We start from the raw sequence: 144179 nt of genomic DNA on the forward strand, positions 1-144179 counted from the left end.
CCTTACAGAATCCGACGTATACCACATGATAATTGCGTTGAGGTTGAAACTCTGCGTACTAGGAAGAGTTAAGGTTTACACCACATTTCATATGTAAAACCGTTTATTGAAAGATAATCTGCTTTTTAACTTTGTCTTTGCCCTAAAACGTTTCACTTCACGTTACTAGTACGCTTTAGAAACTGTTACCATGCAACAATGTTTGAAGTTAAATATCCAGTCAAGAACCAAGAGAACTTATTTAAACAGAAATTACGAATGCATTGTTATTGCGAACAGACGACACAGTGTTATTGTGTGTGTACATTCTTGCTTGTTAGTTGCACGATTACGTAATGACTATAAGGCTCACATACTTAGAACATATACTGGTACTGCTAATGAGATTCTAATGCAACATTTTGGTTTACTTGAAAATACATTCTGGATGTAAGGTACTTTCTGTGAGATACCAGATGAGACAGTGGTTAGTTTATGTGACAGCTACACGATTTTATCACGACGCTACTAATGAGTGACAATTTACAATGTTGTTTTTGCGGTGCTTCTGTTTCATATCTGCACAGTTTTTCTGTATTATTCTGGAAAGTAAAACATGTTTTAGTAGTAACTTTTGTGGTATAGCAACAATGAGACAGCCTTTTTCATGGCACAACAATACGTTACTGTACAGTACTTTCTCCATCACGCCAATAAGCATAATAACTAAGATATCTATACGCAAAGCATTTCACTTTTGTTTATCATGAGGTAAGTACATTGACATCTGCAGAACTTAGCTTTCGGGGGACAACAAGACGCACAGTTTAGCGCTACAGTACATGTATTTGAGTGATTAATTTTGTAGTTAAAACATTTATTTCTAAAAATATTTGAAGTACAATGATACAAAGTTTTTCCGTGATACATTTCATTCCATTGCAATAATCTGTAATACCTGGGGGTATAATTACATTAATCCTCAGGGGGGTACATGCTTACTTTGTGTACCATGTGTCTGGCAAGCACAAGGAGCCCTAGCTAATATGGTATTTGCTTATACAACTTTACACATCGGTACCATATTTCTCTAACACATAAATTACACAGCTATCTGATCATTTAACTGGGAGAGACAAACATTTATTTTATTACATCAGTGACAGATGTTTACGTAATTACACAGTTGGATAACTTCACACTTATGAAACTGTATTTTGTCTGTACTTTGTGAACTGTTCATATTTTTTTGGAACCATTATGATACTATGAGAGCTTTGAATGATGTATTTGGAATGTGATCATGATTTTTAAAGTACGTTTGAGGCAGATGACACTTTTGACATGAGCAGAGAATTTTTTTAGGTTTTGAAATTATTGGAGGAAGCTACGACGATTTTGAGAGTTGACTGAGGTGTTATGATGTTATTTTTACGACAAAGATGTGTATTATGCTGCTGAGGTATGTTTATGATATATAAGCTGATGCTGTATGAGGAATTTGATTATGCTACATATTTCTTAAGATGAAATATTGAAGAAGTGTCGACGAATATGTATTTGTATAATGAGGTAAGGAATACTGAGTTGTGGTTAGAGACTCTGATTTGTGGAAAAGGACGTCGGAAACCAAGAATCGTACTTTAGAATTATGAAATGTGAGTAAATGCGTGAATGTATCACAATGCAGGCGAAAATTTTTTGCACACTGTTATATTCATAGGATTTTGTTTCTACACATTTGTAACGTAAATTTTCGACCTGTGAAATTTTCATATGAGACTGTCACTGTAGCGGAAACTGGTGTCGTAAATATTTCGGTAATAAAGTTAAGTGACCACCTGCACGTAATGAGTCTTGGGCACCCAGCTGGGTGACAGTCGCCTGAAAAAAAAGTCATTAGCGTGTGCCCCTTTCAGAGGCACAGGTGGAGAAAAAAAAGGGAGGTCATTATCCTCGCTATTGAGGTTCCTTTGTAGAAAGCATCGCAAAAACGACATGGTCAAACTTGAAAACATATGATTACACAGTGGAGCTCTTAATTTATGATATTTACTAAAATGCCTAATGAAATGATGAGAAACATTTTACATCTATTGTCTTTCTAGTTGAGAGAATTTTTTGCCTTTGGAGACGCCATTTGCCAAGTGAATGACGTTTCATATGTTGCTTTATATGTATATAATTGCTCATTTTGTTTAACATCTAGTTTCTAGCTGCACTGCTGCATTGGTTAAAAGAAAATTTTATAGATGTACTGATATAGATATTTTATGCCTACAGATCCAGTAAAAAAATAACTTTATGATTGATGTACTCCAAAAAAATGAGGGAGCACAAAAAGACATTTCCACTTCACAGGAATTGCATACATAATTTTTGTCAGTGACTTGGTAACTTGTCTGCTAGAGCAAGTTACAGTGATGCATCACTATAGTGTTAAGACGCGACATAGGTATTAGCCATGGCCATTTTTAGTGTAATATTTTTTCTGCTTGAGCTTTGTCATGTTTAGGTATAAGTTATTTCATTTTCTGCTGCTGGTTGCCAGGCATAGTGCTACTGAATTTTAATTTGTGTTACTCTGCTAAGCCAGATTTATTTTTCTTGTTTGCTGTGCATTGCCTCATATTAGTTGTAATGTTGAATTGCTTGGTAATTTAGATTTACTGTAGCTTGCTTTGCAAATTTCCATCCTTTTTGTCATTGCTGTTTGTGTTAATTGTTTTGTGCTGCTGCATTGCCTCGTCCCTTAGTTTAGCATCTGAGCTCAGTAGATTTAAGTTAGCTTAAGAGGGGGTAGACTATATAAGAGAATGAGTTGCAATGAATTGGAAGAAATGCATTGAGAAGTCATATGAAAAAAGTACAGAAACCAGGTATAGATAGGAGTTTTTGGAAATAATGAGGAACGAAGGGAGATCTCCGAGAAGCAAAGAAAGTTTTGTTTGCAAAATACTGCAGTAAAAGAAACCCTGTCCTTTCCTTGTGTTATCCCACTATGTGTTTGTGTACTCTTGTATATTTGTGTTTTTCCAGTCTTTATGTGTTTAGCTAATAAGATTTATGTTGTAGAATTTCTCTAATACTCAGCTACATTCACTCTGATGAGGAATACTGTTATCCTCAAACATAAATTGCATTTATAATATGTTATTTTCTTTGTAAAGATGTTTAGACATTATTAATTCTGTTCTGTTTCAATGCTCAAGTGTGAAATTAATGTTTCGAAAACTATTCTCATTATTTAATATATTTACTTATGTCATAATTCCTATAACACTGATGTACCTATTTGTTTCCATTCTTTTGTAAAGTCTGTACTACAAATGTTATCTGTATTGTTATGTTCTTTAATGATGTATTTTGTATCTTTGTTATTGTATTCTCATGTTATAAAATTGTAATTGACACCAGTTCATCAAATTAAGCAACTTGAAAGTTACATTTCACTGCGCATGTTTCTGTTGGTCATAGTATATGGACAATATGTGAGAAGTAGGGACTGTTAGTGTTTGCACGTGTGTTAATAATTCAGCAAGGGACTGGATAACAGCATTGCTGGTTCTAAGGACATTCCAAAAAGTTTTGTGAGTACACAAGTGGTGGTTTATGGACTTGCTGTATTGTCTGCAAGACTCTTCGATGGTGATTGTGCACCCGCACAGTCGCAACAGATGGTTGCTGGACGTCTCTACATGGACTATAGTGGGACTGCAACTTTGATGGCCCACCAATACCATTATTTCTACAAGGACTGCAGTGGGTCTGCACCTCTGGTGGCCCATCAATACCGTAATCTCTACCAGGACTACAGTGGGTCTACTCTGTGATGACCTACCTACCAATATTCTTCAAAACTTCGACTGACTCTGCTGTGGGTTTGCTCTGTTGTGGCCCATTACCTGTCTGCATGTCAAGAGTCAGCACTGTCTTTCCGTTGGAAGGACAACACTACTTCTTCAAGACTGCATGGAAATCCACTACTTCCTTGTGCATTTTCTTTTGCTGCTCAGACTTTGAGAAAAACACTGCTATTTTAGTGTGATGAATAATCAGGACTGTGAAAAAATTTTAGCTTTTGACCAACATTGTATCAATAAGTGTGTGCATTTGATATCTTTGTTATTGTAATTATGAAAAATTTTATCAAATCATTATTGGCCACTGCCCAAAACAATTTCTAAAATTTTTTGTGGGGAGCATGGGGGCTATGTAAGTAGGCTGTTTAGGTATTTTTATTGGTAATGCCACCTCTGTATGAAAATCACTGGCTGCGTTGTGTGCAGTCAGTGGCTGCTTTGCATTGTTGTAATACTCGCCATTGTAGTGTTGGGCAGCTGGCTGTGAACAGCGTGTAGCGTTGCGCAGTTGGAGGTGAGCCGCCAGCAGTGGTGGATGTGGGGAGAGAGATGGCGGAGTTTTGTAATTTGTCATGAACTGCTATATATATTATGACTATTAAGGTAAATACATTGTTTGTTCTCTATTAAAATCTTTCATTTGCTAACTATGCTATCAGTAGTTAGTTCCTTCAGTAGTTTGAATCTTTTATTTAGCTGGCAGTAGTGGCGCTTGCTTTATTGCAGTAGCTCGAGTAACCAAGATTTTTGTGAGGTAAGTGATTTGTGAAACGTATAGGTTAATGTTAGTCAGGGCCATTCTTTTGTATGGATTTTTGAAAGTCAGATTGCGTTGCGCTAAAAATATTGTGTCACGATAAGCACAGTCTCGTATATAATTCTTGAAAAGGGGACGTTTCAACCGCTTCAACAGTAGAAGTCAAGGGCGCGTATAAGATATTTTCTTGGGGCAGCCGACAGGTAGCTGTCCATAAAAAGTTCCAGTTCCGACCCTGTTAAAAAACTTGAAATGTCGACTTTTAAATTATTTTATTGAAAGAAAAACACTTGGGTACATTACATTTATTCTTTCCCAGAGATCTAGAGCGGGAAGCACCACAACCTCCCTCCCCTTGCTCCCAACTGTGGGGACCTTCGACCCTTTGTTAGAAATGGGAGCAAGTTTCGTATTCACTGTTTAAAATCTTATAATTTTTCAGCACAGTGAAACATCTCACAGCTTCATCTTCATCATCGTCACAAACGAAAGAATTTCTAGGCGTATCGCATCAAGAAAAAAGAAACTCCTTGTTACCTTCCCTATGAGTAACACAAGAAAACATGATGCACAAACAACATTCATAAATAATGTCATTCACATACATACAAATTAGTAAGTATTGTATTCGAGCTTGTGTAACAGGAGGAAAACTCTCACTCGCGTCCAGTCATGCACAATAACAACAGAATGACAACACTAGCTTCGGGTTAAGACATATTATACTGCCCGTTTAAGGCCAGATAATAACACGGACACTGACTCCGACTGCACCATTCCAGACATGTAGACAATAAAACAAAATAACTGTTCCCTTTGCACGCTATTGTAGGAGTAAAATGCACCCATGCAACGGGGACAGGCCCAGTTCATACATAAACTCTCCAGTAGCCCACTCGGTCCCAGAACTTTCAGGACTGAACGACGAAAAAGAAAAAAATATTTTTACAGCTCGTGCCCCAGAAAGCAGCAACTTTTGCCGCCCCCATGGAGCTGGTATTTGGTGGCGACCGCATCTTCAGCAGCGCCGATCTCCTCCCCACCTCCTCTTGCTAAAGAACTGCAAACGGGGAGGAATTCTTTGGAGGTACTACTGAAGTTCCGACCGTGTACGTTACTTTTGTGCCGTCTCCTCGACCACTGAAACATCAAAATCGCTTTCCAATCAACGTGCACTACAATCAAGTATCTACAATTATGTGTTTAAAGCAAGCTAGAGTGCACTCTCTAATTATAGCAACTATTTCAAGTAAATACTGATCGTCCATTCAGAGAATAATTTGCACGATTCTACTTGCACCGCTTATCATTCATTGTGTTTCTTATGATATAGCACGAATCAGTGATTCCGTTGAACTACTGTCGTAGCACTGTTAGTATCTAAGCAATCAAAATGTCAGTATTATAGTTTTCCTCCCAAATATAGGTGTACTAATCCTTGACCATGTTCAAGTTTGTGTCAGTCCAATTAGTGGTTCAGGATGTCCAATGTTTCTACTGAGATTTCCACATCGTCATATGTTAGGAGTCAAGTGGTGAAGTTCTATTCTTATGAACTGCTCAATTTTAAGAACCTATGTAGTAACTTACAAATGAAGGATTCCTACTCACCGCTGTAATGACGAGTACGGCGTAGAATAGTCTCCACCCATGTAAGAAAGTCAAAGTTTTCGATTTTAGTAATATTTTCGTGATTGAAAAAGTTACAGCGATAGAACTAGGTGCTTACATGACTCGGTAACGCTTGTAATAATCTTATATGAAAAACTTTCTCATATTAAATTTACAAATCCTAATTCTATACTGTTATCTAGCTCATACACTGATGATTTATATAAACACACTCAAACCGTGAATCACCAACTCTCTGCGCTAGTAATATTTGATTCTAAACTACGAATTTTTAATTTTTAACCATTTCTGATTGCTATTATGCCTTTCGTATGACACGCCCGATACTATGTTATCTGGATGGTTGTAGCAGAGTAACATAAGGGAACGTAACGTAAACAGTGAATTAAAGAAAAAATATTTTTGGCAACTTCTTTATTGAAACTATTGGTAAAATTCACATAAAAGTAAGTAAAATGAGCTCTTTCACACAAATTGTCAATAATAAACTAGAAAGTGACTTGTACAACAATGTGACCATCAATACACGCAAGCAAAATAGGAAGTGGGGATGTGTTCGTACCAATGTCCTCAACTTTTTGTCTCATATTTTAACTCTCGTAGTTGGAGCACCGAAATCTAAAGGTGAAAAGTTCTTTTGGATTTCGTGATTATCTGTCTCGTATGGATATGGTGTGTAAGTCTTCATGGTAAATCAGTAGTAGTATACTAATCGTAGGTCAATGATCCACACTCATACACAATGCCTATATCAATAAAACTAGAATTTTCCGTTTATCAGCAATAAAACAAATTGAAAAACAATATCTTCTTTACCTTTTGACTTTTTCTTACATTAGACATCAACATGTAGCAAAATTAGCAAGAAACTATTTGGAACCCTTCTGAGATCAATACAACCATTTCAAAAGGTTAATTGTTGTGAACAAGAGATGAAAACCATAAAACATGAAACAAGACTTACTGATATCTGGATAAATGTAAATCATCTTAATATTCTTGTTTATCCACAATACCTATGTCATCTAAGAAATCATCATTTTCGAACAGGAACACGTCGAACGAGATAAAATAGTTACCCTTTTTAAATACTTAGAAACTTAAGACACAGATTTTATTCCAATAGTTAAGATCACATCCACCAGAAAATTTAGAAAACAGTTCGGAAAAATACCTCCTTTAACAAGGATACGACATATGAACTGGTTTGAAAGCATTATCGAAAATCTTTTCTGTATTTGTAATTCTGCATCTGGGACGGGATCACTTACATCCGCTCCGTATGGAAGCTGTAACAAGAGAACTGTGGTTTCCAAGTATTATCGTGCTACAATTATACAAACGTATATACAATAAAGCTCTACGTCTCGGTCCTCAGTTTCGCACAATTCAAACTTCTTGTATGTAGCCATGGATGGCACTTTTCATCCACACCGTAACGTAAGAACTTAGAAGCTACTCTATAGTTTATTTGTTGATAGCCGTTTCAAAGAAACAGTCTCTATACACACGGTTCATTTCTTTGTTCAATATTACTGAGATCACCCAAAGCAAACTATAAACATCATGTGTTTTACAGCTCCTTCTATTCACTGATGTGATGACTTTAGTAGGTAAATTTTTTGCTGGCAAGGTGTTTGTAACGTGAAGTTGGTATTACGTGTACTGTGGACCGTGTAATAAGACAGAAATGAAGTTCGAAAACCAGTTTTTCAAAATAACACAAAAAATTGCTGGGACATTAATATTCAGAAAGCAGTCTCATGAAGTGATGCTCAGTGAAAAGAAAAATAGAATAAACGGTCGAAGCACCAAATGAAGAAGAAACAGCACAATCTAAGAAAAACATTTTATGGAGTACTTCCATTGTCAGGTAGATCGGTCTTCTATGGACTGTCATAAGACATTGTAATCGGACACCCTCCTCTAACCACGCTTTTTTTTTATAGAAATAACTGATACCATGTATAATATCGACTCTTGTATAAGTGAACATTATATCAGCTGTTTAACTAAATGAACTTCATATGATTTTGTATACGATGTATTGTATTTCAGACTAAAATGTATAAAAAGAAATTAATTTGTTCCACACTCTATGTACAGTTAAAATTATTCTCCTTTTGGAAATATTTGAAATTACGAAATATCTCGCGTACTTAAGATTCATATTATTAATTGCACAGTCTAACGCTAATTATTAAATTTATTTCTGGATTCATTTATAAAACAATGTTTCGTCTTGGAGATGATTCTTCTTTTGTCAAGAAAGTTTGTAAGCTCTTTTGCTTAGTTAGCTCTTTGGAATATTGTGAGTACCGCAGAATGTAAAGGAGTAGTGGGCATGCCTCTGACGTAAACGCACGTGTTTTTTTAATTTTGTCTACAACAATGTAATTGATGGTTGTATGAAAATGAAGATTGTTAAGTCAGTGTGATATATAATAATGGGAGAAAACAAAAGAAAATCATAGAAACAGATAGTACTTCATCAGTTATTTAGTCATCTGGAACCCAGTAAGTCAAAATTTCAGCCGAAGAACGTGTCCCTAAACGCAAGACTTGTAGCCAACAACAACAAGTGAAAGCTTTCAAAACTTGTGCAGAGACAGAGAAATTTAATGTCGATGTGTGGGAGGGTAAAATCTGTGAATGGTCACAGGATCATAATCTGTAGGGATCACCAAGGCAGGTACATATAATAGAGATTATTGATCAAGTTCTCTGAAGCAGACATGCAAGGAAACAGTAAAACTGGTATCTCAGAAATCTCAATAAAATATCTGAAAACCAAGTTAACTTCATGTAAATCAAGTTTCTTTCCAGTTTCCATTTGAGATAATTTACGAAAGGTAGTCCAACGAAAACTTGCAACCTTAAGCTCATTATCCACTCTTCCTTTCAGCATTTTTCAGTTCACAAGAACAGTAAAATGTCACAGTTCCTCGAAGATTCCATTTTTCGAAGATTGTAAATACCATCATAATGAACGCATCCCAAGAGTTGTTCACAAGAAAGCAGGAATATTCAAAGCTGTCCGTTACCTATGTCAGTCTCATTGTGATCATATATATACGGCTGTCTGAAGATGTGACGGGATCAACTCATCCTGGTGGAGTACAGAACAACTCAGTAAGCACAGGTAGAAAACATAGGGGATTTATTCTTCCTCAAAGAAAACCATTCACAGAGATACATCTGGCAAAAATAGTGTAGCTGTTGCTTGTCTGTCGTGGTATCTAGTAAGCACGCATTGAAATTACCGTTCCCGTGTTGTCAGAGCATTCCTCAAGAAATAGGATCCAGCTCATGAAGAGAGGTAGATGACTGAAAGACGGAGAAGAACGTTTGTGCGCGTACATTAGGTGTTACACCTTTCGGACATACAAAGAATGGCGGTGAATACTTTTGCCGTGCTTAGTACCACAGGCAAAAGAAATTAGGAAGAATATTTAAGGTAGAAAGGTAGAACTAGTAAAATGAGTAAAGGAAGCAGAACATAACCATGATACCGTCGTGTCCAAAACTGTGCGAATACGGTTTGGATATCGGCAAGTTCTGCTTGATGTTGCGAAGGCAGTCTTAAGGGGCGATACAGCAGGCTTTGTCTGAGGCAGCTTCACCATTAGTCCACCTGTCTTTGTTCTGATGATCCGGTCTCAGCAAGAACTCAGATCACTGTCAAGAAATGGTCGCGGATGTGAAGAAACTTTTCATGTTGCGTAAAAAGTATTTCTTTACTTTATCTACAAGAACTACGCGATGTTTATCAATTTTATTACTACACTATTTCCTGTCGTTATTATTCGTTAACGTTCCGCGGGCACATGCTTCTATAGTATAAGCTACTACCCGCATCGGTACTTAGATATTTCGTCCGGATGTGAATGAAGTCATCTATTTGTAGTGCCCTTCAGTTTCAAACTCGGGGTCCATTCACAAACCTTACCAAAACCAGGTAATCTGTATCTAGTTCATCTTATAAAATCATCCTGTGGCTAGCCACTTTTCTGAAGTGTTCTCATAAACAGCTATCTATGCAGTTTCTTAACTATCCTGTCACAGCATGAAATCAGTCTGTTCTACTCTATAAGAGAATATAGTTCATGATACTTACATGGGCAGAAATTATATTACGATTCAGCAGTAGCATCCACATTAAGAACATTTAGAAAATCATGTTTAGTACCAAAATAATCGTTTTATGAGGTTGGATATAGAATGGTGTGAATGGATTACTCATATCGCTCTATTATCGAATTACTGAAAGACAAGCGGATTTGTTGGGGATTATGATATTAAAGGACAGTTATATACAACCTTATGAAAGCATAGGTGCACGAAGTTACTCCATACGTGACCTACTATAAGCCATAAGCTTTACATAAAGTAGAGAAAGCTCGTACAAAAATTACAGCATACAAAAGTATACTTTGTCACTACCGACCATCACAGTCTCATTTTCACAGCAGTGTTGGGGTTCATATTTCGTTGACAACAATGTACTTTTCAATATTTCCGCAGGTGGGTATTACTGTTCTGTATGCGCTAAACACAGTACATAGCAATTAAATTTTTGGAAGGAAAGTTTTCATTGGCTTCATGACATAATTTTGGAATATTTCTGTTTTGTGCTCTGTTTTAGAACAGTTCGAGTAAATGAAAATCTCTGGGTCATTTTCTGTTTAAGCATGAGGAAAATCAGCCAGATATGTACAAGAAAGCCAAATGGAAGTGGTAACAACAAAAAGTTCGTGGCAAAGAATTGTTGATCAACTCCAGTAACCAGAAAGAAGCTGAAAAAGAATGGGGACAAACACACATTACTGCCAACGTTATTTTAGGCCTTCGCTTCCAAATAACATAAAATATGCCCTGAAACTTTGGGTGTAGGTACATCCAATAAATATAAGGACTGAAAATCAATTACAGTCTACCAAACTTAAAACTTTGTTTATTTTTATGGGGCTAGAAAAGCATGAAGTAAATGGGAGATAAATATATATCAGGAAATAGAACACCATATTAATTATAAGAAGACATAAATGGATTATGAAATACTACACCTTTTTACAGAAACTGAATATAAGGATTGAGCAATCCCAAACAATTTGTCGACATGTGCTTATAACATGAAATTTCGAATATGGAATATATGCTACCAGTCATCATCAGTACAAAGTAAATTTTCACACGTATTTTTTAATTATAGATTACTATTCTAACATGAATCCCTAATAGGTGAGTAAAAGACATGATAATGTGTAATAGCACGTTATGTAATTCTGTGTGGCATTAATGAAGATTACTGAGTCACAGTTTCTGTGAAATAAGTGCTATACATGAAAATGTAAGAAAATCATTTACTTGGTTTAGGTGGTGGGTCGCCATAGGAAGAACTGGACTAATAAACAAATATCTGTATTGACTCAACGTGGTGGATCTTGTACCACCATGAATATGGTGGTACAATAGGGCTAGACTCTTAACATTATAGTTGTAGATAAATAAAGACGAGATGGATATCATTCTTTTGTATGAGTTATGAGATTTGAGGAAACGAAAATTAGTTCCATAACGTGTTGATATTTATCCTATTGCATCAATCTAAAAATGACAGCGTCTTACACAGCACAGATTTAATGACTGGTACTCTCTTGAATCGTTGATTTCAGAGATTTTTTTGTCTTTGGATCTATATGTTGATCACTTAACATAATTGGAGCAGTTCTCAATCACACATATGGACCATACAAATTATTTTTAGTTCTTTGTATGTCTTCCTATTCACATCAGTACTTTAGATCACTGAAGGAGCTACCTCATGCAATTAAATACATCCGTCTACTAGAAGCTTCTTAAAATATGTTGTGATATCAAACAGCGATAAAGTGCACACTAGATGAAACTTCTGAAGCTATGGGAGCAGTTTCATCTGAAATAAACTCTCTATTTAGTTATTAAAGGGACTGGTTATGATGTGCGTTTGGTAAAACCACAGAAAGAAACCAATATCCACTGAAAAAAGTAGTAGCAGAGATTAGCACAAGCGCCTGTAAAGCAGAACTGGACTCGAATGAGTTAAGGGACTGTGCCATATAGCGAGAATTTGCAGAAAGAGTGAAGCACGGTAGACTGACAGGAACAGAGTATTGTCGATGAAACAATTTAAAATTGCTGCAGTTACATATTAACTTGGAGCTGAGGAACAGATATCTAATTCATTCCGCTATAAGTACATCCTCGTTTGATAGAGTGGTGATCAGTAGAAAACCCACAGAACAAGAATCTGGAACGTGGTGAAACAAACGGATGAGTGCAGTTAGCAACACTAGAACACTGTTAAATGAAGAGGAACCAGACAGAAACCATGGAGGCAGACTTTTCTACCAAAATCTTCACCAGCATACTGCATTTTCTAAAGCATATTCGTTATTATCGAAGACTTTGGGAGTGCCAGTATGACAGAGTTCGAAACATGAATCACAATGGTTCTCATTTCACCAAATCTGTTTCCTATGGTACTGCGTTGGATTAATATTTATAATCAGTTACATAGTGAATGTGGAAATATGTAAACATATTTTCAGAGATGTCATAGTACTGAATGACAAGTGGTGGATACCACTCTTATTGAAATTTACATACGTCAAAGACTGACAAGAATTCTGCTAAGATTCTAACAGTGTTCATAGAGAAGAAATAATGCAGTGTTCAAAGAGCTCTATACTGAACACCTAAAGATACGTCGAGGTGTGCTGGATAATAGAGGAGTCACTCCAACATGCTACTGTAAAGCGTAGAAGAACGCGAATTTGTTTGATTCGATCTGCCATTTTGATGCAAATGAAAACAAACGTACTAAAACTGTAGGAAGACGTAAGACAAAATGGGCAAAGAATTTCTCAAGATGAAACTGCCTTTACGCAAAATCTATGAATGGTATAACAATGGAAAGCATCACAGTTTCGTGTAATCTGTTTTCATGGGCTCTGGTTAGTAAAATATATAACCGTTGAACACCTACCTAAAATGTCTAAGAGATGCATACACAGCATTTTGACATAAACCTTTATTATTTATATCCCATCACTAATCTCTGCAGTTTTCCTCCTCAGTAGAAAATATTCTGTTAAAACAAACTGGATGTGGTGAAGTGGCAATTTCGCATAGGATTAAATTCACTTTGAGGCTCTTGCTAACTGGTGACAAAAAGTGTAGACATATTTAAACAAGATACATGTCTTATTTTAAATTTATTTGCTTGAGTTTTCAGGGCACATTAGCTGATGAAAATTTAATAACGTGGAGAAAAAAAAATTAAATTGAATACTGCAATCTGAACCATGAATTAGGTAAGGAAGCATAAAATTACGACTGTCGCTCTCAAAACTATGGGGAACGATGAGAGAGCAGTATTACACCACAAGCAAATGTCAAAGAAAAATAAAAAGAAAACTGTAACACAATGTGTGTGGTGAAAATAATTTGCACTGTGTAGAGGGAAGTGATATACTGTATCTGGATGTGTAATATAGCCTATGTAGCATGTTGGTTGGTAATGGCCTATTTCTACCTATTTCTGGTGAGATAGTCTCGGCAGAACCTCGAGCTATTTTCATCTGAAATGGTTTGTGCCTATGTATGTTTACTCTGTTTGTGTGTATTGGTATATTACTGGGAGTGTTGCAAGTCAGGACACTACTTGATATTCAGCAGCTGTTTGTTTGTCCTATGGTTGGTAGTTGCTGTATATTCTATTATTCTATATGATACCTTAGATCCATACATCTGGTGTGCAAAATAGTCCCAGACAAACGTTGGTGAATAAAAATAAAATACGATAACAGTCCTTATTGTGGATACTGCTACATAATCGTCTCTTACATTTAGTAACTGGCATTGCCTCGGTATATTGGCTCGCAGCGAATATTAGTGATTATAATGCGAGAGAGGAGCCTTCTCGTATTACGCTGTGTGCATGGCCCACGGAGCCCCGAGAGACGAAGCGGAATCGCCAGCGAGTGTGACGTTTCGGCCGCTGGCGGCGGCTACAACATCGGTGCGCTGCAGCACGTGCTGCACCAGCTCGCCGGACACGCGCATGATGACGCTTGTGACCGCCGCTCTGACCGCAGGCTCGCCACCCTCGCCGCCCCCGTTGCCTCCACCCCCGCGGGGAGGCCCCAGCGCGGTGCACTTGCTGCGGTGCGTGCGCATGTTGCTGACCTGGCTGAAGCGCGCGCCGCAGCGGTCGCAGGCGTGCGGCCGCAGCCCCGTGTGGCACGACATGTGCGCCTTGAGGTGGTGCTTCTTGGTGAACGCCTTGCCGCACTCGCCGCAGCTGTACGGCCTGATGCCCGAGTGCAGCCGTAGATGGAGCATCATGTTGCTGCGGTCTGCGAACTGCTTCCCACACACCTGCGCCAGTAACAACAAACAGCTCTCAGCTCGTGCTCCAGATTCATTCACACCTGAGTCCTACACATAATGGGTCACCGATTTTGCTCGCCTTCCACACGACTTTAGTGAATACTTGCACTACTGGCCATTAAAAGAACAAGTGCAGATGATAAAAGGGTATTAACTGGACAGATATATTTACTAGAATTGACATGTGATTACATTTTCACGCAATTTGGGTGCATAGATGCTGAGAAATCAATACCCAGAACAACCACCTCTGGCCGTAATAACGGCCTTGATACGCCTGGGCATTGAGTTAAACAGAGCTTGGACGGCGTGTACAGGTACAGCTGCCCATGTAACTTCAACACAATACCACAGTTCATCAAGAGTAGTGGCTGACGTATTGTGACGAGCCAGTTGCTCGGCCACCATTGACCAGACGTTTTCAATTGGTGAGAGATCTGGCCAGGGCAGCAGTCGAACATATTCTGTATCCAGAAAGGCCCGTACAAGACCTACAACATGTGGTCGTGGATTATCCTGCTGAAATGTAGGGTTTCGCGGGGATCGAATGAAGGGTAGAGCCACTGGTCGTAACACATCTGAAATGTAATGTCCACTGTTGAAACTGCCGTCAATGCGAACAAGAGGTGACCGAGACGTGTAACCAATGGCACCCCATACCATCACGCCGGGTGATACGCCGGTAAGGCGATGACGAGTACACGCTTCCAATGTGCGTTCACCGTGATGTCGCCAAACACGGATGCGACCATCATGTTGCTGTAAACAGAACCTGGATACATCCGAAAAAAATGACGTTTTGCCATTCGTGCACCCGGGTTTGTCGTTGAGTACACCATCGCAGGCGCTCCTATCTGTGATGCAGCGTCAACGGTAACCGCAGCCATGGTCTCTGAGCTGATAGTCCATGCTGCTGCAAACACCGTCAAACTGTTCGTGCAGATGGTTGTTGTCTTGCAAACGTCCCCAGCTGTTGACTCAGCGATCGAGACGTGGCTGCACGATCCGTTACAGTCATGTGGATACGATGCCTGTCACCTCGACTGCTGGTGATACGAGGCCGTTGGGATCCAGCACGGCGTTCCGTATTACCCTCCTGAACCCACCGATTCCATATTCTGCTAACAGTCATTGGATCTCGACCAACGCGAGCAGCAATGTCGTGATACGATAAACTGCAATCGCGATAGGCTACAATCCGACCTTTATCAAAGTCGGAAACGTGATGGTACGCATTTCACCTCCTTACAAGAGGCATCACAACAACGTTTCACCAAGCAACGCCGGTCAACTGCTGATTGTGTATGAGAAATCGTTTGGAAACTTTCCTTATGTCTGCACGTTGTAGTTGCCGCCACATGCGTCAACCTTGTGTGAATGCTCTGAAAAGCTAATCATTTGCATATCACAGCATCTTCTACCTGTCGGTTAAGTTTCGCGTCTGTAGCACGTCATCTTCGTGGTGTAGCAATTTTACTGGCCAGTAATATAGATGTACTTGCTGTAGTAATGATGCATTTCTCTAGCGTTTCGAAAAGTCAACGTCCCAAGTATCAAGATCCCATTAAATATCACAAGAGGGTAGAAGCCGCCATGCAGAGGCTCAACAGAACAGGCTTGTATCACAGCAGCGAATCGTGTTTGTCTAGAAAGGAACAGTGATAATAATGGTAATCACCGTGTAACAATCTTTGTATTGTGTTCCTTATATTCTCATCAGCACACTGAGGCTCTTATTGTAAATACCAGGTACTTCTTTCGAATCAGCTATAGCTCGATATGCTTACATTGCGACAGCACATGAAATTATTGATAGGTTAGTGATCCCTTATCATTTCTTGATTGCACCTCACTACAAATGCACCACAGTGGTGATCGTTTTTATTGCTGTTTCTTTCTGAAGAAATATGACTCGTTGTAGCCATATGAGTGTTTGACAGGCGACTAGGATAAAAATTAAACTCGAACTCCATAACTGACCGCTGTAGCTCCGCTGGTCGACAGTCGATGCTCTCATGTACTTTTCGAAGGGCTATTAAAACTTCGAATGTCGACTTCTCAAAAACGCTTGAGAAGCACATCACACTAGAGCAGCGTTTGTTACATCTACGTATTTACTATAATCGAGCGAAAGATGAGCAAAGTCAGTGATCTCGATACTTCCTTCGAAAGAACTTTACAGCTTCTGACATTTGTGGTCAACAGTGCATAGACGGAAAATATAATACTACAACAGTCACAAAGTATTTAGTTCGTTAGCTATGTCATATGACAATTAAACCTCCATCATCAGAAGGAAGATGTAATTTACATCGCAGTGTTTCTCACAAGCATCGATGATTCCTTGTGGCAGTATGAGAATAAGCCATGAGATGTTGCATATTGTACAGGTATCGATTGAATGAAATAGCTATAGTATCTATAGACGTCACAGGCAGCCAGTTTCGGTCAAAGTTTGATAGCAAACAAAAGATTCATCAGGACATTAAGTTCATTTCCTGTTTCATTTTCCATTTTCATCAATTGTCCTAGGCATCATAACCCACCCCCATGAACCATGAAACTTGCCACTGGTGGGGTGGTTTGCGTGCCTCAGCGATATAGATAGCCATACCTTAGGTACAACCATAAAGGTGGGCCCCTCTTGACAGGCCAGACAAACGTGTGGTTCCTGAATAGGGGCAGCAACCTTTTCAGGAGTTACAGGGACAACAGTCTGGATGATTGACTGATTAACTTTGTAACAGCAACGAAAACGACGTTACTGTGTTGGTACTGCGAACGGCTGAAAGCAAGGGGAAACTAGAACCATAATTTTTCGCGAAGTCATGCTGCATGGATAAATGATGATGGCGTCCTCTTGGGTAAAGTATTCTGATGGTAAATAGTCCACCATTTAGATCTCTGGGTGGTGACTACTTAGGAGGATGCCGTCCTCAGGAGAAACAAAACTGTCATTCTGCGGATTAGAATTGAGAATGTTAGATCCTTTAAATACAGGGCCGAAAGGCTATTTACAACTTTTACATAAACAGACGGCACTTACAATAGTCAAGGAGCATGAAAGGATAGCAGTGGTTGAGAAGGGAGTGAGACAGGATTGTAGCCTATCGCCGACGTTATTAAATCTATACACTGAGCGAGCAGAAAGGAAACCAAACAAAAAATTGGAGTAGGAGTTAATGTTCAGGAAGAAGAAATAAAAACTTTGAGGTTTGCATATTACATTGTGATTCTGTCAGAAACAGCGAAGGACTTGAAAGGGCAGTTGAACGAAAAGAACAGTGTTTTGAAAAGACGATATAGTATGAACATCAAGAAAAGCGAAACAAGGCTAACCTAATGTAGCCGAATTAAATCAGGTGATATTAAGGAAATCCGATTAGGAAACGAGACACTTAAAATAGTAGACGACTTTTACTATTTCTGCAACAAAATGATGATTTCCGAGGTAGGCAGGATATAAAATGTGGATTGGCTGTGGCAAGCAAAGCAGTTCTGAAGAAGAGAAAGCGGTTGACATCGAATATAGATAAAATCATAGGAAATCTTTTCTGAAGGTATTTATCGAGAGTGTAGTCACGTACGGAAGTGGAACATGGACGATAAACAATTTAGATAAGAAAAGAGCAGAAGCTTTCGAAATGTGGTGCAATAAAACAATGCTGAAGATTAGATGGGTCGATCACGTAACTTATGAGGAAGTACTGACGGGAACTTGGGAGGCAAGAAATTTGTGTTACAACTTGAGCAAAAGAAGAGATCGGTTGATAGGACATGTTCTGAGACGTCAAGGAATCACCAGTTTAGTGTTTGAGGGAAGTGTGGTGGGTAAAAATCCAGGAGGGAGACCAAAAGATGAGCACAGTAAGCAAGTAAAGAAAGATGTAGTTATTCGGAGATGACGAGGCTTACACAGAGTAGCATGGAGAGATGCCTGAAACCAGTCTTCGGACTGAAGACCACAACGACAATAACAAGCATCATAATATATCGCATAATGGAGGACTGCCTTGCACTACAGCAGCACAGTCAATGAATCTACATGTCCGATGATTTAAAGAGGCACTTTAAAAAAGGAAGAAAACAATATAGGTAGCGTACTGAATCGATGCGATGCAACTAGAAGTATTTGAGGCAAAGTAGTGTGGCCTTCATTCACGTATGCGATCAAACCTACCTATTTTACACTTAGGATTTCAACACATCAGTACAGCGCCGGAGGCATGGGTTAAGACAAAGCCGTTAGAATTACCCACAGATAGTGAATTTTCTTTTTCGTGTGAAATCATCGTGGAGACACGAAAAAAGATTTCTGCAAAAATGGTGGTTGCATATGCTTTTTTTATGTATTTCAGGTAGTTGTAAACAGCAATAACGTATTCACAAAAATGCAAAGGATGCCGAAATTTTCTTATTTCGAAGAAGACTGCTTCATTACTTGTTTCAAACAAGGGAGATATATCTGAGGAGGGCACATATTTCAGATAAATACTCATTGTGTCCCAAATCTGTCAATGCTTTTCACAAATTGTTTTACCTTACAATCAACTGTCACATTTATAAACTCAATCTATTACTTTCTGGGGCATAAAAATATTAAATGCATATTTTCATGCTACTGAGTTACGTTCAGGAAGGGTTATGGTCAATGTTTGCCTATTATAAAACAACTGGGATGGTTGCATGCAGATTCTAAGTATGACGTTAGTCTTTAAATATTTAAATTCGTGGGTTTAGGATATGCTTAATATGAAATGCCCAAAGACTGGAAGCTTCTCTTAGAGCACTGGGATTTTCCACCATAGGACAACTGCTTAATGTATTGTTGACGATTCTCTCCAACATTTCACAAGTCTGGAAACACATATTAGATTAATGGAAGGACATTCCGATTCTAAAGGCTGGAGTATAGCGAAACTGATGGGAACTATTTTATCTCACTGATTTATTTAAAAAATGAAACAAAAAGGACGAATGTAGAAATGGCGTTCTGTCTGTTATCTGCGTGACGTACTGAGATTCATCACGCTGCAGCAAGTGGTTTTGCTGAGAATAGTAATGGAGAAATAGGAGCTTCGCACTGAGACTTAAAATCGTGAAAGGCGATACATTTGCTGAAATTCATCACCAGTACGTTACGGTTTATAGCTAAAATATAATGAAATGGAAAAACATTCCAACTTCGTATCAGGAACTTAAAACACTAAAAGCATAAAAGAAATCCACTAGTTAGTTTACCTGCTACACTGAAGAACTGATTCAACCGAAATCAACCAATGGTGGTCCGAAATCTTACAGTTATGCAACAGAAGAGGACGAAGACTCATTAAATTTTTGATTCAGTTGAAGACTCGTTACCGGTGCTTACGTCTCCTGAGACACGTTAGCAAATTGGTTCTGTGCTGCTCAAAACAAATGGTGAGGAATGTTACCCCCTCTAGAGAATCGGTTTACTGTACACCAGTACTTGTGTGGGAACTGTGTAGCCCAACGAAACCGACGTAATCTATAAGGAGAAAATCGGAGCCCATTTATTATATTATACTACTGTTAGCATCTCAGTATAAACGGGAAACATGTTTATCAAATGTATCGACATCAATAATTACTAGGTGCTTAAATAAACAGGGAATAAGGTTATAGTCCATGCGGTATTTCAGTTCAAGAAGGATGAAAGTGGAAAGCGATAGCGATGTTGTTTCAGCAACCATTCCAGAATTCACTGAAGCAATTTATGGAGACCAATGAAAACTTAGTGCACGTAGGATTGAGATGTGAATACCTCCCCCATATATAACACTTATCTCTTACGCAAACAAATTTCATCGCAGAAAAAAGTTAAAAATAAAAATATTTAGCGCCATAAAATATACATTTACATCTATATTCTGAAAGTCTCTTAGAGTTTGTAAATATTTACAGTTGTTTACATGCTAGATAATTCACATAACAAGAAATACAGCAAAATGGATAGAAATCAATCTAAATTGTTTTAAAAGTATTAGGTTAAAGCATGAGTTCCAAGTGGTGGTGCTGAGGTGGCCACTGAGATCCGATTTAAAATCGTGAAAGGCAATATAGTTGCTGAAGTTCATCATCAGTACGTTTCGCATTATAGCTGAAATGTAATGAATTGGAAAAACATTCTAGCTTTTATCAGGAACTTCAATGATAAGGGAATAAGATTACAGCACATGAGGTATTTCAGTTCATGAATGATAGAAGTAGGAAGTAATAGTGATGTTAAGGATATTGCACTTGCACGCGAAAGGCAAAGGTCCCGATTTCGAGTCTGGGTCCTTCACACTGTTTTAATCCACCAGGAAGTTCCATATCAGCGCACACTCCGCTGCAGAGTGGAAATCTCATTGTGTAAACTGTTGTGGATTGACAAGAGAGCCAACCCACTATGAGAGGAAGCCGAAAGGCACGCGTTTTAGCTCACGCAGGCTGGCATGAGGTCTGGAACAGGACAAGGAAGTTAGACTTTTGCAAAAAAGGACGTAGCTGTTGGAATGCTTAACTTTAATCCGTAAATGGTGAACATCGCTCTTGACGGTACATGTTTTACAGCATCAATAGTAACTGGTAATGGCGCCTTGCTAGGTCGTAGCAAATGACGTAGCTGTAGCCCTTGCTAACTATCGTCTCGGCAAATGAGAGCGTATTTTGTCAGTGAACCATGGCTAGCAAAGTCGGCTGTACAACTGGGGCGAGTGCTAGGAAGTCTCTCTAGACCTGTCGTGTGGCGGCGCTCGGTCTGCAATCACTGATAGTAGCGACACGTGGGTCCGACGTATACTAACGGACCGCGGCCGATTTAAAGGCTACCACCTAGCAAGTGTGGTGTCTGGCGGTGACACCACATAAACATCCACCAGGCTATGGCTAAGACACGTCTCAGCAATGTCCTTTCTTCCGGTAGTACTAGTTCTGCAAGGCTCGCAGGAGAGATTCTGTGACGTTTGGAAGGTAGGAAACGAGGTACTGGCAGAATTGAAGCTGTGGGGACGGGTCGTGAGTCCTTCTTGAGTAGCTTAGTTGGTAGAGCACTTGACCACGAAAGGCAAAGGTCCCGAATTTGAGTCTCAGTCCGGCACACAGCTTTAATCTGCCAGGAAGTTTCATATCCGCTCACACTCAGCTGCAGAGTGAAAATCTCATTCTGGAACAATGATATCGTTTCACCATCCATTCCAGAATTCACTGAAGTGATTTTAGGAGACTCATGAAACCTTAAACCACGATGAACGGATTGGGATTTGAGTACCTGTCCCATACATCATCCCAGTATCTTGCTCAAACTAATATTTAGCGCAAGAAACCTAGATCTATAGCTATACACTGTATATTTTTCAGTGATTTACATGCTAATTAATCAACTTAACTAGAAATACAGCAAAATGAATAGATATCAATCTAAATGGTTTTAAAAGGTAATCTATTCTCTTCTTTTCCCATCTACTACAGTGTCCACTCTTTCAGAATTTGGAAAATTATTTTTTTATTACGTAACTTGGTGGTCTGATGTCCTTCCTGAAGCCATAATTGCTAAGGTAACCTAAGCTAGGAAAATGCTGTGTGCCATCTGTCTGTGCATCATGTCAACTTTGTTCGATGAGTTATCGTATCTTGTCTCCTTGTGTGCCATATTCTTTCAAGAGGTTCAAGTGGCTCTGGGCACTATGGGACTCAACTGCTGTGGTCATAAGTCCGCTAGAACTTAGAACTACTTAAACCTAAGTAACCTAAGGACATCACACACATCCATGCCCGAGGCAGGATTCGAACCTGCGACCGTAGCGGTCGTGCGGTTCCAGACTGTAGCGCCTTTAACCGCTCGGCCACTCCGGCCGGCACCATATTCTTTGAGGCGGAATCTAGGCGCCAGTCCAGCATTGGCCTAAACGGGTGTGGGAAACTACGTGATAGATGTTAACCCGCTGTGAAGACTGGATTCGAGTTTGGCTCACATACGTTGCCCGTAGACTAGCTCATTGCACATTGCCCTGTACGAACAGATCTGGTTTGGAAAAGTACACGAAAAGAGAAAAAGTGGAAGTAAATCATGTTCCCAAAACGTACCTCACAGGTGAAGGGCTTCTCGCCGGTGTGTGTACGCATGTGCTGCTTGAGTAGTATCGAGCGCGTGAAGGTCTTGTCGCAGACCGTGCAGACGTACGGCGGCTCTCCCGTGTGTATGCGCACGTGCGTGGTGTACGCGACCCGCTGGTTGAAGCGCCGCCCGCAGTCGGCGCAGGCGTACTCCTTGCGGTTGCGGTGGATCTTCATGTGCGTGCTGAGGTAGCCGCGGTTGTTGAACACCTTGCCGCACTCAGGGCACGCCGCGGCGAACTCGTGCGTGCCCGCGTGCACCGACACGTGGTACTTGTAGTTGCGCAGCTGGCTGAACAACTTCCCGCACTCGGCGCACTGGTACGGCTTCTCTCCCGTGTGCGTGCGAGCGTGCATCTGCAAAGGTGCACAGTATGAGAAACAGGAACGTATGTGCGCTGAGCGAAAAAAAGAAGAAGAGATGAGCTGAGAATGGAGAAAAGAGATGGGGTAGTTGTCGACGAGGCTAGAGGTAGTAATGTTGCAAAAGAAGGAAATGGAGAAGCTGATGATACTGATGTTCTTATCTACTGTCATGGAAACATAAATGTAGTAGAAGGTTTCAGAGGAACGCACTAGTAGATGCAATGGTAGTGGAAGATGAAGAGAGAGAAGCAGTCAAGGAAGAGGAAGAGGAGGAAGAAAATGACGAAGACGAAGACGAAGGCGAAGGGGAAGAGGAAGGTGAAGCAAAGGAGTTTGCAGTGGAGAGATCAGTATTAATAGAGAATTTTGTGATCGAGCTTACCTTTCAGAAGAAACAAGATCCAGTAAATCTGCTATGTATTGGGAGGCAGAGTGATGAAGGATCCAATACAGTGAAGAAGTCAGACACAGCAGAAAACGTAGTTAGTAAATGTATACTTTTGCAGGAACGGAGGTTTTATACGTACTGTATGTCGGAAGACAAGAAGAGACAAGAGATACTTCAGAGAAAATCTCAATACCTGTTAGAGGATCTGCCAGCGAATATTTATGTAGAAAGAGTCAAAACATCATAGGGACATGTAATATGTGTTACTTGAAGTTCGCGAATTCAACTTTAGTGTTGTCAGAGATAGAGCATTTATTAAAAGTGCAAGAATTCTTTTGTTGATTGAACGAAACGAAACAGGAGAAAGAGAAGCGGAAGATAATGCTCACACGAAGGAAAAGGTGCCACTGCATATAGCTACAGATCTGATAGGCAAGAAAGGTCAATCAAGAAGGCCCATTTACTATCGGAGAACAGTATATCTGCAGATTTTGCTATGTTGTGGGTACACATTACGTTATGTCAGCCTATTTCTACGTTTACGTTCAATATGAGAGTTGTGTAATGTATGAATGTAGTTAAGCGAACTTAAGAGTGTGCATTACATTCACGATAATGAGCCAACGACGCACAAGAGTGATTATTATTGGAGCAAATTTTCATTGTTGAAGAGGAACAGTCCATAGTTTACGCCAGCCAGTGGTTCCCATTCTTTCGGAGATTGTTAGCGCTGAGTGCGATCAGATATTGGCTAGTAACCCCGTGTCCCCTCTCCCCACATCAAACCAACAACAACGTTAGGGCCTAACTAAACCTTATAATAAAAAAATTCTTTGAAGGCTTTTATTTCTTAAATAATGACAGAGAAAGGATATTTAGTTTTCGTATGTGTCTTACTAAACCCAGAAATAATAAGTTAATGAGCCCATTGGTTTCGCTTGATTCTAACAACATTTTATTTATATTTACAGAAAGATGAAGTAATTCTCAGTGCATCGCGAGTGTTACCTACAACTTCTTCTCAGAAAAGGAAGCTGATAATCCATGTTGATGGTAGATAATTATCAAAAAAACGCCCCTCTAATGACAGTTACTTCACTCACACCCTGCAACCCTATTTTAAAACTGATCAAGTCAGAGTGTGTCTTCTGTACTTTCTGCTCGTTATGCACTAGATTCCTCGTCCCCCTTACCGCTGAAATGGTAGAAATCGGAAGACGTCAAGCTGCCAGTACTTTGCGTCTGACCACTGCCACAATGGAATGTAGAAGATAATATATAATTATTGCTGTGTTGTGATTTTAATTAGATCGTTCATTGTAGTGAAGTGAATAATGAAGCAGTTACTGGTCCATTGTGGGAACTACATCCAACTCGGAGAAGGAATTTTCATGTGGTATTTAACCATATATGTATCGGCTCTACTGACACAGACGGATGATACAAAGTATATGTATAGAAGCTGGACTATGTGAGGAACAAGGACGATATTGTTTATACATTTGTTTCACAAGGTGTAACCTCCACCTCACTGTCTCATGTGTTAATGCTAGTACTTTAAATTTAAAAAAAATGTAATAATTGCTACCTTTTGTAATCAGTATCAGAGTTTCACAAAATAGTGACGATAACAATAAAAATCTTTTGAAAGTAGTCGTGTTTCGAGACTCAAACTGTAATGAACCCTCCTTTTCACCCCTTAGAAAATTTCGTTTTACCCTCAGGAGGTAGTTACGCCATGGTTGGGAACGACTGATCTGTGCGCTGTCGTATCGGCAGCTACTGCGGAGATGTGTTTGTAAACATGTGGACGTGGTCCTACGCGGCACGTGAATACTGCGCGAGACGTGGGGAAGATTGATAGTTGCAGGCCGGGCGGTGTTTGTAAATATAGGCAGCAGGCAGCTCATTATGAAGTGGGCATGGGCCACGGATTAAATAGACGACAGGAATGGAAGAGAGGGAGTGATTACGTTAGCGTCTGCAGATCGGACTAGAGATCTGTAAATAATCTCATGTATCGAACTTTCTCTCAGAATAAAACTGTGTGGCGGACAGAGACTCCAACTCGGGACCTTTTCCTTTCGCGGGCAAGCGCTCACCCAAATGAGCTGTCCAAGTATGACTTACGGCCCGTCCCCAAAGACTTACTTCCTCCAGTATCTCGTCTCCACCTTCATTCTGGAAAATCGTATATGTAATTAGGTAGCTATAGGAAATGCTAAATACCAACAAATAATTCTTAAATTCTGAGAGGTGTGTGTGACGGACAAACGTTGATCACTCTTTGGTATCCTGTATCAGTACTTCGTCAATTCTATACCCTTTAGGAAGCAAAATGAAATTATTCGTATCTTTCATCCTTTATTCTAACTTTATTGAGTCATCTGGTGATCTTATGTATGAAAATGAAACGAAAAATTGTTATGTATTTTGAAGTTGTTATTTACATTGTAATATTATCTCAATTAATTTTTTTATCTTTGTACTTCTACAAGCTCGACCCGGTAGGATGTAATTTCTCTATTAATTATTTACGAGCGAAGAAAGGAAGGAGAGAAAAGTGATGAGCGGGAGAGGACTGGACACGCTCCGTCTTGGGTGGGGTAAAAGTCGGGAAAAGTTTCGTTAATTTGCGAAAAAAAGAACTTAGAATGAGGAAGAGTTCCGGAGGGGATAAAAGCAGTAATTTCGAGACTGAAAACTTCATTATTTATGAGGAAAAGGGAATACAACGTGGAGCGTTGAAGAAGGCGATTGCTGCATTACCATTACTATTATTTTTTATATTATATGAGGAAAATGTAGTCAATAAGTCGACAGAGAAGAGGAAGCGCGAGAGCTGTGGACAACAGGAGAAGAAATAATAGAGTCAAGCAAAAAGATTTTAAGATTCCTGGCATAGCACGACGAAAGGAAGAAGATAACGAAGAGTCATCAAAGTTTATGTAATCCGCATCAATCAGATTACGAGAGTACATCCTCATCGTACCTCACTCATATAGCAAAATTAATAATTTAGGTAATCACTGTGGGCCGAAAGAGAAACAATGGATATTATGGTTCTAAACCATTCAGACTGGAAGTGGACTGACTGGGTTCTGCGCACCAAACTGTAAACAGATTTGTCTCAAACATTGTTTTAATAGTGTGAGGGGCTAGGTCGCGATGATTAATATTGAGAACCGTAGTAAACAGTCAAGCATTGCTGAATGTGAAAACTCCATATTCATAACATTAATCCAACATTACCTGTTCTGCAACTTTCGAAACAAATGTAAGTTCGTTTTACAGAGTATTCTGCTAAGGGAAAACACGCCAGAGTCTCAGCAATATTTTATTTTCGGCTTTGGCGAATATTTTTGAAATCCACGAAACAGCCTTCGCCAATTTAACAGCAGCTCAGTGATATTTTTGAACACCACAGAGTCGACTCTAGAGACGACGCTACGGTCGTCACGAAGCAGGAAGTATCTGAGATGTCATCTCTGGATTCAGCTTTCAACAGTCCTCTGCCATTTATGTTGCTCGGTCATACAAAAACATCAGACTAAAGAGCACCATACAGTAAACCGGTGTTCACATTCGTTAAGATGATTATTAACTGTATTACGTCACCAGAACTACCGAGTTTAAAACGTAGTTATTCTGAACATAAAATACTGCAACAATCAGCTAGCAGTTACTTCAAATTAAAACTGCATACTGAGATAACTTATTTCTTGTTTTGCACAGGCACTTGTCAGTTTTACAAACAATTTTTATTCCTGGTACAGTTTATGTTCTACATACCGACAGCGGAATCGACAAATAATATCTGTATACGAGGGTCACGCCAAAAGAAATGCACACTATTTCCGCAAAAATAGTTTTCAGTCTGCATGCGTGAAAGTTTTACAGTGAGTAGATACATCCTTCCCGCTAGTTTTCAAACTTAGTTCAACCTGTGCCCGTGATTGGCGCCGTCACAGCATGTCTTCAAGATGGCTGCTACACTCGACGTTCGTCAGAAGCAACGTGCTGATATAGAAATCATGTGCTGTGAAAACCAGACAGTGGGAAACATCCACAAGAGTTTGACAAAGGTGTACGGAGATGCTGCTGTCGATCGCAGTACAGTTAGTCGGTGGGCAAGGAGGTTACGTGACGAAACCAGGCACGGCAGTATTGAGGATTGTCCTCGCAGCGGCAGGCCTCGTACTGCACACATTTCAGACAACGTGCAGAGAGTTGACAAATTGCTGACTGCTGACAGATGCATCACAGTGAATGAATTGTCACGCTACGCTACGTTGGGGATAGGGGAAGGAAGTGTTTGCAGAATACTGAAAGTGCTGGCGTTAAGAAAGGTTTGTGCCAGGTGGGTTCCCAGAATGTTGACTGTGGCTCACATAGAAACAAGGAAAACGGTATGCACAAACTTTTGGAGCAGTACGAGAATGGTGGAGATGAATTTCTTGGAAGAATTGTGGCCGGTGATGAAACATGGCTCCATCATTTTTCACCAGAGACGAAGAGGCAATCAATGGAGTGGCATCATGCAAATTCACCCAAGAAAAAAAAAATACAAAAGCATACCTTCTGCTGGAAAAGTTACGGCTACGGTGGTTTTCGATTCCGAATGATTCTTGCTTGTGGACATCATGCCAAGTGGAACCGCCATAGATTCTGATGCATATGTGACGACACACATCGGCAAGAGCAGGATGTTTTGCTGTTGCACGACAATGCACGGCCACACGTCAGTCAAAAAACTATCGAAGCGATCACAAAACTCGGATGGACAACACTGAAACACCCGCCTTACAGTCCTGACATGGCTCCATGTGAGTATCATCTGTTTGGGAAACTGAAAGACTCTCTTCGTGGAAGAAAGTTTGAAGATGATGACTCCCTTGTCCACGCTGCCAAACAGTGGCTCCAACAGGTTGGTCCAGAATTTTACCGTGTGGGTATAGTTGCGCTGGTTCCAAGATGGCGTATGGCAGTTCAGAGAGATGTAAAGTATGTGGAGAAATGGAAATATCGTTCCTAAAGGAGCACTGTAAAACTGTCAAATACATAGAATAAAAGATGGATTTTGTAAAAAAAATAGTGTGCATTTCTTTTGGAGTGACCCTCGTATTACTATGATAGGTCTGAATTCTTACAACACATGTCTGTTAATGCACGTCAACAATTATACATTCTGTATGAACATCGAAATAAAAAAAATATAAAAAAAGTTATGAAAGAGAAACACGTCGCACCAGGCAATAATTATGCGAATCGGACCGATTTGGTAGATGTAAAGTACACGTAAAGACAAACAGTTGATTAGAGTTTCAGAAATAATTCGATGATTTGTTGAAGAGAAAGATTTTTACAAACTGAGAACGTTGGCCCTTATGCAAGCAGTTATTCGGCGTGGCACCGATTGGTGGTGCTGTTGTTTGTCCTGAGTGAGATGGTGACAAATTCTGTCCAACTGGCGCGTTAGGTAGCGAAAATCTTGAAGCAACTGGAGGAAAGTTTTCAAATGGAGAGAGGTCCGGCGGCCTTGATGGAAAAAGTAGGGTCTGGTTTGCACTAAGACCAGTAATAATGCAGGGGGACTTCATCTTGCTGAACTATTAGCCCATGATAGTTCGCCATGAAAGGCAACGAAACGGGACTTAGAATATCGTCGAGGTACCAATGTGGAGTAAAGTGCCGCGGATGACAAAAAGTGATCCTGCTGCGAAACGAAGTGGCACCCCGGATCATCACTCTCTGTTGTCGCACCGTATGATGGGCGACTGGTAGGCTGGTATCCCCCGCTGTCTGAGGCGCCTGCAGACGCGTCTCGGCCAATCATCGTGTCTTATTTCGAAGAGGGATTCATCACTGAAAATTCTACTGCAGTGAATTAGATTCCCAGCCAAGTATGCGTCTGTAGACGACGTGCCTGACCCCCATCATACGATCCAATAACCATAAGTCATTTCTTTTCACAGCACAATCTCTTTGATTGTCATCCGGGCACCCTTTATTGCACAGTGATATGTAGATGGCAAGCCACTCTGGACTTCCATTCCAGCAAGATAATTCCCTCACGCACATGGTGAGAGTTGCCACTGCTGGTCTTCGGGTTTGCCACACCATACCTTAGCCAGCAAGACTGCCGGATCTCTCTCCTAGAACGTTTGGAGCATTATGTACGAGAGCCTGGAGCCAGCTCGCGGTTTCGACGACCGAACACGACAATTGGGCAGAATTTGGCACGAAATACCCCCAGAGGACATTGATCAAATCTGTTAATCAGTGCCGAGCTGAATAACTGCTTGTGTAAGGGCCAGAGGTGGACCAACGAATTATTGACTTGGTCAATTTCCGAAGCTCTTTCTCTTGAAAAAAGTCATTCAAATTTTCTGAAACTGTAATCATTTGTTTGACTGTACGTTAAAGTTTAAGTTTTACACCAATTTTCTTCACAATTCACAACTTCTTTCTATCTTGCGATAACAAACAGTTGATTCAAGTACATAAAAGCAAAATAAGTGTAGTATCAAACAGAAATGGCTATAATATAAAATGGACAATTTATTGTATAAGTTTAAATTCGCCCCACATGTTTCTCTCTGCCCAGCCAAGGGTATTTCATTCAGTCTCCAACACGCAACTGGACAATGCCCGATTTTGGAACTAGTGATTGTTGGCTTTCTCTTATCATCATAGTTACTATTGGGCATTTAAATAATTGAAGTAAAATACTGACAGCTTTCTCTGCTACAGGTAGTTCACATGTGCAAATCAGAGGTGCATTAGACAGCGCATAGAAACCGACAGGATGCTAACAACATGTTTTTTACCCAATCTACTAGTGCAGTGGCCATCCAGTACTGTACAGAGGGCACAAAACACTATATAGTGCACAAAATCATAAGCATCAATCTGACACAAGTAAAATGAAAGCTATTTCAAAGAAAAGCTGCCATTCAGAACATTGGATAACATGAAGTACATTCTAAAAAGAGAAAGAATTCTACATGCACAGGTTCTATATTTAATGCAGCAAATATTTAACAGGACTGGTAACATTTAAATCAAATGCAAAGGAAGATCATACTTCACGCTGTAACATGTAATTTAAGTCACAATACATAGCCTACACGTGTGACGTATACAAAACATTGTTCCAGGAGGACACAGTGTACTAGATATAACACATATCGAAATCATTCATAGACAATGTGTTTGTTAAGACATATGATTCATCAGAACTCAAAACGCATCAGTATTTTCAGAATAAAAATGAAAAACTGCCGTTGTTGGTAGAAACAACTTAAAAGTACTTTTCATAAGTCAACCCAAGTACTCAATGTAGTTTTCTCTTAAAAGAATGTGAGAAATTTTGAAACAGATGTAGAAAATCTTTTTTTCGAAACACCTACTGAAGATTTACTGTATTAACCTGTAAAATCCCCTAATAATAAACCTCCACAAGTTATAAGTTTTGATTATGTGCTTATATGATGTTTATATACTGTATCAAATGTAACAGAAGTTACTAAGAATGAGTTAATTACATGCTGTTACGTCTTGGGTTTAGTTTTGTCACATTGTTTTTTCTTTCACTAGAAGATAACTAAGGTGTTTTGAAAGAAAGAAATAAACGAATTTGGGAGAACAAAGTTGAGTATGAAGATGTACTCGGAATTTGCGTTATTATTGAATGGTCAAGATACAATGTAGTTTGGTCATAGTCAGGACGGGAAGCAAAAATACGCGAAAAAAAAATTAAAAAATAAAAAAAAATAAAAAAACGGAAATTTTACAAAATAATAGCATCACCTGGAACACCCAAAATGTGTAAACATGGTGTTATCTGACCGTTTTTCCGAAAACAGTCACGTAACGTACGCAAATTCATGACGAAGAGACCATTTGTTCAGAACATTTCATTGATGCCAAGGAATATGATAAACATTAGTACTAGTGATGTCGATGAGTGACTAATATGACTTTACTCTTCATTTAATCTCGATTTGGATTTGCATTCCCTGTAGAAGTGAAACAATGTTGAAATCATTGTGGAAAGTGCAGGGACAGTAAGAGTCAGCCGTTCCCTTTAGAGCCACTTCGTAGAAGGCCTCCTGATGGAGTGGTGTGGATCCAAAGTCCACAGAAAACCTTTTGTAGTGTCGCCCGGAGCGTCTAACTTCGTGGACGAACATAGACATGATATGAAACTTCCTGGCAGATTAAAACTGTGTGCCGGAGAGAGACTCGAACTCGGGACCTTTGCTTTTCGCGGGCAAGTGCTCTACCAACATTTATTTTCATTTTGTTCGTTGTTGATCGTTGTCTTTGGTCGTTGCGGACGTCACATGACATCCGTTCAAGTTCGTTTATTGATCCTTCCACTCAGTTTTTTATTACAGAGGCCAACCAGATCTCTGACCGAACACGCTGAGCTACCGTGTCGGCATAATTGCAATAATCCTAGAATAATTTTGAATAGCTTGTAGACCAGGGATTTCCAAACTTTCTCTCTGACGGAACGTTAATGAAATTTTTAAATATGAAAAGAACTAGTTTTATTCATTAATTACTTCTGAAACTTCCTGGCAGATTAAAACTGTGTGCCGGACCGAGACTCGAACTCGGGACCTTTGCCTTTCGCGGGCAAGTGCTCTACCAACTGAGCTACCCGAGCCCGACTCACGCCCCGGCCTCACAGCTTTACTTCTGCCAGTATCTCATCTCCTACCTTCCAAACTTTGCAGAAGCTCTCCTGCGAACCTTGCAGAGCTAGCACTCCTGAAAGAAAGGATATTGCGGAGACATGGCTTAGCCACAGCCTGGGGGATATTATACGCTGCAGACCCCTTGTACAAATATAGTACAACTGGGGAGTGGTGTGGAAAGGAACGCTTTTTTTGTGCTCAAATGTACTAAGCCCGCAGTTTTGGGTCTCTGGATACGTGAGACACCACTCGACGCACTGACACAGTGAAACACTCATTTTTATGTGACGTAAGAATCGCAGGGATTAGCTCGATTGAATAAACTACAGTTTAGGCAGACAAGGTTGACTTGCTGACTTGCTGACGAACATCACCTCTTTGCTAACAGAGAGAAAGGGAAGCGACTTTTCTGTTAAAAAATGGTAGGACTAAAGGAATGGGAATATTGTTTCCTGGGGAGAATTTTGAGCTGTGGGCGCTCGGAAGATGCAGACGCCAGCCGTGACGATAACGTTAAATGAAGCTGAAAGAAATATTCGTAATTCTTATTGCCTTCAATCCAGTTCTTTCGTGATTCGGGATTGAATTCTGATTACAGTTAATCTTGTGCTGCCATGTCTAGCTTGTTACTTTGTCAAGTGCACATACTAGTTCCTGTGCAGGTGTGAATAGCAAGTCTCCCTGTATCACGGGTATCGCAATTAATTCTGCCACATTGATCAAAGGTGATTGTGTCGCGATCTCTGGAGGTGACACGTTATCTACCCTACATCATGTGGGCGACTCATTATGTGTAACTAAGAACGTTATTGCTTCATGTGCTCCGTGAGATTTTTGAACATTTATGTTCGATGTGTTTAGTTTTTGCCAATGTGTGTAGATCCTTGTGTAATAAATGTCCAGCAGTTGAGTTCCTTTTGTTATTTTCTGGTAGACAGTACACCTCTGCCACTTTTTTATTATATATGAAACTCAGCCATTAGCCATAGTTATGTGTGAGGGACATTTTCTATTGACAACTCCATTGTGCAAACCTTTCATTAAATGACAAAATCCGTTTCACTTGGCTTAACCTACAGTGAGAGATTAATTTTATACAGTCCCCAAACAAATAGACAACGTTGATGCTCAGCAAAAAACTCTCTCCAACAACGCAAACAGTGTACTATTCATCGCCTATGCAACTTTCTCATAATCAAAACTAAGGTAAATGAGCGAACTTTAGCGGTTCCTGCCTGATCAGAAGTGTCAGGAACTAACACAATTTTGCCAACTTTAAAAGAGTCAGGCTCAAAATATCATTGAAATCAAAGTGAAAGTACTACCTAACAAAGGCACATAAAACTGCTTTGGCAGACCATCCAGTCCAGGTGACTTACGAGAAGGCGACATGAGAATAAGACCACAGACATCGTCATGTTGAAAAGCATCTAAAAACACAGCATTATGAGCAGGTGTAAATCTACGATCCAGATCTCTAACAAACAAATCGGACGACATATCGAGATATCGAGAGGAGCGGATATTTCATACATACCTACACAGAACTGATGTAGGGTATGCAATACATACTTCTGTGTTGTCAGACCTCCGTCATCCTCGGTCTTCAGAGACGTGATACACGTTTTCGACGACGAGACTGATGTCGAATCATATGAACGTAGAAAAGTCAGTTAACCTGCTATCAAGGAACGTGCTCCGGATCGCATCATTGACCCTTCCATTTGACGCTTATTCAATTGTAACAATTGCATCTTAACACTACTGACGTCTGCAGTCTGTAGGGGAGCCTGATGAGCACTTTCATGAAGGTCACGAAAGAGAGAGTAGTAAAATTTTTGCGTCCTCCAAAATTCCCGAACTATATCAGCGCAGAATCGTATCAACATTTGTCGGAGCCTTGTCGTTGCCAGTTGAGCCCACTGGAGGCGTACAGCGAAGTTTCTGAAGACTACGAACCCACACTTCCGGATCACATCATCTAGGGAGAAGTCCTCAAAGTGAGACAGTCAGCATCAAGGGCGATAGAAACAGTCCGTCACTTGATAGAGAAATATAAACATGGTAGAGGCAGGCGACCATTCAGATCTGGCACAACTCACTTAGTCTTTCTCCTCTCTTGTTTCTAGTACACGCCCATAATCTCCCTTTATTCTATTCCTTCGCGTACAACAGCATTCCAGTCCCCCATGACTATTTCATTTTCACCTCCCTTTACGTATTGAATTCCATACTCTTGCACACCTCCTTTGTCTCTTCATCTTCGGCTTACGATGTCAGCGCGTACACCTGAACCATTGTTGTCGGTGTTGGTTTGCTGTCGATTCTGATGTGAGCAACTCTACGAGTGAACTGTTCACAGTAACTCACTCTTTGCCCTGTCGTTCCATTCATAACGAGTCCTACTCGTGTTTTACCATTTTCTGCTGCTGTTGATATTACCCTATTCTCACCTGATCTGAAATCCTTGCCTTCTTTTCATTTTACTTCACTGGCCCATGCATATCTTGAGTGAGCCTTACAATGTCCCTTTTCAGATTTTCTAGCTACCATATCATGTTCAACCTTCTGACATCCTACGTCTAGACTTGTAGACCGTTTCGTCAGTTATTCAGTCTTTTTCTCACGTTCACCTCCCATTTCGCAATCCCCTCCCAGAGGTCCGAATGGGGGACTAGGTCCGAATCCTTTGCCAATGGAGAGATCATCATGACGTTTTTTCGATTAGAGGGGACATGTCCTGTGGGTACGCATTATGCATCCTGAATGCAATGGTTTCCATTGCCTTCTGCATGCCATTTGTCAGTGCTGATTCTTTCACCTTTATGGGCACTTTCCCACCCCAAGTTCGCACCTCAACCTCTTTTTGCTCCTCCGCACTTTATGACCAGATCTTTGGCTTATTGAGTGTGACTTCTCGTGCCGCAGGTCTTAGGCCGCCATTGCATATGATTTTTATTCAAAATTTAGGTTATTGTGGTATTTTAACCCTGGTACTAAGACGTTTTGAATACTAATGAAAGACTATACCCCTAGGTGCGACAGAACACTTAAATTCTTCCTACTAAGAAGCGTGCCATGTTTAGTGTAACTGTTTAATTTATACTATGAATATCAGTAACAAGATTGTTCACGGTCTGTGGTAGTAGCCACATACCAAAGCGTTCGTCAGTTGGTCTCGAGCGATGTTTAGCACATTGGAAGAAAACGATAATAATTTCCACTACCACAGAAAACTTCTTCTCCACTCTAAAGATCAAAGATGTTGGTACTTCTAGTGATTTCCGGTCATTCCTTCTAAACTTGCTTGTGCTTGAAGTCTAATTGTAAGTTCTTAGCTCAACTATCATGTGTGTGTCAGTTTCTGGCAGGGCTGTGAGGTGTCGGGCGTTGGGCGTCATCTATCAAGCGTTAGGCGTCAGGCGTTATGCATCAGACGTTAATCGTTATCCGTCAGGCGTCAGGCGTCATATGGCGTGTGCCGGACATCATATACAGTGGGCCTCATGCGTCCGATTACTGGACTGGCGTCAAGCAACAAGTTCACCCGCTCGAATCTATGTTCTGTTAATGGTGGATACTAAGGCAACACCACATCCTGGCATGCTGGTACAGCACGTTATAGCCAACATAGGTGTAAAGTGGGCAGAGAAGCAAAGCATCCGATCTCACTCGCAGGTAGATAGAATCACCTAGGCAATTTCAGGATAATGCTCACGTGATCAATGGAGTAGTAGATACAATGTAGTTTCTAACGCTCGAGACATAGTTTCAGGCATCTGCCTGCAACGTATCTTTATACAACAATATCTATTTGTCGATGAGTGCTGTGACACTCCCTCCACAAACGCAGAGGCGTCGTAAGAGGCAGCATCAGCAGCGATGTGTTTACAATCTACATCATACTAATACTGTTACCTTTTCATACAGTGCCTTTCATGCAGAATCACCCTAAATTTTCGTCTGTATCGGACGTCATAAAATTCCTTGTTTTAGCTATAAGCTGAAAGCCATACTGAGAGTTACTCCAGCAGTCCTCACGTGTGGTAACGAATTCACTGAATAACGTGTTAGTTTCTAAATGTGCTTGAAAAATATACTCGAATTTAAATTGTCCTGTCTGAAAGGTCGACATTATCCTGGCCGCTGCTATGACATCTTTGAGTACATCTGGTTCAAATAAAATATACTGATTACATGTGGCTACCAAAGTAGAAATATCTGCGGATCTCGCCCTGATTTTCCACTTCGGTATTGTGAAATATGAATACGCTATATTCATCGTTTGGATTTGCAGCTCCTTGTGTTTACCGTTTTTGCAATTAAAATTGTTGGATGTAAGGTCCGCCAGTTATGCAAAACACCGTTTTTTCCAAGTTACCAAACATGTTTCAGCACCTCTGTGCCATTGTCAGTGGGTTTCTGTTTTATTTAATCTGTAGTGTGAAGATTTTGCTTAATGATTACAAATGTATGTAGATATTTAGTTCAAACAAAATTCGTTTCTTTTTGTTAGTACTTTCACAATCGGTTTGCATGGTTATTCAGGATGTCTTGTGCATTATTTATTACAGGTAGCTTGTCATCTGCAACCAACCGATGTTGATGAGAAATTTCGTTGGGAGCTAACCTATCAGTTTATGCTCTAAACGTTATTTAGTTTGTCGCGATATTTAGCGCGTATATATGATTTTACTAAAGGTTTTGTGTGGCAGGCCTATTCTCAGCATCATGGTGAGATGTTGTGAAGCACACGTAAACATAACACGTATTTTCACAAAATAAGGCCGTAAGAGCACTTTGCAGTTCACCAAAACATACTTTAATTGTGGTTGTCGTGTGCCCCAGCACAGTCAGTGTTCATTTGTTCACCAGAGAGTTGGCGCGCAATTTGAATTATGTTTACATTTTATCTTTGTGTGTGTGTGTGTGTGTGTGTGTGTGTGTGTGTGTGTTCGGTACGCTGCTTAGCTGTTCGTGTTGCCTTTTACATGGTGTTCCTTTTTTGTGCGTAAAATGTTGAGTCTTTGCATAGTGTAGTGTGTCTATTTATCATGTGTTTGTGTGTGTGTGTGTGTGTGTGTGTGTGTGTGTGTGTACACTTTTTAGCTGTTTGTGTTGTCTTTCTCGTTAAGTTCCTTTAATGTGTTAAATAGTGTGCCCATGCAGAGTGTAGTGCATCATTTACGACCGTTTTCCTTCTGCTATTGCCTTCTGTATATGGAAGTTTTCCTCAATGGTCAGTTTGCAGTATAGGTTGTGGCTGTGTTTTAGTACTCTTAAGTCTGTTTCTATTGCAGCTGGATAGTTATTGTGGGCTATTGGGTCGTCAGAAAATGTGCTATGGGAGCTGTTGCTTTTTAAATCTCCGAGATGTTCTGAACATCTGGTTTTGAAGTCGTCTACCGTATGTACACGACTGGCAAGTGTTCCATGTGAGTTCATTTACTCCTGATCTGTTAAATTTATATGAGGGTGTTTCTTGTGTTCTGATCTTATTCTGTGTTGTGTTCCCTATCCTGTATCCTATTTGTAGTCCCTGTTTCTTTAATATGTTGCCTAGACTGTGAATAATCTTGTTATTGTAGTTGAGTATGTACCATTTCGTTGTGTGTGTGTGTTGTTGCTCTATTGCCTTCCTGGAGTAACATTTTATCCATTACCTCACCGTTTGCATTACACGTATGTTGCTGCACCACTGGTAACGTGTTGTAGCTGCGTGCCAGGCTGAGACGTTGCCTGACTACTTTCTGTTAACACAACGACACAGTTCCACTTTCAGCCGTGTAGCTTTGGAATACTATTCTGAACAAACTTATAATCCGCTGTGCAGACCACTAGTGCGTCATAGTCTTCGCTAAAGTCAGCTCATTACATTTCCAAAAGGGCTAACTATTGCAGCATATTTGTGTAAACGACTGTCGCCTTAGATGTAGTACGTATTATACATAGTTGTCATCTTATAGAAAATGATCATTTTAACTAAAGACTTTGAAATATCTAGAAAACTACACATCGAATCAAAAGAAGTTACAATTCGAATTTTTTTGTCATAAAGGGGACGTCCAATGATACCACACTCGACCCTCGATCCCACCCTATGAGTGGGTGGTGGGGAGCACCTCTGCAGTCTTCAGTAGGAACCCTCATTTTTTATTGTGGATCACGACTCTACAGCAAAATCCACACCTATTTTGTGTGAAGCATTTTCTTCGTTTCGACACAGATGGCGCTGTAATCAGAGGAATAGAAATGGGTGCAACATAATAATTTACGACATGCTACTCAGCAGTCCTTCAATACCCAATGGCACTTGGGACCAAACCTCCATGCTGGGAAGGTGGGACAGGCCAGTGTTTCATAACTCATAATTGGAAACCCCATTCAGAATGTTGTATTCCTCCGACATAACTAACAGGGGACTACTCAGCATGCCAATGTGGCCATGGCTCGATGCGAACGCTACTCTACTTTTCTAATTAGAGTAAGTGTTCAAACACAGTACCGCCAACTTAAATTCACTTAGAGATCCGCTTTTCAAGTGACAGTGCTCATAACTGAAGCATATCTGCGGGAATATCAGCACAGGCGATTCTGATGTTGTCGAACATGTCTTCACAGCCTATTGGCACTTACTGGTACACCTTATCTTTTAAATATCCCCACAGAAAGAAATCCGTCGACGTCAAATCCGGTGACCTAGTGGATCATTTAATAGGAGCACCTCTGCCAATCCACCGACCAGTGTAAACTCGGTCTAATACCTGCCCTGCTTCAGTTTGTGTAATGTGCTGGGTAACTGTCGTGTTGAAACCACATACGTTGTCGAACGTCCTGGAGGACGTCCTGCAATAGTACCGGTAATTCCTATTCCAAAAACATTCGATATTTGCGTAAATTCAACATGCCGCTAATAAAATACGGACCAATGAGCTTGTTCCCCATGATGGCACACCAAACATGAAACCACCAAGGAAGTTGATGGCAAACTTACCATAACCATTCGGGATCGTCTACACTCTAGTAACGTACTGTATGCCTGTTATGCTACCGTGATTTGTGAATGTAGAATCATAAGAAAGATGAAAGAAAGATGCAAAGAAAATGAGGATCGTTTGCACTTGTTGATGTGCCCATTCACAAAACACAAATTGGTTATAGAAATCGGCGCTTAAAGTTCCTGATGAAGTGGTACTTGGTCTGGATGACGCTTATGACGATGTACGATTGTGACAACATTACCTACACACATACCAGAATCGTGGTGTAATTGGTGGGCGCTTACCAGTGGGTTTGGTGCTCTCGCACTACTACAGCTATTCGATAAGGTTATCCTATAACACGTTTACTTCGTTTCGTTTTGCCAGTTTTATGCCGCCATAAGGGCGTTCATAACCCCGTAAAAGAACGAACGAGAGCCATCTTTCTCTGGGAAACGATTATCACACAAGGAACAGCAGCTTCAACATTTCTTCTACATCCTCCACAAACCAGGATCATTTAATTTTTTTCTTCTGTAGTTCCCATGTTCATCGTCCACTAACATGTCTGCTCTCCAAATGAATAGGTAGGTTTGTAGACTATAAACACTTCACAAGTGTTCTCATGTTTGGAACCGCTGTCTGTTCTACATGTGAATGATATGTCAGATCCAGTCGCAGTGCACTGCCTATTATGATACGTAATACACGGTCACAGTGGTGCATCGAGTAGTCCCCTGTAGTATTTGTTGGAGTAATACAACAATGCAAATTGGTTTCCAAGTTATGAAATACTGGCCTTTCGTACCTTCACAGCATTGGGGTGGGGTCCCACATGTCTTTGGATACCCAAGGACCATTGAGTAGCATGCCATAAATCACGATTGTGTATCCATATCTATTCCTCTGATTAAAGCGCCATCTGTGGCGAAACGAAGAAAATGTTTCAGACAACGTATTTAGATTTTTCTGTAGAATCTCAATCTGCAATAAAAGCTGGGGTTCCCACTGATCATTTCAAAGTTGCCCCCCCCCCCCATCATCCACGTACGAGATGCGACAATAAAGTAATGAGACTGAGTTTCTTTGCAAGATGTGGTAACCCTGAAGGCTTGCGTAGGCGCACTGTCTCTGACCTTGGACTATAAGCTGCTTCTAGTCCAAGTGGCACATCGATGCAACTGCTCAGTCGTGAGATGTGCTGCAATAAGTTAACACATGTTTGTGTCTGTCGTTACGGAAATGGAACTGCATAATATTGCGCAGAGGTATACCATCTCTTTTTGCATTAAATTGCGTGAAAACGCGACGAAAACTTATGGTAAGCTTCAGAAGGCTCAAGTTTTTCATTGGCATAAAACGTTTAATGAAGGCAGAACGAATGTTGAAGATGAAGACCGCAGTGGACGACCATGCATGCTTGTGTGTTTCTTTGATTCCAAGGGAATTGTTCATAAAGAGTGTGTGCCTCCTGCACAAACAGTTAACCAATATTACTACAAAGAAATTTTAGAAAGAGTTCATAAAACAGTTCTTCGTGTCCTGTGCCAACATTGCTGATAATTGGATTTTGCATCACGATAATGTGCCATACCCTACTTTTCTGTCAGTACAGCAAATTTTAACCTCAAAACAAATTTCAGTACTACCATACCCACCTCATTCACCAGATATCGCTCCATGCGACTTTTTTCTATTTCCAAGAGTCAAGGGACACCATTTTCAAACAACACAAGATGTCCAAAAAGCTGTGACGAGCGTCTTGGAGGATATTACAGAAGATGAGTTCCACAAATGTTACCATCAATGGCAGAAGCGCTGGAAAAAGTGTGTGCAATCAGAAGGGAACTACTTTGAAGGACACAACGCGAAACTTGACTAAAACGGTAAGCAACTTTTTTTTCACATCAGTCTAATTACTAATAGGTTGGCATGGCAGGTCCAGTGTGGTATCAGTGGATGTCTCCCTTGAGATAAATGAATTAGAAATATATATGGAGTGTTCATTTTAACTGAATGTGCTATGTGAGTTGTACTTGTATTTTGTAGATGATGAAGCACCTCCTCGTCTTAATATTAATGCCCATTGACTTCTAAATTACAGATTCAGTGACAGATGGATAGGCCTCAAAACTCTCCAGATTAAACCCACTGGACTTTTATTTTTGGTGGCCTTTGAAAACTCTTGTGCAAGTAACTCCAGTACAAGATGTTCAGAGTTTCTGTGCCCATGTAATGAAAGGCTGCAAAACCATACACAGTACTCCAGGTATACATCAGCACATGTGAGATTCACTATGATGGCTGGTTGATGCATGTATCAATATCCATGGAGGGCACATTGAGAATCTCCTGTGAGAAAGAGTGGCATGTGGTACGGTGGTGCATTCTTTTCATGGACTGGAAGAAATGAGTTTAACATGGAGACAAAGTGTTTCCAGACTCCTGTTTATATAACATAATTTCTTCATCTACTTGTGAGAAATGTCTCCTGAAATATATATAGATATATACTGAAGGTCCAAAGAAACCGGTACACCTGCCAGATATCAAGTAGGGTCCCCTTGAGCATGGAGAAATACCGCAGCACGACGTGACATGGTCTCGACTAATGCCTGAAGTAGTGTTGCAACGAACTGACACCATGAATCCTGCAAGGCTATCTATAGATCCGTAAGAGTATCAGGGGTGTAGATTTCTTCTGGACAGCACGTTGAGTGGCATTACGAGATATGCTCAATAATGTTCGTGTCTGGGGAGCTTCGTGGCCAGCGGAAGTGCTTGATCTCAGAAGAGTGTTCCTGGAGCTACTCTGTAGCAATTCTAGAGGTGTCGCAATATTCTGCTGGAATTGCCATAGTCCGTCGGAGTGCACAATGGATGTAAATGGATGCTTACGTACATGTCACCTGTCAGAGTAGTATCTAGATGTAAAAGTGGTCCCATATCGCTCCAACTGCTCACGCCCCACACCATTACAGAGCCTTCACCAGCTTGAACAATCCCCTGCTGACATGCAGAGTCCATGGAGTCATGAGTTTATCTCCATATCCAAACTCATCCATCTGCTGGATACCATTTGCAACGAAACTCGTCCGACGAGACAACATGTTTTCAATCATAAAGAGTCCAATGTCGGTGTTGACGGGCCTAGGGGAGGTGTAAAGCTTGGTGTCGTGCAGTCATCAAGGGTACACGAGTGGGCCTTCGGCTCCGAAAGCCCGTATCCATGATGTTTCGTCGAATGGTTAGCACGCTGACACTTGAAATCTGCAGCAAGTTGCGGGAGGGTTACACTTCTATCGCGCTGTACGATTCTCTTCAGTCGTCGTTGGTCCCGTTCTTGAAGAATCTTTTTGCGCCCGCAGCGATGTTGGGGGTTTGATTTTTTACCGAATTCCCGATATTCACAGTCCACTCGTGAAATAGTCGTACGGGAAAATCCCCACTTCATCGCTACCTCGGAGATGTTGTGTCCCATCGCTCGTGCGCCAACTGTAACACCACATTCAGGCTCACTTAAATCTTGATAACCTGCTATTGTTAGTAATTGATCTAACATCTGCGCCAGACATTTGTTGTCTCATATAGGCGTTGCCGACCCCAGCACCATATTCTGCCTGTTTACATATATAGATCAAGCAGCCTGCAAGCATCTGTCTTCGTCTTATAGTTTTAATATTTAACTATTGTGTTAGACAACAGCTGTCGAGAGTCAGGCATCAGGAATCAGGCGTCAGACATCAGATGTCAGGCGAAGTTCGTTAGACATTTCGTGCTGAGTGCAAATGTTGCACGGAAAATGAAAGTCTTCGGCTGTGGCTTCAGGTAAGTATTTAACGTACATTCTGTGCTTTTTTTTTAGAATAGGATAAATAATTTTGGTGACATCATCAATCAACGATCAAAGCATAAGTGATTGATTGCTAGTTTCATCCAGGCTGCCTTGCTAGCCACTCTGTATACAGTAAAACTCCAATCATCCTATACGTAAACTGATGTGCACACAGGATCTTAAAAGTGAGCTCCATTTCTGGTGCTCATGTTTCCAGCAGTGGTGCATAGCTGTTGCTGCTAAGCTGGAGACCCTCCTGTTCTCTAGTTTCATCAGCAGGTCTCAACACGAGTGCTGCCAAGTCGTTGGTTCTCAGATTCTCATCATTTGTTGATAATAAGGAGAGCCTTGTGCATCTGATGTGACTCTCAGGTTGCATCAGCAGCTCGCAGCAGGCATGGTGCTGCTGTGCAGAATCGTCAGTTCCCTGATTCCACTGCAGCTGCACGTGGTGCAGCAGTGTGCATTTTGATTCCAGTTCACAGCAGCTGCAGTTTGATGATGGTCATGTAACCATTCTGGGTGCCAATGTTGCACGGTGGAGGCTTGCTACTAAGCAGTCATGGATGAACTAAGTGAAGTGGAGTAGTTTTACGCCGGTGATGAAACAATATGTTTTATTGTGGTGGTTGTTGGAAGCATTCGCTTGGAACATATGATCCATGGACAGGTAGATATTCTGAATGAAACAGTGTCCCCTGAACAACATGTGGCTGAGCATACTTGTCTCTGTAAAATTTGCTTCCAGGTTGAGCTTACATCCATGAGGACACATTACTATCTGTGTCTCCGCTCCAAGTGTTGTCTGCAGCTGCTCTCAAATGTGGTAAGACAGATGTGATTTATTTCATAATGAACTTTAATATTTAGAACATGTCATTAACAGCCAGGGTGTCCACCAATTACAATCACATTAGCTTGCTGTCTGTGACCTTGCTTCCCCACGCAATGTGTAGTAATTACAGTCTGTGTTAGGAATCTCACTTATGACGTACAGTTTATTCCTAATGCCGCTCAAATAGCGGCTCCCTTGCATCGCTTGCACAAGAAGATCATTCCCTTTGTTTGGTCGCAAAGTGTCGGACTGCTTTCCAGAAGCTGAAACATGCTTTGTTTAGTGACAGATGCCTTGTTAATTTTGATCCAGCCAAACCTGTGATGTTGGCTGTGGATGTTCCTTCTTACAGCATCGGTGCAGATTTTCACATAATTTGGTTCTGTTGATAGGCCAATTACCTCTGCTCCGAAGTTGTTGACTGACCATAAACCTCTGCAATCTTTGTTTAGGTCTTTTCAGTCAGTTCCAACTCGCAATTCGCACAACGCAGAAGCTGCAATGGTGGGCTCTTCTTGACTGTGACTGGAAATGGAACTTAATTTGTTGTCGTCGAGTTTGAACAGGTTTACACCACATCTGGCATCCGGCAGATCACGAGTGCACCATTCCGTCCACAATCCAAAGGTGAAGCTGAACGTTTTGTAGAATATTCAAGCAACACGTGGAGAAATGTCGTACCTCCAACACACAGGACCAAGTTCTCTTGCTACTCTTCTATTCTTGTGTTCCTACCAATTCCGGCTATGTGATGGACCATCACCTGGCAGAGTTGATACATGATCAGCGCCACCTTACCTTATTTCAGTTGCTGCGCCCGCCTCGACAGGCGGCGCCCACTCCACCCAGACAGGCAATGTATCATACTAAAGCTTTGGTCTTTTACAGATTGTATGGTGAATGGAGGCGCTGGGAAGGGGGTACCACTTTACTCTTCCTTGTATGTTTCTGCTGCAGGGAAGGATTGCTTAGATGTCACCAAATTTAAATTCATTCATGTGATTAGCACGATACTGCCACATGCTTTGTGCTTTCAGATCCCGTGCCTGGTTGGACGCAACAGCCCTCATTGCTTCTGACTTCCACAGGACCTGCTCCATGAGCGCCGGTCCCAGAGCCAACGGAAGTCGACACTCCTTCAAAATCGTCAGTGTATCGACATGGTCCCCTCTCCCCAGTAGCGGTTCCATGTGTCATCTTGGATCCCTCTACAATCGTTGAAATGTCCCTGTCTTTGTTATTCCACCTCTGGTTACGGGTGCATGCCCTCTGCCCAGTTTTTTGGCTGCTGTTCTCGGCAGTCTGAGTGCGTATATTGGGATGTAGGCAGCAGCGTAGCACTGGCCTTAGTTTCAGCTCCCATCTCCTCATGTCCAACCCTCCAATTCCATCGTCTTTGGCTCATCTACACAACACAATGACAGTGAGAAGTTTTTGGGGGGAGGGATGCAGTATCATGTATCGATACCACCCCATGTGCATCGAAATTGGCTACAGAATTGCAAGTTTCCATCAGACACCAGCATCGGTCATGCATATCTGGTGATCCAATGGACTAAGTGAGCCAAGCCACATCTCAAGTGGCTCAGTACAGAAAGCACCGTCTGACGCTGCAATATGGGACTGCCAGTGGCAGCCAGATAAGCCACTTGCACTTGGAGCCTCTTCGCTATGTGGTACTACACAGACACCATCTAGTCTTGGCTCTGACACCATCATTCATGTTCAAAGAGCCTCTTCCTTGTTGACACTGAAAGCTGGACTCTATCCTTTGCTGCATTATTTATAACGAGTGTTTGTACACTTGGACGAATATAAGTTAAGTAAATCTTCTGCTGTGTTATCTCTTATGCTAATCATTTCTGCTCCTGTCCAGTTTTCCTACAACAACAGTTGCCACACCATTCTGTAGCCCATCTCTCCTTACCATTGTATGTGAAGTCGTACACAAAACAAAATATGTGGATTTCGAATGAGTAACAAAGATCTCCGCCATGGTAGCAGCAAGTGAGTTACCAATAGCTAAGACATTTGGCGGTGAGTAGGGTTTGTCGTTAAAGATAATGGCACTGAAAGACAAAGACATTTCTACTAACTCATTTAATTTGTCAACATCACCACAGGAAAGCATATTGTAACCAATAAGTTCTTTTTAAATATACCAAGTGTTTCAGTAATTGGTGTAAATGAGTGCAAGTTGAAAACATCCATTGAAGGTAAACCAGTATCATTTCTTACATGAAAGGATTTGATTGTGTCCATCAATTCACAGGAATTTTTTACACAAAACGTATTTGGAAAATTAGAAGCTTCTTTCAATTTTTTGTTCAAATATCTGTTATGTTTATAATTAGGGATGGTCCAATTACTAACTATTGATAGCTTATGATGCAAATTTAATGCTATATAAATTTTATCTAATGTCACCATGAGTTTCTTCTCTCCATAAGAGTATTAATATATTTCTGTTAACTTCTCCACGATGTTCTGACATGTAGTATGTCGCTCTACATGGTTTCTTCGCAGAGTTTCTCATCGACTTCAATTCTATGGCCAATGCTAGCGCCACCTGTTGGCCTTCGTTTACTTCTTAGACGGCTTAATTGTCACAATCAGTTTGGCACTAGTTCACTTTAAGTAGACAACAGCGCTGTCATATGTGTGAGATGAAATCTGTATTATATTCAGTCTATGTGCACATTTTCGTGAGCCTTTTACTAAAGTTTGACTTAAATGTAAGTAAGATACAAACTGAAAATTTTGTGTATGAATCAGTAACATGCAGACTTACGTTAGTATGTGTCTTTTTGCTATCGTTAATTTCTTTTTACACCTTATCCTGTAGCTTATGACTGGTGATGAAATTTGGGGATGCGTAATGCTTGATTAAAAAGCGTGTGATCAAGAACTTTGCACATTTCAAAGTTGTGTTAATCTGAAAGGTCACCTGCCTCTCCAATATATATATATATATATATATATATATATATATATATATATATATATATATATATATCCATCACGTAATGTAATTGGTGCGTCTTAGGCTGAAGACTACGAAGGCCTTCATGAAAGGGTATCTTGAAAGGAAATGTTTATCTTACAGTGTTACAGCTAAATGTGCAAAAAATTAAATGTAAAATTCTTTCATCAAATTTTCGGAAGATAATACACGGGTGTCAAGAGGCAGTTATCAGAAGTGAGCTTCGTAATACAAGATAAACGTCATTATGATTCAAAAAGCGTTCCATCTTCAATGTTCTTTAGTGCAGTTAAGTCCTCAGGGAGACTACTGTGTGGTTAATTATGTGTTATCTTATGTTACTGAATATGAGAAAGATGATATTTTTCTTGCACTGGAACTTAAATTGTACAGATTGTGTGATTACTATATATATATGATGCTCGCCACAGTTCAAGTGTTCATAATTCTGCAGTTTGTGTGGTTACTCTTTAAAATGTTAAACTTTCGCCAGATGAATGAAATGCCTTGAATAAAGGTCTCGAGCACAACCTCCCTGCTCGTATGAATGAACAGCTTGTACAGAATACAATTGCAGAGGTTAAACCAGTGTGTAAGTATGCTTAGTTTTCAATATGCCAATTAACCAAAGTTACGGTAGTGTCGGGGGGGACGGACAGAAGTTTCAGAACTTTACCCAAGAATACTATCGACAGGGCTGAAGTATGAATCAGTACCAGTGGCAGTCACGGTGCTGCTTATCCACTGCTCACAGGTTGGCAACATATCTGTTTCGCGTAGCCAGTGGGCTGATTCTTTGACTTAACTAATGAGAGACGAGAGCAGAGGCCATGTATTCCTAGCGGCGTAATTGAAACCATTCTGTTGGTCACTGTTTTTAGTGTATTAATGAGTTTCGAGAGAAATATTTTGTAATTATGGTAGCGAGTGCTATAACGTGGACTGATTTAAATGATTTAGCTCTGAGCGGCGACGTGGTCCGTTGCTGCATGTCTCGTGGGTTCATTGTAGAGACACAAAAATGTGTCAGATTTGGTGGTGAAGTGACTGAGCAATTGATATTCTAAAGCACACTAAGTAACTTGATCGAAGTTTTGTAATAAAATCATTGGAGAAAGTAGGAGGATTAATGTTCATTCATAATAGACTAGCACGTTTGATATATTAATAAACACTGGTCATCCTACCTTCTTCCGTGATTGAATTAAAAAACAGTGTTCCACCTATCTACTCCCATGATTTAATTAAGAAACATTGATCCAATTACTCAGTGAGCTGACGCATACTGATTGCGTAACAACACGAACCAGAGAAATATTTCACTGCCTTTTCAAATATATTGTGGGATATGACGCAGTCTTTGGTTTGCACCGACCAGTACAGTTTCAGTGGCTACAACTTAAATAAGCAACAATTAAATCTGTAATCCTTGTTTATAGCCATGCTTCACGCATTCTTCCGAAAGTATTCATTCGAAACACGTCGTCTACCTGCTGCTCTCTCACTGGTTGTGTAACATATAAAGTTAACTCACCATTTGTTCCCATCTTACCATACAGCAAGCGCTGACAACTTTCCTGCACAGAACACCTAAGTACGCCACTGGCCCTATTCTAGACTTCTCTTACCTATAGAAAGCAAAGACATTTTAAAGTAGCTTAATAAGAGCTCTATGACGAGCATATTATTGTCACTAAATCATATAAACGTAATTCTGTGGTTCTTCTTTCTGACACAGATTACATAACAAAAACTAAAAATTTCTTCAAAGCCACAGCAGTAGTTGAGATCTGGTGAAAAAGTTTGACAATGACCTCAAGGTATTTTTCAAAAACTGTAGCTTCTTATTTCAAATTCCTGTTGATACGAAAAGTGTTACTGTGATGAATCCAGATCTTGAACCTCAAGGGAGTTACATAAGGAATTATTGTGTATTAGGACGATTTCTAATAACTGTACCAGTCCTAATCATAAACTAATAGACTTTTTAAAGAAAAAGTAAAAAAAAGTTTACGTTTCGCAGGACCATTTGTATATATAGCTCCTATTAACTAATGGAACAAATTAGAACCATTCATGTACAGGTCGTACCTGTTCAGCTTCACTGGATATTGTCATATTTTACTCATGTATACCAATTAATCAAACTCTTCCTTTAATTATAGAATACTTGTTGGCCCTAATAAGCTTTTCCATGGTGAGATTTTAAAATTAACTGAGTTACTATAACTGTCTATGTCTTTCAGTGCCTTTCCCTTTAATGACGAATTCCACTCACAGGCAAATGGGTTAGCTATGGGTAATTCATTTTCTGGTATCCTGACGGAGATTTTTGTCACTCACTTGGAATGTACAGCCGGCCGGAGTGGCCGAGCGGTTCTAGGCGCTACAGTCTGGAAGCGCGCGACCGCTACAGTCGCAGGTTCTAATCCTGCCTCGGGCATGGATGTGTGTGATGTCCTTAGGTTAGTTAGGTTTAAGTAGTTCTAAGTTCTATGGGACTGATGACCTCAGAAGTTAAATCCCATAGTGCTCAGAGCCATTTGAACCATTTTTTGGAATGTACATTTTTTAATCCCATTCAGTGATGGCATCAAAAATTAAATCATATCACCGTTATATCACTGAAATATTATTATGGTAAGAAGAATATGATGAGGACATATCTGATTTCATGACTACATCAACTCTGGACACCGTAGCATTAAATTTACATTTGAAGTGGACATGAAAGATTCACTAAAATACTTGGATCTCTCTATTACTAGGGAAGAAAATAATCTCTTTTTTCGGACTATTTCGTAAACCTACTTGCACCGATGTTATAATTTAGGAAGATTCATGTGAACAGAACTACTACAAATGGGTGTCTTTTCACTCAATGATACATAGAACTTTGACCTTAGATCTAAGTTAGGAGGCAACGTATAAGTAGTTGGAGACGATTTATCAAGTTGGTGGAGCAAGTGGGAATAACAGTAAAAGTATTAGTACATTGTTTTATTCTATACAGAAGAAGAAATTCAAAGCAGAAACGAAGAGGATGGAGATGGTTGATTTGTTTGTGTGTCATACAATGGTCCATACTATGACAAATTTTGAAAGTTTTATAAATGGCTAATGTCAATTACCAGAGGCAATTTACAGCCTAGATTAAGGAAGGACGCAGGACAGAAACCAAGAAGTATTTTCAGTAAGCCCATGTCCATAACATACAATATGGTGATTGCGATATTTTCTATATAGATAACATGGGGAGGGATTTCATTGCTAGATATGGGAAGCATTAATATCCCAGTGGTCCTTGGGCTCTGGGACAACATTTAAAATCGAAAAAAACATAGGATGTTGCCTACAGAGGATGAGCTAGAGGTTTTGCACGTCTCCCCACACATTCGTCGCTTAGACAGTTTGAAATACATACTCATCGAATTTGTCAGGCGCATCGGTTACTTAATGAGCAAGAGTGTTCCAGTAGGAACTGCGTCTTAGATCTGTTTTTGAAGAAACAACAGAAAATGTATGTTGGAATCGACCTTACTGTTCTAACATTACACAGAGTAGCCATAGTCATCTAGCCTTCGTGAGAAATATACGACGAAACCATAACAGCTGAATTTTCGTTAGTTATCTTTCACTCTGTTAACTGATGCCACCATTTTCATGGGCTGTTCTGATGTGGCTTCCTCTGTAGGTTCAATCTGCCCTAAGAGATGGGGACACCATTCTCGCAGGGCTTCACTGTAATGTACCTGAATTGTCATATAGCTCCATTAATTGCAAACGCTAAGTGTCGCATCAGTATTTTGCATTTCACTAATATTAGTACTTCCACAGTGATTATCACAACAGGTATATGCTCCCATTCCATGGGTTTCACATTATGAGCGCAGTAAATTTATCTTCTCACCTGGAATATAGTTGCATTACATGTACAGTACATTGGGTTAACATAATGAATGGTTGGTGCTCACTCCGTAACCAAGATTTATTTTTGTTACATTTATTTCGGAATTTTTATACTTTTACATATGTTCGCATTACGTTATCCATAACAACATATGCAGACGCCCATTACATCGGAAATAGTGTAACCACTGTTTGATCATTACGCATGCTCAGGTGTCAGGTTTTGACAATTAATGGTCCTAGCTCTGCATCCTGACCCAGGATATGCCTGGCTGTTGTTTGATGTCCTCTCATATTAACTTCAAGCTAGAGTTTTACATGGTCCAATATAATACAAATGCGATTTAATTGTAATATTAGTTCCTAATTTTATTTAAGTTGTTACCAGTCTTCGAGGTTTACCAAAAGATTCTGCTGTATGTCAGCTACTACAAGATCGATTATTGTAATATTACTACTGTTTATCATACTCGTGTAACATTTTAGCTTGTGATGATTGTACACTTATAACAACTAGTCGGTTTTTACTGTTTAATACTATATCATTACTCTCAAAAACGAGAAATCCTTTCCATTCTAATATTAATTTCCGTTTTTTTGTTGCCATTCAGGTTTACCTAAATGGTTCTGTTGTATTTCAGTTACCATATGTTCGACTACCGCAACATAATTACATTTGGTCACACTAATGTAACATATTAGCTTGTGATATTGGTTCACCTTTTCTTTCGAACTCATATATTACGTTATTTTGTGATATACGTAGGTTTTTTGTCTATATTATACTATATAATTTAAAGGTTTCGAATGCTGACACAGAACGAGTTATTCCGTCTCATTACCTTATCAATTAGAGAATAGTAGTTTTCTAGTCTCAATGGCGTAAATTGTCATTTAGTTTTATTTCCTATTATGCTTTAAAATTTCGGGGAATAAAGGGAGGTCACTTTGTATCTTTATTATAAATAACATTATGTACCCCATATCCTTTTCGCTCTTTGTTCCTATGTATTAATATTTGTTGAGTTGCTATGTGGGAAAGATAGACCGCTGGTTGATAATCTATCAAAGATAGACTAACTGTTGAGTTTCTGAATGGCTCTGAGCACTATGGGACTTAACATCTGAGTCATCAGTATTAATATTTGTTGAGTTGCTTTGTGGGAAAGATAGACTGCTGGGTGATAATCTATCAAAGATAGACTAACTGTTGAGTTTCTGAATGGCTCTGAGCACTATGGGACTTAACTTAGAACTACTTAAACCTAACTAACCTAAGGACATCACACACATCCATGCCCGAGGCAGGATTCGAACCTGCGACCGTAGCGGTCACGCGGTTCCAGACTGAAGCGCCTAGAACCGCACGGCCACACCGGCCGGCTTGTTGAGTTTCTGGTAGCAATCTAAATGCTTGTGTGACTTCAGTCAAACACCTGTTTCGGTTCAGGCTTCAGGGGCTGGCAGCAGTCCCCCTCACCTTCAGGGCAAACAGAGCGGCCGTTACTCATTTCCAGGACTGCAAAGGGTGAATTTATGTGTCTAATCCATTCTCTTACAGGCGAACCACAGTTAAATTTTCGTTACGACCGCCATTTGTTGTAATTTTCAATATTAAACTCAACAAGTAGGATTTTGGGCTTCACGCCCAAGCATGGAGCTTCCCGCCATCCATTAGAATGAAGTCAATCTTCTGGTGCCTTAAGCACAACTGATCTTAGATGAGCTCTAAATTCAGTTCAGTTTCTTACGATTAACCTTTGCAGTTTTGATAAATATTTGAAATTTTTATTAGTAAGTTGGGCCTAATCCATTGTTTGGAGTAACCAAGTGGTTGTAACTTGAATAATTTGTATGTTTCACAGAACTCATGTGCAGCTGGTGAGGAGAAACGTGTGATTTCTGTGAAATATTTAAGAAATATACGCATGTGAAAAAATCTGCTATTTAATGGACTTTTATACAGTCGGTCATTGTCTCCAGTCTGTCCTCATCGACACCCCAGCAGGAGAATTTGCTTAATAGTCGCTACTTCTTAGTGTGAAAACCCTGTACACCCATATGGCAAAGGTTATATTTTGTCTAAGTATTTTCTCATCAAATAAAAATTCTTATCATCTTAAGATCTGTTACATCCTGCATCACAGGACTGGAATATTAAACCCATTTTTCGCTCACGATGGAATGCTAAAAGCATGGACTTCTTCTGTCACAAGTTGTCTCCTCACTTTCGAGCTCTCGTAATGGCGTCTTATGTCTTATCACCTATGAAGTCTCTTACAGTACTCAGGTTAATATTACATATCACTTTATAAATATGGTAATATAGGCGATGTTATTATGATAGCCATCTCTCCCTATTTAGGAAGGAGATTGAAATCTCGTTAAAAGAACTAGACAAAACGAAAAACTGCCTGATTGCCGCTCAGATTGCGAGTTATATCCGTGGCACCCACACCTTCGTTTCCACTCGCCTAGTGGCACGTCATTCATATGAAACTGATTGATTAAGGATTAAACTGATCTTGAGAGTCCCTTTGCATGATGAGTCATTTTCTTCCTTCAGTCAGATTACAGTCAGCAGGTAACCATTATATACACTTCTATTACGTCTCTGTGGGCTTCCCACAGGCTAGGAAGTCACCCCCTCGGATACTAAAATGGGTGGTAACAGTTGTCTTGCAGAAAATAAGAGGTAAAATTGAAATCCTCAAATGTGCTCGTCTAGAAGCACTGCAAGAAACAGAACAGTTACTTGTTAAAAGAGATAGTTTATAGGAAAAATTGATATATATTAAAATTCCTTGCTTGTACCTGGCTGCAGTACGAAACATCTGACTGAGATATAGGTTTAAGTTGTAAGTCACAAATTAAGGTAGCTGTTATTAAAATTACATTCAACAAACATAAAGAAAAGGTTGTTTTCTGTATGTAAATGTATATGCAGAAATTAACTGAGATTTTGTATAAGAATATTTGCATGTGTTATTCGCTAACCTTTCAAAAATTCTATGACGTTTCGTAAGTACAATTATTTATGTGCACTTATTTTGGATGAAGGAAGTGTGTAGTTTGATGACCTTGAAAAGTAGACGAAAGTTGGTAGCTGAAAGTGTAGCAGTCCCCTTTTCATACCTATAAGAGATGACTGTAAGGTACCAGCCCAGCGTTGACATACATAGACCCATTTGTGCTAAAATGATCTGTATCGGTGAAGAGTAACATCGACACGACAACTCAGCATTACATACCTGCTCTCCACCAGTTATGTAAGCCTACGTCTGGCTGTATTATGTGGCTCATATATGAAGCGAAAGCTTTATGCAGGTACTGCTAGGGTCGTATAGGTTGGCGTACTCCATTTGGATAAGGATCAGAAAAAATGCTCTGTGCATTAAAAAAAAATGGCTCTGAGCACTATGGGACTTAACTTCTGTGGTCATCAGTCCCCTAGAACTTAGAACTACTTAAACCTAACTAACCTAAGGACATCACACACATCCATGCCCGAGGCAGGATTAGAACCTGCGACCGTAGTGGTCACGCGCTTCCAGACTGCAGCGCTCGGCCACCACGGCCGGAAAAAATGCTCTGTGGAAGATGACTTATTTCTCCCGGAAACATAAGGCTGGATAGGATGTGTGTGGACATGCACAGACAATAAGTTTCTTACTCGATCAGAGTGTGAGATTGGGATGGAAGAGTAATCGATAATACTGGTGTAAAGTGCCCTCCATTAAACATTGTACAGCGACTTTCGGCGTATTTGTTACATATGTAGAATGTTCGCAGGTGATAGAGTTGTCTGCAAGCAGGTGGGAAGTGTGGTGTCACTGCCAGACACCACACTTGCTAGGTGGTAGCTTAAATCGGCCGCGGTCCATGTAGTACATGTCGGACCCGCGTGTCGCCACTGTGATCGCAGACCTAGCGCCACCACCAAGGCAGGTCTCGTGATACGAGAGAGCACTCGCCCCAGTTGTACGAGAACCTAGCTACCGCCCAGTTGTACGAGAACCTAGCTACCGCCCAGTTGTATGAGAACCTAGCTACCGACCAGTTGTACGAAGCCTTTCTCTCTCATTAGCCGAGAGACAGAATAGCCATCAGCTAAGTTAATGGCAACGAACTAGCAAGGCGCCATGTGTATCAGTGCCTATAGCTTACGAGTATTCAAGAGAGATGTATTCCAAGGACTAATAAAAAGATAAGTAATAAGCATCTACATACTTTTCTTCTTATTCATTTATAAGTTCTCATGTTCCAGACTTCACGCCCGTCTGCTTTAGCCTTGCGTGCCCTATCGGCTACAGCGTTAGTCTAGCATTCCTTTTCAGCCATCTAAACTTCACGGTGTCGGCCCAGCTACCGACACAACATTTATTGGCGACGAGCAAAAGAGTTTGTATTACTTCGTTTACAACAACATTGGCGACGATTTAAAGTGTTCTTTCTGATTGCTTACATTTAATTGTGTCATGGCTTCGCCACATTCTCCAGATGTACTGTCCGAATTTTCTCGCTTGCAGAATCAGCAGACGCAGGCGTTATTGGATGCCCTTGGACAGCTCGTCCAGGGTCAACGTGCGCTGCAAACCGATGCGGCCGCCGCCGCTTCTTCGCTACCGCTGCCACTAAACGCTGTTGCACCTCCCTTTCGACCATACGTGGCAGCCGATGAGACCTGGCACGAGTGGTCTCGCCAGTTCAACTTTCATCTAGCAGCCTACAGGATTCAAGGTAAAGAGCGGCAGCCGTTTTTGCTTTCTTGTGTCGGTGTGTCCACATACCGTGTGATAGTGAAATTGTTTCCCCGACGCGACGTAGCAACTCTGTCCTACGAGGAAATTTTGTCTGCATTAGATGCCTATTTCAAAGAAACAGTTAATGTGGTTGCAAAACGGTATACGTTCTTTCGTACAAAACGTACGGCCGGTCAAACTAATAGGGAGTGGGTAGCAACGTTGCAAGGACTTACTAGGGACTGTGCCTTTGAATGTGACTGTGGTCTTTCTTATTCAGATACAATGGTGCGTGATGCAATTGCACAGAACGTTTCTGATGTTCGCATAAGGGAGCAAATTTTGAAACTAGTTAATCCCTCCCTTCAACAAGTGATAGACATATTGGATAGACAGGACACACTTGACTGTGCTCAGGAATCTTTTGAAACTTCGCCAGCCGTGTGTAACATTAACCGGCCCGCTGGACGCGCTGCGCGGCCCGGTAACCGGGCCTTGCGCACGTCGACACAGCGGCCACCGCGTGCTAAGCCACGTGTGCCGCGCCAGCACACAAATGCAGTGAAATCATGCCCGTGGTGTGCTACTAGACATTCGCGTGAACATTGCCCGTCACGCCACGCTATTTGCTTTTTCTGCAATACGAAAGGACATGTTCAAAGTGTTTGCCAGAAAAAGCTCAGATCAGACAATCAACATCATTCCAGGCCCTTTGCTTCGCGCCGGAATCGAACCAAGGACACTCAGGCTCGTGGACCTTCGCCTATGGACATTCATGTCGTTAATTCCGCTTCGTCCAGTGACACTTTCTCTAACAGTGACTGTGATCGTCCCACAAAAACTGTGCGTCGACGTCGCCGGAAATCACGTCAAGTAGCCAGTGATTCTGTACCAGTGTCTGTTCCACTTGCACAAAACAGTCGCTCTTGTCGTCAGCAGAACAATAAACTTTTTGTGGACTTAGACTTTGAAGGCAAAGTGATACCATTCCAGCTCGATACCGGAGCTGCAGTTTCATTGCTCAATCACGACACGTACAAACAACTGGGCAAACCTCCGTTGCGTTCCGCAAATGTTAAGCTAACTACATATTCCGGACAGAAAATTCCTGTGTTAGGTCAGTGCAGCCTTCTTGCAACATACAAGGGACAAACAAAACTTGTGTCATTTTACGTTCTTCGTTCTTCTTCTGCAGTGAACTTGTTTGGTCTCGATTTGTTTCAGTTGTTTAACATGTCTATTGTAACTCAGGTCCTATCAGTGAATCAGACTGTGCCTACAGACAGTGTTTCTCGGCTGTGTGACGAATTTGCAGACATTTTTGCACCGGGCTTAGGTTGCGCTAAAAACTATGAAGCACATTTAGAACTGAAGGTAAACGCGCAACCGAAATTTTCAGGGCGCGCAATGTTCCCCACGCATTGCGTGATGAGGTCGCAAGAACGTTACACGATCTCGAATCACAGGGTGTAATTGAACGTGTGCAAGCTTCTCTCTGGGCCTCACCCTTAGTAATTTTGCCAAAACCTTCCGGAAAAATTGAGACTTTGCGTGGACTTCAAGGCCACAGTGAATCCACAGCTAGTGACTGCTACTTTTCCTTTGCCCCGCCCGGAAGATCTTTTTGCTAAACTGTGCCCGGGAAAATATTTTTCAAAGTTGGACCTAGCCGATGCGTACTTGCAAATACCGGTGGACGACGAATCCCAGCGCGTATTGGTGGTTAACACGCATCTTGGATTGTACCGCTTCAAAAGACTGCCATTCGGGTGTGCATCCGCCCCTGCCTTGTTTCAGCAATATTTACAAACTATTTGTGCGTCGGTCCCTACTGCAGCCAACTATCTGGACGATATAGTGATCTCCGGACAGACAGAAGAAGATCATCTTTCGAACTTACGAACATTATTTCAGGTCTTGCGGCAAAATGGTCTTCGCTTGAGGAAGGACAAATGTGTGTTTTTTGCTCGTGACTTACCATACCTGGGACATGTCATTAATGCCCAAGGCATACATCCGAGTCCAGAGCACCTCCGTGCCATACAAGAATTGCCTTCCCCTCAAAATGTGAAACAGCTACAGAGTATGTTGGGTAAAATTAATTATTACCATAAATATGTGCGCAATGCCTCTTCCATTTCAGCTCCGCTTCATCGCTTACGCCGTAAAGGTGTTCCGTTCGTCTGGACGATGGAATGCGAACGCGCCTTTCGCCAGTTGAAATCGGCGTTGCTTTCTAATACTTGCCTTACGCCATTCGATCCCCAGAAGCCCCCTTTTGTTGATGGTAGATGCATCGGAATTCGGGATCGGTGCTGTGCTTGCGCACAAAGTTGGCTCCCATGATCGCCCTATTGCCTTTGCGTCCAAATTGCTCTCGTCTGCGCAAAGAAATTATTCACAGATAGAGAAAGAAGCTTTGGCTCTCGTGTTTGGTGTTACTAAGTTCCATGATTTCTTGTATGGTCGTCACTTTACCATCATCACAGACCACAAACCTTTGACATCGCTTTTTCATCCGACCAAGCCTGTACCTCCACGTACAGCGCAGAAATTCATTCGCTGGTCTATTTTCCTCTCGCAGTACCGCTACGATATCTTGTATCGGTCCACTGCTAAGCACGGAAACGCCGATGCGTTGTCCCGTTTGCCTGTTGCTGAGGATAAAGCATTCGATTCTTCCGAACTTGCTTGCATGTTCATTGATTCGGAAACCGATGAAGTGGTCGAATCGTTTCCGATTGATTTTCGTCGTGTCGCTACAGCCACAGCTGCTGACCCCGTCCTTGCTACTGTTTTACGTTTTGTTGCTACGCAATGGCCTTTGTCAAAGTCTCGGATCGAGGATCCGTTGGTTCGCCGATTTTTTGCTCACAAGGACAGACTTTTTGTTCGACGTGGTGTTTTGTTGTTGCGTTCTGATAATGATCAGTCCAGAGTCGTGGTTCCACGTTCGTTACAGTCCTCTGTTTTACGGCTTCTTCACCAAGGACATTGGGGTATAGTGCGAACGAAACAACTTGCTCGTCAGCACTGTACTTGGTTCGGAATCGATGCTGCGATTACGAATATGTGTTCTTCGTGCCCGGCGTGTGCCGAACAACAATCCGCACCGCCGCGGAAAGTCTTTGCATGGCCGAAAGCCACTTCCCCTTGGCAACGCTTGCACATTGATTTTGCTGGTCCATTCTGGAATGCTCGATGGTTGGTTCTGGTCGACGCCTTCAGTAATTTTCCTTTTGTTGTCCGGATGTCTTCCACGACGTCCTCCGCCACCATCCAAGCGTTGTCTGCTATCTTTTGCATTGAAGGTCTTCCGCAGACTATTGTTTCCGACAATGGCCCACAAATCATGTCCGCAGAATTTCAGTCATTCTGCCAGGCCAATGGTATTCAACATCTGACATCCGCGCCGTTTTCGCCTCAGTCCAACGGTGCCGCTGAACGATTGGTCCGGACTTTCAAGTCACAGATGTTGAAATTGAAAGAGTCGCATTCTCGGGAGGACGCATTGTTGCTCTTTTTGTCTTCGTATCGCTCTCAGCCCCGCGATGGTCGCTCGCCGGCTGAGTTGCTCCACGGTCGTCCTCATCGCACCTTGATGTCTTTGCTGCATCCGCCGCGTCAGGTTCCTGTGCAGCGGCAGACTCCTGCTTTTGCTCCAGGCGACGTTGTATTTTATCGCAACTATCGAGGTTCACGGCGTTGGCTCGCAGGGCGCATTCTTCGCTGCCTCGGCCGCGCGATGTATTTGGTTTTGGGGGCCTCTGGTGAGGTGCGTCGGCATCTCAATCAGCTGCGCCTCTGTCGTCGCTCGGGTTCTGCCGCTCCCCGTCTGCTTTCAGCGACGGAGCCGTCCGGTCAGCGCCCTGGGGACCCATCTACTGGCTCGCCTCATCCCCAGGTGTTACCGACGATGCCTTCCATTTTGCCCCATGGCGACGCGCCGCCGCAGCAGCAGCAGCCGCCGCCGCCGCCGCCTGTTCTCCCGCCGGCGTCGCCCGCATTAGACGCTTCGCTGCAGCCGCCAAGCGCCTCCCAGGGTCACGCGCCGCCGATCGCTTCCCGTGACCAGCTGTCCTCCGCCATGGAACTCCCGCCCGCTCCGGACCACATGACGTCATCGCGCGTCGGCTACCCCGACGCAATGGAGGTCGACCCTTCGGTACCTCCTGTCTCTTTACGGGCGCATACACCGCATGTTGACGTGCACCCTGGACTAGTTTTTCAGGCGTTTCCTAGCTCCCCTCGGACCGGATGGCCGGGTGCGGGTGGCACAGCCTCGCCTGTTGTTAGGCTCCCCACCTCATCGCATACGTCAACATGTGGTCCTCCCCACGGCGGGCGGAAGCCTTATCTCACGACCGTTCGCCGATTTGCGGGGGAGGAATGTGGTGTCACTGCCAGACACCACACTTGCTAGGTGGTAGCTTAAATCGGCCGCGGTCCATGTAGTACATGTCGGACCCGCGTGTCGCCACTGTGATCGCAGACCTAGCGCCACCACCAAGGCAGGTCTCGTGATACGAGAGAGCACTCGCCCCAGTTGTACGAGAACCTAGCTACCGCCCAGTTGTACGAGAACCTAGCTACCGCCCAGTTGTATGAGAACCTAGCTACCGTCCAGTTGTACGCGAACCTAGCTACCGACCAGTTGTACGAAGCCTTTCTCTCTCATTAGCCGAGAGACAGAATAGCCATCAGCTAAGTTAATGGCAACGAACTAGCAAGGCGCCATGTGTATCAGTGCCTATAGCTTACGAGTATTCAAGAGAGATGTATTCCAAGGACTAATAAAAAGATAAGTAATAAGCATCTACATACTTTTCTTCTTATTCATTTATAAGTTCTCATGTTCCAGACTTCACGCCCGTCTGCTTTAGCCTTGCGTGCCCTATCGGCTACAGCGTTAGTCTAGCATTCCTTTTCAGCCATCTAAACTTCACGGTGTCGGCCCAGCTACCGACACAACAGGAAGATCCATATTGACGATGGTGATTGACATGAATCTAACTAAGTATATGTCAAACTGATAGGTTTAGATATCCGATACACTGTCGTCGGAAATGTTAACTGCAGTAAAATACCTGGCAGCAAGCAACTGGAGCAAGTTGGGTTCCGATTCTCATTTGCTGGAATCTTACGGGAAGCAACCCAAGCACTATGAACTGACAAGCCGGTGAGCTAAGGCAGAAGACTATGTCAGGCTGAAATTCATTTGCAAGGATTTTTAAGGGGGTGTTATCCACCCACCAATAAGTCACAGTGTCGGAGGCGAGTGTCCACAGATCCAGACCGTTTGTCACCGAGACTGCGGCATTACGATTCAGATCGACATGTAAGAGGTACTAAGACTTTTGCTGTTGCTGGAGGACAGACTGATACTGATTTGGTCTGGCTTGTACTTGTTAGTTACTGATTGTGAATGGACAGTGGATGGATAAGCGTGTAAATACTGGGTTTACCTGTAAATCGATAACTACCACTATGCATATGTGTACTACCCATGTGAATGTGCTCTGCTCTAGATGGAACATATTCTCATAGTTGGTCCACTACCAAACAGCTCGTGAGAATAAAATTGAGTAATGATGAATCTCCCCCTACTCTCTCAGTAGCTCTCATCTATGCAAGCAGGTGTGAGGCTGTTGCACCAATGTAAATGATTCAATCGATGGTGTATTGGAACGTCTATGTTACTATTAGATTCGCATTATATAGTTAGCTCTGTTTGAAAAACAGGTGATGAGTTTCTTATGAAACAATGTGTGGTCAATGAAGACTCTGAAACCATTACTCTGTCGTAACTCTAGCGTAGTAATCATAGCATTACCCCTTCATTCCAATGCCCAATAAAGGATATTAGGATGTGTATGGACGTATTTATGGCCCATCATTCCATGCCGATGAATTTAAGAACTGTGTTTCTAAATTTATTTGTTCAGTGTTCATATACTCCGCATGGTTGTGAATTTCTTCCTGTACGTTATTGTTCTATTTTTCTCGTTGTGAAAGCTCTCTACCTAGTTATTTAAGGGTGAGGGACGAGAAGGGGCACTAACGAATGAAACAGTGGCTTCGGAAGGTGATGGTGTTTCGAGAGAATTAGCGGGAGACTATGAATTGGCGGAGGACATCCCTTACTTGTCAAAATCGGTTGTTTTCAAATGCTGTACATTAAAGACTGGAAGATTTGTGAGAATGTGATGGGTAAGCAATACTCTGACAGAAGGGGAATTGAGAGATGAGCTCTATACCGCGTCTTCTAAGTGTTGTGTACAAACATATTACAGCCTGTCTCATGTCTCGCGAAGTGACAATAATGAAATAAAATTTGAAGCTAATACGAAGGTTTTTACTGAGACAATCAGCAATAAAGTTCCGTCTTTTGTCTTCTCAATAAATAAAAGACAGCAATCCTCAGTTTTGTGTGCCTATAAATGGATGAACTGACACTTTAAGGGGTAGACTAAATTCACACATGCATCTATATTCATACTTCGCAACGTTTTCATCTTGAGGTGCCATGATCAAGATGAAGAACGCTGTGCTCATAAAAAATATCATATGATTTATGTTGTTGAGGATGGGACTTGCGACTCGTAAATAGCTATGACTGTGCTTCATTCCCCAGTGCTGTTGGTACATGATTCCTGTGTGTAGGGGACATGAATTTATGGCAGCACTGGCCCCAAGACTCAATCCTTTCCCCTCTCCTCTATCTCCTGCATACTGCAGATATGCCCAACGTCCCCCACCCGTTCACTTCCTCCAATCTGTGATGACACCACCTTCCTGGTCCTCTGTCCTATTCTTCAACGGTCCCACTGTACCGGAAAGGTGCTACCAGTGGCTCCTTCGCATCAGCCCTTCCAAGACCCTGGCGATCGTCATAGGTCTTACCACCCTTTGCTTCCAGCTACATGACTGTCACCTCACCTAGACCACCCATCTCCTTACGATCCAACACAAAGCCCAAAACAGACTCTGCCTCCTGGAACTCCTGTCGAGCTGCACACGGGGACTGCATCTTTCCACCATCCATCACATGTACAAACCTTTGATCCATTCCATACTTTGTTGTGCCTGCGTCACCTTGATTTCCACCCCACCCTGATTCTATGAAGCCCTCTAAATCCTCAAACACCATGCACTCTACCTCACTTCCCATATCTGCCCCCATTCCCACATGCAGCCTCTATGACCTCGCCCCTTCCCAACTCTTCTCCTTTTTCTCAAACACATCCACACCCTGTGTGTCATCTGCAGACTCGATTCCCCCCAATCCACTGCTGTTTCCTATCCTCTCTACCCCCAGCCAACTGCCACACCTTTACCATCATGTCCCGCCGTCTCTCCATCTCCAGTCCTCCACCTCCTTTACCAGTGAACCTCCCAGCGCCTACCACTTGCAGATGAGGAGCTTCGCCCTGATATCTCCACTCCTACCATCTCTCGCACTACTGTTCCCACCCCTCCTCAGGGCTTCCTCTCCCCTCCTTTTTCATTTCCCTGAGTTGTTTTTCCCTCCCTCCTGCGCTCCCTCCATTTCCAGTGTACCCTTTCCATGCCTCTACCCTCCTTCCTGACTTGTCTTCTCTCTCCCTTTCTCACCCCGCCCATCTACTGCCCCTTAGTGAGCCCCCTTTCTTTTCATTGCACCCTCTCCAGCCCTCTCTATCTGTCCTCTTCTCGCCCCTCTTTTTCCTCCTTTCAGGTCTCCCCTCCTTCAGCAGGTCCCTCCCAGCAGTTTTTACTCGTCATCGTGTGTGCCCCATCTCGTACAGTGGTTATTAAAGTGTTGTCGATCTGCTGTGTTTTAATTATCAGACCATCCTTTAACCTGTGCGGGTGACTTCAGTGTATCTTACGTGCTACGCACAGCGCCAACTGTGTTTTTTATCTTTATGTGGACTTTTTTAATTGTCCCTCAATGAACGTCTCTGAGTCAGTGTATATTTTAACCGCCACGTACCCCTTTCTATTGCCTTTAATGTGTATAGTTTCATCTTTTTACTTGTACTGTCACTTGGCTGAAGAGCAGCTGATTGTGCCGCTGCTAGCCCTCCTCTGCCCATATGGGACAGGGGAATGAACTCACGATGAACAACAAGAATTATAGCAGCACTGGAACAGTGGTTTGCTATCCTAAAGTTATTGCCCATCCTTAAGTCCCTCCCATCAGCTGTTTACTTGTATATTGGCAAGGGGTTACTCTTCTTCGGTTCTGTGATTCTTTGCTGTCTTATTATTATTATTAATATTTTTTATTACCACTCATCCCTTCAACATACGACTGTTGGCTAGACTAATAGCGGAAATATACTCTCTACATCCAGCAGTTATTGATGAGACTCGCTAAAGCTATTCTCTAGTGCTTGATCAATGGCAACTGCATTTACCCAACTCCCATGCTTCACAGACAGAGGAAAAGTTTTTAGTTTTCCCACATATTTTATAATTTACCGCCAAGATGGGTGCAGCGGGAGGTGAATACACAGGATAACCAAAAAAATAAATTAAAAGAGAAACTACCTTAGGTCTTTCCAGTCCAACAGCTCAGCGCATACTGAGCCTTTTCCTATAATTTCCAAATGGGATGGAATGTGAAGCTTTTCCCGCCAATTTCTAGGTGAGGGAGCGGAGGAAACTTTTTTCAGCGCTCTCTGTTGGCGGTACTGTGAACTACACCACACCTACTGGAAAATTTTATGATGCATTTTCCAATATTATAACACCTGAACATATAAAAATTATGAAATAAGATCTGTAGCGGAATAACTACATAATTGGGATATGTAGCGGTTAGACAGGGTAATATTTGCACCGTCTTGAGTTTTTCTCACCAATTTCAAGATGTATTGGACAATTTTTCCAACAATATGACACACAAAATAAAGAAAATAAAATACCCTAGGTCTTTCCACATTAACAGTTCAGGACAGATTGATCGACTATTCCAGCTAACTTCCAAGTGGAAGAGAGGAGAGGATTTGATTTGAGTTGGGGGGGGGGGGGGGGGGGGAGAAGATGACCTCATCAGTGCGACCTTACTATATCTATCCGAGAGGGCAGACGTGTTGGGATGGTCCACCATCTTCAATAAATTTGGTAACAATGCAGACTGTCCATTTACTCCGCTACTGACTGTTGCTTTCAACTGTGTCCCTCTATCATTGGTGATCTGCTACACTATCGACAGAAGCGTGACACCTGACAGCTGTAAGATGGTGGCCCCGAAACAGACGTTAGAATAAAAATTATTGCGTCATGGGGATGCTTATGACGATATCTTGGCATTATTATAAAAGAGACGGTAAATAGTGGGCCTACGAACTCTGTACAAAATTTCAGTGGTACACCGTAAATCATAGGAAGAGGCAGTATCCGAATTATGACATGAACGTTGAAGATTAAGTATGGCCCTGTCTGTCACTAGTGGACAAAATTAACCTGATAACGGGGAGAACATTTTCCTGGAGCCTGTGATGGACATTATTAAGCAGAAAACGTGACGACTTACGTGTCACACGTTCCTGTTGTCAGAAACTGCATACCGACACACTGCTGTCATTTGCTCTATGGTGGACGAAGAGAATCAGGTCGTGGACATGGCATAAAGTTAAACGAGAGAGACCGAACTGATTGATCTCATCGCAGATCGAAGGCCTATTTACACCGAGATGCTGTCGCAAAATCTTCTCAATTGCTTCTGCACGTTGCCTAATTAAGCAACTGCGTCTCAGTTGCCGCAATATCTCGCCCCATTACGTAGTCCAAGAGGACAGTGAACTGTGAAGGATGAATGTAGTTCGGTATAGGCTTCGTATGAACACTAGTGTATCTTACTAGCAATTCGTGGAAGTCTGTGCATCAGCTTTATTATCTTAGGATGCGTATATTTGTAACTGTGTCCTTTTTATTGACCCACGTGACAAGTGTGCTTTCTTTTCAGTTATATTTTGCGTCGTGTACGTAATTTTGATCTAGTTTGGTAATAGATGGCCAAGGTTGGCTAGACTTCCTTGTCCCGGTGTAGTGGAAAGCCCTCTGCTTCAGATTGGTTTATCTGAGCGAAGTAGTGGAGCCTGGGGGAAGAAAGATGCTGGCAGCAGAGTATGTAACAGTTCTGCCGACAGACTCTGAAGCGTGGTATGCTGTTTGCCATAAGCAGGGTGCAGGTTTCTTAGCGCCGCTGTTTGTTTTCCTGCAGGCTACGCTTGACAATGGTTAGCATTTCGCACGGAGTGTATGGGAGACACACTGGCTTGCCGCAAGTGATATGTGTATAACATGTCTCCAGAGGACAGATGCGTGAAGTGAATGCAGCTGTCTTGTTGATGGAATATTTGCTGTAGGTACTGCCGCTCAGTAGCATCCATTTCTTGCTACTGATCTCGCTGATTAAATTTGGTGTTCTTTGCTGTGCAGTTTTCTTTTAGACACTTGATGGCTGCTCAGATCATATTCGTTACATGCTGTTGTGTAAAGACGACGGTACTATATAAGCAGCTAGTTCAGATCCAGTGGTTGAAACAGTTATTAATACACTGGTATTAGGTCATGGCAGTGGCCTTAATGATTAAAATTGGAACAATAACAGTGCTCGTGGGTTCAAGGCCATTGTTTATGCAAATGTATAACACTCAGCTTTTTCGGGTCTTACACCCGAAATTGGATTGTATTTCTGTGGACTGACATAGACTGACACTGCATTCTAATGGAAGTGTTAATGATCAAGCAGTGGCTGGGACACGACCAGGCATTTATAAAAAAAAAAGGGAGTTTATGATCCATCTCAAATTATATACTACTTGGTGTACATTAACATCGAGTGCTACAGATTGCTATGTTTATATTGGTCTTGTAAGTCAGTGTGAGAGAGGTAGTTCTTTCCTATTTACATAAATACCTTTGAAATTTATTGTAGGATAGTGTTTTGGTTGCTTTATTAAATTGTGAAGTTAATTGATTTCAATGAGAGGTTGATGATAACTGTAACAAGGTTTGTTTTAGAACTAATGCATTTGTTTTTAAATCTGCCATAAAATTATTGTTGTTTCAATGTTTAATACTGTTGAAATACTGTTACCTATATAAAAAGAAAATTTTGTGCCGAGATCAGCGACTGAGCCTTTATGCAAATTTGGTCTTTAAAATTATATATTTAATAAATGCAAATGTAATCCAGACTCAGTCAACAGTCAAACCCTCTCCCACTGTGGCGCTGCTACTTGTACATTGTTATGATTTTTTAGGGAGATCACTCAACAGCCTTTGTGTGGCTAGCCCATTTGACTTCTATTAGATGATCATTTCGTTAATCGTTTGTAATAAATTATGATATGTGGCGTTAGATATCACTGTCATTTTATACGTTCCAGGCTAGTACTTGAGTATGAATTGCTTTCCTAATTAATTTCGTTCGTAAGGTACAATGAATTGACATCATTTGCGTTTACAACATGAAAATCATTTCCATTATACTTTTTTATTACATCACACTAAGTATTCGTAAATGTTTAAAATTTATTGTCCTCTCACATTATGACATCTAATCAGTTTTGTTTCAATTTTCTGGTATACAATTGTGACTGCATATTTGTATAAATTCAGCTCTATTTTTGAGCATTTCTGTCGGTCTTGACTCCTTGGAGTTGTTACTCCACGATAGAGATTTTCCATTATTCAATTGTTTTCTATGTAGCGGTGGAGACATTCATGCTGTTTCACAATTGTCTGTGTTTTGATATGACTTTTACATGCATTTGTAGCTATTGCTCATTGCTTTTTCGCATATTTAATACACTTTTCTTTTGAAGTTTTCGTTTTTTAATATGATTGTTGTATTGCAATTTCCTTGTAGTAATATCTGGTAACTTATGTATTGTCTCTTGACTCCATTAGACCTTTTCTGGGCTAGTTCTATAAGCTTCTTGAACTTAAAGATACTGAGTGCACATTGTAAACTTTGATAATGTGAACACTTTTACTTACGTCTTTGATGTATAATTTCTCAACAAACTGGAGATTTGTGTCTACTGTAACATTTCTTATAACCTAGGGGGCACTGTGACAGAAAGAGACATAATTTTCTTTAGAAAATATTTGGAATCAATATTTTACTGCGAGGATAGTCCCGAAAGTTTTCCTTTCTTGTGAATTTGGTTTGATAAACAAAATCCGCCAGAACACTCTTATCTATTTTTCTGCATTTTTTTACTTTATTTGTTTCTCTATTAGCTACTTGTTTGCGAAGGTAGTTAACACTGTCAGAAGGAACAGTGTTATGCTACGCTTCAATTTGTCATGATAAATCCACCCTTACACCTTTCCCAAGGCAGATGATATGGCAACTCATTCTCATAATGGCTAACGAAGAGAAAAATTAATAATGTTAACGTAGATAGACGCAAGGGCATGTCACACTATTGCACATAGTGTGAGAGATCCCCTTCCTGTGGTGCTACATCGTTTGAGGTTAATTTATTCCATTCATTTCAATGAACTCGTTAGCAGATATAGGGTAGTGTAGAAGTAATTGCAATCAGACTAGCAGCTAGTTCTGTTATTACCATCAGTACTTAGTTATATGCTCCTCATAACGTGGCAAGGAATATCTGTCAAATTCTATTAAAATATTATTATTTCCCGCCTGGAGTAATGTTCGCGAAATAGGAATCTCACTTGACTCTCGTACTTCCTGTTCCTCACATAAAGAGGGTCCCTCGATAAGGTTTCAAGTGAAGAAGGAATACGACGCGCTAAATGCTGGTCCGGAATGCGCTGGAAGATCAGACTTCTGTCAGATGATGGGAGCGCCTGCAGACGATAAGGAGGTGCCTGCAGCGGTAGTCTGGTAAGACAGTTCAGGGGTAGGCACAAGCGCTACTTCTTGTCTCATAGGTTAACATAGCAGCTAAGGCTCTGATTGTCTGGTAATACTAACGAGTAGATTTTAGACGATTCGTAACAGAACAGGGAAGGATTCGAGTGAAATATTTTCGTAAGTACGATAGGTCAAAAATAACCTCGCACCATGACTGCCTGCTTCTGGTTTTGACACAATCTTTTCTTTCATAGGATATCAGTAATTTAGGAATGTTAAGAGACCGACTTTTGCAGTGAGCAGAGGGAGAGATGTGCAGTACTCCGCGCAATTCGGTGTATGATTCTGGCACTGTCAAGAACGGTTAGTGTTCCCGTTTCGATGTTTAAATTTATCTGAATCCGGCATCGTGTTAATTTTAGGATGCTCACGTTAACGAAAGAAATTTCTTATAGCCATGGTCATGATTCTTACTTTTATATTTATAATCGTTTCTCGATTCGAAATTGGATTCTTATCAGTCTTGCTCCTTATATTGCCAATTGCACGTATTAGTTTCTGTGCGTGTTCGCATAGTACTTATTCTTGTATCATACGTAACGTAATTATTTCTGATAAGTCGTTTAAAGTTGACTGTGCTGCGATCGTTGACGTAAATTTTTCTTACACTTATTTTGCAGTAACTTTCGGGACAATCATGTTTGATTAAATGTGAGTAAAACGGTTAATGTTTCATGTGTACTTCATTATTTTTTAATGTAGATGTTCGCTAGCGTTTAGCTTTTTCCATTCTGTGTGGATTATTGTAAATAAATGTGCATACTGATATTTTTTTTGATAGTTTCGTTGTGCAAATCTTTCGCCTACTGACAGCGTTCTACCAAGACACCTTAATTTTCTATAGTCGCCCCTTTCACGGAACTCTTTCAGCTATTCTAAAATAAAGCTACAGAAACTTCTTCACAGTAGCAACATGGAAAAACATCACATTAAATCTTCAAATGAACGCTCTCTATGAAGCATATCTCGGGCTTCAGGGACATGAGAGAGGTTTGTTCGAAAAGGTTTAACTGAATCTAAAATTTAAGTTCCACGAAATTTTCTATTATAGACCCATAATAACATTGTTACATAAAAATGTTGAAATGTTCAATCTACGGTTAGCAAAGAATGGGCTAAAATGCAGAGTACCAGTACCCAAAGATGTCAAAGGAGGCAGTACTACTCCTTTCTTCTTCGATATATTTGCAGGACTACAAGGCATGTCTTTGATCTAAATAAATACACTGTTTGAAAATTATACCTTGATATTTAGCTCATCCTGTTCCTTTTCTTTTATAGAAACACGGTATTACCACCGCATTTTCCAACTCCTCATTCCTAGCTGTGTTGGTCCCTATCTTTCTAATGGCTATTTCACAATCGGTAACAAATCCGGCTCTCGTATCGTCACGCAACGGATCACACTGTCGACCCATCGGAGACAGAGGAGTTCAATCGACACCAGTGGCGAACCATTGATTACAGAGTTTGGATAGTGGTAATACTCAATCAGCTACATAAAGTGAATATAAAGTTAGCGGACAAAGTACAAAACAGTTCACATCAACGTCCGAAAATGGACGCTGGGTCAGTAATATTCTAAACAGTACTGGTACATTACATTACACATTATGTGGTATAAATTTCTTATTTAATTAATGCATATCTGACAATGTCTGTAGGAATTATCGCCAGTAGTTATTTCACCACAAGAGTAACTTGATAGCTAGTTGTTGCAACAGACCGACATCTCTGAGAAAAACACCTCGTCAACACTTTTCGCTTATGAAGCGAGATGCCAACATAAGCTAACTCAGTCGACATCTGTTGGCCACAGAAGATCACTGGAACGATTGAATCGTCGTATTATCAACGGTTTAGCATCTGTGTATAGTCATGGTTCTTTGATGACCACTTACTTTGCCACACACGACAAGGAATGTGGTTGATGCATAATGGCTGATAGCTTAAACTGCCAATGAATTTTACTTGTGAGGCCTCTGAAACATTTTCTATTTGCTGAACCAGTGGCTGGTATGCAGGTCCTTGTTGCGAACTAGGTAGATGGGAACTTCAGTCATACAGCTTATGTTGAAGAAGAGAACCGCATCTGTCACTCATCAAGACGTATAATGTACGCCTATGTACAAATCGAAAGGTTTTAGAGCATACAAAACCTTTTTTAAAACCCTCTGACATATGAAACAAAACAACAACAAATGCTATCATTAAAAAATAAAATCTATCCTATATTTCACCATGTGACAAACGAGAAAAGAAGGAGCCCCCAAATAAAATATCAGCAAACAGAACGGAATCTGCGAGGGAGCTTATAAGATCATTCCACATCTACACATTATAGCAGAACAAATTCCCCAAACTGAAGTACTAAAATTCAAAGGTAAGTGTGACAGTAATGTATCACATGTGCGAAACATTTTGCAAGAAGATAATGAAGTTGAAAGGTACAAGATACAGTGTTTATAGATATGTTTTCAAGACAGGTTTTAATTTAAGTTTCCACAGGTCTCATACCTGTGTAACTTCTGACAGGTTGCAAGTTAAAATTACGCATGGTGCGCCTGATAAAAAAATGCGGCCGAAGTTGAAAAACAAGTTCATCTAAGAGAAGCAGAGGCATGAAAACAATCCAAATGAAAATGCAAGGAACTGAAGGAGGACAACCACGCTGCAATATGCTTGATCTACAAAAGATGATACCGAAACCATTTGTAACAAACTCAAAAGGCTATTATCTGTCATAGCTATGGACATACAGCTTCAATATTCACAATATTACCAGTGGTACTGCCTATATGTTTGTGGGGCATGAAGAACAGGCACATAGGGGTTGCCAGGAGAGAACATCTTGCTTTTCGAGGTATATTCAGAGTCTTCCTCATACTGTAAAGCACATCTCAAACTTCAGTGAGAGGGCAGAACAAAAGCCGTTTAATAATAAAATGTTGGTGTTAAATTGTTAAGAACACCCAAATCAAAACTGTTTAAAAATTTCCTAGTTTCTCGACATTCATACAATGAATGTGATCAGTACTTTGGGATCATTGAATTTTAAAAAAAGAACCAACTTGACTTTCCTTACCATAAGACTGGATGAATCTGGCTGCCGAAAATTTTTTGTTATTAAGATGTAGTATGAAGACTTCGCTGATCCCTAGTCAATAAACCAGTACTACTAGAGGACTGTGCCAGGGATACGAGGAATGCTGGTACTTCATTATGAAAAGAAAAACCCAATTGTTTTTTGTTATAAACAGCAACTTTTAAAAGTATTCTGCCTCACCAGGAACTTTCAGTGAGTAAACAACGAACAGGTAAAATGCTAGCCAGAGCCAAAACACAAAAAATAGGAAGACCTCATGGACCTTCCGCAGTTTGTACCACCGATACACCGCCAATTTTATCCCCAGCCAAAACCACAGAATGATCAATGAACGATCATTCCTTGGTACTCATGCAGGTAATGATGTCGCTGCTGACTTGGGTAACAACATCTATGACACAAATGACGATTTTTATAGAATTGAAAAATGTTAGCTTCAGATTTTTTCTTTTGTAAATAAGTAAGTAAAATTCGATGTGGTGCTCTACGTTTTGATATGAATTAAGTCTGTTAAATACATTACATACTATGAGCAATATCTGTTTATTTTAAGTATTAAAGAGGTATACGTGCCTATTTACCACTTTTATACATATCAAACACAAAACGGCTGCTTCCCCTACTTATTATGATTGGTAATAAAAAGCTAAGGACCCTAGTGATCGTCTGATATGGCTGAAATGGTGAAACTCTAATTTTCACCGTTACCAAACTGTCAACTGCGACTTGAGTTTCTCGAAATTATGATTTCGTTATTTAGACCCCTTCTGTCGTCCTCATTGATTTTCTTTTGAATAGGTGCTGCGCCCAAAGAGATTACTATCTGCGTAAAATCCGACAAATGGAGCGAAGAGTATGGAATGTATGAAAAGAATGGAATGTATGAAAATAATGGAATGTATGAAAATGAGCATCTGAATGACTCAAGGACTAACTGATGGATAAAATGGTGTATGATAGAGGCATAAACAACGTGCTACTCCTAGTGATTAAAACTGAGATTCACCAGGAGCGTGTAGGAGCTGATGTGTGAGCTATAAATGACAGAGGATGGTGACATTTTACTGAATTACCGCTAGGAATTATTAATTACTAAGGAATACTTTTGTGGATCTATACCACATACGTTTTTCTTATGTACAATTTCTGTTTAATAAACGATTGCGCTCATACAACAATATATCAGATGTTGCGATCGGTTATGAATGAAAATCGGCGATTGTGAGTAAATCTAAAATTTTGGAACTCTTTTAATTCGGCACACGCTGAGCTCCGTCCGAGATTTCGCAAGACTTGTCGTGAGATTAGATGCACTTATCACGACGCTACTAATCTCATGACAGTCAAAAAGTAATTGAACTTTGGACTCCAGCCAATGATCCACACTACAATAGAGCTGTGGGATAACAAAGTTATGTATGCAGCTATCATTACTGTAAATATTGTAAATAAATATATTCACGTTTTTAACATTTAATAAATGTTGATGTATTTCTACCAACTCGTTCACCCACAGACACAACGTATCCCACCTGGCTATTCCTTCCTATACTGCTCCGAATTTTTTGGTATGTTTCTGAAAATCCGTTTGACTCAAATTAATTTATAGCCCGAAAGTGTCATAATCATTTTATTGTATATTCGCGTTAAATCAACAAAGGATCCACGCGATCTTAGAAAAGCTACGGAGGCAGAGGCTCCATCATCACTCGCTGTCTTCGTATATGACGATTTAGGAGGAGAGACTTCGTTGCAAATACCTTTGGGCGTAGAAAAACATTAACAGCAAAGTCGACGTAGTTGTGTTTGCGTAACAGGAAACAATAGGACGTTTAAAGAAATCGATGTCTTACGTCGGGAAAAATCAGAAGCATATCTGAAGGAGAAATTAACTACGCAGCTGATATATGTATTTTATGATAGAGCCAAGGAGTTTAAAAAGAGATTTCATAATTCACAACTTTCAAGATATCTTGTAACTAGCGAAATGAATCAGTAATAAACACTTCTACGACATGCAGCATATCAGTTCTATTAGTAGTAACCGCCCAAAATTATGAAAATTTTACAGGCTTCCGGTGTTAAGTGTATGCAGAAAATTTTATACGTACGTTATTCATGCAAATTTGTCAACCAAGTAAAGCTAAGTAGTGGGAGTCGATTAGTGAGGAAGTAAATAAATATAAAAGAAAAAGCAATTACAGTTACAAGCCCTTATGACAGATACCAGCAATATGTCGAAGACACACCTTGAGAGCCGTCTTGGTGCCGAAGAACTTGCCACAGTCTTCACACTTGTGTTTCGTCTGCAGGCCGGTGGCTGCAGCAGAGACTAAAGTTCGATTTGCTGGCAGTTCTTCAGGTTTCAGTGAAGTTTCTGGCACGTCTGGAGGCTGCTGCTGGCGAGGGCGAGGAGGTTGCAACAGTGGTGGCTGTGGCTGCTGCAGTTCCTGGAAGTGCGTTGGAAGCTTTGATGGTGATACTGGGTGTGACGGTGGCGTCGGGAGCGGTGGTGATGGCAGGAGAGGCGGTATCGCGCGAGTAGGATGGCGGATCTGGTGTGGAGAAACACTAAGAGGTGGTGGAGGAGGCGGCTTATGCTGAACTGCGTCAACGCACTGGCGCTGCTGCAGAGTTTGAGGTGACGTCAAGGCCTTCGGCTCGCAGCGTTGGCCGGAACTGGTTCTGCTGCTGCTGTTGATGTTGGTTTTTGGGCACATCGCCTTGTCTGCAAGTCCTATGCCCAACAACCGCTTCAGGCGAAGGCTGTCCTCCTCCTGCACTGGCTGCCATGTTGGCGGTGCCCCAGAGCCTTCACCCTGCTGTGCATGGAAAGTCTTACATGAGCTGCAGCACAAACAATGGACCTACTATTTAGAGAGAACGAGATTTGCAAAGATTGTTAGTCAGAAGTTGGAACATGTCACTGAAAGTCGGAAACGCTCAGTTTTGAGACTGATCAGTTACAGGTAGGTCTGGTGGAGTAAAGGAGAAGCTAGTGGTTAAATCTGGAAAGTGAGAGGTCGTGGGATCGAATCGTGACTGGACCACAGATCTTTTCGGTGTGCCTTTAACCTAACTTTCGCACCTCAGTGTGAAGATTCGCCAGGAACAACATGTGCTTAGGATTCATGTGGAACTATAGGTATCTTACGCAGAAGTATTATTAGGGTAGGTTGAGGACATGCAACTCACCTAAATGGTGGACAATCAGCGACTTCCACCACCACATTCAGCTACGCGAAGTTATTACGTTATTATACAATCAATATATTATAGTAAAAAGAATGTAGACTAATTTCGAGAATCTGAGGGATAGTTAAAAGCCACGTGAATTCATTGCGTCATAACAACATGCAGTGGACTTTAACTGTGGTAGAACCATGCAGGGACACGTCGCGTTAATGGCAATCCAAAATGAGATCCCTTGACGTGCCTATACCAGTCAAGTGACCAGAGGCCTCGGAACAACAGTTGCCGCCTTGTGTGCGTTGTAGCGGATCAGAGTGGCAACGCAACTGCATTGTTGGGTGACGTTACACGTGGCCGATAATTGGCATACTAGAGGCTGACCACTAGCTGGAATTAAGAGTCTCCTCCAGCTATCATTTGGGGGAGGAAACAGGAAATGTCCTATACAGATGGCAACCTGCAAAGGATTGTGTGCATCTTTCTGGTTTGGCATTATGGGCCTGGCTTCCATATAATGGGTGGTAATGTTTACATACATAGGAATGACCAAACGGCCTGGAACACGAGGACGTCTCGGCTCTGGAATAGGCATTCTGCAACAAATCTTCACATTTTGTGGTTGACTGGAGTCTGTAACGTGACAATAAAGTTCGGAGCGTAATTATATTATACCGATGATCAAACACGTCTGTTAATTTCGTTACCAGTCTAGTTTGTGTCTTTACATCCGATTAAGGATCCAGAAACTTCGCTGTCATAGATCTTGTTTATGAGCTGCAATTTATTTTACATGTTTTATAAAACTATAAGCGACAGGAAGAGACGAAATACGAAGTGAACTGCTTCGAGGAGTTACAAGGATATTGTGGACAAAATTGAAAATGAACGGCTAATAAGATATGGGCGTCTTAGAGAAATGCCAGAGGAAAGATTCCCCTTGTAAAATATGGCACTGGAGACCTCTACGACAAAGAAAATGAGGAAGACCCAGCCTACATTGGAACGATGGAGTGAAGGTGTGCGATTCAGGACAAGGCCATTAATGAAGAGGACTGGGAAAATAGAAGATGGAAACTTGGATGAGAGAGACGCCATATTGCGTAGAAAACTCGCAGAAAGAAGAAGATTAAACTGTATCTAATGAAGTCTGCCCCGTTTTCTCAGCGTACACTTAAGTTTCCTTTGCATTTTCCAGTGCTCCCGACAACCGACTTAGAGCAAGATGGTTATTTTTGTATCTGTCGCTCCAATAGCAGCCATTCAGATTACAATTATACCTGATTTATCCTCACATGCTTCTCTAATCCCACGTACAGCGACAGTCAGCGTCCCAAAACGAAGTGAAGTTACCTACGAGATGGAACATAAGCATAGTTGGATACGAATGGAGGAGAAAATCGGCATGTCAGCACGTACCATAACGTTATTGTAGAAATCAGGAGGAAATCTACGTCATGATGCCGAGATGGGGATATGAAGTGAATACGGGTACCATATCGTAACGACCGCAGCTGTTCATAGACATTTAGAGGGATTTCTCAGAGAAGCCCGCCTTTTTATATACAAGACGACCAAATAATGAAGTTCTGAGCAAAGATGATTCAGTGTCAATAAGATATTGTTATGTAACCAAGAGCTTGAAATGAAGTGCCATAAAACAAAATGAATACATTCCAGGTAAGGAAAAAAAGAAAAATCCTAACAATCGCCATCCAAATGACAGTCCGGGCTCTGAATCACCTACCTCAATTCCTGGACGGCTTTCTATTATTTAGACTGTCACCAGGGCGTACATAGAGCGCTATTCACACTTCGAAAAACTAGAAGTTGAGTACGAAGGTTCTTCCTTACTAAGCATACGGCAGACAGCCTACAACCTTACAGTTGTGTTGTGTAGGTATGCAGAGCAGAAACTTTTCTCGAGCCAGCCACAGGATGTGCAGTAGGAATGACTGCAGCCCTCTGCAGCCTTCCTGATAGAGAATGAGAGAGAATACCAGTAAAGTATAATCTGTATTCCCAATGGTAGATTCAAACTGTACTCAAATTTACGAATCGTTTTATATATCTCATGTGTCACTCCGAATAATATTCCGAAAGTCGGTGAAATTAATCGTTTATGTAGTGGTAAAAAACTTATTTGCTCCAGCATTCAAATAATCCTGTAGGCTTTCCTACAAACAGAACTGTTGTCTCGTTGGAGCGGAGGAGTTTTCCGAGTCTTGGTTTAATTATTCATTATAACTCTCAAAATGGTAAACCAGCATAAAGCCTGGTCGAACCGTTGCTTTAAATTTCTTTGCCACGGCTTCCTCAGACTAGGCTGTTCCGCCCTTTTCCTGAGTTGCCGCCCACTCCAGAAACCCCAGCCTCTGAACCGTGAGACCACGCCATACTTATCGGAGCAAATCTCAGTTTTCGCCGTGTTTGGACGCCTTGTTCCGGTGGCGGAGGCGTAGTGAGTTGCAGTGCCCTAAGTAACTGAAATGTGGAGAGAGGTCTTCTCAGCCTCAGTTATTTGCCGTTCTTTTTTCGGTTCATGGCCTCCAATAGGCGCAGGTGTTGTCGCCATTTATATTTCCTTGTGCCCAGTTACCATTCTTAGTAGCAGCCATGGGTCTCACAGTTTGAGCTACTGCCCTTTCGCATTCACTGTAATGCAACCACTTCTAAATCAGCCGTGAATTCGTAGAAATACAAACCCTTGCAGCTCATTCCACTATTGCGATTATGCTAATTTTCTTTCGTGATGGGAATTTGTACTGCCCCTGCCTGAGCTTAAACCTCATCAATTCTCGTGGGTATGATAATTTTGACGATTTAAGCTTTGTACTCTGATCAAAGAGTGGACGAGTTATCAAAACACTCATTTATGATGCTATTACTTGATCTTTAGATTTCTCCTGCAGTAAGATTTTTCAAGCTGGGTCGGTATTATATGTGGATACGTCATGGCGAAACTACTAGAGGTTACCTCGAGTTGTCTTTTTTTTACGTTATATGTAAGTTTTATCAGATTTGTCAGACAGGTGGTCTGTTGAATTGCCTCCTAAAATTCTTTCATTTAGCTATCAGAAAGCCATACTAGATGATATGGGGTCAGATGCTGATCGCAGGTGGAGCAATATTCAATTAACAGGTAACGCTAAGCATACTCGTTACTTGGGAGTCAGGAGTCAGGCAGTTTTTCATCAGTTCTTCTGTCACTGTCGCCACATTCTTTTGTCAGAAATGAGCACCATCAAAAAATGTGGTGGCTGTGAGAAGACCACGATTAACGAGGTTTCTGTAATTGTAGATTTCGACTGATGAGATTTGCCAGTGTTTCTATTTACACCCAGTATTTGAATTAGACCCTCTTGGCCGAGTGATCGCGGTGATATGAGTGATACCTGTTTCCTGCTGAATCGTACTACAGATGGCAACCAGAATTTCATTTTAATTTCTCAGAAAGTGTGCCTTTGTTGCCAGATGCAAGGTCTGAGAGACCAGGAAGATAGCTACAGCGACAAGTGCGACGACCCTTCCTATCCACCCACATGTGAGGAAAGCCAGGCCTTTGCAGTTGCCAGTGCCAATAACTCAATAATTATTCGGGAGAGACGCATCCCCCCCCCCCCCCCCACGCTGTTTCGACGACCATAGGACGGCTGACCGCTGACCATGCAGCCGCCAACAGTCAAGAGCGTGCAGACCAATAGCGAGGCGACCACTCCCAACTCTGTCACAGCCCATGCCAGCACCACCATCTCTGCTACCGCGGGTGCAGCCACAACACCACAGTCCATGACACCTCCACCGCCGCCACCTCTGCGGTTGCCGTCAAGTACGCCACCACAGTAGACGAGTCACTGCTTGCTCCCAGCTTCGGATGCTACACACAGTCCTCAACACCGCCAGATGTACATAAAAATAAACGTCAAGTATCACTCCGTAAGCAGGTTTTGTCAGAGCTGATGTGTGTTTAGGCAGCTGATGATAGTCATACAGTGTACAAATTAAATTTGAGACTGGATCATCATGTCAAAGACTTAAAAAGTTCTTCTAATTTGTTCGTGATTCTCCTCTAGAATCATCATGACAAGGTTTCAGGGTTAGGTAATCGACAATTTTCTCAGGGAAAAAGATGGCTCGTTAGCTAAAATTGACAAACAGTTTTTGATGTCGAGAGCAAGTCTGCTGAAGTAGATCGGCAAGTTCTTAATATCTACAACAGTTAGTTGTCCAGTAGGCAACTTAGGGGTCGCTGAGTAGGCAGTGAGTTTGGATCACACAGTGGTTTAGTGTGATATTCAAACAAGGGTTTTGATATCAGAGGGAAACGTTGGAGTACTTATAATGGGAACAGCAGAACAAGTTTCTGTACATTATGAGGTGCACGAGAAAGAATTATTAGAAAGTAACTTAGAAAATAGACAATAAGCTCGTATGTAAGGAGCTGAGTACTACGGCAGGCGGCAAATGTCGGAATTTGTTGTGATCTCACCTGCGAAGACATTTTCTCAGATATTCTCCTCTAGCCAGGGAGACCACAGCTTGCGCCAGTAAGGAAACAGAAGGCATAGTGTTAGAACTCATATCCCTCACTCTTAATACCCTGTCAGCCTTTGTAACTAGCGGTGAGCCGGCCACTCTGCCACTGTTATACCTGCAAGAACAGCTGTCCGTAATATTGTAAACATTGAGTGTGGGGACTGCGAGGACTGGCTCATTTACATTAACCAAAAGATCCATTCTGCTGCCCACCGGCTCTAACATGCAATGCTCTGAGTGCGGAGATATGCCACCCTTCAGTGAGAGTGGTTAACCTCATCTGCGGTATGAGCACACCCAGATAACCCTACCTAACTGGCAGGTATTTAGTGGGATTGCCTAGCATATCCATTCTACTGACTTCTTGCAGAACTTTCGGGACTGCTATGATACCAGGCGAGTGAGTCCTAAACAACAAATGAATGTTTCCAGTCATCACTGGCTTTTAAAGTGGACTTGTGGTGGCAAATCACAGGGTGGTACTGCCCTGACTTTACTTATAGACCTGCGAATTCCCTGCCCAGCACTCGAACCATGCCAGATGGCAGATACTAAGACACTCAGTGTTGATCAGGCCCTGTGTACAGTTCGTGTGGAGCAGCTTTGTGTGAATTCTTACTATGTGTAATGTTAGCACGAAGTCACCTAGATCCACCATGGAAGCCGAGGAGTTGACACCACTGAAATATCTGTACATACTCGAGTGGGCGAGAAGACAACTACTAAACGACATCCATCGTAAGACAGGACAGTCGTGAAAAGTACCTGCTGTATTAGATGACTTTTAGGAGGATGGAAACTGTCACCACGCCAGCATCGGTGATCAGAACCGCGATGGAAGAAAACCACAACGTTAAGGAGGGCAGCTCTGGGCAAACGACTAATCTAATTGAGAGAAATATAGGAGGGTACTACCAGCAGAATCCACAAGGAGATAGGAATGTCATATCTCGCCAAGTGGAAGTACGATGGTGAGGAAGCGCAAGTGAAGCCACTGGTAGCGTGATCCTCCACAAAATGTAAGACATAAGTTCCCCTTACGGAACCAGCTGCAATAGCCATATCCACCACTACAACCATTTGCCGAACAAGTGTTTAACACGCAGCCACAACCCAGTTCAGCAGTACTTTCTTGAGGTACACAAACTCGCCAGAATTCACCGTTCGGCGAAGCCCACTATATGATCTGAACACGTACCACAATTTCAGGAAATAATAAATAAATGGATTCGCAACACGACTAGTTACTCCCCCACAGAACTGCTGTTGGATGACGCACTATCGATGCCACTTAAGACAGCATCACAACTATCCGCTCGACCTGTCGTTGAATGCGCTGAGAAGGATTAGGAGCAATTGAGTTTAAAGTAAGGAACGACACGATCGCACTGCGAAAACGCCCTTAGGAAAGGAAGGGGACCTGATGTCAGTTCGTATCCACCTACGGTTAGATGTAGTAGACAATAAGATATCAAAGTAATTCATGTTATATGATGACGTCTCAAAATGAGAAATGTTCAAAAGTTGGTTCCTTGGTCATATAGAAGACAATAAAAATGTACACAACGTAACACTACACTCGCCTCTGTAAGCTGAACCGTTTGAGATATGAATCTATTCAACAGCACGACCAGGAAAAGGATGTGAAACGGGTAGTGCACAGCCACGCACAGTCAGCTACGCGTACAAACCGACGTAAAATCGGGTCAGGAATGTTATGTGATTCGAGGTAATTGCTTAAAAGAGGGAATTCAAGGCCGGATTAAAAACCGAACAGCCGAACATTAGCGTCTATCGCTGTCTTAGATTCATTCAACGACTCTTAACGTTTGGCACAGTTAAAATAAAAGCATTGTCGAGGAAAGACTACTGGAACAGGAAAGAATTGACCAGTAGAGGTGCATGGTACCATCACCGTATGGTGGTCTGCTGAATATCTGTGTAGAGGTACATTTAGATGTTGAATATGCGGCATGCGCCGGCCGCGGTGGTCTCGCGGTTCTAGGCGCGCAGTCCGGAACCGCGCGACTGCTACGGTCGCAGATTCGAATCCTGCCTCGGGCATGGATATGTGTGATGTCCTTAGGTTAGTTAGGTTTAAGTAGTTCTAAGTTCTAGGGGACTGATGACCACAGCTGTTAAGTCCCATAGTGCTCAGAGCCATTTGAACCATTTTTTATGCGGCATGCGGCTTATTGTCCTGTATGATTACGACTAACATAGGGGTTAATTAATGGGGTCTCCCCCGCCAACAGAAAGAGTAAAAGGAAAGAGAAAATCTCAAGTCAAAATTCAGAAATAAACGGATTTTGTGCTGTTCAAGCATGAAGTGGACTTTAAAGAGAAAAAGAGACTATATGTACGATCGTTATCGTGAACTGAAGTCCTCAGGGCAAGGTACTCTAGACAGAATGAGTGGTGCCACTAATGTAGAAAGGCAACCACTTGAATGTTAACATTTGTTTCGTTGTTTCGTATTAAATCTTAAAGTAACAGTTTAGCGTTAATATTTGTGTTTTGTGCCTTAAGGAGGGTGTAGTTGAAATCGTGGAGAGATGTTCACGCATAGCTGAGCCAACGTATTTGTTCGACATCAACATATGCCGAGAGGCCGACAGTATTGTATCACCTCGAGGTAGAGGTAATATCTTTGCTATTCCATTGCTGGAGCGATGGCAGCTGGCTGTTATGCGGTAACTCCTCAAGGCCCCAGGTCAATGCTAAAGAGCACGTTCAGACAATTGGAACCTCTTCCAGCGTACACTGGGGGCTATCGACGTACAGGGCTGCCAAGCACGCAGCTGACACCACAACGCTTGCTCCATAGCCCGGCTCGAGGGTCAACCCCTCCGCAACTGACTCACCTCGACGCTACTCCGCCCGTAAGTGGAAAAAGTCAGAGTAAGGGTTAGAAATGGAAAATGTACTGGACACAGTCAGTGTTAGTTATGTATATGTTTATCGGTGGCAGCTAAAGTGGCTTGGTCAATCTAGTGCGAGAACTGTTGCTAAACGCGTTTCAGTGAAAATTACTGAAGTCAGTAACGGCCCGTAACCACAATTTCGCTATTATCTCGCAAACGGATCGTTTCCGGACCCATGTCTATTGAAAATTTGTGCTTCTACTATCCCTTACATTCACACTTGTCAGTTTTCGCTATTAATTATATTACGTATTTATATACGTGAAATTTATAGATTTCATGTCCTTCTGTGGCAAGGCTATGCTACATGTCCCGATATGAAATGGAATGATCACATGGGCTCACTCGTAGGTAAGTCAAGTAGCAGACATACGGTTGTTGATAGAAACGCACTCAGATACGTGGCACCCGCACGGGAAGCCGCGCGTGTTAAGACGAGGCTTTCCGCGCAGGGGAGGTATGGTGGCTCCGGTTCGAATCAACCCACCGGAATAACGACAAGGAATCGGTGTGCCGGATAGCCTTGACGCTGTTTTTAGGCGATTTTCCACATCCCATTTGGTGAATACTGGGATGATTGCCATTTTTCGCCTCAGATACAAGCCACGAAATTACGCGCAGACATATTGGGTGCAGTGTTTCTGTCCTGGAAGGAAAGGGGGGGGGCACGGAATAGGAGTGATGACTTTCAATGTTTCGTCTCCTTAAACAACATCTCAGCATCACGATCAGGCTATGTGGGAGATAAATTCCTTGTGCATTCTGTCTTACGATTTTGCTGGAGTGTCTGCGGCCGTATCAAATTCGATTAAAAGTGGATATTGATTGTAGACAAAGAAAGGGGGCAATAATAGTAACATTTTGTTTGACTTACGGGAGAACACCAGGGAAATGTAAAAAGCAACTGAAGATAAACACAAATTATCCCGCTAAAGCAAATTTATAAAATTTTGAGAATGAGTATTAAGTGATGAATACAGATATAAACTTAACCCATCTACGTTCTGCTGTGGACAGTGAATAGAAGATTATACTCATTACAGTATGCACGGGGCCATTCAAAGAATCATTTCTCCCAAGCTTTATACGCAATTACACTGGGAAGAAAACACGTAGTACCATCCTAAGGACCCTCTGCCATGATCTTCAGCTTACTGATTTGTGAAACTAATCAAGCATCGTGTTCTGTACGATTTTCTGTTAGCCCTCCTACTGCCTTTACTTATTTTTACCATTCAGATTCATCCATGTTACATGGGATTTTTCACGCTATGTTACTTCTTGCGTCTATTTGTTCCCTAAATATATACTGGGTGACTGCTTGGTAATGTTGGAAAAGATTGTTGCAGACTTACAGGGATGATAAAGAAGCCTAAATTGTGGTAAGTGGCCATGGTCCAGAAGCCGCTGAGTCGAAAGTCATAAATGAATATCGTTCTGAGAACTCTGACGGTGGAACTTTCCGTATCTAAGGAGGAACCAAAACAACAAAATATTTTCTAGTAAACATGGGCTTAAAATGCGTACCTTGAGGGCAATGAGTGCGTGTTTATTATAAGTTTCATAGCAGCAAAGATGAACAAGTGCTCACAATTCTAAGACATGTACTTTAGAGCCCATATTTACTGCTTATTTTTTTCTTACATAGTCCATATTTTTTTCTTACATAGTCCATACTACCTCCTCTCAGTATGCATACACTCCTGGAAATGGAAAAAAGAACACATTGACACCGGTGTGTCAGACCCACCATACTTGCTCCGGACACTGCGAGAGGGCTGTACAAGCAATGATCACACGCACGGCACAGCGGACAGACCAGGAACCGCGGTGTTGGCCGTCGAATGGCGCTAGCTGCGCAGCATTTGTGCACCGCCGCCGTCAGTGTCAGCCAGTTTGCCGTGGCATACGGAGCTCCATCGCAGTCTTTAACACTGGTAGCATGCCACGACAGCGTGGACGTGAACCGTATGTGCAGTTGACGGACTTTGAGCGAGGGCGTATAGTGGGCATGCGGGAGGCCGGGTGGACGTACCGCCGAATTGCTCAACACGTGGGGCGTGAGGTCTCCACAGTACATCGAAGTTGTCGCCAGTGGTCGGCGGGAGGTGCACGTGCCCGTCGACCTGGGACCGGACCGCAGCGACGCACGGATGCACGCCAAGACCGTAGGATCCTACGCAGTGCCCTAGGGGACCGCACCGCCACTTCCCAGCAAATTAGGGACACTGTTGCTCCTGGGGTATCGGCGAGGACCATTCGCAACCGTCTCCATGAAGCTGGGCTACGGTCCCGCACACCGTTAGGCTGTCTTCCGCTCACGCCCCAACATCGTGCAGCCCGCCTCCAGTGGTGTCGCGACAGGCGTGAATGGAGGGACGAATGGAGACGTGTCGTCTTCAGCGATGAGAGTCGCTTCTGCCTTGGTGCCAATGATGGTCGTATGCGTGTTTGGCGCCGTGCAGGTGAGCGCCACAATCAGGACTGCATACGACCGAGGCACACAGGGCCAACACCCGGCATCATGGTGTGGGGAGCGATCTCCTACACTGGCCGTACACCACTGGTGATCGTCGAGGGGACACTGAATAGTGCGCGGTACATCCAAACCGTCATCGAACCCATCGTTCTACCATTTCTAGACCTGCAAGGGAACTTGCTGTTCCAACAGGACAATGCACGTCCGTATGTATCCCGTGCCACCCAACGTGCTCTAGAAGGTGTAAGTCAACTACCCTGGCCAGCAAGATCTCCGGATCTGTCCCCCATTGAGCATGTTTGGGACTGGATGAAGCGTCGTCTCACGCGGTCTGCACGTCCAGCACGAACGCTGGTCCAACTGAGGCGCCAGGTGGAAATGGCATGGCAAGCCGTTCCACAGGACTACATCCAGCATCTCTACGATCGTCTCCATGGGAGAATAGCAGCCTGCATTGCTGCGAAAGGTGGATATACACTGTACTAGTGCCGACATTGTGCATGCTCTGTTGCCTGTGTCTATGTGCCTGTGGTTCTGTCAGTGTGATCATGTGATGTATCTGACCCCAGGAATGTGTCAATAAAGTTTCCCCTTCCTGGGACAATGAATTCACGGTGTTCTTATTTCAATTTCCAGGAGTGTATAACGGTGAGCTTGCAGTAGCAGAGGTCCACTCTCATAGGTAAGATAACGATTTTCGCTTATAAATTTTCCCTTACCTCAGATTGACACATTTACCCGTGTCTATCATTCCTGGAAGTTTGTAACACCATCATGGCGTCACCCTGTAAGTCTCAATAACGCAAGGTGAAGAATTAACTGAGGCTCGGTAAAATAACTGAAAGCAGAGCAGTAGGCATATGACGAGTACCGACAAGCGACTAGAAAACTTTAGGGTAGGTAATCAACACCTAGAGAATGTGGAAAATTTGGAAAATTTCGAGACGTAATACGACCACAAAAGAAATTCCCAATAGTGTTCAGAAAAGCCGGTGTTTCTGTCAAATTATTGTACCGTTTCTATGGGATCCAAAGGTGCAAAGAAAATCAAAATCAGTATTGTAAAAGAGATACTTCAAAACCAGTCATAGTACACGTTATAAAAGCACGCTCCCACACAAAGGTTTTCATCGCAACTACGAGCATCGGTGATGATCTTGAGGTCTATTATACAGAAAACGAAAGTGGGCAAATTATGACCTGAGAAGGCGAGAAGAGAGAGAGAGAGTGAGAGAGAGAGAGATAGACAGCACTAGAGTTTTTAAATCTAAGCAGAGAGTGTGAAGGGATTCGACAGGTGGGATCGAAGAATACACTGCATGGTGCGAGAAGACTGTTGACTAGAGATTATGAAGCATGCATCTGTGCAGGTAAAAAGGAAAATCAGTTGCAGTTGGGAATATCTAGCAAATAACACAGCCGGACACACATTTCTGGATTTGAACACTAGATTATTCCGCATTGCACTATGTTTTGTAAGCTGCTGACGACTGGAGTATCGGAAAATTACTCACACTGAAGCAGGCATTAGGCAATAACAAAAGCTCAAATCCGATCATCGGTTGAAGTAACACCTTTCACTTAATCACGTTGAAGTTTTTCGAAGACGTGCGGCCAATGATCTGCTCACCCGACACACGTAGCTCCCTCAGTGACTACGGAACACATAATCTACACTTCCTCAAGGTACGTGTGCTACTTCTTCCTCTCTCCGCACAAAAAACGACCATTACAAGGTTCTACAACATTCCAAGCATTTCCCTGAGACAAGGCCTAGAGCGACCAACGTCATTATACAGGGTGAAAAGTATTTAAACCGACAAACTCTGGGAGATTGTAGGGGACATCAAAACAAATATTTTTCCGTAATGTTATTTTTTCCTATGAGGAGTATTTTAACAGGTAGAGGAAGATTTCTCTGGCGGCAAATTAATTAAACCAAGAAATACTTTTCCATTTTGTATGACCAAGAGACAACACATTAACACAACCTAATTTCAATTACTGTAGATTTTCAAAAATGCCTCCATCGACACGTAAACAAAGGTTACACTGTCGGATCATGTTCTGTCTGACACGGGCAAAAACCCCAGGAGTATCTTGAATTGTTCCTGCTGCTGCTACTATCCGGGCAACCAGATCCTCTCCTGATGCAGCAGGAGTTGTGTAAACATGGTTGCGCATCTCTCCCCACACAAAAAAGCCCAAAGGGGACAAATACGGAGATCGAGCAGGCCATGGTACAGGACCACCTCTGCCGATCCACGCTTCTGGTAACCGTCGGTCCAGGAATCGACGCACACGACGACTAAAATGTGCCTGCGCCCCATCATGAGCGGGACGTCTTCCAGCAATTCTGGCAATGCTCTGGAGAGAAAATTGTAATAGTGCCTCCCATTTAAAGGCATAGGTAGCAGATACGGCCCAATTAAACAGTCCCCAACATCAACGACCCACACATTAACGAAGAACCGCACTTGATGAGCGCTAGTAACTGTGGCATGTGGGTTATCCTCAATGCAAACATGCGAATTATGCATGTTGAAGACTTCATAACGCCCGAACGTTGATTCATCGGTAAACAACACAGAGGATGGAAATGTAGGATGCATTTCACACTGTTCCAGGTGCGAAAACTGTGCTCTGGGTGGATCATCAACTGGTTCCAGGTTGTGGACATGCTGTAAGTGACATGGACGTTACAATTGCTTTCGAAGGACTGTTCTTACAGTCGTCTGATTCGTCCCCATGTTACGTGCAATTGCACGAGTGCTGATTGAAGGATCGCGCTCCACATGCTGCAAGACAGCTTCCTCAAATTGCAGCGTTCATAAAGTGCGACGGCGTCCCTGTCTAGGTAATCTGCTAAATGATCCGGTCTCACGCAGACGTTGGTACACAGCAGAAAAGGTCGTATGATGCGGGATACGGCGATGAGGATATTGTTGATAAACCCGTTGTGCAGCTCGTCCATTGTGGTGCGCTACGTAGTACTCACCAACCACATCAGTGAACTCACTCCAGGTGTATCGTTCCATTAGTAAACAGAGACAATGCGCTACTACACTGGTGGACAGCAGTTGCCTACAACTGAAGAGCGTAATACGCCCTCTAATAACTAAAGATCGTAATACGGCCTCTAACAACTGAAGAGCGTAATACCGCCTACACTGGTTTAAATAATCCCCATAGGAAAAAATGACATTAGGGAAAAATATTTGTTTTGATGTCCCCTACAACCTCCCAGAGTTTGTCGGTTTAAATACTTTTCACCCTGCCTACCCCGTTACTTGGTACGTGTCCCGCACACTAAGCAGTAATCTGGGATGTATCATTCGAGTGTTTTGTAAGCAGTCTCCTTCTAAGCGGATTGCAATTACCAAGCATTCTACCAATGAAGGGCAGTCCCCCAACTGCTTTACCTACAGCTATGCCTACGTCATCGTCCCTGTTACTCCAAGGTTTATGTATTAGTTAATCGATCCGAATTGTGAGTTGTGGATACTGCAAGCATTTTCGTTTTGTGAAGTATGAAATTTTACAAGTCTGGACATAAATCAAGTTGTTAATCATCGCACCACATTGAAATCTTATCAAGAACCGACTGAATATTTTCGCAATATATCAATATAAATAACTGCATCACATGCAAAAAGTTTCAAGTTACTATTAACACCGTCTGCAAGATCATTAATATTCAACAAGAACAGCAAGGAACCCAACACACTTTTCTGGGGCACATTTGAAGCTTCCTCTCTAACTGTCGGTGGCTCTCCATTCAAGATAACGTGCTGCGTCCTCCCTGTCAAGAAATCCACAAACCAGGAAATCCTCAAACCACCCGCAAATTGCTCTAGAGACATCATGCTATCGTACTTTAGTTATTAAACGTAGGTACTGCGTCAAATGCTATTCGGAAATCGATAAATATTGAATGAACGTGATAGCCTTGCTCCATGCGTTTCAGGATATCATGTGAGATGAAATTTTCCGAATTCACTCTGGATGACATGAGGGAAGTCACTCTGTTCGAAATAACTCATTGTATTTGTGCTCAAAAACTTTCTAAGATTGTACAACTAATTTAGTTGAGGATATTTGGGCGTTAGTTTTGTGGATTACACCTGCTACCTTTCTCATACGTGCGTGCTTTCTTCCAGCAACTGTGCACAGCTTTCTGTTCGAGGGATCTACAGCAGATTACGGTAGCTTAAGCACGCATGTGGTATAGAATCTGATAGAAATTCTATGTGATCCTGGAGTTTTGTTCAGTTTTTGTGTTTCTCAGCAACATACATGCCAATTACTACGTCGCTAATTTTTACAATAGCATGAGAATTAAACTGGGTAATTACTCATGGACTGTAATGTCTCAAGTGCATGGTCAACAACCCCTGTAAATTTAGGTCACTGTCCATCTTCATGCTCCTCTCCAGAGCTAAATGCTACTCGGGTAACACAGTAGTTGTGGAGGGCACATGAAGGTCTTTTTTTAGGTTAAACGGTAATTTGAGGTGCTCTGATGGACGCTCGCCAGCCGATACCCAGCACGGGAAGTCAGATGGCGTTGAGAAAAAAGAAACACCGACTGTCAAAGTTTTATCAGTAAACAGTCGAAGCATTCGTAGTAAAATTCCTGAATTTACTGCTCCAGGAAAGTTTTCGCTCTCAAATCATTCTTGGGACAGCGAGCTGCCTAAAACCCGAGGTGGAAAGCTCTGAGATATGTAGCGAGTCATGGAATATATGCCGGAAAGGCACATTAGAGGCCATATGACGGAGAGTGTTCCTTGCATTTGAGGTAAATATTGTCTCTACTGAGGTGGAAGTTGAAAGTGACAGGTGTAGGTATAATGTAAATGTCGTGAGACGAAGGCCTCCCGTCGGGTAGACCGTTCGCCTGGTGCAAGTCTTTCGATTTGACGCCACTTCGGCGACTTGCGCGTCGATGGGGATGAAATGATGATGATTAGGACAACACAACACCCAGTCCCTGAGCGGAGAAAATCTCCGACCCAGCCGGGAACCGAACCCGGGCCCTTTGGATTGACAGTCTGTCGCGCTGATCACTCAGCTACCGGGGGCGGACTACAGGTGTAGGTGAAAACAAGTTAATTGTCGGATACTTTTACAGGCCACTCGATTCCGCTGTGACAGTTCTAGTATCGCTGAAAGAAAGTCTACGGTTAGTAGCTCGTAAATACCAGATCATATACTAGTTGGACCCGACTTAACCTACCGAGTATAGATTGGGATGTCTATGGATTCACTGCCGGAGGTACAGCCAAACGGTCAGGTGAAACACTATCAACATGTCTTCTGAAAATGTTTTGAGCAGCTGGCTCGGCAGCCCACACGCAACAGAAAAATCTCAGGCACTGTAGCTACAAATGGGCTGGGCCTTATCGACAATATCATTATAGGAATGGGGATTACGGGTCATAATGTCATTATAGCAACTATAATAATTACGAAAGCTAATAAATCGGTCAAGGATGCTAGGAGAGTGTTTCTGCTAGAAAGAGCAGTAAATAATTGTTAGCATCTCACTTAGATAATTACATGACATCACACAGTTTCAGCAAGATGGATGTAGAGGAAGTATGGGCAGAGTTTAAGCAGACTTTAAATCGTGGTCTGGAGAGTTGTTTGCCTAATAAGTGGATAAAGGATGGGAAAGATCCACCAGGGTTTAAAACCGAAATTCGGAAGATGCTCAGGAAGCAGAGGCTGTGGCAGTTTCGGTTCAAAAGAGGACGCACAAATTACAAGTGAAAGTTAGTACAGATTCGTGTATCTCTCAGATGATCTTTGCGCGAAGCATACAACAACTACCATCTTAGCAGAAGATCTAGCAGAGAACTCGAGAAAATTCTAGTCCTTTGTAAGATCGCTAAGCGGTTCTAAGGCTGCCATTCAGCCCTTGTTGACGAGTATGCCATGGCAGTTAATGATAACAAAACGAAAGTCGAAGTGTTAGATTTCACGTTCAAGAAATCGTTCACAAAGGAGAATCGTGCAAACGTACCGACGTTTGACCATAGGACAGACTCCTAAATGGACTCCATAGTAATATGCGTCCTTAGTGTACAGAAACCACTGAATGATTTGAAAGTAAATAAATCACCAGGTCGAGATGGAATCAAAATTCGGTTTTACAGAGAGTATCTACGGCATTGGCACCTTACCTAGTCTGCATTTATCGTGATTATCTCGCCCAACACAAAGTCCAAAGTGACTGCAAAAAGGCGCAGGTTGTCCAGTATATAAGAAGCGTAAAAGGACCGACCCGCAAAAATACACACCAATATCCCTAACTTCGGTTTGCTGCAGAATCCTTGAAAATATTGTCAGTTCGAATATACCAATCTTTCTTGAGACTGGGAAGCTTCTGTCCATGAATCAGCATGGTTTTAGGAAGCATCGCTCCTGTGAAAGCTTCCCTTATTTCGCATGATATACTGTGAACTACGGATGAAAAGCAACAGACAGACTCCATATTTCTAGATTTTCGGATAGCATCTGACACAGTGACCCATTTCAGGCTGTTAACGAACGTATGAGCATATGGGTTAATTCTCAGATATGTAAGTGGCTTCTTAAGTACTTCTTAAGTAATAAAACCCATTATGTTGTCCTTGATGGCCAGCGTTATTCAGAGAGAAGGGTAATTGTGAGACAAAGCTGGTATTGCACTACTTTGTTAGTATGGACTGCATACATTCAGAGCCAAACTTCATTGATTTATCATCTCCCCGCCCCCCTTAACCTGTTATTCTGTTAATTGATTTATGACCCACTAGGGTTACCTTATGACCCCCAAGGCATAATCTGTCCTCCTACATCTCTGTAAACCTCCAACCTACTCCCTCCCCTCGCTGACACATTACACTTTCAGCACTGAAATATTCAAATAGAACCCTCCCACTCTATAAACTTGACTGACTAATTAATTAAACTAATGAAATAATTAACCCCTCCCCTTCTGGAATATCACCCAGCCATTCCCTCTCACTTCCCGCCCACACCTGGAAATTGGTGGGTCTGTGCTGGACAGGAAATTCAATTATAAAGCACAGGGTATATTGTTTAGTTATAAAATCCAATTTGTAGTGGTGGATCTCTCTTTCTCGTCACTCTCTGCTGTTTTGGAAGAGCAGATCTTAGAATACATTGAAAACAATTAAATTGGTCGATTTTTGCATTCCAACTATGCAAGGAATAGTGTCATCAAAAAGGCATCACATGTAATTACAGTGTCAAAAATGTTTCAATCTCGATGCATGCACCGTCCGCCATCCTTCAGGCCGGCCGGAGTGGCCGTGCGGTTCTAGGCGCTACAGTCTGGAGCCGAACAACAGCTACGGTCGCAGGTTCGAATCCTGCCTCGGGCATGGATGTGTGTGATGTGCTTAGGTTAGTTAGGTTAAATTAGTTCTAAGTTCTAGGCGACTAATGATCTCAGAAGTTAAGTCGCATAGTGCTCAGAGCCATTTGAACCATTTTTGAACCATCATTCAGGCCCCACCACATGCTAGCTGCCGTGCATGTTCCTGCAACTTCTGTCGTACACAACAAAGGCCAGCCACCTCAGGCTGCGCACAGACCGGATGTCGCGCTAATCCCAGAATAAAGTCTCATGTGGCGACAACCTTTGATATTTGATACCCGAAAAATTCCTGTTGAAACACAAACATTAACAGGCATGCCTTGTAACAATCACTGCTGATTGGTGAGTTTCGACGGGTGCCTGAAGACGAATGCAAGGGATTAGGTGGAAAAATCAAGGAGGGTATGGCGGCTGATTCTGATGTAAGGTGTCACACACACTGTATTAGTTTGCATGATGCACATGCCGATTGCTGTTGCGTTCAGAGCAATTACTTCCACAAGGAGGTTCCGCCTCAAAAGTGATGACAACGCTGGGGAATAAGCGTTGATGTATTATTCATGATTGTAATCTACAGCAGTGTGTCACTCTTCAAGCAGTCGTCCCAGTATCAGAAGTATATTGATTTGAATATGAAACAGAGACATTCCACAACCTGTGATTTTGAGAAAGATTTTTTAAATTAATTAATAATTCAATTTTTGGGCAAAACAATGGATTGTTTAAGGAAACGACGTGAAATATTCATTAGAAAAGAATGGGAAGAATGGGATGGGCATTATGGCGTAATAAAGTACATCTCCAGACCAAATTTTAAGCGGGTCACCACATTTAATAAGAACTTTGTTGCTGTGGAGATGGCAAAGACTGCAGCATTGTTCAAAATGCTATTTATTTGGGGATGTGCTTACTAGACCTATACAAACTCCACATTTATCATTTTCATTATGAGCTTCTGAAAACTCACTTCGCAGATTCCAAATCGCTTCATATGGATACACATAACTTCACCTATTGGGTGAAGAACTGCGATCCACATAAAATAATGAAGCACGACGGTAATGCTGTGCTACCGTCTAAAATCGGCCTGTCGCCTCGTGACTATAAAAGGAACATTTGTGATGGTGGGACTGAAACTCTCCCATACTCACATTATCCACTTGTAGCGAGAGAAGAGGTGGTGGCCTCTGATTGAGTGAGAGAGACAGAATGAGTGAGAGAAACTGTGTGTGTGTCTTCAGAGTAGTATGACACTTTTAACATAGTGTAAGTAATTTTGTGATTTTGTGTGTGTGTGTGTGTGTGTGTGTGTGTGTGTGTGTGTATGTATGCACACCATGTGTGAACAAAGATAAAAAATGTGAACGAAAGTATAAACAAACAAAAATATTTCTGTATTTATTTATTCATACAAAGTGCATGTGTACTGTGTAAATATATATCTACAAACCATGTACATCATGTAAATAGAATAGTTTTTAAGTTTAACTTTCCAAGACTGACTAGTTTTTAAGTGTATATAGTTCACACTCCATCAGAATTACTGTTCAACCTAATGGGACTGTGAGATTTAGTTGTAGCAAAAAGGCATCACTACATGAGCTTTTGGCATAGATTCATAAACGAAGTTGAAACATACTATCTAGTGCTATTGGAAATAATTAAAAATCTATTCTCAACCATTTATACTGTTGAGAGGTTCTTTGTTTTCTAGTTATTAGTAATAATGTGTAGGTTAAAAGTATCTGTACACTGAAATATCAGAGTCAAATTGTATCTCAGGTACTGAACTCTATCTCAAGAACTGAAATTTGTCTGAATAACTGGAATATATCTCAGAAATCAAGTCCTATCGGTGTGAACTGAATAAATAAAAAATTCATTACCATATGTCATTGTTGTTGTTACAAATGACATTACTTTTTCTGAAGCTAAGAGATGTTAAGCAAGTGAAGTTCAAGGTGGAGGATAACAAAATATGTAGAATGGTTGCATGTGATTATGTCTCTCATGAATCACGAATTCGCTTATGAGAGCTTAGGGCACATGACCATGTCCACTTCCAATGACACATAACAAACATGTCTAAAATTATATGTCTTGTGCTCGAAAAAAACCACACACATCATATCTGGACAACACTGTATACTACCAAAGGAGGAACAGGGTGCAATCAGTAAAAAAAGTACACATATTGTGAGGTACAAATTCACTTATTCCTCATTCACCTTAAAATTAACTTTACGTTTTCATAAGCAGGCAGCGCAACACTGTTTTCACACAGGAAAGCCGGAAACGCGTAGAATTCCAGGTCTTGAATAGCACCAAACTCAGAGATTCGACACATCCATGAGGTCTTCCCCTTTCCCTTCACGTAGATGATGCTATCTGTATTGTCGAATAATCGGAACGTCACCGTATCTTCATACGGTACGCCAGTATCATAACAGTGAATTCTGAGCCGTTACTTACCGCAGCGGTTAGTGTGTCGGCTCTTCCTTGTGCTGCACCTTGCCACGATACGATTGGTCGCAATCGCCATTGTAGGCACGCACAGAACGGTTCGAAGGAGCCTTTTTTTCAGTTCAATAAACTCTACCAACAGCCGTACACTTTAAGATATTTTGCTGTCACGCTTTCGTATGAATCAACAGCACAACGGTCAGAATCCATGATATCTTGTTTTATGGTGCTTTACGAAAAGTTCGTTAACTTGAAAAAAAAATGCTTACAGGGCCTGAAGATAGCAAAATGAAACTGCCGAAATTGGTTGCTTTCAAAATAAAATAAAATATCTTGAAGTGTACGGCTGTTGGTAAAGTTTATTGAATTGAAAAGTACCTACCAGCCGATATCCCCTGGCCGTAATGGACCAACAGAGGTTCGAAGGAGGGTCGGCGCAGCAGCGAGGCGCGGTGAAAGTTATCGAGAGAGAGCAGTGACCCTGTCAGTCGTCGTTGATGGTGGTGCCATGGTCGGTGTTTGGCCATGCGAGCCTTCTTTTGGTCGAGTATGGAGGCAACGCTCTTGAGTAGGCATTGCAGCGTGACACTTAACGCTAATAGCGGAACTGGGACCTTGCTATGTCTGGGGGACAGTGTAGCCGTGAGGAGTCCTGACTACAACTGTCTGCATCCTATCATCCCACTAAGACTTCTGTTTGCTGCTATCATCTTCAGCTGTGTTAACTCTAGTGGCTAAGCTGTTTTCTCATCCTGGATCGTTCTTGTACGATTAACTGTTGGGTGACCCTTTATGACTGTCACGTTGAGCTGTGGTACGTCAAATATTCTGTCGCGTTTTGTGTGTGGGAGCTTCTCACCCTATAGGTGTCGTTTCACTTACAAGTACTGTCTGTGTCTATTGCGTAATTTATTGGGTGCAACTTTGAAAGCTGTGCAAAATTGTTTAAACTGCATAGACCTTACATGCTATGGATTTGCTCGAATAATGTCTCCTTATTTACAGCCCAACACCTGGCAAGTACTATAAGCGCGACTGTGGTAAAGTTTGTTATGTTCTTTGAAGTATGTTGTACTGAGCATCAGCGTGTGTAGTCTTAAGTATGAGTTAGTCAAATTATTGATACAGACGGCAAGGCACACTTCGGAAGGGTGGTAGTGGTGGGGGCTGCGGGCAGGTGCTGTAGGGGAAATGCTGAGCGCTGGATGGGAAGTGCCATTCTAAACTACACTCACAGCTTTTGTAAATATTAAGCGGGACATCTTCACGCCCACACTTGCGTGGTGACCAATCGAAAAGATCTGTCACCTCTCCTTTCGTTAGTGTCTAAAAAGAATTCCGCCGAAATTGTAGGGATCTATTTTCGTCTAGGTTGTTAACCATTCGTAACTTTGAGAGAACTGTCAAGAATGGAGAATTTTAAGTAAAACCTACACATTTCTCTTATTGCCATGTTAATTTTTTTTTTCAGCAGAGTTTACACAGTCTCACGTCACTTACATGTTGCGCAGACGCAATTGCAGGAGAATTCTGTAACAGTGGTTTATTAAGTTTATTAAGAAAGAAACTGAGGAATAGTAAGGTCAGTATTTATGAAAAAGTACATCCAGGGTGCTAAATAAACGTGTAATGCCTACACTTACGTTAATCCAAAATCTATAGCATTTCTAGTTTCACCAGCTATTTATGGCCCTTAAAAATTACATTCTTTTATTAGAAAAATCTGTAGTTAGAGTAACACAGTAGATGATGAAATTTTGGATGATAACCATATGGCAAAATACTCTCCTCCTTGTGTGCTATCATTTGCCAAAATGTCATTCCGATATCCTTAACCGTTTATGAAATATGAGGAATGTTGTGGACATTTCATTCTGGCTTTATCGCTGTCATGACACGACCGCAAATGAGTGCGTTGCGTCAGATGAATTTTCTCGAGGTTGGTGACAGATAGAGACCTCCACCCAGATCTAAAGAAAAATTCTATATGTAAGCTAAATTTCATATGCAGCAACATGTTTTGTAATATGTACCAAAAGCAAAATTATAACGAACCGTATTTTTCATTGCAAACATTTCCGAATTTCGCGCAGTGTCTTACTTCCATGTAAATATCACAATAACTATGACCATTAAAGAAATGACGGGCACGTCATAACGAATCTGACATATAAAGCTACAAGTAAATCAAAAATGAAATTTTTTACCGAATAGTTTCTGTAAAATCGTCTGACAAAGATTGCAAGGCGTGTTCGTCGATTCAGTCATTGCCGACCGGCCGAAACGTGGCAAACGCTTGTCTGGTTCGCGTTCGGCCTCTGACACTTTGGACAAAAGCTGCTCATTGCACATCGGCCACCGCATCCAGCGCGACCTATATGGGTTGGTTTGGTAGTACTTGATCATGTACTTGTCACCACTGCTCAACTGTGTGCGCAAGCAGCTCAAATTATGTAGTGCCGTTTTAGGAGCAAGTTTATCTTAACTCTGTGATGTGCTGTGCTTTTACTGCTTTGTGTACTCCAAAATATTTCAACTAGCCTATACTTAAATCATTTGGTTGTTAGCGTTGCAATAAATACGTCTTATGTGCTTTAAAGTGTTGCAATTTGCTTTTGAACTTCGAACTTATTAACTGTTTGCGAGGCTGTACGTTAATATCTGAGTTAACATCTTGCCTGCAATAAGTTGGCTAGCTTCCTCGACACGAAAATCGCAAGTTGAGTATCCTCGCACACAATACGCAGCTCCACATAGTCCAAAGCCTGAACTATTACTGGGAGGTAAATTGCGTTGGCAGGGGTCTCAACGATCTAATACCCTGTTTCCACTGGTGGTAAGAATCCGTAACTTGTATGAATCGATCTCTTGTTGAGATAAGAGTTTGTTCTGATGTTACAGCCGACGCGGATTGTTCTGACCGGGTGTTGGATCTATATAATTTATTCGAATCCTTCATCAAAACCCGTCCTATTGATTATTTCTGGTTAAAATCAATCGTTGCCGACGTTCTCATTATTTCATATTCAAGTGTATTGATGTTTGCACGTAGCACAATCCCTTTAGCAGACCGTTTCAAAACTTCTTTTCAATCGTGAATATCGTATGCACCATGTTCTATTTCCACAATTTATTTTCCACCATTAATTTCCAGATGAAGTTTAGTGATAGCCTCAGTGATATTCGGAAAGCTTTTTAAGTCTCCAGTCGAATCACAGCAGTACTCCACTCCCCATTGCTTAAATCAATCGGTAGCAGATAATTCGTGTATGATACAGACGATCGGTCTCTTAAAGTCTGAGTATACGGCACTGCATCTGAACTTAGACTGATAGGAGGATGCTTAACGCGTTTCCTTGTATATATGTTCCTTTGCGATCGTTAGGACGAACATGCACAGACGCCCGCATAAGTAGGTATCAAAATCTGAGGTCTGAAATGATTAAGACAACCTCATTCGAATGAGCGGTATTGCCCGCAGCATCTGATACCATGAGCAGTTGTACTCGATCTATTATCTCATTTGGATCGTCATAGTATATGTACTTAGGAGGCTAATTGTTAACTCCTTTTACGCTGAATAGCAGTGCCATCACCACTGCTAAACCGGCCGTCTAATAATGAGAGTTTTGTGATAACTCTATATTTCGCACTGCGTTGGTTTCCTGTTTTTCTGTGTACACCGGTCAACTGTAATATTTCACCATTCATCTCACAATCTTTGGGTGAAAATTTTAACGTTTCTAAGAGTTTCAAGAAAATGAGGTTCAATAGCAGTGGTGTTCTTTGAAATTCCCTATCCTCTATCTGTACTGTTTTTTCATTTAAAGTTGTAGGCTGTGTGCCCAACATATATGGTCTTTCACCACGAAGAACGAATGTTTTTTCTGTCTTAGCGTCGCTGTGATGGTTAGTGAAACTGGCAATAGCATCACCGTCGTCTGCATCTACATCTACATCCACGTGATTACTATGCTATTCACAATAAAGTGCCTGGCAGAGAGTTCAACGAACCACTTTCAAGCTTTCCCTCTACCGTTCCACGCTCGAACAGCGCGAGGGAAGAACGTGCACTTAAATTTTTCTGTGCGAGCCCTGATTTCTCTTATTTTACGGGATAATCATTTCTCCCTATGTAGATGGGTGCCAACAAAATGTTTTTGCAATCGGGAGAGGAAACCGGTGATTGAAATTTCATGAGAAGGTCCAGTCACAACGTAAAACGCCTTTGTTTTAATGATTGCCACTCCAATTCACCTATCATATCTGTGCAACTATCTCCCATAAATCGCAATAATACTAAAGGAGCTGCCTTTCTTTGGACTTTTTCGATGTCATCCGTCAGTCCCACCTGATGCGCATGAAACACCGCACAGCAGTACTCCAAAATAGGGCGGACAAGCGTGGTGTAAGCAGTCTCTTTAGTAGACCTGTTCACCTTCCAAGTGTTCTACCAGTGAATCGCAGTCTTTGGTTTGCTCTACCCACAACATTATCTATGTAGTGGTTCCAATTTAGGTTATTTGTAACTGTAACCCGTAAGTATTTAGTTGAATTCTCAGCCTTCAAATTTGTGCGACTTATCGTGTAATAGAAATTTAGCGGATTTCTGTTACTACTCATGTGAATTACTTCACACTTTCCCTTGTTCAGGGTTAATTCCCGCTTTTCGCGTCATCGTCATTGTGTAATCATGCAGAGTGTTCATCGAGAGATAGAGTAACTGGTTTAAAATTTTCTCGCATGTCTGCTATCGATCCGAATATCCTAACCTCCGCGACCATAACTTCTCTTGAACGGCCTTCCGTACTACGATGACCTTACGGTTAGTTGACTTCTTGCTATATACTAAGTGGACTGCTTCACGGGGTGCACCTTATATACGTTTCTATCAACTCCCACAGCAAGTCACGTACACTATGTCAGCAAAAATATCCGGACACCTGGCTGAAAATGACTTATAACTTAATAGCGCCCTCCATCGGTAATGCTGGAATTCAATATGGTGTTGGTGCCCTCCGAATTCAATATGGTGTTGGCCCACCCTTAGCCTTGATGACACCTTCCAGCCATACGTTTAATAAGATGCTGGAAGGTTTCTTGGGGAATGGCAGCCCATTCTTCACGGGGTGCTACACTGAGGACAGGTATCGATGTCGGTCGGTGAGACCTGGCACGAAGTCAGCGTTTCAAAACATCCCAAAGGTGTTCTATAGGATTCAGGTGAGACCTCTGCAGGCCAGTCCGTTACAAGGATGTTACTGTCGTGTAACCACTCCGACACTTGCCGTGCATTATGAACAGGTGCTCGATCTTTTCGAAAGATGCAATATGGCTCTGAGCACTATGGGACTTAACATCTATGGACATCAGTCCCCTAGAACTTAGAACTACTTAAACCTAACTAACCTAAGGACATCACACACATCCATGCCCGAGGCAGGATTCGAACCTGCGACCATAGCAGTAGCGCGGTTCCGGACTGAGCGCCTAGAACCGCTAGACCACCGCGGCCGGCAAAGATGCAATAGCCATTCCCGAATTTCTCTTCAACAGTGGGAAACAAGGAGGTGCTTTAAACATCAATGTAGGTCTGTGCTGTGATAGTGCCACGCAAGACAACAAGGGATGCAAGCCCCTCTATGAAAAACACGACCACACCCTGACACCACCACCTCCAAATTTTACTGTTGGCACTACACACGTTGGTAGATGTTCACCGTGCATTCGCCACACCCACACCCTGCCATCGGATCGCCCCATTGTGTACCGTGATTCGTCGCTCCACACAAAGTTTTTTCACTGTTCGATCGCCCAATGTTTACGCTCCTTACACCAAGCGAGGCGTCGTTTGGCATTTACTGGCATGATGTGTGGCGTATGAGCAGCCGCTCGACCATGAAATCCAAGTTCTATCACCTCCCACCTAACTGTCATAGTACGTGCAGTGGATCCTGATGCAGTTTGGAATTTCTATTTGATGATCTGAATAGATGTCTGCCTATTACACTGTCGGTGGTCTCTGTCAGTCAACAGACGGCGTCAGCCTGAACGCTTTTGTGCTGTACGTGTCCCTTCACTTTTTCACCTTAGTATCACATTCTGCTCTCTCACGATGTATAATGACTATTGAGGTTGTTGATCTGGATTACCTGGCAGTAGGTGGTAGCACAATGCACCTAGTATGAAAAAAGTATGTGTTTGGATGTCCGGATATTTTTGATCACGTAGTGTACGTGCCTTTCAATTCCATCAACTTTTAAAGATGAGTTCTCTACTTTCCTTCTCAGAATGATGTGGTTGTATGCCTCCAGTTCCTTAATCCTAGCACCTAATTCGTGGATCAGTCTCAGAACGGTCTGGGCACACGTCTCTAGCTTCTTAACTTTATGTTCGATAGACTGAAATTTCCCATCTATACACTGAAGCATTATCTGTATATGCAAACAAGAATCTCTCACTGTGCGTGATTCCAACAATCTGTACGTATCTTTACAAAATCATTAAATGACAGGTCGGTTCCTACATGTCCCTCGTAAATCTGTTTCACATTCAAACTCTCTATAATAAGATTTGCTTTATCCCTCACCAACTGTTTTGCGATTATGGAATATGACTGACTCGAATAAAGTAGTTCAGTACTCATATAACGAACAACCAAAGGAGAAATACACTAGTATTCGATCTTGATTTTCCACCGCAACATCATCAAATGTGAACACAGTGTTTGGCTTTACATTTTCTGCCAGGGAAATTTGACTTCTTTGACTGAATGTCGTGTATGTTACACCATCAACATCCTGCAGTATCTTTTGCAGTAGCTCGTACTTAGGTTGAAACAGCGTTTTTGAAAATACTCATACACACTCATAGCGACTCCATCCGGATGTTTTAGTAGTGACAGGAGAACATTTGTCTTGTCACAGTTGGATGGACCTACAATTATCGTTCGTTAACACGTTGGAGTACTACATTCTTCTTCTTCTTCTTTCGGACTATCAGTCACTTACAACAAAGACGTGACGTTTCATCCACCCTGCCATGATGCCGACACCATCAGGTTTTAGTGTGAAACAGACTTTTATAGAAAAATGAACGCTTGTAACACCAATAGTAATAATAGTAGTATATGTAGTCACTACAGCACAATCATCTTACCAAATGAGCTACAATAGCTACACCTTAAATTATACAGGGTGTTTCAAAATGAATATACGGTTTTTAAGGCTTTGTAGCTTACATTCATCTTATAATTATAAATATTACGAAAGAGAAACGCAAGCAGTTTTTCTTACAATTATTCAATGTGAACACCGATCACACATCGAGTCGATAGGCGAGATGTTCCGAAACCTTGATCAATGTGTCAGGAGTAACTGTTGCAATTGCACTGTTTCTAAAGTCGGATAGATCAACTGGTATCGGAGTCACATACACATGATGCCGTGAGATCGTGTGTGAACGTGGAGGTCATGCATAAAATGCTGTGTCAGTCGGCCCCTTGAGACCAATACAACGTCGCTTAACCAGTCGCGTACTGAGTTATGCCAGTGAGGCGGCGCACCATCTTGCTCCCAAATAAAGACGTGTTGTTCAGCTTCTTCCCACTGAGGCACGGGCCATAGCTGTAGCACATCAAAATAAGAAACATCAGTTACAGTTGATTCACCGAAAAAGAAAGGCCCATAAACTTACCGCTGGAAAATTTCTTGGGGCTAAGCGTGAGAAACTCAAACTATTTCAGCACGTTTTTCAGTCACTCTTTGTCATTCCATACTCTTCCCACTGTGCACAGGTATACGAAAAAAACTGTTTGAGTTGCTCTTTCATTTGGTATATTATTTACAAGTGTAAGTTGAACAGAATAAATACTAAAACGCCGTAAAACCGGTATGTTCATTTTGAAACACCCTGTATAATGATGGGGTAGTCAAATAGGAAAAAACAACCGGTATTTCCAGTTATTACTTTTTAATTACATGTCTGCAGTGATACATAGGCTGAATTAGAACAGCAATAAAACCAACTAATTCACTTTTTACTGTATTTCCTGAATAACTGTTTCTCATAAGCAGTAAATTTCGCTTGTATTCGGTTTTCCTTTAGCTTGTCCTTTTGACACTATTAACACACTGTTCTAAATGGCCTGCATGCTCACTCTATTTACAGAGACAGTTCACAATGTCTTTACAAAGAGTTTGAAGACAAGGGAGCAGAGGCCCACCGTTCAGTCTTTCCATCACAAGGGATAGCACTCCATAGTCCAGAACTTACCATGTGTGTCACGCCATCATACAATGATGTTACAGATAGCGTCAGGACAGTACATTAAACGTCCAAAGATAGACAATACTCACAGGTAATCTGTGTTGGTTGATGTAGTGCTCTGCACAACCACAGTTCACCCCATTCCAACTCCATACTTCTCGATGCACTTTCAACCTCTAACACAACACATCAGTCAGTGTCCACTGATGCTTCTATACCAATGTTTAAGTGCTTTGAAACACCATCTGTTAAATTATAAGTTGAAGTCAAAAGTAGTAGAATATTCGGATTAATCGAGAGCTTCTCAATCACCACATCAACACTCTGTTCTTGGAGGAACACCAGAACGTTCTGGGACGGTGCATATTTTGGAGACCAGTACTGACCTGCCCTGTGTGTTATAGGTCCCCTGGCACAGTTCTTCTCAGAGTTGGGGACTTGAAGGGTGTGGGTCGTTGTCCTGCTCCTGGTCAGGTGCGCTACAGTATCCATGGTGCCGCTACCGCTGTTAGACCTGACAAGCCAGAGTTTGCTGCAGGTCCTGACCAAATGGTGTTAGCTGCCGCTGGTCCAGACTTGCTGGACGACACTGTCAGTCTGGAAACACAAGAGGTTGCTGGGAAAAGAAGAAGAAGGAACAATAATCGTCCACAGAGAATGACAAGGGATTGGACAAAGAACGGGAATTTCACAAAGAAGAGGAGGAGGCACCGCTACATGTAGTAATAGTAGCAACGACATGTAACGAGTAACTACTTTTATACTTCTTCTGCGATGGAGAAGCAATTGAGGATATTGTCTGCTGTTGACGCTTCCTGGTTCTTCTTCTTCCAGAAATTGACTGCCACTGAGTCTAGTGAGATGCTGCATTCGTCTCATATCCCTTACATCACGATCACATGACCAGAACGTTATTAATCAATCAATTTATTGAATTTAGCAGTATTTCTGGATCGATTCTCAGTCAGGCATTTGCCTTGGAAGGAGTTCTTGCGTGTGTCGGTTTCCCACATCTGAAGGCTTGGGGGTTTCCCAGGTAAACGCTGCTTTGTTTGCAGTTCAGTCCGACGACGACCGACGGCACGTGCAGGCCCAGTAGTAAAAAGTGACAGGACGAGGCCGCTTAAGAGAGTGAGAGAGAGAGAGCATGTGTTTCCACACGAATTTCACCAGTATCAAATATCAGAGCCACACAAGGCGGTTGGGGGAACAAATGAGATGGCTGGTATGTGGTGTGGGCCTGGGGATGGTACATACTTCACAATCGAAAGATTTTTAACCGTGTAATTATGTGTGGTGAATGTTTCATATCGGTATTTCTTGTGTGATCAGATTAATTTAATCTTCTTCTAATTCTGCACCTTCCCAAACAACAGACAATGATGAGCAAGAGAGATTCAACACCTGCAAACTGAATTTTATAAATAAACAATACAACCTTTGCTATGTAACTGAATTTCCTAAACTATAAATTGATACAGTGGTATGGGGCTATTTGACTTGGGCCTCAAACTGGTAGGGGGGAGAGTTGGTCTCCACAGGGGCAGGGGGAGGAGGAGGGAGAGGGGGGGAGGGTTGAGGGTTTCTAGAGGGCCATAAATCAACCCTAGGGGGTCATAACTTTATTAACAGAACAATAGGTTAAGGGAAAGGTGAGAGAGTCCGAAATAAATCCAATCTGCCCCTGAATGTATACAACCTGCACTAACAAAGGGTGATGACATTGGCTTTCTCCCACTATTAAGGATGTTATCAGGCATGCCCCAGGAAAGTGTGATAAGATCACTGTTGTTCCCTATATACATAAATAATTTGACAGACAGGGAATTTGACAGACAGGGAATTTGACAGATAGGGTGGGCAGCAATCTCTGGTCGTTCGCTGACGATACTGTCATGTTCTGTAAGGCGTTATATTTGTGACTAAGGTGGCCAAGGTTCTACAAGGACTTCAGCGCCAACTAGTAACAAAACAAGTAAGTATACTTGGCGGTCCTATGGTGCAGATCTAAAAAGAGGCAGCCTAACTTGTCTCATAACCACTGAAGTCTTCAATTCAAATGAGAATCAGGCGACCATTGTGAATTCTGGTGACAATGCTGCAAATTTAGAACTTCGTTGAAAATCTGTGGACAAAGCTGATTGTTTCAGTAGTGGCACTGAGTCATTACTTATGCAGAAGCAAGATAGATATGCAACCACTCACATGATGACATCAGGAAAGATATCATGCAAGACTGCCAGATTTCTTGCCCTTCTCTTCCTACCACATCTATGACATCATAGGTCAATTTCGCTATGTATAAAATGGAGAAAAATTCAAATACGGTGGGAAATACAAAAATAGCCTAATTGTGCTAAGAGTAAAATGCCGATAATTGAAAAGTCCAAGATTGCCTTATGTATGATGGTGGACATAGGCCACTTGTCCCGCTGTTTTCTCCATCACAATGTCATAATTTTTCAAGTATTTGAAGATGGCGACCTATGAAGTCAAACCAAGGGATACCTGTGCAACTTGCATGGTTGCTAGGTTACTTAGACTGAGTATAGTATCCAAGACGGCGAAGTAAAAAAGCCGCTTGTTCTAGCAGGTTTTCCCAGGCCCCATGGTATCAGAAACTAGAATGTCGACCTGAGGATACTGGCACAGGGTGCATGGCTGCCAGGTCACTTGTGCTAACTACAGAATCCAAGATGGCGATTCAGGATAGGTGTTTGCCTTTCTGGAGTCTCCCCAACCTTATGGCATCAGAATCCAAAATATTCATTCTTTGATTAGTTGTCCAGCCTGCTTGACTGTCAGATCAACTGTACTAAGAATAGTATCCAAGGTGGCGTTCCTGGGGATACTGGTGCAGCCTATATGATTTTCGGATTACGTGTGTCCTAAGGATAGCATTAATAAACTCAACTGAATGTAGTGGTAAAATCTAAACCCCACTTGCCCGAAGCTTAAATCAGTGTGTCATAACATTTATTGTTTATTTAAACAATTTTCTGCATCCTAATTGCCTACCCACTTGTGTTTTCAAAACAGTTGACAACCAAAGTTTAGAATCAGAAGAGATTACTTGCTCTAAGTTTGTAAGTGTGTGCTGTTGAAACATTTAAAGTAGGATAGTGTGGGAACAACTGCATCTTTATTTATACAACTTTAGGAGAGCCTCTTCCACAGTGATGAAATGTTCAAGTCTCTGCGTGGACACAGAACGAGGAAAGAGGTGACCAAAATGTGATTGACACCTGGTTCTGCACTGTACTATGTAGTTTAGATACCATATCCATAGAATAACGTCACATTGTATTACATTATCCAGGTGCTGCGGTACTATGCTCCTGTCTACTGTTGTCCTGTAGTAAACAGTACAGGTACTACTATGCCATACTACCAGTTCCTGGTGCTGAAGTGAGATACTGTCTCCTAAATAAGAGTGGCACTCACGAGAGAGTTGGCTACTCTTTCTCTTCTACACCTTGCTTGGGTTCACCCACACAACAGTCATACATAATATTTCACTACACATTCCTATGTCTTTTGATAAGTACTTGTCATGTCTTGAAAGTTTCAAGCGTATTGGACTCAGTGGAATCGGTGTTCTTTCAAATTTTCCTCATACTTTATCAAACACTTGGCTAAAAATATTCAGTTGTTCGCAAAAAGGCTTGAGTGCTTCAGTTACATCATCATAGTCTTAGCATTATCATCCTCTTCTTCCTCTCATCTAACACTTCCATTTTCTGATTTCATAAAAACATTGTTTTCTTGGAATGTAACACCTTCATCTTCTTCATATTTGTCTGTCTGTCCTCTTGTTGTTGTTGTTGTTCTTCTTCTTCTCCTATATGAATAGCTGTCCTTCATAAATCCAATACTGTAGAGGTTGGGGAATGAGATCAAATGCTCAGCATCATCTTACCCTTTCTGCAGCAACAACTCTATCAACAACACCTGAGGAGTTCCTACGTAAATTTTAGGGAAAGTTAGAAAAATTTTTCGGCAGAACTGTTATTAAGTCACGAAATTTATTCCGTACTTATTATCTGACTTACTTAGTAAAGAGTCATTGATACTTGTTTCACTACTTCCCTGTTTGTTTCGCTGAATATTATGTCTCTATCTGCTTTCCTTTTTTTTAATTTCTCTTGTTCCGTTCTCTGAGAAAATACGTAACAAGAAATAGCATGTGACGCTAGTGAGTTGTTACACTGTGACAACTTGCAAAAGAATGTAACAAATTGTCCATGTATTGCCCTTTTGATAGTCGATTACAGTGAAACATGAAACGAAATCTAATGAAATTGTCCTATATGTTACCGTTATTACAGTAATATTGTAACAAATTACCCATGTTACAGCAAAATTGTAACAAACTGCCGCACATTACAGTAAAGGCTGTAACAAAATACCACAAGGTTACAATAAAATTCTAATAAATATAACTCTCAACGTTACAACAATTGTGGGATTAAACTGTAACAGATTACCCTATGCTACAACGAAACGGAAACAAATGCCTCTGTTACAGCGAAATTGTAACAATATCCCCAAACTACAACAAAAATTGAAACAAAGTATTTCATGTTTCAGCAAAATTTGTAACATATCATTTATGATGACCGTTCTTTTAATCCTCATTCAAATCATTTCGACAGAAGAAGGATTTAAACAATGCTGTTGGCAGCGAGGTGAGGCCACAACTATGAGAATTATCTGCAGTAATGTATGTGTAAAAATCTTGTAGCAGGAAATGTTGTAACAACATATGAGGCCAAGGATTGTTACTAGTTTATACTGACTACAACCTTAATCAAACTGACTATAACCTTAATCAAAGTTACATAAGGAGATCAGTGGCATACAAAACTATCATCATTTGCCAAACATATGCAAGACATCTTGCAGCTATCGTTTGCTATGTGGTTGGTAGATTGCAGGTACTGAGGATATATAACTAAATTGTATCAGTGTAATTGTTAGATTTGGAGTTTAATCTGCTGAGCAGCTTCAGATACACTAGAAAAAATAATTAAAAACAGTAAAATCATCTACCCTTGGGAACTTAACAAATAACAAATTTAACATTTTACATCGTTTGCTGGTACAAATTCTTATCTACCATGAGGTCAGATAATGTAAAAGTGCCATTAATCTAATGAGTTTGTGCTTTTAAGAAGATATGAATATTAGGCCTCTACTGGGGAATTTCTCACCTGACCCAAAAACTGTAATAGTTTAAGAAGTGCTCTGGATCGGGAGTGTGAATGCAGACAGTATGTCAACATTTAATGTTAGCCTCCCCCCCCCCCCCTTCCCCAAAGAAAAGAACACCAAATTTATGACATTTCTACAGAATAGTTCTCGTAATTACTTTAATCTGAAATAAACTGTTCTAGTCGCGTAGGTCGTCAGTGCTGCAGAGGCTCAATCAAATATGAGGAACACTGTGGGTGTTACTCTGCATACATCTATGTGGAATTGCAGTTCAGCTCATCCATCAACACATCTGCTGTTGTCCATAGTGAGTCTGAAGTGCGCAGCGTGATTCTTCGTGATGCCATGTGCAACATTGTTGCTGAAATCACAGAGTGGGCTGTGAGCATATTTGTCCATTTGCTTTGTAGTGGCAGTTGAAGCGAGTTCGGACTGTATATAGTGAGTCCAGTCCCCACAAGGGAGGGATGCAGTACTGTTTATCAACCTCACCAGAGACACACTGCTGCACATCACAGGCAATGGCAGTGGACAGCGGTACACGTCAAAGGCAATGGCAGTGGACACCGGTAGCTCTCACGGCAGTGCATGAGCATTTGGTTCTACTAAGGAGCTGGGACGACAGCTTTAGCAGTGTATGTTTGTTGGCAGCAAGAACAACCTGCTCTGCATCTGATCGATCCACCAGAAGCACTGCGTGTTATGCTTGTTATATTTAGGAGAAGATGGTATTTTAAAAATTAGCTACAGAAAGTATGAAAGATAAAGAGAATTGTAAGAGGAGGTCGGTAGTTATACGTGATGAACCAGATAGTTTGAAGATAGCGTTTTATAATGTAGTAAATGACTGTGTTGTAGTAGTAAGTGATGAACATCAGTAATATCACAAAGGAGGAAACCAGGAGAAAGTGTGACGCTTCTGGGGATTAAGAGAAACCCAGTTTATATAACGTTATGCAAAGCAGGTACAGAGAAATGATAACTAATCAAATTAAATCAGAATCAGTATCTGACTATTAATATCAGAAACGAATTCTAACCGAATGAAGGGAAAATAAGTGTTAGGTAAGACGATAAACTGGTTGTTAACTAGAAGGTACAGAAAACAGGTTTGCGCAAGTTAGATACCAATTAAATAACAATAAAATCTGATTTGCAAATTGAAAATAGTGAAATAAGAAGCGAGTTCAAAACTGATCTTATGGTTAGTTTAATACAATACGCAGTCGAAACAAGTACGAAGAGAGTATTAAACAGGTGCCAAGAGATGTTTGTAAGGTCTATGGAGAGGATTCCAGAAGAGATGCATGGATCAAGTATTGACTTAAAGAAGGAACAAACGGAGGCTGTCCATGAAGTTAAGTATGAAGGTGTGGAACTGCAGACGATATGTGAAACGGCATATAAGAAACAATCTGAAGTGACTGAAACTGTGTCTCATAATTTAAGTCAAATGAAATCAGATGTTACTGAGCAGATTGAGGCTGTGGAAAAAATATGTGCAAAGTAAATTGGTGAGCATCATTGTAGTGTAGAAACCTATTTTAACAAAACTCAGAAGGCATAGTCAAATCATACAGAAAATGTGGAAACAAACTGTGGTAGCTTTATTACAGACATCTTTCGGTCAAATTAATGAATGTACATATACGCCAGCAATTAGAAGCCAAAGAACAAGGGTTAAATTGGTTTACAGTTATCGGGTGAGGAATAAAATTGGAAAATTTTACGTATTATCACGCTGTTGCGGATCGAAATCCTTTAATTTCTCGAGGTCCTTCCAAAGTCGTGGATGGAAGACCATAGGATTAGACGTACGCTAGGCAACTTGAGATGTGATGGATGTCAGTGAATTTAAATTTGAAGATTTCAAGGTAGCCATAAGAAATTGTTTTTTGATCAGAAGGTGCATAAGGCAGATTAAGTAGATTAAACAAATAAATATGGAGTACTTGGGCCATATATCGAAATGTACATGACGTTGGCTAAATATCTGGATTATCCTTACCCTACCAAGCAACTTGTATGTGCAATTGTGAGTATACTTCTATATCCACTGAGAGAAAAAAACATTGGGCGGGTCTTTAATGATGAAACAAAGCTTATTTTTTAATAACTTTGATCAGTTAGAAGCATCATTGTAGTGATGCAGAATACAATATAAAAGGCACTACTGATTCCACCATCGTCAGTGACACAAGGTGAGTTCGTTTACGGAATAGTATACAAACAAGAATTGAATTTATGTTGTAAATAATATGTAATTATTCAAAATTGTGACTACACACCCGTTACTTCTTTGTTTCATTAGTGGAACAGTAGAACGTTGGCAGGGCAGGGCGCCTTCGAAGCCGCAAGAATTCAGAAACAAAACCAACTAGACAGCTCCGTCTAGTCAGTGGCTACCCACTGAAAGAAGATACCAGGAACACCGAGTTCGTTGCGTTGTCGTTGCGCCTTAACCATAAGAATAAAAGCGTTATGAATTTCTAATTTTGTAAAGTTGAGTTTTGTACACACGTTTGACATGTTAACATGTATATATGAAATGTTTTCCGCTTGTTTGCATACATGGTGTACGTGTCTTGTTATTAAAACTGTGCTAAAGCAGTGTTTATTTGAAAGCTGTTAGTATCAGTATTCTGATTTAGGAAGACTTTTGGAAAGATCTTATCGGGAAACCTACACTCTAAATGGAAACATTGTTCAAGCTGCACTGTGAGTGACTGAAAATGTGCAAGAAGATCTCTGGCTGTAGAATATTCCGTAGTCTAGTGACTCAATAGCGAGGTTATTTTACGAAAACGACACAGAGTTTGTGGGAGGCCACTTTTAAGTGAAAAGTGAACAAGAAATGTATTCGCAAATGCGGATATGATGTAACTCGACCTGCACAATTTATGTGAGACATTGAACCAAATGTATACGTTACACCAGTGGTCGCCTCAATCGCGTCACCCATCCCAGCAGTCCTTCTTAGGCCCGACACAAACTTCCGTGTGTCACTTTCTATCCACGTCGTGTACTCATGCAACTGCTGTGATTCCGCACATGATTATTGTTGGGCCTTTTTCTTGGCAAGAAATACTGTATTGCAGTGCCTGTGTTCTTATGATATGGCGTGCAATGTACTTTAAGCATTCATACATGTCTGATGGAACAGGTACTGCTGCAGTCGACAGCTGCACGAAACACAAGAAATGTATTCGGAGTTGCATCTCACACAGCTGTCGATAGCAGCAGTACTTGTTCCTTCACATATGCATGCATGCCTGTAGATACAGAGTACGTCGTTGAAGCACAGGTACTGCTATATAGTAAAAAGGGACAGTGAAAACGACTTTTTGCTAAATCGACATTTTGGTTAGTATCTCAGAGGTGAAAGACTTTACAGCCTCTGAAGTGGTGGTTAACTCTGGTGCACCGGATTTAGGACAGTTTTCCATGAAGAACTTTAAATGCTTTAAAAAGACAGTGCTGTAGTTTGTACTGTGCTGAAGACGAGCAATCTGGTTCAGACATATATGATTGTAAGTTAAAGTGGGCGTATAACGGAAAAGAACAATTTAATTATTTCCTAAACTCTAATAAAATCAATAAAACTGATTCTCAGAGACAGCAGCTGGCAACGAGGGTCAGACTTTAACTTTTGTGATGAAGAGAAATTACGCCTGCGAGTAATCCAACTAGTTTTTAGGTGAATTTCATGGACACGAATCACTTAATTCCAATAAAGCACTGAACGAAATAGAGTATTTAAAAATTTAGTATACCATTTAAAGATCGACCGTTAATACATAGAAAGCTACTTGAGAAAAGATGAGAGGAAACCATGAAGACAGAGCTATTGGGAATCGATATACATTGGAACCTGAATCCAGGTAGAGAGTCCATAACATCAGTGGAGTGACTCCTACTACTAATAACATATATTGAAAGAGTCTGGATCCTCCTGGCACAGTGGCTATTCATATAATAAGTAGAGGTAGTGAAGTACGCAGGGAGTCAGTTAATCTAGGTGTGGTACGGAGAGTGTCACCTGCAAGCAAGTTGGGGCGGTTACAGAAGAATACAAGATGATGAAATACTTCGATGGTGCTAGTGAGCTATTGCTGGTGAAGCCTGCTTACTATTCTTCATGGCTACACTAACCTATGTTGTTTGTGAGCATAAATAGAATGGAAGAACGCGCCGCACTGCATTCAGATAATGAAATAAATATTTCAAGTTGCCCTTTCTTTGAGCGTGTTTAGGCTAAGAGAATGGTGTTCTTTTATTGGTAGATTGTTGTCCGAAACAAGTTGCAATCACACGAAACGTAGTGCTGACTAGTGAACAATTTTTAGTTTGCATGAGCTTAGATGGACAAGAAATAGTTCATGATATCCAAATTATAGCAAAATAGATTGTACCTGTATTGCTTGGAGTGGATAGGCTACCGACATACCGTGGAAGTATGGACAGCAGAGAATATAATTGGAAAAGTAAGGGAAACTGAACGGCTGTAGGAAGGACTGATGATCAAAGAAGCGTCCTCAGAAAAATAAGGATTTATAAAGAGTTTTGAGTGTGAGTTGTTAGTTAAGGACTATTTACCATTTTTCATTAGAACTTATCCTATAGCATTATGAATGGAAAATGTGGTAAAAAGACCTCGGTATGAGAACATTACAAAACGGTATCACTGAAATGTTAAGCACTTGGTGTAAGATTCCAATACTGGCTGTAAGGAAACCTAGTGGCCGTGTGCACCTGGTGTCAGATATCAGCATGTTATTAAAATCTTAATAACAGAGAGGAGTCGGCCATTATCAGTAGATCGTACTGTAGTGGGATTGCAAGGAGTAAAACGCTTGTAAACATTGGATTTCACTGTAAGCTGTCGCCAGTTTGTGATTGTGGCTACATATAGGAAGTACACATGCTTCGTCATTATTGGCACTTTAAGGTTTCACCATGTGGGTTAAATTTATCTGTAAGAGTTTCTATTTGCGTGTTAGACCAAGTGACAGGAGAAAATTTAACAAGTAAATTAGTTTAATAAATGGATGACACTCCCATCGCAACTGAAGGATGGGAAAAACACCTCCAAGTTTTAGAACAACTAACATGGTGGGAGCAACAGGAAATAGAAATACGTAGATCACACTTCGATAGGAATCAGCTGCAGATTTTGGGGCTCACTATGACCACTAAAGGGATTTATTAACACGTTCCAGGCAACAAAAATTTTCTCTCGACCCTCATCGAAAGGCAGGCTCACTCTTTTTTTTCAGTTTAATCAGGTTTTTCCGGAATTTCGCGGCCAGTTAAGTTTTTAATAGTGAGCCATTATTGAACTTTACTTCATAGAGCACAATTGGAATTGAGGTCAACTATATGAGAAAGATTTCCTGAATATAAAGGAGAGCTTAGTTAATGTCAACTTATTGGAGCTTCCTTATCTAAATAAGGATATGCACCTAGTATTTGACGTTATGCAGTATAGGATGGGTTGTGGGAGCTCCAAGAGAATCATGGCTTTTGCAAGTAGAATGTTAGTGAATGCAGAGAAGAGCTATTCTGGCTGTATACACAGTTCAGGCATTTAGGAAATTGACATGTTTGTTCTTGTGCAGTGTTACTGAACATCAAACTCTTGCATAATTGAATAATTGTCGCCTACTCCATCATAAATCAGTTAGGAGTAGTGGGGCAAAGGTCGTTCTGTGCCTCTTGTTAGTGCAGACTGCACACATTCAAGAACGAATTTGATTGATTTATGACTCCCTCCCCTTCCCCTTAACCTATTGTTCTGCTACGTAATTTATAACAAACTGAGGACTGATTTATTACCCCCTGGGGATAATCTGATCTAAGAAAGCCTCCACTCCTCCTCCTCCTCCACCTCACCTACCCCCTGGAAATCACCAACCCTCCCCTCCTCATCATCATTTCAAGCACACGTTCAGACCTGAGTTATTTTAATATCCCCTGTTTACTCTAACAATATGATTGACTAATTAATTAAAACACCAAATTAAGTATAGCTTCGACCTCTGGCATATCCAGCAGCCCCTCCCCTTCCCGAACTGGAATTTGTCGGTAAAAAGTCTCAGTTGACTGTCTATTTCGAGGGAAATCACTTACAGTATATGAAATATTGTTTAAACAAGTTCTAGTAGACAAGGGAATGAGTAGAATATTGTTTATTAAAACAATTTTTTGGATATGAGTCGGTGTATAGAATATAGATTACTTATTTATTGAAATAATTTGGCAGGAAATCGATTGCTGTGTATGGAATATTGTTTTGACAATTTATGGTTGACAAGGCAATGTGTGGAATATTGTTTATTTGAAGAATTTATGGAATACAAGGTAGTGTTTGGAATAAAGTTTATTACTTTATTTAAGGAACTTGTCTGCAAATTGACTGCAGTGTACAGAATGCTGTTTAGTTAAATATTTTGTGGATGACAGGGCAGTGTGAAATATCTAAACATTACAGCACTTTTTTATTCGAATTGCACTAGGAACACCACCATGAAATCGACATCAACATAAACTCCTCACACCTAATTGCACTGTTAAGAATCTCTTCATGAGAGGCCACACTACACATGTTGCCAGGCCCATGACTGCTGTTGGCTGCCACACCACCAGCTGCCTCGCATATCACTATGCACAGATCGCCAGCTAGTGTGGTGCAAGGACCAGAATTTTTGCTAATCCCCAAACGAAGCATCAGGTGGCGGAAACTCTTTGATATTGACACATGAGAAATTCCTGTCGAAACACATGCTCTTCTTCTCTTCCCCTACCTCTCCCACAAGTGGGCACTTCTAGTTTGTGTGAACCAACGCATGCAAAAACAATTTGAGCTCCCCACTGGTCCTTCCTTCTATTCCCCTGCCCTGACCCCTCACCACTCATACAGATCAGTTGGTAGTCGCTACATCCCTTTGTTCTCACACTTACAATGGTATGGAAACCTGTGGTGGATGAAATAAAGATATTCAAGAAGTACGTAGTGTCTGGTTTGTGCCACACTAACCCCACCTTTGTCCAGAACAAGGGAGTGGATATGTGGTAAACCCCCAACTTTGGATATCACTCTATCAGATTGTCTGACTAATTAATTAAATCGATACCCTTTCTGTGTGACAGTTTTTGCTTACATCCTATTGGCAGATACTGGGACTGGTGCATTTAGTGGGACTCGATCCCACAACTTCACTGTTTCCAAACCCTATTGTACTTTTTTCCATGTCCTCTTATTGGCAGATACTGACAGATAATAAATTTGGTACGATGGAGATAGCTGAAAATTTGTAATTTCAGATCAATTGCACAAAATGTCCTTAAAAAATCTGTGAAGGCATTGGATTCGTATGTGTGCTCGCAGTATAACCAATGGAAACAATAAACTGACTAATTGGTAATTTTACATCTCAAATGGAATTGGTGCAGTATCAAATGATAATTGGAATTTCAAATTTCGGCGTGAACTTTTATCTTCATGTTTGTGTAATTTCCAACCACTACAGGTCTGCTAAGTGTATCTTATAAAGCACTACAGAATCCCTAAGTTTGTTCTCTCAGGTACACTTGGATGAAGAAGGAGGAGAACAGGGTCTACCATATGATAGGAAGTAACAACAACAAATACCCCTACAAGATGAAGTGCACTGCAATGTATTTAGAAGCACTAAACCACTATTCTGGTAGTTGTAATGGCTAGATGTCTGAGATCACTGAAAACACTTGTACATACAGCCCATTTACTTCCCAGATGTTCACACATGGATTCCCATCCCCTCATACACTGCCAGCACCAACATTCACAGGCCAGAGAAAACTGCCACTGTGAATGCAGCTACAGTCGGGTGCCAGTGTGCACTGCCTCAACCGTGGAGGGCATCCAGGGATGACTGGAGTGGTAGGTATATGGACATGATCAATACATCCAGCGCCAACACTTGGCTGTGATTGATAAAGAATTGCTCAATTTTCCATGGAGAATACATGCAACAGACACGATTTCGGAGGAAGCCCAATGAATATGGAGTATTAGTTCACTATTCAGCTATCGAGAGGACACCTCTGCTGGAACTTGTCGCAGTGGCTGCAGTCAAGAGCTGATTAGACAGCTGATCATTTCTTTGACCCACTACTCCTGCCACCCTAAGCCAGAAATGTAAATTCGTTCCAGTCACTGGCTATGATCACCATATAGCCAGTACGCCAAATGATGTCGTCCCAGGAAACTAGCTACATGCTTATCAATGTAATTTTAATTAAATATTACGATTACACCCCAATCTGATGACATTCACAAGCTGCAACATAGTAGTGAATGGAAAAGTGGCCCAAAAATGAAGAATAAGTTGCTTTTCTTTCAGATCTATGGTCTCGGACTTGTAGGTCATTAGTCTGCGACCGTTCAGATGTGAAATAAAAGGAATTTATTCTGATGACATTCAACAATGAGCAAAGTATCGCAAATACCTCCTCCCAATGGCTATGGCTCTGGAAATATCAATATCTGTATCCTTCTTATGTTAGGAAATAATTTTCCACATAAAACCTGTCATCCCCCTTAGGGCTACCAGTGCATTGAAAACGAAATTTCGTGCATCATATCCATAGCTTCCTTACGACCAGATATAGTCATCTTTCTTGCGCATGTCGGAATACTGACTACAGTAACTTTACACCCAAACACATATTTTGTATGCCCGCCAATTACAGAAAATCTATCACACAACCCCTACTGCGCCAATAACTGAATTCTGGTGGCAACAAACTATACTGAGCAAAATCCTTGATGGATGGACACGCTCCATTTCATTTCCTTGTGTGGTACATGTCGGTCTTAGGAAGAGAGAGGTAATCGTCTTATACACAACCAGCTGTTAAAAACACGATCGGAACAACTTCGATTGTGTCAGAAAAATGCATTTGCACTAGGTCTTGATAACTATACTACATTTACAAGCGAATTAGAATATATTGCGAGAAGTGATGTCATGATGGCATGGGAAGAAGTGACATAAAATAGATAAAATAACGAAAATTGAGGGGGAAAACGTGTATACTAATGGAAAATACGTCAAAATGCGGGAAATTGTGGGGAATGTATTCTGCTTGGTGCAGCAAAATTCTTGTACATGGGAACGAGTATGTGGCAACAAGAGGAATTCTGGAACATGATGACATGGAAGCACTGGGAACCAAGGAAGCAGTGATTTTTTGTGGGCAGCAGTAAGATTATTATAATGGATGACCGCCAAATGTAGAGTAATATACAGGATGTGTAAATAAAGTTTGAAGACTGGTCTCAGATCACAAAATTTACTGAATACTTTCATACATCGGACTAAAGTTTATCAAAATAGGTGTCTTGAAAATCCACACACAGCTACAACTAGATTTCCACTGCTGGTAAGCACCCTGGAAGTGCTTAACCGGAATGATGTTGAAAACCCTCGTTGAAACCGTTTGGACCAAAGCAGCGCTGTCAAACCGCTTCCCTTTCAGGTCTCTCTTCACCCGAGGGAACAAAAAGAAGTCACTGGGGGCGAGATCGGGGCTATAGGGTGGCTGTGACAGCGTTGCCAGATTGAACCGGGTCAATACTTCAGTGACGGCGAAAAAGGTGTCAACGGTCGCATTGTCATTGTGTCGTCGTCAAACCCACTTCACCTGCAATGACTCTGATTCTGAGACGTCGGTCTCTGTTTAAAAAGTGACGCACTTTGGCCAGATTTTCGTCAGTTCTGCTCACTGAAGGTCTACCAAAGCGTTCATCATCCTCAAAGTCTTCACAGACATTTTGGAACCTCTTGTGCCACATGAAAACCATTGCACGTGACATGGCATAATCTTGATACGCCTCTTGAATCATTTCGAACGTTTCTGCACCGGTCTTGTCCAGTTTCGCACAAAACATGATCGAACACCGTTGCTCCAAGAGGCGCTGCATTTTGAACGCTTGGTAGTGAAGGATCTTGTGTGTAATATTGAAACATTATCAAATAATGTAGTTCATGAAATAAGTTCGTGGCTTGTGGAAAATAATTTGATGCTAAATCACAGTAAGACTCAGTTTTTACAGTTTCTAACCCACAATTCAACAAGAACTGATATTTTGATCAGACAGAATGGGCATATTACAAGCGAGACGGAATAGTTCAAGTTCCTAGGCGTTCGGATAGATAGTAAGCTGTTGTGGAAACCCCATGTTCAGGATCTTGTTCAGAAACTAAATGCTGCTTTATTTACCATTAGAGCAGTATCTGAAATAAGTGACAGTTCAACACGAAAAGTAGTCTACTTCGCATATTTTCATACACCTTATGTCATGTTATGTATGGTATTGTTTTTTGGGGTAATTCTTCTGATTCAAAAAGCGTATTTTTGACTCAAAAACGGGCTGTTCGAGCTATATGTGGCGTAAGTTAGAGAACCTCTTGTCTACCCCTATTCAATAGTCAATAGTCTGGGAATTCTGACATTGCCCTTTCAGTATATATTTTCTTTAATGTCGTTTGTTGTTAGCAATATTAGCTTATTCCCAAGAGTTAGTAGCTTTCACTCAATTAATACTAGGCAAAAATCAAATCTGCATGTGGAATGCACTTCCTTGACTCTTGTGCAGAAAGGAGAGCACTATTCCGCTGCATCCATTTTCAATAAGCTACCACAAGAACTCAAAAATCTTAGCAGTACCTCCACGCTTTTAAGTCTAAACTGAAGAGTTTCCTCATGGCTCACTCCTCCTATTCTGTCGAAGAGCTCCTGAAACAGCTGAAAAATTAAGCAAATTCCAGTGTTACATTGTTGATTTTCTTTATTTAAACTTTCGAATTGTCACCTGCATACGTTTCTTGTATTTAATTTTATCTGTTTCTGCTATCGTGTTATAATTTCAAGTATTGACTCGTTCCATGACCATGGAGACTTCTCCTTATTTGGTCCCACGGAACAATAAATAAATAAATAAATACAAAATTGCTCGACGATGCGAAACAGACACTCCATGCACTCGTGATGCTTTACTCCAGCGTTTTGCCAGCGACTGCCAATGCTTGGCTTGCTTAGCCTTCACCCCCTACCACTTGGAACAGGTGGTGAGGCAGGTCTTGCCCGCACTGCTACTCAGGAAAAAAATCGGTCTCCAAACTTTATTTACACAACCTGTATCTCTATGTGTCGGAGCACAAGCCCAAGTGTGACCCCAAAGTTATCGCCAACCACATAATAGATTTTTACGAAGTTTCATTAACTAAAGGGCATTGTGTTAGAAGTTAATAGATCACAACATACAACTACAGAATGGACGTCGTGTTTCACCCTGTGCAAGACTCTTCAGGTGTTTTTTAGCGCTAACAAACAGTATTTACAATGTGCTTCTCTGTACCTTTTACCAATGGCAACCATGCAGTGTCAGATAACAAATACCTTACTTACCCTAGAGAACAACTGCTCCATGGTTCTAACAACATTTCGCTGTATGTCCATTGAGATGATATGGATACATGCAAGTTACAGCTGTCTTTACTGGTTTCCTTGAAAAGAGAACCATAAGCCTTTAAATTCATATGTATCTGCATTAAAGGTTGATAGAAACTAGGTGGAATCATCACCTGACAGGGGTTGTATGATTTAATGGTAGTCTGTTGAAGCATTCTAGAGAGAGGGAGATGTTGTGGCAGGATATTTATCACGCATTTAACCATTTTTTTCCTTGTTCTCTGGGAGTGCATTTGTTGTGTAGTATAAATTGCATTCGACTCATATACAACTGTGTGTTCTGTGAGTAGCTTGGAGCGCTATCTACCTGCGGTTGTTAACAGCAACCCCTCCATACCACAGTAAGTGGGAGACTTCCAATGCATATGTGACGAATCATGTCCATTGATGGAAAACCTGTTTCAGCACTCTCCTCTAGGTGAATGAAGATGTATGCAAAGTACTCTTATTCTCAGTCACATCTTGTACAAAAATCGAGTCTTTAGTTACATAACTGCAGTGATTCTAAGTTAGTGACAGTGGTTTGAGAGGTACTGAAATCCCTGTGTATACCTTTGCTTAACAACCATTGTGTGTGTGTGTGTGTGTGTGTGTGTGTGTGTGTGTGTGTTTGTGTGTGTCTGTATGGAAGAGAACTTTACTCGGAGTTACTGCTGAATAGCCTGTAATTTCACATATCATACAGCGCTACTAAGTGTTTGTGTTTATGCTCTACAGTCATTTCTCTCTTCCTAGCAGCTTCTTGGTATGGAATCCAGACACTTCGACACTTCTGACTGGAGCTCCATCATGCATAACTCAAACGTGTCGTCTTCTTATTATTATTCTTCTTCTTATTCATCTGTTATGTCACTACAACACCTCAAATGTATCATGATCGTATCTACTATACACCAATATGGAGTGCTAAACTCCTCAGAATGCAAGCATATAGAGAGATTGTGTTTAAGTGTACATGTGATGTCAGTGAGACTGGTATGGAACAGTCTTCGCAAAATGGCAGTTACAGTACTGGAATTAGAAAAGTGCTCTGTATCACTAGCGCCGGACAGTACAAGTTTGGAACAGGTGTTATACTCTTTGTGAAAGCTAAATATTGAAGTGCATTGATTACGTGGAACTCAGTTCATTCTGCTCCTTCATGAGACATCAAATGTAGGGGTATAGTACCCTCTTGCTTCTGGTCAGTTTAAAATTAAATTAGATGTAGTTTTGCAGGAAGAGTTGGTTAAAAACATAGGAAGAGTTACGAGATGCATAGAGAGAGAACATATACAGTTTTCCTCAGGGTTCTTGTCCTATAGGTTCTATGAAGGGATAGCTCATTTGGAAATAGGGGACTGAATGCTAGTGCTTTCAATCTAATCTCCGACTTTATCCCACGAATTCGAGAATACTTTGTGAGTCCATCCATATGGAGGGAGATGGCAAATTGTAATAAAATTTTACCGAATTTATAATGTGTTTCAGCTAAGAAACATAGTTTTTACACTTCCTCTCTGCTGATAGCTATTTCCCACACTAAGAAACATTATTTGTGTCATGTGATGTAGTCTGTGTAATCGGGTTTGCAATATGCCCACATGTAAGTAACCCTCGCAAAGTAATGGAGGGGCTGATTTAGCAGTCATACAGAAATTGAGAAATGCAGCAATGACACTGTCTGATAGCATCATGACACAATGAGACATGTTGTTGACATGATGAATCGTAGTGAGTGGTGATTTGGATCTGAAGTAATTGAGTCAAATGTATTGAAATTACGGAAAACATGGTAAAATTAAGAAAATTGTTGGGAAATACGTACACTGATGATAACACGTCAAAAAATATGGGGGATAAGCATACTTACATGCTTGCCTGGGTGTAGGGATTTTATTCCATTGCTTCACAACTGGCGTTGACACTGATTCTGCATACTATCCGCACTCTATGGATTTATGTCCCTCAGAATGTCCCCTTGTTCCACATGTAGTTATGCACTGTAAGTCATAAAAATGAAGGAAGCCAAGATCTGGAGTTCTGGATGACTACCACCTAGAAAACCAAAACAGTAATCATATGCCTAAATGCAATATGCACACTAGTATTATGAAACACTGCTTAGAGACTCTTCGAAAACAGAATACTGAGACATCTGCTACCCCATCAATGTGGAATATGAGATTAAATGTAGGGATTAGCACCTTCATACACCTGTTTGGAAACACACCACAATGCCACAGGTTTTTCCAGTTTGATATGTTGCGATGTCCTCCATATCTACATCTACATCTACATCCATACTCCGCAAGCCACCTGACGGTGTGTGGCAGAGGGTACCTTCAGTACCTCTATCGGTTCTCTCTTCTATTCCAGTCTCGTATTCTTCGTGGAAAGAAGGATTCTCGGTATGCCTCTGTGTGGGCTCTAATCTCTCTGATTTTATCCTCATGGTCTCTTCGCGAGATATAAGTAGGAGGGAGCAATATACTGCTTGACTCCTCGGTGGAGGTATGTTCTCGAAACCTTAACTAAAGCCCGCACCGAGCTACTGAGCGTCTCTCCTGCAGAGTCTTCCACTGGAGTTTATCTATCATCTCCGTAACGCTTTCGCGATTACTAAATGATCCTGTAACGAAGCGCGCTGCTCTCCGTTGGATCTTCTCTATCTCTTCCATCAATCGTATCTGGTACGGATACCACACTGCTGAGCATTTTTGACAAGAAGAAGTACCGCCTCTGTTTTTTATGTCAGGCATACCATGTGGGAGCAACAAAGTCTACACCAAGCTATGTGAAGCTTTCTGTGAGATCCAGTGCATCAAAACGTATTAATATCGGTTTAGCACCTGACACAGACTTCGAAATCACGGTGGAAAAACAAAATGCATGGTGGTGTACAAAGTTGTAGTCATAAACTGCTTGGAAGTGTTACAGCAGAAAAACATTGTATCAAACTGGTTATGAAAGAACAACACAGGAACACTATCTTGGGACTGACAGTCTGTGGGATATGATCCTCCTACTACATGAGCAACAAAACTTTACACAGGTCTATGCAAGCGACTTCAACCACTGGCCACCTGCTTTAATGGACCTATACCCGTATATTTAATAGGATCACCACACGTGATCTATGTCGATATATCAGAAGAGAGAGACAAAGTAAAAATCTCATCGAGTTGGATGAAGTTAGCAGAACTTTTATAGTTCATAGTTCTTCTCTGTTGGATGGTACAAAATAACGATGATAGAATGTTTGGGTGACAGATGTGGATGCGCCCTGAGGAACACAGATCTCCTTTGGATTGTAGTACCTGTATGTAGTTTGGAAACACATTGCAATGCATTAGCAAAATTCTTGTCCTACTTCCAGACCCTGCTTGAGGTGGAGTCTTCTTAATTTTCTCGATAAGAAATATCACCGTAACTGTTTGTACTGTCTTTCATACTACCTTGTGTTGCAGGAGAAAGCTCCGTTTTGGCGCTGATCTTACATATTGTACACCGCTGGCAGAGCTTTGACGATATGTTTCCATTTCCACTGAGTGGTCAAAACACGGTCCTGATGTGTAACATGGCACGCCCTGTTTCTCCACAGGATGCAGAATGTGGTAGATATACAGATTGTCTAGAACCGCACCGAGGTTCTGCTGTGTGGAGTCTTAACAGACAGTTTCGAAAAAGATGATTCGTTTTAGGATATGAGAAAGCCACAAGTATGTTTTACCAGTGAAGTGTATTCATTAAAAGACGTCTCCATAGGATCCAATGCAAGTGTGTGGCTGAATGGAGAGACTTGATTCTAAATCGCCAACAGAATTTCTACAGGAAGTCTAGCACTATACATCTGAAAAGCCAGTGCACTGGTCACTGGATTTTGTACATTTCCTGCCACTTCAACCTAGCGTTGCATGTTTTTAAGTGACTGCTCACATAGCAAACTATCTAATATATACGATCATTCTCAATCAACCATTATACTTCCTCATCTATAGTCCTGTGGATATATCGCAGAACCTTTGTTACACTGTCTACGTGGTATCAAGATAGAATGTAATATCAATACAGTTTGTTAGCCTGGGAAACATCTAACAGCGGGACGAGGAAGTTGCAAATATCGGATTAATACCGTATTCTGTGGCTAAATCACTTTCGGAATTCGATGAGTGGTATCAAGATAGAATGTAATATAAATATAGTTTGTTAGCCTGGGAAACATCTAACAGCGGGACGAGGAAGTTGCAAATATCGGATTAATACCGTATTCTGTGGCCAAATCACTTTCTGAATTCGATGAGAAGTGTGAATTTATGAAGATCTTACACCGCTGGTGACGTGCACCTACACTTTTGGTCTGCTAATATACATCCCGACGATTACCAGCTGTATTCAATATCTGAGTATTTGTGTGGAAGACCACTTCATTTGGAAGCAATACCATACCTCAGTTTATAAAGGATGTATAGTTTTCGACATGGATATCGTTAGCGATACTTGTCTGTGTTTGTAGAATCAAGACCAGTTTTCATGCAGGGTGACAGCATCGTGTTTCAATAGCTAGTCGCTTATAAGACGATTAAGTCTCTCTTCCTAAAACCCACATCTGTCCATAGCAGATTTTCGCTCAGTATTGTTTAGTGCTACTACCATACAGTATTTGACGAGGTTTTAGTATTCTTAGTACGGGACGTGTGATAGATTCGCCGTGATCGGGAGGCTTGTATTTCGGTGTAATGTTACTGTGGTCAGTGTACTGACAAGTGCAAAGGAAATGACTACGTCCAGTCGTAAGGGAGATACGGATTTCACGATTTCATGACACAGAGAGCCCTAAGGGAGATGAAAGATTTATGTGGAAAATTAAGCCCAGCCATATGAACGATATAGTCACAGTCCTCAGGAGGAGGTATTTCCGATACTTTGCTCATTGTTAAATGTTATCAGATTGCAGATGCAATGGTAACACTTGATTGTAATTAAGTGATGAATATGTGGTGGGTCCTAGGGTAACACCGTTTGGAATGCTAGCGGCGACGGTCAGTGTTCAGGTCGAACTGACATTTCCAGTTTAAGGGCATCGCCAGCGGCAGGTACAAAGAAAAGTTCGACTGGCTGCCTAGTCAATTCTTGCTGTCAGCCATGGGGACAAGTCTTGGCGATGGCGTCCTCTGGATAGCAGGTTAGTGAACTAATACTCAGTATGCATGGGGCTGTCTTCGTGATCACGTGTATCGCGTAAGTTCTCCATGTAAAATTGAGCGATTCAGTATCGATCACTGTGACCTCTGAGCATTGCAACTGGTGATGTACGAAGAGATGGGCGCTTCACCTGTGGACATCTACGAGGTAAGTGAGCTCTATGTACAAATGTTTTCAATTATATCAGGCACCTAGCAATGACAGCTACTAGGATCATAGTTTAGTGCTTCTCAATACACTGCAATGCACTCTGTGTTGTAGTGGTATTTGTTGTTGTTACTATCTTATCACCCGACAGACCCTTTCCTCCTCTTTCTTTTCCCTGGGGCTGCTGAGAGAATAAAGGAATTTGTAGTACTTTACAAAATATACTTAGCAGATTTGTAGTGGTTGGGAATTCCACAACCATAAGGGTATTAATTCACGCCGAAATCTGAAATTCCATGTGTCATTTTATACAGCAACGCTTCCAATCGACACATAAAATTCGCAATTGGCCAATTTATTGTTTGCAATAGTTGCACTGTTATGTGTGATATTATATTTTGACGTCGATTTTGTGATGGTATTCCCTGCATAATTGGAATGAAAAAGTTGTCTATGTGTTCCATAGTGCCTTGTCATCCAAAAAATGTTTAAATAAATAGTATACCATACACTGCAGTCAATTTTCCTCCAAATTGTTTAAATAAATAACTTATATTCCAAATGTTAGCTTGTATCAATAAATTGTTTGAATAAACAATAGAATGAACATAAACAGTCTTTACTGCAAGAAACTTTTTTTTTTTGAGGTTATCAGTTTCCGTATTCTGTAGTCCATCTTCATACGTCATATCTGATGAGACAAGCTGTATTCTGCATTCATACTACAAGGCTACACTCTCTCTTACACTCAAGGGATCCAGTGTACTGGTGTGTGTACCATCTGTCGTTTATGCTGACGACCTGCTCTCTGGCTAAGTGAATAAAAGCTATGAACAGCAGAGCTAGAGCCACTGTGGAAGTTGGTACTGAGGCACTCAAAATCACCGTCACATATTGTTACCCTTCTCTGAACTGCTATGCGTCTTGCATTAACTGCTTGGCTGAGATGTTTCCTTCCTGCACGGCAACGAAGCGATCCAGGGAATGGATGGGGTCAGGCTCTAAGGTTTGATACAGAGATATTTTATTTGGTGCTAGTAACAACTTCTAAGCTACATCTGACCAATGGAACTGCGATGATGAGATACACTCTTACATGAGTCCCATAATCGAAGCTGGTAGATGAAAGTTTGGCGATGTTATGTCGCATGTATTACCACTGATTAATAACCCACTTCCCTTAAGTTCAGCCCGTGAGCTTCCTGTGCTCGTAACAACTTGCCAGTATTACCATGTCTCCTAAAGTGGGGTAAGTGCAATGAAAATTTGTTTGCTGGAAATGCAGTCTGGGTTCCACGTTATCCCTCGGACAATCTTGTCCTTCCGTTTGCCTAAGATTAATTGTGCTCTACGTGTGCTCTGTCAGGTTTGTATTACGCTGGTCAGACACTATATGACCTTCCTCCTTCGACAATGTTGCAACTCCCCCTCCATCATTGCTGCATGCGTATTATGGTCTTCAGAAACAAATAACATCTCGCGGGTCCTAACCTGCATGAGTTTTCCGAGAATACTTCACTTCGTTGGGTATGGGTGAACGTCTTATCATTTAAACTGTGCATGCCTTCCTTTCGCCGTGAACTGAATGAGAATGTGCAATCGGTCGATGCCCACCATGTACTGTGGACATTCTTTTTGATAATTAGAGTTCTCGGATTGAATGCTGAAGTAGTCTCCACACCTGATAGGCTCGCCGATACCTTGTAATGAACATCATCTTCTCTTTTCGCTTGTATAGACTGGATAACGTCACCTATTGCGCTACCTTAAACTGTGGTAAATTTGCTGTGCGTCTCACTGACTTCTCCTGCCTCTCCAACACCTTTGCATTTACCTCCGTACTTGTTTCCATTATGCCTGTGCCGTTTTTGCAAACTTGGTTAGTGATTCTCGTGCTTTACCTTTCTTTGCCTCTATCAAATCGAATGGCTATGTCATTTTCCGACCATATACCACCTCATACTGAGACAACCCAGTATTCATGTCTACTTCAGAATAACATGCATTCACAACATACCTTAGATCTGTATCCTAGTTGCTACGATGTGCGTTCACAGAGATACTTAACATTTTCACAATTGCTCTATGTACCAGTACCGTTCCACCATTGGCCTGTGGGTGAAATGGACTAGTTCCTAACTTCTTCATATGCAACAACCAACATAGCTCCTTCAATAAGTCCGACATGGAATTTGTATCCTGGTCTGTAATTATCGTACCTAGCGCTCCAAACTTCAACACCCAAATTCAACAGCTGTCACTTTCCGCTGGTTTTTGCTAGCAACAATTTCCACATACTGAGATAAGTTATCCGCTATTGTTAACCACATATTGCGATAAGTGACCCGCTATTGTTAACCCTACCAAAAGCAACACAGTTTTCATAATATGTAGTAAGAAGGTGAGTGGGGGAGGGTACTTTAAGCCCACCATGAAATGAATTACAAATAAAAAATTCAGAAGTCGTTCTTGACTTTTGTTAACACACTTGATAAATAGCTATTGATGTGTAGGCATGGACCAGAACCAGAACATGTCTTCTATCACCTTCTGATTAATATCAAAGCATGTTCTGTAATGTGTACACACAGGGGTGGAGGGGAATACTTTAAGACCACAACAAAAATTTTCAAATAACACACATTTCGTTACTGTCATTGATTTTTATACTCAACACACTTTTTAAAACGATGTAGCTGTGTATGAAGGGTTTTGAACCTGAAAATATGAAGATGACATTTGTTGCAAAACGGGACAATCACTATTAATATGTAAATTTTTGGGTTAATTTTTACGGAAAAACTTAAAACAATTTCGAAATCCTGCCTTAATATAGCATTAAAAAGAATAAATATCCTCTCCGTAATTTTGAAATTGATAAAACATGACTAAATTACAGTATTTACCAAAGATGGGCATAAAGTGCAACCCTTCCCCCTCCTCCTCCCCTCCCCCCCCCCCCCTCCAATCGGTTTCCGTTGGTGTATGACTGAATGGTATTAAAAAGCATGATTATATGCGTCACAAAAGTGAAAAAACACCTTCTCAATGTCTATTAATATTAGACGTGGAGTGGATGTCGAAACTCTTTTTAATTCTTCAATTACATTCGGAGATTCCGCTTTTGGTATGAATTTCACACCTTCCTTAACTACTGCGTGAGTGGTCATCCTATGGAGCAGAGTGTCGCAGGAATTTTGTACCGTATTAGGGGCAGTTAAACTAAAATCGGACATCCACCGCAACAGGATTATGGAGTCTTTCCAGAGAAACATTAAAACGACTGTCCTAATGGATGATGAGACCAGTAAGCTTTGTTCTGAACAATGCGGTCACTTGCCGACGTCTTTACAATCACACCTGCTCTTGCACTTCCTTGTCTGACTGAAACCGACATCCACATACGCTTTTCGTCAGGTGGCCAAGGATGTAAAATCACACGGTGAAAGATTCAGGCTTGTTGGAAGATGCTGCAGTTTGTCCTAACCAAACTGCTGAAGCATTTCCTTAGTCAAAACAGAAGTGTGAGGCCAGGCGTTATAGTGGAACAGGATACTTCTATCTGACTTTATTGCACATCAGAGTTTCTGCAAAGTGTCCTCGTAGCTTTGAGATCTAAGATCGAGGAACTTGATGAGAAGAGGCCTCTGCAGTCAAAGAAGAATGGCATTATAACCTTACCAGGGGTAGTGTGAACAACTTTCAATTTCTCTGGTGGGGGAAACGTGGGATGTTCCCACTGTTGGCTTTGCCGTTTGCCTTCAGGCTGTCAGAATTCTGTCAGGTGGACTGCTTCTTTTGCGCAACAACGCCTGCCCCCACACTGGCAATCAGACAAACGCTGTGCTTCAGCGATTTGGTTGTGAAACATTGCAACATCGTCCTTGCAGTCAGGATCTTTCACTATGCGATTTTCACAGTTTTGACAACCTGATGAAAGCCGTTGGTGGGCGTCGGCTTCAGTAAGAAGAGAAAGTGCAAGAGGTATGGTCGTGGAGCCGTCAGTAGCCGGACATGTTCTATGAAACAGAAATTCGTACTCTCATTACCCTGCGAGATGATTGTCTTAACATGTTTGGTGATTACTTTTGAATGTAACGATTCTATGTTTTTATTGTGGCTGATATTCGGTTTTCGTTTGACTGCCCCTCATAATTTTGGATCCCCCCAGAGGATTGCAGTTCCTCATTTGGCTTAGGCACAGGGAACTCTCGTACAGCTTTTACTAGTCTCAGGTCTGCCCTCGGTCCCTCTTTAATAACTAGATTTCCTAAATACCCTACCTCTTCTAATGCAAAATCGCACTTTTCTGTGCTCAATGTCTGACGTGTAACCCTCAATGTCAACACTCCCTTCAGATGTTGTCTATGATGCTTCATGTATTTCAGTAATATGTTAATGTGATATAGGTAAACTAGATGCTGATATGGTTTTAAACTTCTCAAAACACTTTCTCATCATCTTCATCATGATCAGTGTTCTGCCTAAAAGCAGGCTTTCAAAAGGTAACGTTTTATGGTCTCCCGTCTCCTGTCATCCTCTAGATATGCGTAATTTCCATTTTCCTTTATCTCGTATCTGCTCCTTCCTCTCAATCTCCTACCACGAACTAAACTTTTCAAAGTGTCTTAGTAGGCAACAGCGTGTCTACGCATGTCCCATCCCCTTCTTCCTTTTTCTTATAACCTGCAGCAGTCTCTTCCTCTCACCAACATTTCCAACATTCTTTAATTACTTACTCTTTGTTCCCAGCTTATTCTTTCCATTCTCTTCCACACCTATATCTCAAGTGCTTCTAGCCTTTTCTCATCCTTTCAGGTTCTATTTTTCGGCCCCATTGAGTGTCACAGTCCAGAAAAAACAGTTGCAATGCATTTCCCTCGGACCTGTATCTAGTTTTTCATATAATAATATCCTTATTCAAAGCATCCTTCACACAGCAGTGGGAATTTTCGCCTCCTGAAGGCCTCTAAAGTCTTCAGTAATCGTACTTTCAAGATACTTAAATGCTCTTACTTGACTGATAATAATTTGGCCTCTCTTAACATGTGCCATTCTCGTTCCTTTGCCGATTACCACACTTTTTCTTTTGCTGTATTGATTCTCACCCCATATTCTACACAAGCATCATTCAGATCTTTTACCATTTTATCAATAGTTCGTTCACTTTCTGCCACCAATCTGCAAATCGTGTGCATTCTATACTCTTTCTACTAACCTACACTCCCCTTTTTCCATATTAGCCTTTCACAATAATTTCTTCTAGGAATAAGTTGAACAATAGAGGGGATAACCTTGTCGAACTCCCCTTCCAATGCTGCTTCATTCAGACATTTCACTTACAGTCCTTCGTCTTACTTCCTGTTTTAAACATATATTCTGTGAAAATTGTTTCTCCCTCCGATCTACTCCTATCCTCTTTAAAATGTCCATCAGCTTGTTCCATTATACTCTGTAGAAACGTTTTCCCAAATCAATAAAAACAGCAAAAATTACTTTGTCTTTCTCATTATAGGGTGATTGGAAATCCCCGCTACAGACTTCTAGGACTTGTAGAGGGGCGTGAGTACATCGTATTCTTAATAGAACCCACTTCCGAAAACGGCCCATTTTCGTGCTACAGCCATTTAAAAACATGTTTGCAAGATACCTATGCAACAGGTTAGTCACAGTGGGAGGTGGTTATGTCGGATCGGCTGATGTCATTTGACGTGTATCTTACCTCTCTGATCTTGTTCGATCCTCATTCACGTGTCTGTGGATGTTAGAGCAACATCACTGGGTTTACGTTTGCAGAATAAACTGACGTGATCATTCTGAATGGCGAAATGCGCGGTAGTGGAAGAGCTGCTCGTCGGCTTTCGTTCTCCACAACGTCCGACTCTGTCACATATACTTTTCGTCACAGTTTCTCAACGGCTTCGAAGCAGGGGTACCTTCACCGTCAGCAAGCGTGCCTGTGGTGCTCTAAGGAGACGTCGCACACCCGAACTGGAAGAGGCCATCTACTGCCTCACGTTGAAGAGAACCCTCACCGATTACACGAGCAATTTATTTGACATTTAATGAGTGGAACTGTAAAATTAATGACGTACTGGGTCACGCATTATCAATTTTTGTGGAAATTATCTCGTTATCAACATGTTTTCAAATGGTTGTAGCTTGGAAATGGCACTTTTCCGAACATGAGTTGCAATTAAAAATATTATCTACTCACTCCCCTCTGCAAGTGCTAGAAGTTTGTAACAGAAACCTCCGAACACCCTGTATATTGTTTCCTTATGGTTCTTAACATATATAGTTTCTCATGTTCCTTTTCCTCTTCTAAATCCAAACTGTTTCTCTCCAATCCATCAACCCAAATTGTCATATAGGTTTCTATTCGTCGCTCTCATCGATAATTTAGCTGCATGAGAAATTAGGCTGATAGCCTTATAACCATCACATTCTTTGGCATTTCTCTTTTTCTCAATTGATATCATCACTGGTGGAAGTATGTCATCAGGTTATTCTCCTTTGTCATATGTCTCTCTTTCCCCCGTTTCCTAAACCGTTCAACACTTCTGCTGGCAAGTTATTGATTCCACATGCCTTCTGGTACTTCACATCCTTCAGCGTCTTTTCTACTTGTATTTCCGAGATTCTATACCCCTTTCAATCTTCGGCACACATTCCTCCTCTTCAAACTTGATTCAACTTGGTATTTGATCCATCTTATTCTAGCCAAATGCGAAAAACCTCTTGTGGTTCTTCAGCTAATGTACCATCCACTCTTCGTGTTTCCAGTTTAGTCTTCTTTGTTTTACTTTCAAAAACCATCTCCATAGCCATTCAGTACGCCAATTTATACATTCCTCTCTCCCCATTTTCCCTATTTCCTCGCAATGCTCTTTGGTCGATCTTTCTCTTGCTTCCTCAATTTCTCTTCTTAACTCTCCAGCAGGCGTGCCTATTGTTGTATCACGAACAGGGACGTGTTCTCAAATTTACAACATGGATATCTGTCAATAAAAACAAAGTGTGATGAACCAACTATTATACTTATTGAAGAAAGCAGTTTACATTCACTATCCTCGACATTTATGACAAGATTTTTTGCTCTTGTAGTTCTTTAATAACAATTTAACCAGTTATTGTGACATATGATCACTTTCGTTCCATCTTTCACAGGAATTTTTTTTCTTATTATTCTGTTTAAAAGCAACGTTAGTACATATGTCACATTTAATGTTGTGTATGTATTTCCCGATGTCCACAAAGGGTACACGCCATGACTTTTTCGTTGGACGTTGAGGATGCTGAACTCCGAAAGCTGATGCTTCAGCACGAAACTGCGTACGATATACGGCCAGATGGGCTGCTAGCTTCGTGAGATAAATACTTATTCGTAAAGTTATCTCTGCCTTTGTGAAGGAAAACATATTTGTGAATTAATTCCAGTAATGTTCAAGAAACTAAAAAAAATTCAGTAGCCGTCTTCTTGTAATTCTCCATACGGAGTGACAGGAGCACATTTTATTTAAAATGTCAACTCAACCTTTTGGTAAACTACAGTCAATTACGATTTCAGGTTATGTGTTTCTTCATAAACTGTCGCAGTCTCATGAACAGTAGACAAAGTGAGATATCCTGCTCAAATCCGAACAATGCGCATCCAATTTCTCTTGTTTTCTCTCTCTCATTTTTTTTTTGGGGGGGGGGGAGAAATTATGGAGGAATTACATGTCTGTTCTTCCTCATCGTACCAAGGCGTGGTTTTTTCTGCAGAAAATATTCAGAAGGTAGGTAGCTTGTGTACCAATTGTTGCAAGGTTCCTGTTAGAATTTTCGGTAGGCACCACAAGCCTTTTCACTATGCCCTGGTTTGTTGAGCATGTACTAAATCTATCCACAGCGGTATCTGAAAGGGTGAAGCATTTCATCTGATGTGGTGAATGCACTCAGGCTATAAAAACTTGACAATTTGCAACAAAACCGTCTAATACTGTGCGAATTGCAGCCAGGTTATCAGTTTTCTCCTGTCACACCTCGTTTCCATATCGTCAAACCGTACACAGCGTAGAAGAAACTTTTGTAACCCTTCGCAACCCTAAGTAGTTCCATATTTGTTCCATCTGCCGCCCAGATTTCCCATGTATGAACATAATGCTTTTTTCTTGATCCAATGAAAATTATAATCCATAACACAGCTATTATTTCGTTTCTTGATGTCCGTTTTTTATCTCTTCTGCGCGAGAATTGTTATCTGTCTCATTGTCTATAGATATACACTACTGGCCATTAAAATTGCTACACCAAGTTTAAATGCAGATGATAAAAGGGTATTCATTGGACAAACATATACTAGAACTGACATGTGATTGCATTTTCACGCAATTTGGGTGTATAGATCCTGAGAAATCAGTACCCAGAACAACCACCTCTGGCCTTAATAACGGCCTTGATACGCCTGGGCATTGAGTTAAACAGAGCTTCGATGGCGTGTACAGGTACAGCTGCCCATGCAGCTTCAACACGATATCACAGTTCATCAATAGTAGTGACTGGCGTATCGTGACGAGCCAGTTGCTCGGCCACCATTGACCAGACGTTTTCAATTGGTGAGAGATCTGGAGAATGTGCTGGCTAGGGCAGCACTCAAACATTTTCTGTATCCAGAAAGGCCCGTACAGGACCTGCAACACGCGGTCGTGTATTATCCTGCTGATATATAGGGTTTCGCAGGGATCGAATGAAGGGTAGAGCCACGGGTCGTAACCCATCTGAAATGCAACGTCCACTGTTCAAAGTACCGTCAATGCGAACAAGAGGTGACCGAGAAGTGTAACCAATGGCACCCCATACCGGCATGCCGGGTGATACGCCGGTATGCCGATGACGAGTACATGCTTCCAATGTGCGTTCACAGAACCTGGATTCATCCTAAAAAATGACGTTTTGCCATTTGTGCACCCAGGTTTGGCATTAACTACACCACTGCAGCCGCTCCTGTCTGTGATGCAGCGTCAAGGGTAATCGCAGCCATGGTCTCCGAGCTGATAGTCCATGCTGTTGCAAACGTCGTCGTACTGTTCGTGCAGATGGTTGTTGTCTTGCAAACATTCTCATCTGTCGACTCAGGGGTCGAGACGTGGCTCCACGATCCGTTACAGCCATGCGAATACGAGGTGCATTCAAGTTCTAAGGCCTCCGATTTTTTTTCTCTGGACTGGAAAGAGATAGAAACATGCGCATTGTTTTAAAATGAGGCCGCGTTCATTGTCAATACGTCCCAGAGATGGCAGCACCGTACGGCAGATGGAATTTTACCGCCAGGGGGGAGAATGAGAACTGTTATAAATACTTAAAATGGCGACGTTTTCCTTACTTGAACAGGGTGCAATCATTCGTTTTCTAAATTTGCGTGGTGTGAAACCAATTGAAATTCATCGACAGTTGAAGGAGACATGTGGTGATGGAGTTATGGATGTGTCGAAAGTGCGTTCGTGAGTGCGACAGTTTAATGAAGGCAGAACATCGTGTGACAACAAACCGAAACAACCTCGGGCTCGCACAAGCCGGTCTGACGACATGATCGAGAAAGTGGAAAGAATTGTTTTGGGGGATCGCCGAATGACTGTTGAACAGATCGCCTCCAGAGTTGGCATTTCTGTGGGTTCTGTGCACACAATCCTGCATGACGACCTGAAAATGCGAAAAGTGTTATCCAGGTGGGTGCCACGAATGCTGACGGACGACCACATTGCTGCCCGTGTGGCATGTTGCCAAGCAATGCTGACGCGCAACGACAGCATGAATGGGACTTTATTTTCGTCGGTTGTGACACTGGATGAGACGTGGATGCCATTTTTCAATCCAGAAACAAAGCGCCAGTCAGATCATTGGAAGCACACAGATTCACCGCCACCAAAAAAGTTTTGGGTAACCGCCAGTGCTGAAAAAATGATGGTGTCCATGTTCTGGGACAGCGAGGGCGTAATCCTTACCCATTGCGTTCCAAAGGGAACTACGGTAACAGGTGCATCCTACGAAAATGTTTTGAAGAACAAATTCCTTCCTGCACTGCAACAAAAACGTCCGGGAAGGGCTGCGCGTGTGCTGTTTCACCAAGACAACGCACCCGCACATCAAGCTAACGTTACGCAACAGTTTCTTCGTGATAACAACTTTGAAGTGATTCCTCATGCTCCCTACTCACCTAACCTGGCTCCTAGTGACTTTTGACTTTTTCCAACAATGAAAGACACTCTCCGTGGCCGCACATTCACCAGCCGTGCTGCTATTGCCTCAGCGATTTTCCAGTGTCAAAACAGACTCCTAAAGAAGCCTTCGCTGCTGCCATGGAATCATGGCATCAGCGTTGTGAAAAATGTGTACGTCTGAAGGGCGATTACATCGAGAAGTAACGCCAGTTTCATCGATTTCGTGTGAGTAGTTAATTAGAAAAAAAAATCGGAGGCCTTAGAACTTGAATGCACCTCGTAAAATGCCTGTCATCTCGACTGCTAGTGATACGAGGCCGTTGGGATCCGGCACGGCGTTCCATATTACCCTCCTGAACCCACCGATTCCATATTCTGCTAACAGTCATTGGATCTCGACCAACACGAGCAGCAATGGCGCGATACGATAAACTGCAGTCGCGATAGGCTACAATCAGACCGTTATCAAAGTCGGAAACGTGATGGTACGCATTTCTCCTCCTTACACGAGACGTCACAACTGCTGTTTGTGTGTTAGAAATCTGTCGGAAACTTTCCTCATGTCAGCACGTTGTAGGTGTCGCCACCGGCGCCAACCTTGTGTGAATGGTCTGAAAAGCTAATCATTTGCATATCACAGCATCTTCTTCCAGTCGGTTAAATTTCGCGTCTGTAGCACATCATCTTCGTGGTGTAGCAATTTTAATGGCCAGTAGTGTACATAGTTGGATAGTTTCCAACTTCGCCAAAAATGTGTAGGTGTACTATTTTCAGAAAAACGCTAGCTTCATCATTTATATCCATCATACTTCGCTTTGGCCGTCGTAGAATTTGCACAGTATTCTTCTCTTGATTTTTGACGTTTTTCGTAGATTCGCTCAAACACCAACGTGTAACTTTGTCTTTTCAAAATTCCCACACATCTGCTACCTCTTCGAGACCATCACCATCCTCACCTTCAAGTTCAGATTCACTTCCAAGATCCTCATATTTAATATTTTGGTCACTCAAATCCACTTCACTTTTCTCCATTTCTGAAAAGTCTGGACAGGCTTCATCATCACTCTTTTCGAACGGTTTTCAAATTTGCTAGTCTGATAGGCGTTTGAACTGAAAAGATACATCAGCAAGTACGAAAATATTAAATAAGTCAGATTATTACACTTACCTCTGCATACTGACTGCTGGCACAAAGCTTGCAACTGTCACACCAGCAGGCGCACATTTAGAATATACCACACCTCGTTGCTTACAACTCAAAAAACAAACTGAGAAAGAAAACCAAAGGAGCTGAAGCCACTTTCATTGTCAAGGACTGATTCATTATTCAGTTTCTTGTATTTCTTTTGCCTCCTTCATTTCCTACATTTTTTTTTTACTTTCTCCTTTCTTCCAACTTTTTCAACATGTTACCCATTATCCATTCCTTCCTGATACTATTAGACACAGTACTTCCTAGTACTTCTTCGGTAGAGTCCGTTAGTCCTTCCCTCATTTATTCATTTGTCATATCCACCTCTTTCTCCATTTTCCCATAAACCTGTCTTTCAACTCTGAAGCATTATCTAACTGCTTGAGTATCAACAAGTTTAATCTTAGCTCTCCAAGTTCCTGCGACTTCACTTGTATTTCCCCCATTACGAGGTTCTGGTTTGAATTTATGTCTGCTCCTGGGTAGTCCTTGGAATTCTTCAGATAGTTCCTAAGCCTTTCTCGTATGAGGATATAATCCAATTGATACTTTTCTCTATGCAAATTTGAAAGCCATATATAACGTCTCGTTTTGTGATTTTCAAATAATGTGTTACCGAATACTAGTGAGTTCTCCTTACAGCAGGTAATTAGATGTCAACTTCTCTTATTTCTTATCCCTAATTCAAAATGTCCCACTGTATCTTCGTATCTTCCCTCACCTGTTACTGTATTCCTGTCCCGCATAATGATAACGCAGTCATTTTCCCTTCCTTTCAGCACAAGTTGTTCAATCGTCTTTCAAACTACCCTGCAGTCGCATCATCACCAATCTTCCATCAATATATTGGGCCTTTATTACATTATCTTACCTACCAGTATTTCTGATCAGATCTCACAATTCTCTGTTTCCCCTGCACTTTCTTCCTCTCCGTTCTTTACCCATCTTAGTTCACACATGGCATGTACATCAGACCTGTTCATCTTCTGCTTTGCATTTTCTAGTTCTTCTGGTTGCAGCAGTGTGTGAACATTCCACGTTCCAACCCTTACCTTTCCCAACTTCATACTTCCCTTCATAAATGTTTCCCCTCAATATGTTCCGCTCCCAGAGATCCGCGTAAGGGGAGGTTTTAACTATGGACTCTTCACAAGCAGAGACATACCACACACGGCTTGGAAAGTTAATGTAGTAGTGCGCCGTTACTTTCCACATAGGCGGCAGGTTGCCCAATCTAAAGTCATCACTCACTATGAGTCAGACACTCTCTGATAACCTTTTAAACCTTGCAGGTGTATTTTTCAATCCAAAAGGCATTCACTTGTACTGGTAGTGCTCCCACGGTACCGAAAATGCTGTATTTAATAGGTCTTCTGAAACAATCTAGAATTGATGCTAACCACTCCTCAAATCCATGGTTGAAAATTACTGACACATTCCCAAGTTACAGAAGGTGTTTTAATTTTGGGAATGGCGTATGCATCTTTTGCTGTCCTGCTGTTCAGGTTATGGTATTCACAGCAGAACCTATATTGTTTAACTTAATGAAATGAAACACCTGCAACTGTTAACGACATCTGCAGGTGTTTCATTTTAATACCTAAGTGAATTGCCGAAGTCCCGCAGACTATTGTTTGCAAGAATGTCATACAAGAGCTTGCAATTTCTAGATCCATCCATAGACTGTACTGATATGAGCATGATATATACATCCTGGGGACTTCTACTCTCTTCTTTTATCCTGTCACCTAACTGCTGGTTAATAAAATCTTCCATAATCGGCTGCAAATACGTGAGAATGGGATATGGTTTCTGAAACACTAGTGCTTCATTCTCCGTTGGTACTTGGTGTAAAGTCAAGGGCATAGACGGAAATGGATACTGTCGGGCCGGCCTATGTGGCCGAGCGTTTCTAAGCACTTCAGTCTGGAACCGCGCGACCGCTACGGTCGCAGGTTCGAATCCTGCCTCGGGCATGGACGTGTGTGATGTCCTTAGGTTAGTTAGGTTTAAGTAGTTCTATGTTCTAGGGGACTGATGACCTCAGATGTTAATTCCCATTTTTTGATACTGTCGAAAAAGTAAGCCCATAAATTCGAAGAATATTTCTTCCATCCTCTCTGTCTCTACAACCTTCAGATGCTGCACTTTCGCATGTAATGCCGCCTTAATAGGGGCTTGAAGTTGCATGTAGTCCACAGTACTCATCCACCACTCATCCTCATCTGAAATGTCCAAACTCAGTAACAACAATCTCTTCCTTTACTTCACTTCCTCGGCCCCAACATCATCTATATTTGTGGATGCCACTCTCCCACCATACCTCTCTTGTACAAGTACAGCGCTTCTCTTAATAAAGCAACTTGCTGGATCCAGTAGGTCGTCCTCCACCAGAGATTGTACAACACGTAACAAACCTACAGCTAATTACAACACAGTCACTATTGAGTTCAAATGTACAGAGCCGAAACTCAATTTCAATAGAATGTTGATAGAAAAAGTCTAATCCCAAGATCGTATTCTAGCCCTCGTTTACATCCAGTACTGCATCTACATACTGCTGAAATCGAACAGCTCCGATACGAAAATCTGACAGAGCGAGGTGGCGCAGTGATTAGTACACTGGGCTCGCATTCGGGAGGGCGACGGTTCAATCCCTCGTCCAGCCATCCTGATTTAGGTTTTCCGTGATTTCCCTAAATCTCTCCAGGCAAATGCCGGGATAGTTCCTTCGAAAGGGCACGGCCGACTTCCTTCCCAGTCCCTCCCTAATCCTATGAGACCGATGACCTCGCTGTTTGGTCTCTTTCCCCAAACAACCCAACCCAGCCTGTACGAAAATCTAAGAAATCTAAGGCCATCAACCCCAGTGGTCTTACTTAATGAAGTCCGACCCCTCATAATCTGTAGCTCGGCATATTCCATTGTCTTCGACCTATAAGTCTCTGTAGGCAACCAACACAGGTGCACCTGTATCCATCAAAAATTTTCCGCATTACGTCTTTCAGCACCTATTTATTCACACTTCACATCTGCATATGTATCGACTTCGCATTACATCGAGAACGTAATAACAGACAGCAGATCATTTGGTTCACCTGTATGCACCCCCTGTTGACATGTTAATTAGCAATCCACTCAGCCTTCTGCTCATCTCCTTGCTGTATTCCGTATTTTACGGACTACAATACGTACTTTTTTCTTCCAAAAAATGCTTAAAAATTCAGGTGCGTCTTATACTCTAAATCAATTTAAAATGTCCGTTATTTTATACGAAGAAATGGCCATATATTCGATGTCGCCCATATCTATTTGGCCTATCTCTATGTGGCAACACTGGATTCCGCTGGCAGCAGCAGTGCACCCATGCGACGGACATGTGTCGTCAAGATTCACAAGCTTCCTAACACTGCCTCCCTCCAGCCCCCCATCACCAATCATGAACACCGTATAGACTATGATGCGTCAATGCATGCTACCATTGCGGTCTACGGTACCAGTAAACTTGGACTCAAAGCGATATGTGTTATTGGTAAAAGTATAAAACTTTTGTTAGCAGCTAGTTTCGTAAAGGAAAAAATAAAAGATATTCATATGATGCAGGCTATTAATTGAAAGTAATAGTATATGGCGAAGAACATGGAAACAGAGTAGCTGAGCGACATTTTGGTCCTCCACCAACAGAAAAAAACCATTCGAGATTGGCGGGCTAGTAAAGAAGAACAGAAGAAAATGAGGAAGACTAAATGTGCAAAGAGAGGATTGAATCCAAAATGGCCAAAACTAGAAGACGAGGAATTGAAATGGATTCAAGGACAGTGGAACTTAATATACTTTAAGAGTGGAGTGTGCTACAGGTTTATGAAGCGTCGTGGCTCAGCGCGCGAACCAAAACAAAAACATCTCATAAAATGGCACAAGAGCATGAAGACAAAATATTATCGCTTTATTATCCAATATCGAAAGAAAACCAGTGTGAAACTAAGCCAAATAGCGAATATGGAGGAAACTCCTCTGAAATTTGATGTGCCGAGTAACAGAACTGTTGCCATGAAAGCTGCTAAAACTGTAACTGTAAAAACAAGTGGACATGAAAAAATGCACTACACTCTTGTCCCTTCATGCTGTACTGACGGCACTAAATCTAATCCAATGATCATTTTGAAGTGCAAAACAAAGCCAAAAGCTTCTGAAATACCACCAGGCGTTCTTGTTCACGTATATGACAAGGATTGGATGGGTGAGACTGGTACGAAATTTTGGATTAGCAAGGTGTGAAAGACTAACTGAGACAAGTAGGCAGAGAGCTTGCTGTTGTTCCGGGAGGACTTACTTCACAATTACAACTTCCTGACGTCTCGATAAATAAACCATTTAATGTGCATATGAGAGAGGAATGGAACAAATGGATGATGGCTGAAACCCAACATGCATTCACGCCGAAGGGAGCTTTGAAGCGACCTAAAGTCAAACAAGTGTGTCAGTGGATAAAACAGCCGTGGACTATAGTGAGAGAAGACATTATTGTTAAATCAAGATGTACGGCATAAGTTACGCTCTCGGTAACAGTGAAGACAATGTTATACATAAAGAGGACAACCATGACGAAGAAGAGGAAGAAGAAGAAAAAGAAGAGAAAGTAGAAAGTTCAGATGACGATTTTCGGGGCATTAAAGGTGTTTGTAAACTAAGACTTTTTTATCATGGCTTTGCAGTTTAATAATGAACATGGTAAAAATGTTATTTTGTTAAAAAAAATTGCTTAGAAATTAAGATGCGTCTTATAGTCCGTAAAATACGGTAACTCTGCTCTAGCTCGTACGTGTGCTCATTACATTTCTTTATCCTGTCCACTAAATCTTGTGCAGATTCCCCATGCCTCTTCACAATAGAACTCAACTACTCCCAAAAATACCTAATCCTACTTTGTTTTTGTATCTTTAGAAAAGCCCCTTGTCCAATCGTACAAGCTTTTTGCATTCTCTAGTACTACAGCACACCGCATGTCCCTTTTTCGCTTCTCGGTCTAGTCGCCATTCTGCTACCCGCAACAACTGATTAACAGCCCTCACACCTACCTTCCCCGACTTTTTAAGGTCGACCATGATATAATGCTCATCCTAAGATGATGTTCCAGGAAAGGGAACCATTAATCCCGCGGCATTCGCATGCATCTCATGCTTTTGTACCTCAAGCAATGCCTACAGTTCATCTCCAGCGGTCAACCATCCATGTAGGTGCATATGTACTTGAGTATCTGCACTACCTCTTCCAACAACGTCCATACTGCTTCCGGCTCCGGCAATCCTTGTACCTTTGACTCTGCCATTGCGACACTCTTATTCTCTGTGACTTAAAACAACACAAAATAAAATTTCGAATCCGCAGCATCACTACAGTTAGCCTTTCCCTCGTATGATGTGCCACTCAGACACTCTACACTGCCTTGCAGTATGACCGTGCCAGTGACATCTATAAAAAGTTAGAGGTACCGTACTGACTCTGTGCATGGCACAGTACGCCCAACTAAGTGACATAGTGTACTCCTTACATGCAACAAACCGTGCTCTTTACAATCGCCCTTGAACTCTCGTAAGTCGGTCGGATCCTGCTGACTAAATAACGTGACCTTAGAGTAACGCTGATAGTCACGCCTCGCTTCCATGTCTCTTATACCCTCGAGAACATAAGCAAATGGTTCATCGCTCACTGCACCGTGCTGAGACGATACGTCGTGGTCTAGACGCCGTGTTGCGTAAAAAAGTTATCGCAGATTCAGAAACCAAACTCTAACGGCCGTGGTGGAGGCGAAGTGGGAGCCCAGGAGGAAATTTTCTTTTTTGACACATCTAGACTGCTTGTTACGCTGGACAAGTGCCACTTTCAAACACGTATGTCAAAACACTACTACCACTGTCAGTGTGGAAATCTTTCTCCTTGATGAATCACTCTATGTAGTCTATGCGGTGCTAACCTGCTTCACAACACTGCATTGGATTTGTTGAATTATTGCAGTGAAAACATCCTGCACTAGACTACTGTGAGCGCTGCTGCAGTTCACCGCTGCGCCTCACTCTAATATGCCTATAGATGATCGTTATGCTAGACGTGGAAGGAAATTTGAGATGAAGTGTACATATGGGTTTCACGTTCTGCGGAGAGGAGTTTGCTAGTTACCGGGAGCTACGACGTTAGGCTAGTTATGCAACCGCTTAGGGAGATGCCTTTTAGGGCCAGAAAAAAAAGACAATGTGCATTCGGTATATCTGACAAGGGACCTCATCCGAGATGTGGAGGAGGCCTTGCCTGTGGCTATTGAGCTCGAAAGTCGCTGTCATCTGCAAGATGTGGCTCAGGTCGGCACCATTGGTGTCTGTTGCTTAGGTTCTGAGGCCTCTCAGTTCATACGATCGGCTGGCGGAAGTGGTGACAGCTATTCCACTCACGGAGATTGCATTTTGCAGCATTGCTCCCAGAATGTTACATAGCCTTTGGTGATAGTCTTTTCTGCAGATTTGTGGACCTGTGTAATCGGGATGAGATTTGTAGAACTCTCCTTGGTAGGTCACGGGTGCTATATATAAAGGGAGCAGCTACTCAGGTAGCACAGTATTCGTGTAGTTTACATGGACGTTTCTTAGGCTAGATGTTTGAGTCACTCTAGCCAGTCGACACACGGACGGGGAACTCAGACCATGTTCGAAATAAAGACACTTTGACGGTCAAAATTTTCTCAGTAAATTGGTTAAGTATTCTTAAGAAATATCCCGAACTTGCTGACCTCCAGGAAATCTGTCGCACTCAAATTGTTCTCGCGACCGAGTGATGGCTGAAACCAAAACTAGAAAGCTCTGCAGTATTTAGCGACTCATGGAATGTATATATGAAAGACAGATTAGACACCACAGGAAGAGGATTGTTCACTGCAGTCGACAAAAGTATTGTCTCTATTGAGGTCGAAATTGATTGTCATTGTGAAGCTATCTGGTAACGTGTACCCGTTATAGGTGCCATCTAGTTAACTGTCGGATGCTTCCGCTCTGACGCTCTTACAATCATTGAAAGAAAGTCTACGGAGGGTAGCGCTTAAATACTCAAATCATACAGAAATAGCGGGAGGCGACTTTAACCTACCAGGTATAGACTTGGACATATGTGGATTCGTAGCAGCGGGTACAGATAGACAATCTTGTCCAGTTCTTTTGAACATGTTTCACGGAAACTGTCTTGAGCAGATAATTCGACAGCCCATGCACGTCGTCACAGAAACAGGAATTAGTGACCGTGATACCATCATAGTGGCTTTGGTTACTGAAATTCATAAGTCAATCAAGATGGGTAGGAGAGTATTTCTGCTAGAAAGAGCAGATAGTTGTTAGGATCCCATTTAGACAATGAGTTGACATCATTTAGTTCTAGTGCCATGGACGTAGAGGAATTATGGGAAAAGTTTAAACAGATTGTAAATCATACCCTGGAGAACCATGGTACCGAGTAAGCGGACTATGGACGGAAAAGACCCACCACTTTTAAATAATAAAATTCAGAAAGTTCTGAGGAAGCAAAGACTGCTGTACTCTCGGTTCGAGAGAGAACGTGCAAATGACAATAGGCAAAAGTTAGTAGAGATTCGTGCGTTTGTAAAAAGATCGATGGGCGAAAGATACAACAGCTGCCATTGCCATACCTTAAGAAAGATCTTGCAGAGATCCCGAGAAAATTCCTCCGTAAAATCGCTTCTTCCCAGTCACTTGTTGACTATTCTAGGGTGGCAATAGAAGCCAGCAAAAGCTGAAGTTTTAAATAAGTTGTTTAATAATCGCACAGACTCCCGTATTAAAAACATAGTAAGAGGCGTCCCTGGCATTTAGAAGCAACTAAAAGAGTTGAAATCAAATACGTCACCTGGTCTGGATGGAATCCCAATTCGTGTTTACAGAGAGTACTCTAC

The 144179-nt window shown here is 41.5% G+C and overlaps 1 protein-coding gene across 1 annotated transcript; it reads right to left on the reverse strand.

Moving 5' to 3' along the window:
• Positions 1-14199: 14199 nt before the first annotated feature.
• Positions 14200-78503, reverse strand: LOC124805462 (zinc finger protein 628-like). Its single transcript, XM_047266026.1, has 4 exons — positions 78378-78503; positions 73773-74345; positions 22753-23139; positions 14200-14652 (listed from the first exon to the last, which is right to left on the reverse strand). The coding sequence occupies exons 1-4, from the start codon at positions 78501-78503 to the stop codon at positions 14200-14202; spliced, it is 1539 nt and encodes a 512-aa protein (XP_047121982.1).
• Positions 78504-144179: the final 65676 nt, after the last annotated feature.

The sequence above is a fragment of the Schistocerca piceifrons genome, chromosome 7 (genome assembly GCF_021461385.2).
Source record: "Schistocerca piceifrons isolate TAMUIC-IGC-003096 chromosome 7, iqSchPice1.1, whole genome shotgun sequence".
NCBI lineage: Eukaryota > Metazoa > Arthropoda > Insecta > Orthoptera > Acrididae > Schistocerca > Schistocerca piceifrons.

Coding starts and splice junctions, on each gene's coding strand:
- LOC124805462 (XM_047266026.1), bottom strand. CDS start 78,503: ATGGACTGTGGTGTTGTGGCTGCACCCGCGGTAGCAGAGATGGTGGTG. Junction 74,346..78,377: donor TGACTGTTGGCGGCTGCATG/GTCAGCGGTCAG, acceptor TTCCATGCACAG/CAGGGTGAAGGCTCTGGGGC. Junction 23,140..73,772: donor GCACCAAGACGGCTCTCAAG/GTGTGTCTTCGA, acceptor GCACCTTTGCAG/ATGCACGCTCGCACGCACAC.